The 144,179-nt window shown below is 46.2% G+C and overlaps 1 protein-coding gene across 1 annotated transcript; it reads left to right on the plus strand.

Moving 5' to 3' along the window:
- Positions 1 to 16,566: 16,566 nt before the first annotated feature.
- Positions 16,567 to 81,212, plus strand: MEOX1 (mesenchyme homeobox 1). Its single transcript, XM_030221516.1, has 3 exons — positions 16,567 to 16,957; positions 74,286 to 74,458; positions 79,904 to 81,212. The coding sequence occupies exons 1-3, from the start codon at positions 16,567 to 16,569 to the stop codon at positions 80,024 to 80,026; spliced, it is 687 nt and encodes a 228-aa protein (XP_030077376.1). The 3' UTR covers positions 80,027 to 81,212.
- The last annotated feature ends 62,967 nt before the right edge of the window (positions 81,213 to 144,179 follow it).

Here is a 144,179-nt window from a genome sequence, read left to right on the forward strand (position 1 = left end):
CCTCCTCGCCCCCAAACTATGTCCATGGATATTAGAGATGCATATTTCCCTAAACTGACAAATTACAGTTAATTAAGAAAAAAACAACTTTTTTTTTCTAACTTTGTTGTCTGAGCATTGCTTTGATTCCAGAGTCTCTTCTGTTTTTCTTAACTCTTTCCAGGGTCTCCTGCCTTTTCATATTTCTTCTCTATGTCCCTCTGTCCTGTCCAGCATCTCTCCTCTATATCCCTGGCCCTGTCCTCCTCTCATGTTTAGTATCTGCCTTCTTAATGTCTCTATTCTACTACTACTACTTAGCATTTCTATAGCGCTGCCAGGGTTACGCAGCGCTGTACAAGTTTAAACATGGGGAAGGACAGTCCCTGCTCAAGAGAGCTTACAATCTAAAGGTTACAAACTATGTAGTCAGTGTAGGTATCATGAATGGGGAAGGTGGTTAGGCGCCAAAAGCAAGGGAGAAGAGATGGGCTTTGAGTAAGGACTTGAAGATAGGCAGGGAGGGCGCATGGCGTATGGGCTCGGGAAGTCTGTTCCAGGCATAAGGTGATGCGAGGCAGAAGGGGCGGAGTCTGGAGTTAGCGGTGGTGGAGAATTGCTGAAGTCTTATGGTGAACCCATTCAACTGTCAATTTGCTTTTTATGGACTCTCTCTGTAAAACCTGAACCTGTCCAAGAACCTTGAGACCAGCGGCTCCAAGGGCTGCAGCTCACTACAAACCTTGAGGTCTTCCCTCAGGATTATGAGAACGGGGTATTACAGCCATAAACTATCTGGAAGTATAGAAATAAAGATAGCATCAGTCAACCAAATGGATTTTGCCCCACATCAACTGGTTAGGATTAATTAAATGGAAAGTATTAAGATGTTAAAATCTTAATACTAGGAGTGGCCTAGTGGTTAGGGTGGTGGACTTTGGTCCTGAGGAACTGAGTTCAATTCCCGGCACAGGCAGCGCCTTGTGACTCTGGGCAAGTCACTTAACCCTCCATTGCCTGCCGCATTGAGCCTGCCATGAGTGGGAAAGCGCGAGGTACAAATGTAACAAAAAAAAACAAAAAACAAACAAACAAAAAAAAAAAAAAATATATATATATATTTACCTTGTCCTATGCTGGGCAGACTTATACGGTCTGTGCCAGAACCGGTGGTGGGAGGCGGGGCTGGTGGTTGGGAAGCGGGGATAGTGCTGTGCCCTGAAGAGGACAGGTACAAATCAAAGTAGGGTATGCACAAAAAGTAGCACATATGAGTTTGTCTTGTTGGGCAGACTGGATGGACCATGCAGGTCTTTTTCTGCCGTCATCTACTATGTTACTATGTTACATTGTTACCAGAGCATCCTTCGCTCAACAAATGTTAATTGAGGATGACCACTATTGATCTAGAAATGCCATGAGACCAACCTACTAGAGGAAAGGAAAAGGTCCCACACTGTCACGTGATCCAGGGCTATTTTTGATTTCACAAAACTCACCAGCAGGAATGCAATGCCAAAGATGGCATGTGGCACATTTTACGGTTCACCTTTGAGATGGGGTTGGTTCTCTTAGCACACGCTAATGCCAGACACACCCATGGGTGTCTCTAGCATTAGCGTGCGCTAAAAACGCTAGCACCTACAGCATGGCTTAGCAAACAGGGACCAAAGTGACTGTTGTCAGAACGAAGGAATTACAGTGCTGACAATATAGATTCTCATCCTAGCTAGATTTCTTCCCTAAATTTATCCCTCGTGACTCATTCATAAAGTACAAAGACTAGGAGACACTTGAGGAAGATGCTACTACTACTACTTAACATTTCTAGAGCGCTACTAGGGTTACGCAGCACTGTACAAATTAACAAATAAGGACAGTCCCTGCTCAGAAGAGCTTACATGGAAATACTTTTAAAACAAATAGGAGGAAATATTTTTTCACTCAACGATAAGCTCTGGAACTCTTTGCCAGAGGGTGTGGTAACAGCAGTTAGCTTATCTGGGTTTAAAAAAAGGTTTGGACAAGCTCCTGGAGGAAAAGTCCATAGTGTGCTATTGAGATAGACAAGGGGGAAGCCCTGGGATTTGTAGCATGGAACTTTCTACTCTTCTTGTGACCTGGCTTGGCCACTGCTGGAAACAGGATAGTGGGCTAGATGGACTATTGCGTGAAAAAATACTTCCTGACATTTTTCTTGAGTCTGCCCCCCTTCAATCTCATTTCATGTCCGCACATAACTATGGAACGCATTACTTGTGACCTGAATTGACTACTGTTGGAAATAAGATACTGGGTTACATGGACTATTGGTCCAACCACAATGCAGAATAATATCAAATAGATGCGATAGCCATTACTTCTAGAAAATTAGTATCCAGTCTCTTGCTCAAAAAAAATCAGTTACTATGGAAAATTATTCTTATTAATATGAAAAAATATTTTAAAAACCCTCTAAATGCATATTACATAATGCTAGAGACAGATTACCTAGCCATCTGCGGAAGGGTTAAAAAAAACCTCTTTGTTAGTCTACCCTGCTTAATTTTTGTGTATTTTTATGTTTCGCATATAGTACAATCCTCACTGGACAAATGTTTTTGGGATTTGCAGACTATAGTTTGTGATAAGTGTTAGCACTAAACCAAAAGAAAACACTACTTCACAAAAAGCACATTATTACAAAAAGCTCCGAGACTGGATTTCAGTGAGCCTACGACCCTCACGTACAGTCCTGAAGCTTCTATACGTCTCATTTTTCTTCCGATTTTAACTCAGCTCCCTCAGTTCAAAGTGCAAACCTAATGTAGAAGCAGTTGCCTTCCTCGGACTCTCATGCCCTGAAAACTGAAGCAAAAATACTGATGAAAAGGAAAAACCCGTCCCCAACGGCCACTCTCCGGGTTACCAAGTCACACATGGCTGCCCTCACACACCGAGCACCATTCTTATAATCCACCCCACCCCCGCGCCGCCCGGCATCTAACCCTCTCTTCCACTCTCCTGATCCTGTATCTTTCCTCCAGTCCACGATATGGCATCTTTCCCCTCCTCTCCCCTTCTTCGCATTCACGCCGTGCCGTGTGGGGGGGGGGGGGGGGGGGGGGGGGGGGGGGGGGGAAGCCGGCACCGGTGAGAGCAGCTGCAGAGTGCAGACAAAACACTATCACAGCAGCAGCATTAGCAACCACGCGGCGATGCAGTCAGCGACGAGCTACCCTGTCAAAGTAGGTCCTCCCAGCTGCTGATTAACTCCACTACCGACTTAGGCTGAATGATCCGGACGGACCTGAGCACTGCAAAAACCGGTAACAATCCAGGCTTGTGCAGCTTAACCGGCGCCTAGAAGATCGGCACCAGTTGGTGAATCAGACAAACTGGGCGGGCCTAAGCCGAGATTGGGTGGGCCTGGGCCCACCCAGGCCCACCCGTAGCTACGCCCCTGGCTAACCCAGTATACTATTCTTATGTTCCTCTCCCATGCAGGTAATGTCTTTTTTCTTTATTTTATTTTGTATTTCCCTAGCTATGGGGCCCTTTCACAAAGCTGTGGTAACAAGTGGCCTGCAGTAGCGTGGGTGCATCTTTTAGGCTGGGAAAAAGACTATTTTTTAATGAGCCGGGAAATGGGCATGCATGCCTATTTAAGGCCTGAGCCCTTACCATCACCCACTGACCTTGCACGTGGTACCCACGTGGTAACCATGCAGTGCCGGTTAGCACAGGGATTTCCCCCCCCCCCCCCCCCCCCCCCGGTAGAAAATAGAAAATTATTTTCTACTGTGGGGTTCAGTGGTAGTGCAGATTGGGCACACGCTACCCGCACGTTAGCCCTCCCGCACCTTTGTAAAAGGGCCCCTTATTTGCCTTAGGGCTGCTTTGACTAAGCTGTGCAAAATGTGGCCTTAGAGTGACCTTTCTCCAGTCTCTCTCACCTCTAAGGCCATTTTTAGCACAGCCGGAAAATGGCCAATTTTCCATTTTCCAAATTAATGGCTATGCACTAACGTTGTCGTTAGCGTGCGGCCACTAACAAAAATGAGTGTGTGAGAACTTACCGACACCTATTTTGTAAGCGATAAGGGTTTCACACTCTACTCCTGAGCTAAGCAGTTTGCTCATGGCAATGAAGCTGCATTAACTGATTAGCATAGAAACACCCACTCTCCGTCCCCCCAGGCATACCCCCCTCTGCGGGAAAACAACATATTTTTTAGTGTGTGGTTTGTGCGTTCACATTGCAAAACTTTTTACTTAATTCATTTGATTTTATGTCACTCACTGGCCTCCCACTTAGCCATCTATCCCCCCTTCAATCCGTTCAGAACTCTGCTGCGCGTCTTATCTTCCATCTGGACCGTTATACTCATATCACCCCTCTCCTCAAATCACTTCACTGGCTTCCGGTCAGGTACCGCATACAGTTCAAGCTTCTCCTACTAACCTACAAATGCACTCGATCTGCAGCCCCTCACTACCTCTCTACCCTCATCTCCCCTTACGTTCCTACCCGAAACCTCCACTCACATGACAAATCCCTCCTCTTGGTACCCTTCCCCACCACCGCCAACTCCAGGCTCCGCCCTTTCTGCCTCGCCTCACCCCATGCTTGGAATAAACTCCCTGAGCCCATACGCCAGGCCCCCTCCCTACCCATCTTCAAATCCCAACTCAAAACCCACCTCTTCAATGTCGCATTCGGCACCTAATCACTACACCTCTATTCAGGAAATCTAGACTGCCCCAACTTGACGTTTCGTCCTTTACATTGTAAGCTCCTTTGAGCAGGGACTATCCTTATTTGTAAAACTGTACAGCGCTGCGTAACCCTAGTAGCGCTTTAGAAATGTTAAGTAGTAGTAAGCATGTGTTAGCGCTTCCCACAACTTACTAAAAGGAGCCATTAGTGATTCAAAGAATCCACGCTTGCCAGAGGGATGGAAAAGCCCCTCCTTCAAGATCCAAGCTCTGCATTGCTCGTAGGCTGACGGGACAGATGCACGCAATTACTTTACATGGTTTTGTCTTTCGGGTGGGTGAACTTGCAGTATGCTCAAATCATTTAAATTCCTTTAGTTATGAAATGAGGAAGCTATGGTATCAAGAAAAAGGAAAACAGATTTTTTTTAACCTTATATTAAGCAGCAATACCAGAAGAATCCTTTAACTGGTCATTTTTTTTTTTTTTTAGTCTAGATTGAAAACATGCCTTGGAGTTTGAGTGAATTACCTTGATGAGGTCCTGCGTTGCTATTTCTGGCACAGTGGAAGGAACTCCGCCTGTCCCCTGCTTCCCACAGTCAGGTCAACCCAATAGATTGAGCCCATTCTGGTTTTGCCCAATTTTATGCATGGTTTGATAATTCAGATTTTCCTGCTCGTTTCCCCCCAAAAAATCATCTCTCCTTGTCTCTTACCCACCCAGCACTCTCTGTTTCTCACCTAACCCTCTTTTATCATTCTCACTCTCTTCCTGTGAGACTGTCGTTGGAAAGCTTTTGTGTTTCACTTACGTATTCTGACATTTGTCAACATTTGCTTATTTCTGATCTGAAGAAGGGTTACCTTCAAAAGGTAATCAAAAATATTAAGTTAGTCCAATAAAAAAGGTTTCATCTCATTTTCTTCCTCTGTTTTGCTTTATTTGTATTTATTACCTACAAACAAAATCAGAACACATGTTCCACACAATGGAGTAAAACCCAGATTAGGTCACCCCTGGACCATATGCCTGCAATAGACTTCCTGAGCCAGTACGTCAAGCTCCATCTTGCCCATCTTCAAATCTAGGCTAAAAGCCCACCTTGTTGAGGCTGCTTTTAACTCCTAACTCCTATTCACTTGTTCAGTACCCATGTTTTATCAATCCCACCTTAGTACCCTGTTTCCCCGAAAATAAGACATCCCCTGAAAATAAGACCTAGTAGAGGTTTTGCTGAATTGCTAAATATAAGGCCTCCCCCGAAAGTAAGACCTAGCAAAGTTTTTTTGTTTGGCCCCGATGGGCAGGGCTGTGCCAACACGGGCGCTGCCCACCATGCTTACCCTCGCCGCTTACCTGGACAAAAATGTCGCCTATTTTTGCTGCGGACCCACTCCCTTCTCTGGCCTGTCTTCCTCCTTCATCTTTTACAGCTTTCAAGTTCGGCGGAAGAGCAGGCCCGCCCACCCAACATCCGTTCCGGCGTCCCTCCAACTACTGTGCGATCACTGCGATGTATCGCTCTCCCTCCTCGCTGTCCGCCCGCTCTGCAGGCCCTTTAAACTTCCAGACCTCCAGCAGCGTGCATCAGCGACATGAGCGCTGCCTTTGGCCAGCCCTGGAAGCCTCCTCTGTACAACATCCCGCCTACATGGGAAGCTGTACAGAGAAAGCTTCCAGGGCAGGCTAAAGGCAGCGCTTACATACCATAGCTGATGCTGCGTGCCAGTGGAGCTGGAAAGCTTGGAAGCCTGCAGAGCGGGGTAGGGGTGGAGAGAGCTGAACACCCCCCCCCCCCCCCCCCCGCATTATCCAGAGCCAAGTCAGTGCACAGAGACCCTCCCTCCCAAAAGAAAAGATGAAAAACGAGCACAACCCTTCCTCACCGCTTCCCACCAAAGGGGTATGATTGTCATTGAATAAATCTTGCTTTGTGTTCATAAATATCGGGATCGGTAAATGTACCATAGATTGTTGTACATGGAAATAACGGTAGTAACAAGAAATTTTTGATAGGATTCACAGTTTGTCTGGTTATGCTGCTTTGTGATGACAATAAAATGTTCATTTTTTTTGTTCAACAATAAATGTGAATTCTTCTTCATGAAAAAATAAGACCTAGCGCATCTTTGGGAGCAAAAATTAATATAAGACACTGCCTTATTTTCGGGGAAACAGGGTAATTCCCTTGTCTTGTTTGTCTGTCTTGATTAGATTGTAAGCTCTGTTGAGCAGGGACTGTCTCTTCCTGCTCAAGTGTACAGTACTGTGTAAGCCTAGTAGCACTACAGAAATAATTATTATTAGTAGTAGTAGTGTTTGGCTGGGCTGAGGTGAAGCATCAACAGGGTGGGAGGCTGGAAGGTACAGGGATGACGGCCCCGGGCCCTGTGCTTTGGAAGGTCCTGCATTGATCTGGTAGCTTCACCCCTGGAGCATAGTTTTGTGCATCAGCATTTCAGGTCTCCTCTTCCACTGATTTGTTTCAGGCTCTGCACGTAAGGCAGCCTAGCATCAGGAGTCATAGGGTAAGACAGAGGCCAAGTGACGTGTGCACTTTGTACATTAGGAATTCAAAATTTTGCTCGCCCTCAAGGATCTTCAAAGCTATCTTTTTGTGGGGGGAGGGGGAGACATCAATTGGCAAAGCAAGCAAGGGAGGTGTCTATTTCTGGCCTAGTTCCTAAAAATAAGCCTGTCTATGTTGGTTATTTTAGAAGCGCTATTCGTGTTTTGGGTGTCTGAAAACTTGCATTTAGATATCCATATCGCATGGACGTCCAAATCCCAATTTTTACAAAGGCAGGGTATGGACATCTAACACTGCAGTATGGCAAGGGGGCACAGTCTGGACATGTTTTGGGTAAGACTAAGGAAGGCCCAAAGTATGGACGTCCAATTCCAATCACAGAAAGAGAAGTGATGTCCAACTCTAAACAGATGGATGTTGCTATTTAGAATGTCCTGGTTACAGAAAGGTGCTCTGCTATGCAGCTGTCCACAGGAGGAATTAAGGCAGGGCACCGCCTTAATCCCCCTGTGGTTGCTAAACCCCTCCCTCTCCCCTAAACTGAAACTGGCAAGGGATACCAGGATCTATGATGGTTTCGGGTATTACGGACATTCTTAACAGCATAGCATGCAGGTCTGAGAAGTAGCCTAATGGTTAGTACAATAGACTAGGAACTGAGAGATGTAGGTTCAAATCCCACTTCAGTTTTTCTTTCATTGTGAGCCCTCTGGGGACAGAAAAATATCTACTGTACATGAATATACAAGATACTTGCAAGCTAGAAGACTATAAAAAGTCATGTACATTCAGGTACAGTCGGTATTTTTCTGTTCCTGGAGGGCTCACAATTAAAAAAAAAAACAACAAACAGCTGATGTGGGATTTGAACCTGGGTCACAGTCTACTGCTCTAACCATTACACTACCTCTCTACTCTGCCTGGACACCTGTGTGGCCACTTGATAAGATGCTGCCACACAGACCTGCTATTCGTAATTTTGATGCGCCACTTTGTAAAACGGATGTTAACACCAGATGTTTCCAGCACATGCATGACCATCTCACATGTATTTGAGAACAGGCTGTAACCTGTTTTAAAATACATGTGACAAGGACGTCCATATTCTGAGTTGAAAGCCCTTTTTAAAATGCCGCTCCACATGTCTTTATAAAATATAGTAACATAACATAGTCAATGACGGCAGATAAAGACCTGAACGGTCCATCCAGTCTGCCCAACAAGATAAACTCATTTTATATGGTATAGAAGCCAACTTTTCAAAATTATTGGGGGTGCTAAGCCCAATGGAAATAACCCCTCCCTGGACACATACAAAGAATTTTCTCAATATTGGGGGTGCTCAAGCACCCACAGAGTCGGCTCCAAAGGTATGTGATACTTTATATGTATACCAGAGTTTGATTTGTTCTTGCCATTCTCAGGGCACAGACCTTACAAGTCTGCCCAACACTGTTCCTGGACCAAAAATTCTGAAGCTAACGAAGCCCTTTAAAATTTACTCTCCAGCCCATCCATATCTTTTCAGCCACAATCAGGGTGTAGACCGTAGAAGTCTACCCAGCACCAGTTTTACTCTCCAATTACCAGCGTCGCCATCCAATCTCTGCTAAGAGTCCGTAGATCCATTCCTTGTAACCAGGATTCCTTTGTGTTTATCCCCGTAAATACCCGTAAAATGTCCTGCAGAATTCATTCTTAGGTTGAAGCCAGGTGTGGCCATGTCACATGCAATGTGTGATTTCACATATTTTATAAAATAAATACCTTGAGGGGTACTTTTGGGCATGACCTAATTTTATAAAAGCTCATTTACAAACGTACAGTAAATGAGGTTTATCTTGTTAGGCAGACTGGATGGACCGTACAGGTCTTTATCTGCCGTCATTTACTATGTTACAGTAAATGATTGATAACGTTATCCTGCATAAGAGCAGATCTCTGGATCTCTGGATATCCTTACAATCCAGATCCATCTGAGCTTCTGTCAGAACGGTGTTAACAAGATAACCAGGCCCCCTGTATTTAAACATTTCCTTCCGTGCATCTTCTCTTCAGCTGTCTTCACACTTTGCTTGGTATTAAAGATTCTGATAAAGATGCACTCTTCTGCCACCCGTGTTTTCATGTCTACTACTACTACTATTTAGCATTTCTATAGCGCTACAAGGTGAACGCAGCACTGCACAAACATAGAAGAAAGACAGTCCCTGCTCAAAGAGCTTACAATCTAATAGACAAAAATAAAGTAAGCAAATCAAATCAATTAATGTGTACAGGAAGGAGGAGAGGAGGGTAGGTGGAGGCGAGTGGTTACGAGTCAAAAGCAATGTTAAAGAGGTGGGCTTTCAGTCTAGATTTAAAGGTGGCCAAGGATGGGGCAAGACGTAGGGGCTCAGGAAGTTTATTCCAGGTGTAGGGTGCAGCGAGACAGAAGGCGCGAAGTCTGGAGTTGGCAGTAGTGGAGAAGGGAACAGATAAGAAGGATTTATCCATGGAGCGGAGTGCACGGGAAGGGGTGTAGGGAAAGACGAGTGTGGAGAGATACTGGGGAGCAGCAGAGTGAGTACATTTATAGGTTAGTAGAAGAAGTTTGAACAGGATGCGAAAACGGATAGGGAGCCAGTGAAGGGTCTTGAGGAGAGGGGTAGTATGAGTAAAGCGACCCTGGCGGAAGATGAGACGGGCAGCAGAGTTTTGAACCGACTGGAGAGGGGAGAGGTGACTAAGTGGGAGGCCAGCAAGAAGCTGATTGCAGTAGTCTAAACGAGAGGTGACAAGGGTGTGGATGAGGGTTTTGGTAGAGTGATCGGAAAGAAAGGGGTGGATTTTACGGATGTTGTAAAGAAAGAAACGACAGGTCTTGGCGATCTGCTGGATATGAGCAGAGAAGGAGAGAGAAGAGTCAAAGATGACCCCAAGGTTTCGAGCTGAGGAGACAGGGAGAATGAGAGAGCCATCAACAGAAATAGAAAACGGGAGGAGTGGGGAGGTACAGATAGCTGTGACTGCACTGCTTAGTCCCAGGGATCCTCAAGCCCAGTCCTCGAGGTCCACAACCCAGCCTGGTTTTCAGGATTTCCACAATGAGTATGTACGAACTCTATTTGCATTCACTGCACCCATTGGGTGCAATTAGATCTCATTGTCACACTCCACCATGGCTTGGCTGTGCTCTGCCTCCGTCCAGTCCCTGAGTACAACTCCACCCCAGGTTTTCTAGGGAACTTTTCAATTACTCAATAACTCAAATTATAGCAAAACATAAATGCAAAATTTCTCTTGCTTTTATTGGGAACAATCTCCTACCAGACTATAGCTTCCATGGAAGCAGCCAAATTTTCTTATCAACGGGAGCTTAAAAAAAAAACCCCTTCTTCAACTGGCAGCAGTAAAGCCCTCAGCTCCCCGTGCCTCCCCAAATTCAAGGCAGTCCCAAAAGTTCATTCAGCAATTTTGATTTCCCCTAAACTCAACTCTTCTGTACCCTCTCCTTGGAGAATGTCCTGAGGAAAGGGGACCCCCACCCTTTCACACTAGCAATTAAACTCCTAGTATCCTACCCATGGGTGAAACTTGGGTTTGGCTACATTTCTAGGAAACCTGCTCAGGTGCTTCTATTGAGCTTTCTCTCCATGTACTGAATCAAATTAACCACCAAAATTGCTAACAAACCCTTAGATTTCCTGCTCCTTACCTGGGCTAGGGCACAGGTATCCATGGACTCCATTTCAGTCCCCACATCCACCTCTTGAATATCTCAAATCCCCTCAGCTAGCAACCACTTTATGGGCTCCATCCTTCCTCCCTTCTCCCTCAGCTGCTCATAATCCTTAGCATTAGCTTTCCTGAGAAGGTCATAGGACTCTCCCCCAGGAACCTGGGATTTGTAGTCTGGTTTAACCTCTCTTAAAGAGTCTTGTGCCGCCACCTCCCTCCAAGGATCCTGGGAATTGTAGTGTGGGCTTAACCTTCTACCGGAGTCAGGTGTTCTACGCCGGGGAAGCTGGGAGTTGTAGTCTCTTAATAGTTCCCATAGATATCTGCCTTTCCAGCTTCTGGTTCCGAAGTCCTAGGGTTACCATATGGCTCCAGAAAAAGGAGGACGGATTGAGCCAGCCGGGTTTTACTTCCATTGCTTTCCATTGCAAGCAATAGAAGTAAAACCCGGCTGGCGCAATTGCTTTCCATTGAAAGCAATGGAAGTAAAACCCGGCTGGCTCAATCCGTCCTCCTTTTTCTGGAGCCATATGGTAACCCTACGAAGTCCTGGTTTCTAGATCTGCCTGGTCTATCACATCCAGTGTGTTTTTTTTCTAGCAAAAAAGGTGCCGGTACTCAAATGCTAGGCCACCCTTCAGGGGTGGGGTGATCACTGACAGACCCACCCCACAATGGCCAGACCCCCTGTCACAGAATCTATGACAAGGCAGAATTGGTGTGTAGAGCCTGAGCTCTTTCATTAAAACTTGTGGTCCATAGGTCAATTTTAGCAGACAATGGAAAGGGTGCCGGTACTCAGTACCCCAAAGTACCCACTCAAAAAAAGCCCTGATCACATCATACATAGTCATCGTGGAAATCCTGAAAACAAGATTGGATTGTGGATTTAAGGGCCTGTGGCTTAGTGCTTATCAATATTTTTAAGGCTGTGACTCCATGATTACAGCCAAATAAAATTGTCCCCACCCCCACCCCCACCCTGGAAGTAGAAAATAATGATGCACCAATGGAGATCTGACCTAGGTCATAACTCCAAAAGTGGGTTTTGTGACCCTATTTAAGAAGCTGCAATGATAAGCAACTCTTGGTGCGTGTGCTTGGCTGAGGAGCCAATGGGGTGAAGCTACCATCTGTGGGATTATGACTGAACGCCTCTAAGTCAGAATCCCCCCTAAACGGACAAAGAGAGAGAGAGAGAAAGTCCAGTGAGGTGACATCTGCACAACCTCTGACACCATTGGATGAAGTCATCCTGTTAATGACGGAGCAATGTGTCATGCCTGGATGGGGCTCTGATGAAGATCTAATCTTCAGCTTTATTCACATAAGTATATAAGTATTGCCACACTGGGACAGACCAAAGGTCCATCAAATCCAGCATCCTGTTTCTAACAGTGGCCAATCCAGGTCACAAATACCTGGCAAGATCCGAAAAAAAGTTCAATGCATTTTATGCTGTTTATCCCAGAAATAAGCAGTGGATTTTCCCCAAGTCATTTTAATAATGGTCTATGGACTTTTCCTTTAGGAAGTCATCCAGAACTTTTTTAAACCCCGCTAAGCTAACTGTCTTTACCACATTCTCTGGCAACGAATTCCAGAGTTTAACTACATGTTGAGTGAAGAAAATTTTTCTCCAATTTGTATTAAATTTAATACTTTGCAGCTTCATCGCATGCCCCCTAGTCCCGTTCTACTTCACTCATTATTTTATAGACCTCTATCATATCTCCCCTCAGCCATCTCTTCTCCAACCTGAAGGGCTTTACATGTATCATTTAGTCAGGCATCTGAAGCTCCTGGTTCTGCCTAATACAGTGGTTCTTTACCTTTTTCTGTTGTGATACACTTGATGGACAATATTTATGTGTGTAACGCACTGAACATTACAATTCACAGCTGAAGAAAAAAAAAACTCCTAAATGTTTCATTGCTGACAGTAAATTTACTGTGTATTTTCTTACCTTTCAATCCCATATTTAAAAAGTTGTACGTAACACATCGGTCCCAGATTTATCGCTTGTCATACAAAACAAATATAGGGTCTGTTTTACTAAGACACGTAGGCGCCTATGCGCGCGTACATGTATCAAACTAGAACTACTGCCCAGCTACCACGTGCCCTGGGCGGTAATTCTAATTTTGACGCACGTCCAAAAGAAGCAGCAGAAAATAATTTCTATTTTCTAGCACATGGCGCTAACCGGGCGGTAATCGGCAGTGTATGCGTGCTAACGATTACCGCCCGGTTAACGTGTGAGACCCCATCCCTTTTATCATTTTTGTCGCCCTTCTCTGCACCTTCTCCAATTCCTTTATATCTTTTTTTTGAGATGAGGTGACCAGAACTGAACACAATACTCCAGGTGTGGTCACATCATGGAGCGATATAACGGCCTGGACTACTGCAACTTACTCCTCACCGGCCTCCCACTTAGCCATCTATCCCCCCTTCAGTCTGTTCAGAACTCTGCTGCACGTCTCATATTTCGCCAGAACCGATATACTCATATCACCCCTCTCCTCAGGTCACTTCACTGACTTCCGATCAGATACCGCATTCAATTCAAGCATCTCCTTCTTACCTACAAATGCACTCAGTCTGCTGCCCCTCACTATCTTTCTACCCTCATCTCCCCTTACGTTCCCGTCCGTAACCTCCGTTCACAGGATAAATCCCTCTGTACCCTTCTCCACCACCGCCAACTCCAGGCTCCGCTCATTCTGCCTCGCCTCACCCTATGCTTGGAACAACCTTCCTGAACCCTTACGCCAAGCCCCCTCCCTGCCCGTCTTCAAGTCTTTGCTTAAAGCCCACCTCTTCAATGCTGCGTTCGGCATCTAACCCTTACCGTTCAGTGAATCCAGACTGCCCCAATTTGACTACCCCTATCGGACGACCGTTCACTTGTCTATTAGATTGTAAGCTCTTTGAGCAGGGACTGTCTCTCTTTGTTAAATTGTACAGCGCTGCGTAACCCTAGTAGCGCTCTAGAAATGTTAAGTAGTAGTAGTATTATAACATCCTCATGCTTGGTTTCCATCCCTTTTTTTTTTGTTACATTTGTACCCCGCGCTTTCCCACTCATGGCAGGCTCAATACGGCAGGCAATGGAGGGTTAAGTGACTTGCCCAGAGTCACAAGGAGCTGCCTGTGCCGGGAATCGAACTCAGTTCCTCAGTTCCCCAGGACCAAAGTCCACCACCCTAACCACTAGGCCACTCCTCCACTCTAATAATTTACACCCCATTTACACCCCATAATACTCAACATTCTGTTCGCCTTCTTAGCCGCCGCAGCCCATTGAGCAGAAGATTTCAACGTCCTATCCACAATGACTCCCAGATCCCTTTCTCGGTCCGTAACTCCTAAAGCGGAACCTTGCATGACATAGCCGTAATTCGAGTTCCTCCTTCCCACGTGCATCACTTTGCACTTGTCAACGTTGAACTTCATCTGCCATTTGGACGCCCAATCCCCCAGTCTCACGAGGTCCTCTTGTAATCTTTCACACCTCTCCCGCGACGAGACGACCCTGGATAACTTTGTGTCATCTGCGAATTTAATTATCTCACTAGTTACTCCCATCTCAAGGTCATTTATAAATATGTTAAAAAGCAGCAGTCCCAGCACAGACCCCTGAGGGACCCCACTAACTACCCTTCTCCATCGAGTGTGTGGTAAGCCTGCGTTGGGCTTATTTGTGGCTTTGTAAAGCAATAACAGTGACACCCAAGAGAGGGGGCTCTGGAAGGAACCTTCCATCCTCAGGACAATACAGGAGGGTCTTTTAAAAGAAGGTAAAAATGCAGGGTATTTGTCATAGAAGGCACATGGGAGCAGAACTGCAATATGGGTTCGGAGCAACTTGAAAGAAAAGGACAGAATCACTGAGGTCTCCCCTCTATCCCTAAAAATCCGAATTATTTTGTTCTACTCAAAACTTTCCAAGCACAGGTTCAACTAATCGGACTTGGCACTCCATCTTTTAACAGTATCCTGCACACCATTACAGGAAACCTTCTTAGAACTTAGATCCAGTCATTTTTTGCAGTACCACAGAGGTCGCAAGAGCTGGATTACATCAGTCTCAGTGCCACCTTCTTGGGGGGGGGGGGGGTTACTGCAGTTTCCCGGCCTGGGGAAGCCCTGTCCCTGTTATATACCAGAGCCGGCTCCAGAGCGGAGGGGGGAGGGAGTGGCACCTGGTCTACGATACGGCTGGCAGGAGAGTGGAGGGGCTCCTGGGGACCATGTGCCGTAGTCTTAAACATTCCCGAGTACAGTCTGTAGGCGAGTGTCAGGAGCTTTACAGAAATGACCCTAGGAGTAGAGACGTTCATAGAGATGAAAGATGCTGAGCTTGCTGCCCACCCCGAGATTTCCACCTTAATGCAGGGCTTTTTTTCTGCATGGATGTATACTTGTGCTTGCAGGGCTTATGGACCTGTCACATGGCTGTAATCTCTGGCTCCGCATCCGTGTTAAAACCTTACAAGACTAAGGAGGCTAGGGCTTTTCAGCTTGGAGAAGAGACGGCTGAGGGGAGACATGATAGAGGTATATAAAATAATGAGTGGATGTGAAGCGTCTGTTCACGCTTTCCAAAAATACTAGGACTAGGGGGCATGCGATGAAACTACAGTGTAGTAAATTTAAAACAAATCTGAGAAAAATTTTCTTCACCCAACGCATAATTAAACTCGAATTTGTTGCCGGAGAACCTGGTGAAGGCGGTTAGCTTAGCAGAGTTTAAAAAGGGGTTAGATGGTTTCCTAAAGAACAAGTCCATAAACCACTACTAAATGGACTTGGGAAAAATCCACAATTCCAAGAATAACATATATAGAATGTTTGTACGTTTGGGAAGCTTGCCAGGTGCCCTTGGCCTGGATTGGCCGCTGTTGTGGACAGGATGCTGGGCTCGATGGACCCTTGGTCTTTTCCCAGTGTGGCATTACTTATGTTATGTAATATGTTTGCTATGCAACCTTAGAAATCACTTCCACATCAGAAAAAGGTATTTGTTTCTTAATAAATGTACGCAATATGTTTTATTCTGATTTCCCCTCCCGTTGTTTTTGCCTGTCTTGATCTGATTCGGTCGAGGGAGGCAGGAATGAGGTTTGAAGACTTTTGTAACACAAAAAAAAGTGAAAGATCGCCTCTGTTTTTATTGTACCCGGTTCCAAGGCCAGTTGTGCATTATCTGCTCTCTTCAATACAATGTTTCTTTAAAAGGCTGCATCTGCAAATCCCATTAGATGCACGTATAAGGTTTCTGGTGATTAATGGCACCCTGGTTTTTGCTTGGGTTGGATCGGTGCCCTGAGCTCGTGTTAACCCCTCCTTCCCCTGGCTCAGGTTTCACTCTGTAGACGACCCACTCTTGCGGGCCCTGCAGGAGATTTAAAAAGTGGTTCCCCGGCCCGGCAGGGCTTCAAAGCACATTTTTACAAGCCAGGAGCAGCACCCCCCACCTTCACCCCCCAAAAGAAAAAATCAAACTGCCCACACCAATTTACATTGCTCCAGTAATTTGTCTGTGTTGGTCTGATGATAGACAGAGTTTCCTAAGGGAACCTAGTCAACTTTCCAAGGGGAAGGGGTCCCCTTTGTAGCAAGACAAGGATGGATCCGTCGGCCAGCAGCTGTATGCGGGGTACCCAGGCTTCTGCCCCACTCTGGGGGTGCATGCGGACCCCCCACGCCGAACCTGCAGCCCCCCAATACCAGCAGCCCCCCTTCCCCTTCCATCAGAAGCCAGACTTCGCCCCCTACCCCGACTTCTCAGCCTCTTGCCTGGCGGCGGCCCCCCACACTTTCCCCCGACAGGAGCGCCCCTTTGCCGAGCAGCACCCACCCTTCCACCTCCCGGACTGGCACTTCCTGAACCCCACCGGATTGACCCTGGGCACCGGCGAGAGGGAAAGGCTGGCTGAGGCGGAAGATTACGGGGTGCCAGGGAGCATTACAAACGAAACGGAGAAGAAAGGAGCCAAGAGGAAAAAGGAAACCGCAGGTAGGTGAATTCAACTTTTCTAATGCATGGGGAGTGCTATGGTCAAGATTGTTCAGAGTTGGCTTCGGTGACAGCAGGGTTGCAAAAATCCAGAGAGAATCAAGTGAGAGTTTGCACGCTGCAGGCGTTATCCGTACATGAAAACTTTCTTACACGGAAGACCAAGGTAGCAAATTACAGACAAGAACGTGCCAGGGACTTCATCCCTCCAAAGCAGCAGCCTAGGCTAAGCTTGGCTTTAGAAATCAGGTTCTAAACGGACAAGCTGCTGGCAAAGCTATTTATTCCCACTGACTTCTTACATCTCGGGTTTGAGCTTCTGCATCCTTCATCAGGTCTAGGTCACATCTGTGTCAAGTGAGCTCTCACTCCAGCTTGTCTGCTGCACCTTATTCAGAGACCTAGGGCTTGTGAGCTAACAAGGCAATTGGGCTGTTTCAATACAGCTGTCACTATCTGCACCTTTCATCCTGGATATTTTGTTGGTTGAGGGGGGGTCTCTCTGTCGCATTAACTATAAACTTCGCGACCTCACGATCTGACCCTATGTCTACCTACTACTACTATTTAACATTTCTAAAGCGCTACTAGGGTTACGCAGCGCTGTACAATTTAACATAGAAGGACAGACCCTGCTCAAAGGAACTTACAATCTAAAGGACAAATGTACAGTCAGTCAAATTGGGGCTGTCCCATTTTCTGGTAGCTGATGCTTTGTGGCTTTTTTTATTTTTAAATGGTGTACAAAACCCGCATTATAACATCAGTAACTATTTGTAATAAAAGCTCACAAAGGAGAGGTGGGGGGGGGGGGGGTTGTTTTCATTTCCAAATTATCAACATTTGCTTATTTCTGATCTGAAGAAGAAGAAGGCTACATTCAAGAGCTAATAAAAAATAAGTACATAAGTAATGCCACACTGGGAAAAAACCAAGGCTCCATCGAGCCCAGCATCCTGTCCACGACAGCGGCCAATCCAGGCCAAGGGCACCTGGCAAGCTTCCCAAACGTACAAACATTCTATACATGTTATTCCTGGGATTTTGGAGTTTTCCAAGTCCGTTTAGTAGCGGTTTATGGACTTGTCCTTTAGGAAACCGTCCAACCCCTTTTTAAACTCTGCTAAGCTAACCGCCTTCACCACTTTCTCCGGCAACGAATTCCAGAGTTTAATTATACGTTGGGTGAAGAAAAGTTTTCTCTGATTTGTTTTAAATTTACTACACTGTAGTTTCATCGCATGCCCCCTAGTCCTAGTATTTTTGGAAAGCGTGAACAGACGCTTCACATCCACCTGTTCCACTCCACTCATTATTTTATATACCTCTATCATGTCTCCCCTCAGCCGTCTCTTCTCCAAGCTGAATAGCCCTAGCCTCCTTAATCTTTCTTCATAGGGAAGTCGTCTCATCCCCGCTATCATTTTAGTCGCCCTTCGCTGCACCTTTTCCAATTCTACTATATCTTTCTTGAGATGCGGCGACCAGAATTGAAAACAATACTCAAGGTGCGGTCGCACCATGAAGCGATATAATGGCATTATAACATCCTCACACCTGTTTTCCATACCTTTCCTAATAAAAAAGGTATCATCTTATTTTATTTTCTATGTTTTGTTTTCTTTCTATTTATTACCAAATTAAACCAAAAGCTTTTCTCTGCAGCAGTGTATGGGGTGGCGGATGTAATGTGTTCTAAATCAGCATGACCCCTAGGAGAATGAACTGTTGAAGACAGGATCTGACATGGTCAAATCCAGACCAATAGATTAGAAAAAGTAAAAATACAAACCCTTGTACGACTCTAAATATATATCTGGGAGTGCTCTACAAAAGCAAAACAGTTTCCTGAAATGCAGATGCGAATCTCCATCCCATCAAAAGTTGGGGGTCTAAAGTGGAGGAGTGGCTTAGTGGTTAGGGTGGTGGACTTTGGTCCTGAGGAACTGAGTTTGATTCCCACTTCAGGCACAGGCAGCTCCTTGTGACTCTGGGCAAGTCACTTAACCCTCCATTGCCCCATGTAAGCCGCATTGAGCCTGCCATGAGTGGGAAAGCGCAGGGTACAAATGTAACAAAAATAAAATAGATACTATTGGAGATTCTACATGGAATGATCCTACTACTGAAGATTCTACATGGAATGTTGCTACTATTGGAGATTCTACTTGGAATGTTGCTACTCTTTGAAATTCTACATGGAATGTTGCTACTGTTGGAGATTCTACATGGAATGTTGCTATTCCACTAGCAACATTCCATGTAGAAGGCTGCGCAGGCTTCTGTTTCTGTGAGTCTGACGTCCTGCAGGATGTGCAGGACGTCAGACTCACAGAAGCAGAAGCCTGCGCGGCCACATTGGTGATCTGCAAGGGCCGACCTCTACATGGAATGTTGCTAGTGGAATAGCAACATTCCATGTAGAATCTCAAATAGTAGCAACAGTGGAGGAGGAGTGGCCTAGTGGTTAGGGTGGTGGACTTTGGTCCTGAGGAACTGAGTTTGATTCCCACTTCAGGCACAGGCAGCTCCTTGTGACTCTGGGCAAGTCACTTAACCCTCCATTGCCCCATGTAAGCCGCACTGAGCCTGCCATGAGTGGGAAAGCGCAGGGTACAAATGTAACAAAAATAAAATAGATCCTATTGGAGATTCTACATGGAATGTTGCCACTATGTAGAAGGCTGCGCAGGCTTCTGTTTCTGTGAGTCTGGCGTCCTGCACGTATGTGCAGGACGTCAGACTCACAGAAGCAGAAGCCTGCGCGGCCACATTGGTGATCTGCAAGGGCCGACTTCTACTTGGAATGTAGAATCTCAAATAGTAGCAACAGTGGAGGAGTGGCCTAGTGGTTAGGGTGGTGGACTTTGGTCCTGGGGAACTGAGTTGGATTCCCACTTCAGGCACAGGCAGCTCCTTGTGACTCTGGGCAAATCACTTAACCCTCCATTGCCCCATGTAAGCCGCATTGAGCCTGCCATGAGTGGGAAAGCACAGGGTACAAATGTAACAAAAAAGGGGGAGGGGGTTAAGAGCTGCAAAGTGCATAAGGTCTATGATATTGCAGCAGGTGGAGAGGGGGGTAGATCCTGAGCTCTTTATCAAACCCACCATCCTGTTTCCAACAGTGGCCAGTCCAGGTCACAAGTACCTGGAAAGATCCCTGTACAATACATTTTATGCTGCTTATCCTAGAAATAAGCAATGAATTTTCCTTAAGTCCATTGGTCTATGGACTTTGCCTTTAGGAAGGCACCCAAACCTTTTTTAAACCCCGCTAAGCTAACTGCTTTTACTACATTTTCTGGCAATGCATTCCAGAGTTTAATTTCATGTTGAGTAAAGAAAACTTTTCTCTGATTCATTTTAAATTTACTACTTTGGAGCTTCATCACGTAGTCCTAGTATTTTTGGAAAGAGTAAACAAATGATTCACATCTACCTGTTCGTAGACCTCTATCATATCTCTCCTCAGCCATCTTTTCTCCAAGCTGAAGAGCCCTAGCCGCTTCAGCCTTTCTTCATAGGGAAATCTTCCCATCCCCTTTAGCATTGTCGTCGCCCTTCTCTGTACCTTTTCTAATTACACTATATTTTTTTTGAGATGCGGCACCCAGAATTGAACACAATATTTGAGGTGTAGTCGCACATTCTCAATTTCTAATCAGCCAAACACAAGTAATAGAGGTTTATAAACTAAAAATAGGGCTCCTTTTGTCAAAAGCTTGAAAAGAAAAGCTTCAAAAAACCTCTTACTGACAGTAAACAATGGAATGGGATCCTGAGTGGCTTGAAAAAGATTCAGCTAACCAAGAGAGGTCTGTGATTTCTCAGATCTCCAAATAATGCACACTTTATCATCTGTACATTCAGAGGCAAAAACTGCAGGACCACAGTCAGGTGAGGAGTTCAAAAGACAACCTAAGGATGCAGTTGGACAGAGGCGCTAACTTTGCAGCTAAGAAGGACAGAGAGATGCTAGTCTGGGACTGCCAAAGAGACTTTCACAGGCAAGGCAACATGATGCCCAGTCAGTCTGCCAATTCTTTTAAAACCTTAGCAATCCAGAGAGATTCCATCCTAGAAAACAATAAGCAGCTTTGATCGTTGGAGAGAGGAAGCTTAGGGGCCCTTTTACTAAGCCGCATAAGCGTAAACGCACGCCCAATGCATGCCAACATGGAGTTACCACCCAACTACCGCATGGATCTTGCGGTAATTTCATTTTTGGCGCGCGTCTGATATGCGCACCTGAAAAATATTTTTTATTTTCGGGTGCGTGTAATGGACTTGCGCCAAGTGGCATTTGATGCACGAAGGTCATTACTGCCCGGATTCTTTACCACTAGGTCAATGGCTGGCGGTAAGGTCTCAGACCAAAATGGACGCTCAGCAATTTTCACTTTGCTGCATATTCATTTTCGGCAAAAAAAGGCCTTTTTTTTACAGGCGTGCTAAAAAAATGGATCGGCGCGTGCCCAAAACCTGCGCCATTTTTCAGCGCACCTTTGTAAAAGGACCCCTTAGCCTTTAAATTAATTCTGGCATTTATAATCCGTTTAACCACTGAGTTCAAAGCAGAAAACAGTCTCACATTATAAGCAGGTACCATCTCTGGCCCTAGAGGGCTCACAATCCCTGTTTTTGTACCTGAGACAGCGGAGGGTAAGGTGACTTGCCCAGGGGCACAGGGAGCTGCAGTGGGAATTGAACCCAGGCTGGTGGGCTTGCTACTCTTTCTCCAATATAGAAGGTCTATAGCAAAGCTCCCCCACTCTGTGCATGCCTGTTCAAGCCATCTAGTAGGGGTTACGTGTGTTAAATACCATGGTCCTGAAGGCACTGCGGGGGGGGGGGGGGGGGGGGGGGGGGGGGGGAGGGGGAATCTGCTTTCTAGGGTAGGGGAAGAGCTTCTGGCACTATTGGGTGGGGGAGGGGGGAATTCTGTATAGGCTGACCAAGGTTAGGCGCTGGGATGAGCGGTGCTAAGCCAGTATTCTAGAAATGTCTTTTAGCGCATACCTGCCAAAGGCTGTTGTAAATGCTTGAACCCAGTTAATGGTTGTTAGACGCAGAAATGACAGTATCCTATAACTCTGCCCCTAAATCCTGAGAACTCCAATGACCTGCCCATGCCTTTCCCATGGGCATGCCACATCTGGAGTTACACATATGAAAATGAGGCATGCATGTTATAGAATGAGGCATAGGGCAAATCCACATGTAACTTCTAATGAGTGCCAATTACGTGCTTGTCAATGCCAATTATTCATTGTTATCACCAATTAAGACAAACTTCAATGCCTAATTTTGGGTGGCCTCTACAGAATCCCCCGTTATATGCTCTTAGGAGACAGGTGAGATACAGGCTCATTTTCGAAAGAGAAGGACGCCCATCTTTCGACACAAATCGGAAGATGGGCGTCCTTCTCACAGGGTCATCCAACTCAGTATAATCGAAAGCCAATTTTGGATGTCCCCAACTGCTTTCCGTCGCAGGGATGACCAAAGTTCACGAGGGCGTGTCGGAGAAGTAGCAAAGGCGGGGCTTGGGCATGCCTAACACATGGATGTCCTCGACCCATAATGGAAAAAAAAGGGCGTCCCTGATGAGCACTTGGACGACTTTACCTGGTCCTGTTTTTTTACGACCAAGGCACAAAAAGGTGCCTGAAATGACGAGATGACCACCGGAATCGGGGATGACCTCCCCTTACTCCCCCCAGTGGTCACTAACCCCCTCCCACCCTCAAAAAATCTTTAAAAATATTTTGTGCCAGCCTCAGATGTCATACTCAGGTCCATGACAGCAGTATGCAGGTCCGTGGAGCAGTTTTAGTGGGTGCAGTACACTTCAGACAGGCGGAACCAGGCCCATCCCCCCCTACCTGTTACACTTGTGGTGGTAAACGTGAGCCCTCCAAAACCCACCAGAAACCCACTGTACCCACAGCTAGGTGCCCCCCCTTCACCTGGTAGTAGTGTACAGTAGTGGGTTTTGGGGGGAGTTGGGGGGCTTAGCACACAAGGTAAGGCAGCTATGTACCTGGGAGCAATTTATGAAGTCCACTGCAGTGCCCCCTAGGGTGCCCGGTTGGTGTCCTGGCATGTGAGGGGGACCAGTGCACTACAAATGCTGGCTCCTCCCATGACCAAAGGCCTTGCATTTGGTCGTTTCTGAGATGGGCGTCCTTGGTTTCCATTATCGCCGAAAATCAGAAACGACCAAGTCTAGGGACGACCATCTCTAAGGACGACCTAAATTTCAGGATTTGGCCGTCGCCGACCGTATTGTCAAAACGAAAGATGGATGTCCATCTCGTTTTGATAATGCGGGTTTCCCTGTCCCTCCATCGGGACATTTTGCAAGGACGTCCTCAGCAAACCTTGGGCGTCCCTTTTGATTATCCCCCTCTATGTTACTGCCAGATGGCAATGCACAGCCTTATAGCTTATCTTTCCAGACACTTTGCACACCAGGTGGCTGCCACCCAAGGGTGTCAGACGGTTTGGGCTCTGATGACTTAGCAGTATTTAGGGATGTTAAAATTCAAAGTATATTTATTAAAGAGGAGTTCTCACACCTGTTCTGGATGCTAACAGACTTTAATATCTTATTTCCAAATTGAAATTGCAGCAGAGTTTCTCCTGGAAAATCCAACAGCATGCAGGGCCACTAAGAGACGGAGCCAGGCCCCCCACTCAGGCCGCTGCAACCCCCACTCCCTTACCTTCCTGTGTGCTCCAACCCTCGGTCTGTCACTGTCCTGCTCCTGTGTGCCAGGACCCGGTTTATTGCGTTAACGCAATCACCCGGGTCCCAACAGACAGGAGCAGGAGAGAGACAGACCCCGGTGCCGGGCCCCCCTTGGAGGCTGGGCCGGGGAATCTCTCCCCCCCCCCCCCCCCCAGCAGCCCTGTCAGCATGTACAGTGCAGGTACAAAAAACACCTGTGGACTCTTTACCTGCTTGTACCAGATGTACAGTAATCCCTGGATTTTATAATGGGCACCCAAATGTGGGCGTAGTCCTGAGATGCATCACAACGTAATTGATTAACAAGCCAATTAACAACTGATTTTAATTGGGACCATTTAGGGGTTGAATATGCTTCTGGCTGCTCACTATTCTATAAGCCTGGGTACCCAAATCCCAAACCCAAAAGCAGTGGCGTAGCGAGGGCGGCTGCCACTCGGGGCGGTTTGCCACTGCGCACCCCCCCCGGGTGCAGCATGACACCCCCCCTCGGCGCATCACCCAAGCCCCCCCGGCGCATCAACCCCCCTCGATGCATCACCCAAGCCCCCCCCCCCCCCCCCCGAGTGCATTCTTGCCTGCCCTGTGCACGCCGCTGGGGGGGGGGGGTGTCAGTTCCACTGGTTCCCTGCTCCCTCTGCCCCGGAACAGGAAGTAACCTGTTCTGGGGCACAGGGAGCAGGGAACCAGCGGAGCCGACACCCCCCTAGCGGTGTGCACCCGGGGCACACTGCCCCCACTGCCCCGCCCTTGCTACGCCACTGCCCAAAAGGGGTCATGGCATTGGGAGGGGCATTCTCATAAGACGTGTGCAGTGTTATATAATTCAGGGGATCTGTGCCCAGATTGTGTGTCAGGATTTACTCCAGGTTTCTGCTGGCATAATTTCCCTCACCCAAAGTTGGGCACAGGAATCCCAGAGCACCCTTTATAGAAAACCGCTGATTTTGCCCAGTGCCTGTTTTTCATCACCATTTACTCAGACCGGTCCTAAGAGCCAGAAGCCTGTGCTGAGATTTCAACGCATTTTCCCTCCCTTCATTTAACCCACCCTCTTTCTTCAGGGTATGAGTGTGTGAGGTGTGGAAAGTGCATTACAGCAGTTGAACGTATAAGTCACCGGGATCAGGCTGCAACCAACATTTTGCCTCGTACACCACCAACAAATAGTGAGCTTTTTTGGGAGGAAGTAAGAGTAAAGATTGGTGTGGTGTGCTGGAGCAGGCTCTCACAGGCTCACAAGAGCCGGTTGTTAAGTTTTTAAGAATTTTGGGAGCCGGTTGTTAAAGTAGGGCCCTCCATGGCTACTTTAACAACTGGCTCCCAAAATGTGGGCTTGGGCCCCCTGCTGAATTCTCTTTTACTTTGCTGGTGGGGATGCTGAGCCCTGCCAGCCAAGTAAATAGGATACTGCTGCTCCCCGCTCCTTGTTTCCAGCTCTGGGCAGCAGGCTGGGACTTCTCGAGCAAGTGAGAGAAGTTCCAGCATGCTGCTCAGAGCTAGATGTAGGGAGTGGTGGCAGTCCATTTATTGGCTGCCAGCAAAGGTATGCCTAGCGTGCCCGCACGAAGGGAGGGAGAAGAGAGAGGCAAGTGTTGCTCCCCCCCCCCCCCCCCCCCCCCCCCCTGGCCCTTCCAACTGCAGAGCTGGCTACGTCCAGAGAAAGAGCCTGTTAAAAATTTACCAGCACACCCCTGGTTTAGTACTCCCTCTTTCCAGGTACTCCAGTGGGGAGAGGGCAATTTCCAAAGACCAAGTTTAGCCATTTAAAAAATTTGAATCCCAGGAAAATTTTTTAAAAGGCTGAAGTTTAAATTATGATCTCAAATACAAGATTTCTTTGTGCCTCTTTCCTACTCTCTATATAATCACTAGTCCTCAGTGGGGGGCCCTTTTACAAAGCCACGTAAGTATCTACGTGTGCCCAATGTGCGCCAAAATGGAGTCACCACCCGGCTACCATGTGGCTCTTGCGGTAATTTCATTTTTGACGCGTGCCTGATACGCGTGGCCGAAAAATCATTTTTATTGGCGCGCGCCAAGTAGCGTTTGACGCACATAGGTCATTACTGCCCGGTTTCCTTGTGAGACTTTACCGCTAGGTCAATGGGTGGCGGTAAGGTCTCAGGCCCAAAATGGATGCGCGGTAATTTTCATTTTGCTGCACATCCATTTTCAGCAAAAATGTTTAAAAGGCATTTTTTACAGGTGCGCTGAAAAACGATTCTGCGTGTGCCCAAAACCCGCACCTACACCACCACAAGCCATTTTTTCAGCACGCCTTTATTTTTTGTCTATTAGATTGTAAGCTCTTTGAGCAGGGACTGTCTTTCTTCTATGTTTGTGTAGCGCTGCGTACGCCTTGTAGCGCTATAGAAATGCTAAGTAGTAGTAGTAGTATAGTTGTGGCTGCAGTGTATAACACTTAAATCTCTGATTTCCTCTCTCCAGCTATACTTCTCTATCTTATTATTATATTATTATTATATACGAAGGCGGTAGAACGAGAGGACATGAAATGAGATTGAAGGGGGGCAGACTCAAGAAAAATGTCAGGAAGTATTTTTTCACGGAGAGAGTGGTGGATACTTGGAATGCCCTCCCGCGGGAGGTGGTGGAGATGAAAACGGTAACGGAATTCAAACATGCGTGGGATAAACATAAAGGAATCCTGTTCAGAAGGAATGGATCCTCAGGAGCTTAGCCAAGATTGGATAACAGAGCCGGTAGTGGGAGGCGGGGATAGTGCTGGGCAGACTTATACGGTCTGTGCCAGAGCTGGTAGTGGGAGGCGGGGCTGGTGGTTGGGGGGCGGGGATCGTGCTGGGCAGACTTATACGGTCTGTGCCAGAGTCGGTGGTTGGGAGGCGGGGCTGGTGGTTGGGGGGCGGGGATAGTGCCGGGCAGACTTATACGGTCTGTGCCAGAGCCAATGGTATGAGGCAGGGATAGTGCTGGGCAGACTTATACGGTCTGTGCCAGAGTCGGTGGTTGGGAGGCGGGGCTGGTGGTTGGGGGGCGGGGATAGTGCTGGGCAGACTTATAGGGTCTGTGCCAGAGCCGGTGGTTGGGAGGCGGGGATAGTGCTGGGCAGACTTATACGGTCTGTGCCAGAGTCGGTGGTTGGGAGGCGGGGCTGGTGGTTGGGGGGCGGGGATAGTGCTGGGCAGACTTATACGGTCTGTGCCAGAGTCAGTGGCGGGAGGAGGGGATAGTGCTGGGCAGACTTGTACGGTCTGTGCCCTGAAAAAGACAGGTACAAATCAAGGTAAGGTATACACAAAAAAGTGGCACATTTCTTGGGCAGACTGGATGGACCGTACAGGTCTTTTTCTGCCGTCATCTACTATGTTACTATCCTGCTTATAATCGAAATAGAAAAACGCCTATATTGTGATCCAAATCGGGAGATAGACGTTTATCTCACAAAAACGAATAAAGCGGTATAATCGAAAGCTGAATTTGGACGTTTTCAACTGCACTCCGTCGCAGATGCGGACAAAGTTGATGGGGGCGTGTCGAAGGCGTGGTGAAGGCAGAACTGGGGCGTGGTTATCGGCCGATCAGAGATGGGCGCCTTTCGCCGATAATGGGAAAAAAATATGTGTTTGTAGCGAGAAGTTAGGGCACTTTTCCTGGACCCTGTTTTTTCACGAATAAGGCCCCAAAAAGTGCCCTAAATGACCAGATTACCCCCAGAGGGAATCGGGGATGACCTCCCCTGACTCCCCCAGTGGTCACTAACCCCCTCCCACCACAAAAAATGATGTTTCACAACTTTTTATTTTCACCCTCAAATGTCATACCCACCTCCCTGGCAGCAGTATGCAGGTCCCTGGAGCAGTTGTTAGGGGGTGCAGTGGACTTCAGGCAGGTGGACCCAGGCCCATCCCTCCCCTACCTGTTACAATTGTGCTGCTTAATGCTTAGTCGTCCAACCCCCCCAAACCCACTGTACCCACATGTAGGTGCCCCCCTTCACCCCTATAGTAATGGTGTAGATTTGTGGGCAGTGGGTTTTGAGGGGGATTTGGGGGGCTCAACACCCAAGGGAAGGGTGCTATGCACCTGGGAGCTCTTTTACCTTTTTTTTTGTTTTTGTAAAAGTGCCCCCTAGGGTGCCCGGTTGGTGTCCTGGCATGTGAAGGGGACCAGTGCACTACGACTCCTGGCCCCTCCCACGAACAAATGCCTTGGATTTATTCGTTTTTGAGCTGGGCGCTTTCATTTTCCATTATCGCTGAAAAACAAAAACGCCCAGCTCACAAATTGTCGAATAAAACATGGACGTCTATTTTTTTCGAAAATACGGTTCGTCCGCCCCTTCACGGACCCGTTCTCGGAGATAAACGCCCATGGAGATAGACGTTTTCGTTCAATTATGCCCCTCCATGTATGTTACACTCTGGTCTGCCTCTGTACTATATCTTTACATTAATATAATAAGTAGTTCTCACTTTTTCTACAACGTTTAGTAGTTATCATTTGAAACTGACAGGATTTGGTGGGTGGAGAGGGTTTGGCACCCCCTCCCCCGCCCACTGCACGTGGCTGAGAGGGACTGACAATGGTGCAGAACCCAAAGTTAGGGAAACGCAAACAGACAGATTCCTTTTGTCATCCTGCCACTTAGCCACTGCTCCATTTCCTGAGCTCCAGCTGTGGTTGCTTGAAGCACAGCTGGACAGGCATAATCCAAAGTGACAAACAAAGGATAGGCTTCCTCTGAAGGAGTTTTCCAAAAATAATTCCACACACTGGAAAGATTTCTGTATAATATTGCATGAACTGCAAAAATGATGTTTCTGAAACACTACTGTAATGGCCAGATGGTCTACATTTTAACTGTGTTGGAAAAACACCTGCTGCGGTTCGTAATTTGACTAGCACAAGGTACTCAAACCTTTTACTCACCAGTTAGGTTTCTGCGATCACTGAATGACTTCCACTTGGTTCTTCCTGGCAAAGGGCTGCTCAATTTGAATCTACTAGACGTCTGCTTTCTTTTCTCCTTGCACCTTTAGCTACATGGCGTACGCAGCGCTGCACAAACATAGAAGAAAGACAGTCCCTGCTCAAAGAGCTTACAATCTATAGAAATGCTAAATAGTAGTAGTAGTAGTCTTGACTGGGCTCCCTTTATCACATGATACATAGTAGATGACAACAGATAAAGACCTGTACGGTCCATCCAGTCTGCGCAACAAGATAAACTCATTGTACGTGATAACTTTATATGTATACCTGACCTTGATTTGTCCTTGCCATTTTCGGGGCACAGACCATAGAAGTCTGCCCAGCACTAGCTTTGCTTCCCAATTGCCACCCAATCTCTACTAAGCTTCTGTGGATCCATTCCTTCTGAACATGATTCCTTTGTGCTTATCCCATGCATGTTTGAATTCTGTTATCGTTTTCATCTCCACCACCCTCTCCTTGAAAAAATACTTCCTGACATTTTTCCTGAATCTGCCCCTCTTCAACTCAAAGCTTTAAAAGAGTATTCAAGGCATGGCTCTTTACTCTGAGGACGGTACTGCAGGGCAGTGGCGTACCAAGGGGGGGGGGGCGTGGGGGCGATCCGCCCTGGGTGCATGCCGCTGGGGGGTGCCACGGCGCGCGCCTGCTGCGAGAGTTCGCTAACTTCTCTCGTTCGCTGCAGCTCCCTCTGCCCCGGAACAGGTTACTTCCTGTTCCGGGGCAGAGGGAGCTGCAGCGAACGAGCAAAGTTAGTAAACTCGCAGCAGGCGCCTGCGGCACCCCCCCCCCCCCCCCAGCGGCATGCACCCGGGGGGAGGTCTTTTGCCGGGGGGGGGTCCACGCTGCATCGGGGGGGGGGGGGGGCGCTGCACCCGGGGGCGGGGCACCGCCCCGGGTGTCCACCCCCCTAGGAACGCCACTGCTGCAGGGTCTTAATAGTCCAGGTCTTTTCCTTTTTATGCTGTCTGATCCCCGCTTCCTTCTTTTCTGTGTCCTATTGATATTGTTCCTTTTCTTTTCTCTCATTGTTTTTATGCTTAGCCTGTACACCGTTCAGCTCTGCTTATCTGTTAGGATGCTAATTATGGATCCAATTTCTCCTTCCTGGGCAGCCGTCTATGGAACGCTCTCCCTAGACCTATCCGAGCAATCCATGACCACCTGCCATTCAGAAAAGCACTAAAAACCCATCTATTCAAACAAGCCTACCCAAAAGACTCAGATTAATCTCATGAACCCATCTACCTTACAAATACTGAAGAGAAAACAACGTTGACCCGGAATCTATCTCCCACCTTACCCTCCTCTCTCTATCACCTGTCTCTACCTACCCATCCATCCTTCTATTATGTTAAACTTAATTTCCTAATTTACATAACAAAATTCTGTGTTACCTACTACTACTACTATTTAACATTTCTAGAGCGCTACTAGGGTTACGCAGCGCTGTACAGTTTAACAAAGAAGGACAGTCCCTGCTCGAAGGAGCTTACAATCTAAAGGACGAAATGTCAAGTTGGGGCAGTCAAGATTTCCTGAATAGAGGTGCAGTGGTTAGGTGCCGAAGGCGACATTGAAGAGGTGGGCTTTGAGCTACGTAAGCCGCATTGAGCCTGCTTTTAGTGGGAAAGTGCGGGATACAAATATAATAAATAAATAAATAATAGTACGTTTAATTAAACTATAAACTAATGGGGGTTTCCAATAGATCCTAATGGCAGGACGGGGCTCTCTAATTATCCAGGGGTCCTTTTACAAAGGTGTGTAAGGGCCTAGGCGCCTGCAGCATGCATCAAATCAGCATTACCACCAGGTTAGCGTGTGCACCTGGTGGTAATTCCGAGTTTAACGTGCGCCGAAAACCCGCAGTAGAAAATAATTTTCTATTTTTTACCACAGGAGCGTTCCTGACGGTAATTGGCAACGTGTGAGCCCTTACTTCTTAGTCAGTGGCTGGCGTTAAGGGCTCAGGCCGTAAATAGACACACACTGGTTTTAATTTTGGCGCACGTCCGTTTCCTGGCCCCTTTTTTCCACACACAGTGGAGAAACGGTCCAGTGCGCATCCAGTACACTACCGCAGCCCCCCCCCCCCCCCCCCCCCCCCCCCCCCCAGTTTAATCTTCCAATCAGTTTCACAGTTTTGGGACTAAGTAACAGTTTCACTTCCTTAATGTCGCCCTTCTGATACAAGCGCTGCCAAGCACTCCATCTGAAGAGAGAGCAATTCACACCACACTGTGGCACAATCCATTTCTTATAATGAAAGAAACAGTATGGGCTGTTAATCCAAATCAAGTAATCTAAAACAGCCCCGTTGACAATCAGCAGTTGAAATGTGGGGTTGTCAAGCTAGCATTTATTAAGCTAAGTTTATGCATGCGATGCTGTAGCTTGAAAAGTTTTGTTACTCAGTTACTCTTAAAATTTGTGCTCCAATATGGGCAGTTTTGAATGAAAAAAGGAGGGAAAGTTTACCCCATGAAAGAAACTAGATCACGGACACAAAATCTTTTATAGATAACAGTGTCCCGTTGGTCAGACCTTGGCGGGAACCTCGGTTTCTGAGGGTACTAGCCTTTGAGCCCGTGAAAATGGGCTATTATAGGAAGGGGGGGTTGGAAGGGCCGCCGCCCCCCCCCCCGAGCCCCCCGAGCCTCAACGACGTTACGTCACACGAGGGCGGGACAGAGGCAGAGAAGAAGAAGGAAAGGCGATGTTGGCAGCTCAGCAGAGCTCAGTGCTGCGTTCCCGGACCCTCGCTGTTTCAATAGTAGAGCGAGGGCCCGACCGGGTAGAAGGTGGGTGGCGGCGGCGACTCGGGTGGGGGGAGCGTTAGACGGCGGTGTCCCTCCCTCCCTCAGAAATAAGCAGTACAGGCCCTCTCTGTTCCGCTCCCCCGTCATCACGTATTGACGCGGGGGCGGGGCAGAGGTCTCTACTGCGCATTTGCGAGTGAGTACGACACTCGCCTTTTATATATATTGATTTCCCATTTTTTTTCTTTTTTTCACGTTCATTCTACACAACCCTTTGGATTGTGTTTGGCTGTTTTTCAGTTCTTTGCAGCACAATTCATTTCCCCATGCTACAGTCCGTTCTGCACACATATCAAGGCGTCAGACCTTTGTATTTTGCTCGTTCAGGGACCCTTTTACAAAGGTGCGCTGGAAAATGGCCTGTGGTAGTGTAGACGCGCATTTTGGGCGTGCGCAGAATCATTTTTCAGCACAACTGCAAAAAATTACTTTTTTGAAATGTTTGCCAAAAATGGACGTGCAGCAAAATGAAAATTGCCGCTCGTCCATTTTGGGCCTGAGATTTTACCACCAGCCATTGACCTAGCATTAAGGTCTCACGTGGTAACCAGGTGGTAATGACCTAAGTGTGTGAAATGCCACTTGGTGTGTGTCCGATACGCATGTCTGAAAATAGTTTTTCGGACACGCACCAAAAATGAAATTACCGCAAGAGCCACGCGGTAACTCCATTGTGGTGTGTATTGTGCGTTGCGTAGACGCTTATACAGCTTAGTAAAAGGGCCCCTCAGAGATTTTCAAGCCTCTAGCTCCACTGAGTAATAATATTAATAATAATAATCTTTGTACATCACGCATCCTAATGCTAGGATCACTTATTCTAAAAGCAATTCTTCCCAACTGCACTGAACTGAGAAACTTTTATGACTTCACATTTAAAAGGAAACATTTTTCCAGGGCTGTCAGTCCCCTTATTCCAGGCTGCAAAATTTGAGTTAGGATTTTATTATTGCTGACCTCAGCAGAATGGTTGCACAAATTTAAACCCCCCCCCCCCCAAATAAAAGGGCTAATGTTTAAAACAATGTGTTTGATACTTTAAAAAAAAAAAAAATTCTAGTTACAGAGTTTAAATTATTCACATATATCTGAATAGCGAGTGGTACTGAATGTGTGGAGTGGTTCAGTGCTGCTCCTATATTCAGTTGGCTATCTGGATAAATTTGGGACAGCCTTTTTGATGGCCTAAATTACATAAGTACATAAGTAATGCCATACTGGGAAAAGACCAAGGGTCCATCGAGCCCAGCATCCTGTCCACGACAGCGGCCAATCCAGGCCAAGGGCACCTGGCAAGCTTCCCAAACGTACAAACATTCTATACATGTTATTCCTGGAATTTTGGAGTTTTCCAAGTCCGTTTAGTAGCGGTTTATGGACTTGTCCTTTAGGAAACTGTCCAACCCCTTTTTAAACTCTGCTAAGCTAACCGCCTTCACCACTTTCTCCGGCAACGAATTCCAGAGTTTAATTACACGTTGGGTGAAGAAAAATTTTCTCCGATTTGTTTTAAATTTACTACACTGTAGTTTCATCGCATGCCCCCTAGTCCTAGTATTTTTGGAAAGCGTGAACAGAAGCTTCACATCCACCTGTTCCACTCCACTCATTATTTATATACCTCTATCATGTCTCCCCTCAGCCGTCTCTTCTCCAAGCTGTATAGCCCTAGCCTCCTTAGTCTTTCTTCATAGGGAAGTCGTCCCATCCCCGCTATCATTTTAGTCGCCCTTCGCTGCACCTTTTCCAATTCTACTATATCTTTCTTGAGATGCGGCGACCAGAATTGAACACAATACTCAAGGTACGGTCGCACCATGGAGTGATACAACGGCATTATAACATCCTCACACCTGTTTTCCATACCTTTCCTAATAATACCCAATTCACCGATGGCTGTCCATATACCTGAGTGAAATGTCCTGGCTCTGCCCCAGTGCTGTCTGGATCGAGATGAGCCACTCTGAGACCCTAATTTCACTGTACAAATACCACTGAAACAGTGCAGAAAAACATTACCTCTCGCCTTGACTACTGCAACCTACTCCTCACTGGCCTCCCACTTTGCCATCTATCCCCCCTTCAGTCTTATCTTCTGCCTGAATCAGTACACTCATATCACCCCTCTCCTCAAGTCACTTCACTGGCTTCCGATCAGGTACCACATACAATACAAGCTTCTCTTATTAACCTACAAATCCATAAAATAAACCAATGAGAAAGTACTGACAAGTAACACTATTTCCAGTGGTGTCTTTGAGTTTGTAATATGGACATTTGAGCAAAGTTTAAAAAATGTTTTGGAAGAAAGGGAGGGAGTTTTTTTTATTTTTTTGACTTGTGTTCACATTTAAATCACATATGGTCAACTCTGAAAACGCAATTAAACATTGTTAACTGGGTCTTTTTTCTCCATCTTTTTGTGATATATTGAGGGGCATAATCGAACGCGAACGCCTATTTCCATGGGCGTCTATGTCCGAAAACGGGTACGTGAAGAGGCGGGACAGACTGTATTTTCGAAAAAATGGACGTTTTTCAGCTGGGCATTTGTTTTTGTTTTTTTTTTTGCGATAATGGAAACTAAAAAAGCCCAGCTCAAAAACGTCCTAATCTGAGCCATTTGGTCATGGGAGGGGCCACGATTCGTAGTACACTCGCCCCCCTGACATGCCAGGACACCAACTGGGCACCCTAGAGGTCAGTGCGGTAGACTTCAGACAACGCTCCCACATGCATAGCTCCCTTACCACGGGTGCTGAGCACCCAACCCCCTCCCCCAAAACCCACTACCCACAAATGTACAACACTACCATAGCTCTTAGGGGTGAAGGGGGCACCTACATGTGGGTACAGTGGGTTTTTGAGGCCTCCCACTTACCAGCACAAGTGTTACAGGTGGGGGGGGGGGGGTGGGCCTGGGTCCACCTGGCTGAAGTGCACTGCGGTACCCACTAAAAGTGCTCCAGGGACCTGCATACACGCAGGCCTCTAGGACTTGTTACTGCTGTATAACACTGGCACACTAGTTGACACCTGAAGACTAATCTCTCCGAAAACGTCCTTTATTGGAATAAGCACGCTTACTCACAGTTAACTGCAGATCAGAGGTTGTGCCCCACCACTGGCAACGAGTCTCCCTGGTACTGAGATTAGCAGTAGGTCAGAGCTGGCAGAATGGTGTACAATGCCCTCTTTCAGCCACATTCAAGGGAAGAACTAAGTTCTGTAACGTGGCTAACACGTGAAAGGGATCTAAACTGGCTTACAAAATGGCCACTACCTCATGGACTACCGGAAACAAAACAGGGCACAGTCTGACCAGTAAGCAGGGGGAAAAGCACCATGGGAGTAGAGCCTACCAACTACCAACATCGTGAGCATTTGTCACAAGCTAGTAGAATCATGGAGCCCAATACCCTACACTCACCACAATGCATTGCTGATGTGACTCTGCAGTGCGCATAACAGAAAAGGTGTCACAGTCACCCGAGAGCCACATCACAACCAGGGAAAGGCTGTCAGAGGATAGAACACATTCTGCTGTCATGGAGGTGGGTACGGCATTTGAGGCTGGCATAGAGGCTGGAAAAAAAGTTTGTAAAGTGGTTTTTTTTTTGGTGGGAGGGGGTTAGTGACCACTGGGGGAGTCAGGGGAGGTCATCCCCGATTCCCTCCGGTGGTCATCTGGCCAGTTGGGGCACTTTTTTGGGACTTGGACCTGAAAAAAAAGGGTCCAAATAAAGCGGACCAAATTCTCGTCAAAAACGCTCTTCTTGTTTCGATTATCAGCTAAAGACGCCCATCTCTCCTCGGCCGATAACCACGCCCCAGTCCCGCCTTCACCACGCCTCCGACACGCCCCGGTCAACTTTGTTCGTTCCTGCGACGGAGTGCAGTTGAAGACGACCAAAATCAGCTTTCGATTATACCGATTTGTTCGCCCACGGGAGAAAGACGCCCATCTCCTCATTTGGGTCAAAATATGGGCATCTTTCTCTTTCGAAAATAAGCTGGATTGTGTATTAGACACCACTGGTAACAGCATTAATTTTTAGCAGATTCTTGTTAGTTTGTTTTCTGAATACTTGATTTTCAGCATTTGCCTTTGTATCGCTCCATGGTGTGACTGCACCTCGAATATTGTGTTCAATTCTGGTCGCCATATCTCAAATAAGATATGGAGGGGCATAATCCAAAGGGGTGCCCAAGTTTTCCTGAGGACGTCCTCGCATGATGTCTCGGCGAAGGGGCGGGGAAACGTGTATTATCGAAACAAGATGGGCGTCCATCTTTTGCTTCGATAATATGGTCAGGGATGCCCAAATGTTAACATTTAGGTCGTCCCTAGAGATGGTCGTCCGTAGACTTGGTCATTTCTGATTTTCGGTGATTTGTGTCGAAAGATGGGCGTCCATCTCTTTCGAAAATAAACCTGATAGTGGAATTAGAAAAGGTACAGAGAAGGGCCACAAAAATGATAAAGGGGATGGGACGACTTCCCAATGAGGGAAGGCTAAACCGTCTAGGTCTCTACAGCTTGGAGAAATGATGACTGAAGGGAGATATGATGGTGATCTATAAAATAATAAGTGGAGTGGAACGGGTGGACATGAATCGCTTGTTTACTCTTTCCAAAAATACTAGGACTAGGGGGCACGCAATGAAGCTAGAAAGTAGTAAATTTAAAACAAAAAGGAGAAACTATTTCTTCACTCAACGTGTAATTAAACTCTGGACTTTGTTGCTAGAGAATGTAGTAAAAGTGGTTAGCTTAGCTGGGTTTAAAAAAAGGTTTGGATGGCTTCCTAAAGGAAAAGTCCATAGACCATTATTAAAATGGGCTTGGGGAAAATCCACGGCTTATTTCTACGATAAGCTGCATAAAATGTATTATACTTTTTTGGGATCTTGCCAGGTACTTGTGACCTGGATCGGCCACTGTTAAAAACAGGATGCTGGGCTTGATGGACCTTTGATCTTTCCCACTATGGCAATGCTTATGTACTTATGTAATTTCATGTAACTGAATTAAAATACCCTCATACTAATTGTCCAGTTTCACCAGCTGGTGAATTCCAGCAGCCATACTGGCCCTGAAAACAACAAACGCTAGAAGCTGCAGAGACCACCCAGCTCCCTTTTTATCTGAAGGGTTTTCAAAATGCAGGAACCTTATTGCCTTTGGCTAATTTTTTGTGATAAGTCCAATGAAAGTTATCACAGCCTGCAGAGGGAGCATGTAACTAACAGAAGGCCGGCTGGGGATTATATAACATTTTCTTCAACATCTGGACAGACCAGGCACAGATTAACCAAGTCTGGTCATATTATTAATATCCTCTCGTATAATTGTTTCCATATTTTCCCTGTAAGAGGAAATTATTCTTTTCGTTCAGTGAAAAAGCAGTCCATCTTATTCAGCTGTAAGTCAAAATAAATAGCAAGTGAACTTTACAATGAGTAGCAATTTATTGGAAGGCGTCATTGATGAGTCTTAGATTTTGGCACGGGTGACCATAAGTACATAAGTACATAAGTACATAAGTAGTGCCATACTGGGAAAGACCAAAGGTCCATCTAGCCCAGCATCCTGTCACCGACAGTGGCCAATCCAGGTCAAGGGCACCTGGCACGCTCCCCAAACGTAAAAACATTCCAGACAAGTTGTACCTAAAAATGAGGAATTTTTCCAGTCCATTTAATAGCGGTCTATGGACTTGTCCTTTAGGAATCTATCTAACCCCTTTTTAAACTCCGTCAAGCTAACCGCCCGTACCACGTTCTCCGGCAATGAATTCCAGAGTCTAATTACACGTTGGGTGAAGAAAAATTTTCTCCGATTCGTTTAAATTTACCACACTGTAGCTTCAACTCATGCCCTCTAGTCCTAGTATTTTTGGATAGCGTGAACAGTCGCTTCACATCCACCCGATCCATTCCACTCATTATTTTATACACTTCTATCATATCTCCCCTCAGCCGTCTCTTCTCCAAGCTGAAAAGCCCTAGCCTTCTCAGCCTCTCTTCATAGGAAAGTCGTCCCATCCCCACTATCATTTTCGTCGCCCTTCGCTGTACCTTTTCCAATTCTACTATATCTTTTTTGAGATACGGAGACCAGTACTGAACACAATACTCCAGGTGCGGTCGCACCATGGAGCGATACAACGGCATTATAACATCCGCACACCTGGACTCCATACCCTTCTTAATAACACCCAACATTCTATTCGCTTTCCTAGCCGCAGCAGCACACTGAGCAGAAGGTTTCAGCGCATCATCGACGACGACACCCAGATCCCTTTCTTGATCCGTAACTCCTAACGCGGAACCTTGCAAGACGTAGCTATAATTCGGGTTCCTCTTACCCACATGCATCACTTTGCACTTGTCAACATTGAACTTCATCTGCCACTTGCACGCCCATTCTCCCAGTCTCGCAAGGTCCTCCTGTAATCGTTCACATTCCTCCTGCGACTTGACGACCCTGAATAATTTTGTGTCATCGGCGAATTTAATTACCTCACTAGTTATTCCCATCTCTAGGTCATTTATAAATACATTAAAAGCAACGGACCCAGCACAGACCCCTGCGGGACCCCACTAACTACCCTCCTCCACTGAGAATACTGGCCACGCAATCCTACTCTCTGCTTCCTATCTTTCAACCAGTTCTTAATCCATAATAATACCCTACCTCCGATTCCATGACTCTGCAATTTCTTCAGGAGTCTTTCGTGCGGCACTTTGTCAAACGCCTTCTGAAAATCCAGATATACAATATCAACCGGCTCCCCATTGTCCACATGTTTGCTTACCCCCTCAAAAAAATGCATTAGATTGGTGAGGCAAGACTTCCCTTCACTAAATCCGTGCTGACTTTGTCTCATCAGTCCTGTTTTTGTATATGCTCTGCAATTTTATTCTTAATAATAGCCTCCACCATCTTGCCCGGCACCGACGTCAGACTCACCGGTCTATAATTTCCCGGATCTCCTCTGGAACCCTTCTTAAAAATCGGAAGTAACATTGGCTACCCTCCAGTCTTCCGGTATTACACTCGATTTTAGGGACAGATTGCATATTTCTAACAGTAGCTCCGCAAGTTCATTTTTTAGTTCTATTAATACTCTGGGATGAATACCATCAGGTCCCGGTGATTTACTACTCTTCAGCTTGCTGAACTGACCCATTACATCCTCCAAGGTTACAGAGAATTTGTTTAGTTTCTCCGATTCCCCCGCTTCAAATATTCTTTCCGGCACCGGTGTCCCCCCCAAATCCTCCTCGGTGAAGACCGAAGCAAAGAATTCGTTTAATTTCTCCGCTACGGCTTTGTCCTCCTTGATCGCCCCTTTAACACCATTTTCGTCCAGCGGCCCAACCGACTCTTTGGCCGGTTTCCTGCTTTTAATGTATCTAAAAAAGTTTTTACTATGTATTTTTGCTTCCAACGCTAATTTCTTCTCAAAGTCCTTTTTTGCCCTCCTTATCTCCGCTTTGCATTTGGCTTGGCATTCCTTATGATCTATCCTGTTACTTTCAGTTGGTTCTCTTCTCCACTTTCTGAAGGATTGTTTTTGGCTCTAATGATTTCCTTTATCTTACTGTTTAGCCACGCCGGCTGACGTTTAGTCTTTTTTCCCTTTTTTCTAATACGTGGAATATATTTGTCCTGAACCTCCAGGATGGCGTTTTTAAACAGCATCCACGCCTGATGCAAGTTTTTTACTCTGCGAGCTGCTCCTTTCAGTCTTTTTTTCACCATTTTTCTCATTTTGTCGTAATCACCTTTTCTATAGTTAAACGCTAGCGTACTTGATTTCCTAGTTTCACTTCCTTCAATGCCAATATCAAAACCGATCATATTATGATCACTGTTATCAAGCGGCCCTCGACCATGTGTCGAGTTCAGTAAAAAACCATGTACAAAATGGTTATGTGCGTTGTTACTTAAAGTAAAGAGGTATGAATAGAGCCTCTGGTCTGTGGGGCTGAAACAAAAACATTTCACTTAGGGGTCCTTTTAGTAAGGTGTGCTGAAAAATGGCTTGCGGTAGTGTAGGCGTGGGTCTTGGGCGCGCGCCAATCCATTTTTCAGAACGCCTGTAAAAAAGCCCTTTTTTATTTTTGCTGAAAATGGACGTTCAGCAAAATCAAAATTCCCACGCGTCCATTTTGGGTCTGAGACCTTACCGCCAGCCATTGACCTAGTGGTAAAGCCTCACATGGTAACCAGGCGGTAATGACCTATTTAGGAAGTGCCACCCGGCTAACGCAGCAGCCCAGCGGTACTTCCCCTGCACCTTGCCATCATTTCTGGCGCTACACAATTTTGTAGCACCAGATACTACCTGGCGGTAATCGAGCAGTGCCGCGCACTGCTCGGTTACCGTGGGGTTAGCACGGGAGCCCTTACCGCCACCTCAATGGGTGGCAGTAAGGCCTCCCCCCTCGAAATGGCTGTGCAGCCAGTGCTTTACTTGCCGCCCAGCCATTTCCTGAAGGAAAGTGAGACTGGCCCTTTTACCAGCTGCAGTTAAAGGGGGACTCGGCGCGCGTGTAAAACATATGCCGACGCCAATGCAGGCCCCCTTTTGCTGCAGCTTGGTAAAAGGGGGGCTATATGGGTTGAAGGCAGTAGGGGGAGCTTGCTGGCAGTAGGCAGAGTCACTGGTTCACCCAAAGCATTAGCAAACACTATTGAAATCGATAGTAAAAGATTATTAGAAACTAGTAAAAAAAGCCCCGTTTCTGATGCAAATGAAACGGGGGCTAGCAATGTTTTCTTCTGTGTGCATGTGGGAGTGTGTGTGTCCCTGCCCTCTGGCCTCTCTCCCCTCCCCCCTCTGAGTCCTTCACTGTTACAGAGCCAGCGATTTGATTTCGTGCTCTGCTGTTTTCCTTCACTGACTGTGTTACAGAGAGGGCGGGGCAGACACTCATAGGGAAACCGGATATCTCGCCCCCTTCACACTTCCGGCTGGAGGCTTCATAGAACGTTGGTGTTGCCTTTTATATAGAGAGATAATGGACTACCTATGCGTGGTCCATCTGTAAAAAGTCAAAAGCTGTTCCAGCTAGATAGACAGTGCCTTCAAAGGTGGAGGACAAAAGATTTTTTAAAAACTTGACAGCTTTTTAATTTATTTCAAAGGTTCCCGTGTGTAGGTATAAATATCATGAAATAAAAAAACTGAATATCACTAAAACAGCTTCAAAACTTATTGTAGCTGGTGGAAACAGCACTAATAAAGGCTGTATTTTGTGCTCATTTTTCTACACTGTTCTATGCAATGCTGTAATACATGGCCAAATTTCAGTGAGGATGTCCTGTTTACTGATGGGTTATAATCTGCCTTGGGAAGCCAGGTGTTATAAAGATCAGAAGTAAAATTAAATTCTCTTTTCATTGGGGCACATGGAATCACATCTTCACCTCATCTCTTTTGTACAAACAGAATATTCTGTTTCGAGCATGTTTCAGGGACAAGAGGTTTTCTTAAGTCAAAATAATAAAAATAAATATTTTTATCATGTAGATCTCTCATTTGTTTAAACATAGCTAAATGGGCTATAAACCCCCTTGTGCAGTCCATTGGTTTTCTTGTTATGACTTTTACTGTGCCAAAACTGGAAATACATTGAGACAGAATAATAGAATTCAGTAACATCCAAAGCTTTTTTTTTGTTTGTTTGTTTTAATCATCTTTATTCAAAGCACAACATGTTGGTTGATAAGTTTCATGCAGAACAAGAAAAAAAAACAGTGACCCATCCAACGTGGCACAATAAAAACATTTACGGAACTCATGCTGACTCATTTCCCCTCCACCAGATTTGTTCCTGTCATTCAGCTCCAACTCTTTTACTACTGCTTTTCCTTAGCCATCATTATTCCCAGGACGCATCTATATACATTACTCAATATCTCTCTTATAAATAGTAGTAACAAACAATATTAAGTGCATTTTTATAACATACCGCTGCATTCCACAAAACAAAAGGAGCAAGTTCCTACAAACCATCTTTCTCTTTTGATCTAGGCACAGGAAAAAAAGATTTTAAATGCTCCCAGGTTTCAACCTAATTCATGTTTGATGTGGGATATAAATGTCATAAATAAGTAAATAAATATATAGATAGAAACTCTAATGTTGAGCACCTGATTTTCATAACATGATGTCTGTTTTAGTGGTCCTTTACCAGGAGAAAAAAAATCTCTGCACAAATACAACACATGCTAGGGAGTCCCTAGAACCATCCCCTCCAAATAACACACTGATTACGATTTATTACAAATTACTACTCTACCTATGAAAAGTTATTCTGTTATTATACTTCCTCTCCGTACATCCGTATGCTGCACATACTGGCATGTTTCAAAATATAAGTGAGATTAAATAAAAATGCTACCAACAATAAAGAATGATAACGTTGATGCAGCAGCTCATAGATTTGTTCGCTTTGTTTTGAGTGTACGCAGAATGATGGCTGGAAAACAGAGACTAACCTAAGTGGCTTCAACTTTTTGACATCATGCCGTCTCCTGTTCTCAATCGAACCTCCTTCTGTGGCAGGGGTAGGCAACTCCGGTCCTCGAGAGCCGCAGGCAGGTCAGGTTTTCAGGATATCCACAATGAATATGCATGAAATAGATTTGCATACCATGGAGGCAGTGCTTGCAAATCTATCTCCTACATATCCATTGTGGATATCCTGAAAACCTGACCTGCCTGCGGCTCTCGAGGACCGGAGTTGCCTACCCCTGGCCTAGTGGTAGTGCAGTGGAACATGGAATGTTAGCTACTGTTGGAGATTCTATTGCTACTATTTGAGATTCTACATGGAATGTTGCTATTCCACTAGCAACATTCCATGTAGAAGTCGGCCCTTGCAGATCAGCAACGCGGCCGCGCAGGCTTCTGTTTCTGTGAGTCTGACGTCAGACTCACAGAAACAGAAGCCTGCGCGGCCGCATTGCCTCCACATGGAATGTTGCCAGTGGAGGAGTAGCCTAGTGCAGAGGTAGGCAATTCCAGTCCTCGAGAGCCGCAGGCAGGTCAGGTTTTCAGGATATCCACAATGAATATGCATGAGATAGATTTGCATACCATGGAGGCAGTGCTTGCAAATCTATCTCCTACATATCCATTGTGGATATCCTGAAAACCTGACCTGCCTGCGGCTCTCGAGGACCGGAGTTGCCTACTCCTGGCCTAGTGGTTAGTGCAGTGGAACATGGAATGTTAGCTACTGTTGGAGATTCTATTGCTACTATTTGAGATTCTACATGGAATGTTGCTATTCCACTAGCAACATTCCATGTAGAAGTCGGCCCTTGCAGATCAGCAACGCGGCCGCACAGGCTTCTGTTTCTGTGAGTCTGACGTCAGACTCACAGAAACAGAAGCCTGCGCGGCCGCATTGCCTCCACATGGAATGTTGCCAGTGGAGGAGTAGCCTAGTGCAGAGGTAGGCAATTCCAGTCCTCGAGAGCCGCAGGCAGGTCAGGTTTTCAGGATATCCACAATGAATATGCATGAGATAGATTTGCATACCATGGAGGCAGTGCTTGCAAATCTATCTCCTACATATCCATTGTGGATATCCTGAAAACCTGTCCTGCCTGCGGCTCTCGAGGACCGGAGTTGCCTACCCCTGGCCTAGTGGTTAGTGCAGTGGAACATGGAATGTTAGCTACTGTTGGAGATTCTATTGCTACTATTTGAGATTCTACATGGAATGTTGCTATTCCACTAGCAACATTCCATGTAGAAGTCGGCCCTTGCAGATCAGCAACGCGGCCGCGCAGGCTTCTGTTTCTGTGAGTCTGACGTCAGACTCACAGAAACAGAAGCCTGCGCGGCCCGCATTGCCTCCACATGGAATGTTGCCAGTGGAGGAGTAGCCTAGTGCAGAGGTAGGCAATTCCAGTCCTCGAGAGCCGCAGGCAGGTCAGGTTTTCAGGATATCCACAATGAATATGCATGAGATAGATTTGCATACCATGGAGGCAGTGCTTGCAAATCTATCTCCTACATATCCATTGTGGATATCCTGAAAACCTGACCTGCCTGCGGCTCTCGAGGACCGGAGTTGCCTACCCCTGTCCTGTGGGATTGTCACTGGTCCTGTGGTAGCAGGAGATGATGTTTTATTAAGGCGACTGCTGGTGCACAGGCCGTGACATTGGGGTGTGCTAGGGGTGGGGCTGGATGGAGTGGGGCAGGGCTGGAGCGGCCCTAAATTTCCCTCTGAAAAATCTCACCCTGATGATACAATTGATCGATAGCATCTTAAGGGATATTATAATCCTTGTATTGAGTGACTTTGGAGAAATATCTCATGTTAAGTTTACAATTTGGCCCCAATCAGAAAAGTAGCGAAATCAATTATTTGCAAGCTGAAGCTCCTGCCACACCTAAAATTGCTCCTTTCTGCTGAACATCTTAAGTTAGTCCAGTTTCATAAGGATGCTTATGGTTAAGGTTACCATATGGCTCCAGAAAAAGGAGGACGGATTGAGCCAGCCGGGTTTACTTCCATTGCTTTCCATAAATTTAAATTTAAAAGAAAAATTATCCTTCCTTGGTTGGGGGGGAGAAGAGGATGGCAGGAGAGGGCAGGGGGGACAGGAGGGTCGCTGGACATGGGTGGATGGCAGGGGAGGGGGGTTTCTGGACAGGATGGCAGGGGCGGGCAGGGAGGACAGGAGGGTCGCTGGACATGGGTGGATGGCAGGGGAGGGGGGTTTCTGGACATATGTGGATGGCAGGGGAGGGGGATTTCTGGACATAGGTGGATGGCAGGAGAGGGCAGAGGGGATAGGGGGGTTTCTGCACATAGGTGGATGGCAGGGGACGGCAGGGGGGACAGGAGGGTCGCTGGACATGGGTGGATGGAGGAGAGAGAAGAAATGCTGGACATGGATGGAGGCAAGGGAAGAGTGAGGATGAGATGAGGGAAAAGGAAGAGAGGAGAAAAAGTGCACATGGCTATAGAAAATAGGCAGAAGCTGGATCCACTGAACAGTCAAGTCTGCAGAGGATCCAGCTTTTACTTACGGATGTAGGGCAAGAAATGAAGAAGAAAGGCGGAAAGTAAAGAAATAAATGGAAAGGAAGCCCTGGAAATGGAGTTAAGAGGACAGATAGCAGCAGAATCGGATGCTGGGCCAGCATGATCAGAAAAACAAAGTCACCAGACAAAGGTAGAAAAAACTATTTTATTCAGGATTTATTAATTGGAATATGTCAGTTTTTGGAAATGTGCATCTGTGATATTTTTCATGTAAGTTTCAATTTTTGTAGTATTGCTGCATGCTGAGTCTGACTTCTTGAGGTAACTTTCCAGTTCAGTATTTTGCCTTCATGTGTTTTTCAGGGGTGATCAAGGAAGGTGCAGTATTCTGCTAGCGTATAGTTTGCAGCCCTTTTTGTTTTGTTTTTTTTCACTAGGTTGTGAACTGGTGTTTTAGAGCCCCGGTGTAATTACAGTTGGCTTTCCACGCCACGCATAAGGTTGTAGCTCGTCCTGTCCTTGGAATTAGTGCTGTTTATGGTTTCATGATAGCATTTTGCTTATTATTTCAATCAGTTTTTTTGTAGAAGTTTAGCGTCATTTGTCTTTATTTGAAATTTCATAAATAAAATTTTTTTCTAAAAATGGAATAATCTTATCAATGGAGTAGGGCTAGGGTGGGGGCGGGGCTAGGATGGGGCCCCACGAAATTGGTCTGCATAGGGCCCCGCACTTGCTAAGACCGGCCCTGCGCCTGGTTGCCCGGACATGTCCTCAAAAGAGGACATGTCCGGGTAAATCCGGACATATGGTAACCCTAGTTCTGGTAAGAACATTGTTTGTTTTTTTCCTTTGCACGCTTTAGACCTTTGACTGCAGTGTAAGCCCTGCTTCTTTCTGATGTGTATGTAAAGGCAGCTTTCCCTGTTTGCTTGATTTTCCCTTTGTTTCTAGTGTCTGTTATTTGATTCTGTGGCACAGCCTTGTGTATTCCTTCCCTTTTTCCCTGAGTGCTGTAAAGTATAGCCTAGAGTGTTCCTATGAGTGGCTTCCCCCTTTCCCTGACTGCTGTATGGTTGTCATGTCCCCTACCTCAACGTAAGCGGCGTCCTCTGGCTGCGTGGGGTCCCGTCAACACACACACTTGACTGGTACAGCCCTGAGCCATGTGTGTGTAGTTCTTCTCTGGCTGCAGGCTCCTTGATTGCTTTGCTTCCATGCACCTGAGTCTCTCTCTGCCTGGCTTCCCTTGCTTCTCTCCTATTGGTCTTCTGGTTCCTCCTTCCCCTGCTCTTGTCCTATGGCTGTGCTCCTTTTCCCTGCTGGTCCCTGCTGATGTCAGACGCCAGCACTTTATCAGCTGAGCTCTTCCTGGACTCCATGTTTCGGCTTCTACTTTGGTAGGTGTTACTTGCTCAGTAGTGTGCTTCTTCTCTACTTTGTCCCTCGTTGCTGACTTTGCCTGTACCTGGATTACTCTCTTGACCTGCTGCCTGCCTACTGACTTTGCCTGTACCTGGATTATTCTTTTGACCTGCTGCCTGTCTACTGACTTTGCCCGTACCTGGATTACTCTCTTGACCTGCTGCCTGCCTACTGACTTTGCCCGTACCTGGATTACTCTCTTGACCTGCTGCCTGCCTGTTGACATTGCCTGTGCCTGGATTACTCCCCTGCCTGAAGCCTGCCTGTTGACATTGCCTGTGCCTGGATTACTCCCCTGCCTGCTGCCTGCCTGTTGACATTGCCTGTTCCTGGATTACTCCCTTGTCTGCTGCCTACCTATTGACTTTGCCTGTACCTGGATCACTCTCTTGCCTACCTGTCTGGCCGTTACGTTCTCCACCCCGCTTCCTGCTCCGTCTCATAAGTCCTGCAGGCCACCCGCACCTAGGGGCTCAACCTCTGGGGAACGGTGGTCAGCACAGGTGAAACCCGGGGTTGTCTGGCCGCCAAGCAGAACCTGGTCTGAGTACCGGGCTCAGCAGCACTCTACTTGGTACAAGAACTCACAAGTCTGAAAATGGTGCAACCTAGAGTGTATTCCTATAGTTGGCTCCCCTTTTCCCTTGAGTGCTGTGTGGCACAGCCTAGTGTATTCCTATGAGTGCTTTCCCTTTTTCCTTGAGTATTCCTCTGAGTGGCTTCCCTTTTCCCCGAGTGCTGTATGGTACAGCTTAGTGTTCCCTCATGAGTGGCTTCCCTCATCCTTGAGTTCTGTATGGCATTGCCAAGTTCTGTTCCTGTTGTGTGTATGAGCCAGGTTCTGCCCCTGCTCTCTGTTTGAGCTAGTTCTGACCCTATTTCAGCCAAGTCAAGCCCATTTCAGAATCTTGTTCAAGCCAAGCCCATTCCAGAATCCTGTTCCAGCCAAGCCAAGCCCGTTCCAGAATCCTGTTCCAGTCAAGATACACCAAGTCCGTTTCAGTATCCTGTTTGAGAATCCTGAATCCTGTTCCTGTTGAGAATCCTGTTCCTGCCTTGTGTATTGTCTTTCTTGTTGCTTGTCTTGAGTGTGCTCTGTATATTTGCCATGTCTGGTATCCTGTTTGTATTCAGGGCCTGGTTCACCTCTGCTCTGCGCCTCCCCAGAGAACTTGTCTGCTGCAGCCCAAGGGCTCACCAACCAGGGTTCCGCGACAGCCGTACATTTCTATGCAAACCTTACGATCTTTTGTTGGTATGTTTTACTACTTGTTTTGTTTTTTTAATGTAATGATTATGGGCTCCTTTTACTAAATTTTATATTAAACTTGAAGAAGGCGCTTAAAATACTTGTGACCTTAATTTATACGAAGGCGCATTAAACTTTTGTCTTCAACCAATCATACTTGTGATCTTAAACTTTAAGAAGGCGCTTATAACTTTTCTCTTTAACCAGTTATACTTGTGATTAGGGGGTCCTTTTACTAAGGTGTGCTAAAAAATGGCTTGTAGTAGTGTATGTTCTGTCCTCTGACAGCCTTGCGTTAGTTTATAATGTGACCCTAAAATGTGTTTAATGCCTTTACTGTCATTCTCACTTCTAAGGATCTTCATCGCTGCAGTTCCCAGTGCAAAGATACGTGAGCAATGCATTGTGTGTAATGTAGTTCACAGGCAATGCAGCCACACATGCCTGTCTGTATAAGAACTGTTACTATTGGTTTGTGCTGCTTCCTATACCTCCTCTCTTTCTCAGCCAAGCTTGGCTCCTTTGTCTACCTGCTATCATTTCCTGGTCATTCTTACTATCTCTGTCCTGAGAGGTCAGCCAGGTATGACTTTTCCGTCCAATCAAGGGCTGTCCTCTAGGACCACCCCTTGCTACCCGATGGCAGGCTCTGTCCCCATTGGTCTATATACCCCCTCCTCCCTGGGCCTGTGTGAGCCCTTCTTAGCCTCTCCCTCTCCATGAGGCATTCTCCATCTTGCTTCAGACAGCAGTTGTCCTGCTAAACTCCCTGGAACGAACTTGGTTTTTTACCTTGAATATATCTTCCTAATGAGATATTGCACTCTCCAGTCACCCAGCTCTGAGCTTCTACCTGTTCAACTATTTTCTCACCTCTGCAATAAAGCTGCCTCTCTTCAGATTTCTACTTCCAACCACTGATACAGCTCTCAGAATTAAGGAGTCTCTGTGCCCTGGGGCAACACTTCTGAACATCTGACTGTGCGTAAGCATCGCCATGCTGGGACAGACCAAGGGTCCATCGAGCCCAGCACCCTGTCTCCGACAGCGGCCAAAAGAACAAACAGGCCTCTTTTTAAAAAAACGTTTGCCGAAAATGGATGTGCGGCAAAATCAAAATTGCCGCTTATCCATTTTGGGTATGCGACCTTACCATCAGCCATTAAACTAGCAGTAAAGTCTCATGCGGTAACCGACTGGTAATGACCTACGCGCACCAAATGCCACTTGGAGCACATCCAAAAATACAAATTATTTTTCGGCCACATGTATCGGATGTGTATCAAAAATGAAATTACTGCAAGAGCCATATGGTAGCCATGCGGTAACTCCATTTTGGCATGCGTTGGGCACAAGTAGACACTTACGTGGCTTAGTAAAAGGGCCCCTAGGCCCCATATAAACACTTCCCTTTTGTCTCTACCTTCCCCTCTTTTTCCTTACATTTATTAATATTAAGGCATTGTAAATTAGGCTGTTCTTTGTTTTATGTTCATTTGTATTGGCCTGTCATCCCCAATAAATCTGTATTATTTGTGTAAATTTGTTTTAGTTTATTTGATTTAAAGCACTGTTATTTTATTTTTAATCTTTAAACCGCCTAGATGTTATATTTATAATTCACGGTATATCAAGAAATAAACTGTATATTGTATAGGAAGGAGAAAGAAGTGAAGAGATATTTCAGGCGCTGCAGGGCCACAGTGACAGTTTAGCTGCCGATTGCCCGATCGCTGAACACCTTTGTAAAAAGCACGTTTATAAGTGCTGACTTAAATTTAGGCCAGGCATGTTCTGGGCATAAAGAAAGTGGGAGGAGATTCCACAGGGCAGGAACTGTATGAGGAAAGGCACTTTGGACTGTACATAAGTGTTGCCATACTGGGACAGTCTAAAGGTCCGTGAGGCCCAGCATCCTGTTTCCAACAGTGGCCAATCAAGGTTACAAGTACCTGGCACGATCCCAAAACAGTACAAAACATTTTATGCTGCTTATCCTAGAAATAAGCAGTGGATTTTCCCCAAGTCCATTTTAATAATGGACTTATCTTTTAGGAAGTTATCCAAACTTTTTTTTAAAATCCTGCTAAGCTAACTGCTTTTACTACATTCTTTCACAATGAATTCCGGAGTTTAATTACACGCTGAGTGAAGAAACTTTTCTCCAATTCCTTTTAAATTTACTAGTCCTGGTCTTTTTGGAAAGAGTAAACAAGCAATTCATGTCCACCCGTTCCACTCTACTCATTATTTTACAGACCTCTATCATATCTCCTCTCAGCCGTCTTTTCTCCAAGCTGATCAGCCCAAGCCATTTCAGCCTTTCCTCACAGAGAAGTCGTCCCATCCCTTTTATCATTTTCGTCACCCTTCTCTGTACCTTTTCTAATTCGATTATATCTTTTTTGAGATGCGGTGACTGATACAAAGGCATTATAACATCCTCAATTTTGTTTTCCTTTCCTAATAATACCTAACATTCTATTTGCTTTCTTAGCCACCACAGCACACTGAGAAGAGGGTTTCAACGTATCATCAACGGTGGTAGTTTATTCATTTACCCACATAAACTAGCTACAAACACGTGCATATGGGCAATTTTCCCCAGGAACAATTTTAAAAGTATGCATACAAATTGCCAGCATATACATTGCCTTTGGGTGTGAATATAGTTGGAGTTTAGGCAGGAGTGTGCAATTATTCATAGATTATAAAATGTCATAATTTATTTGTTTTCTTTAGTACAGAGGTGTGGTAGCCGTGTTAGTCCACTCTTAAAGGTAATCAATAGAAATCAAACAAAATAAAACATGAAAAAGAAAATAAGATGATACCTTTTTTATTGGACATAACTTAATACATTTCTTGATTAGCTTTCGAAGGTTGCCCTTCTTCGTCAGGTAGGAAATAAGCAAATGTGGTGGCAGATAGTATATATAAGTGAAACATCCAAGCATTACTTTGACAGTCTGACAGGGTGGGAGGGTGGGGGTGGGTAGGAGGTATGCATGGGGACATCAAAGCATATCATTGATAGTCTAACAGGATGGTGTGGGTAGGTGAGAGGAGGGTGATAAACAGAGAAATACAACTTTATGGTTTATAATGAGCTAGAAAACCCAAGTCCTTGTTAAGTCCTGTCTGTTGGGCGTCAAAATATTCAATCTCAAAGGTCTTACGTTCCTGTATTGTTTTAAAGTTACCTTTCAAGATTCTCACTGTGAACCTGGAACTCGGCGGGAGGGAGGGGATGACCCTGGAACACGGAGGGAGGGGGGCCCCTGGCACACACTCTCAGTCTCACACACACACACTCTCTTTCTCTCACAGACACATTTGCACCCAGTCTCACTCTCTGTCACACACACTTGCACATTCACTCTCTCTCTCTCAAACAGTCACTCTCACCCACACTTTCTCAAACATACACACTCCGAGGAAAACCTTGCTAGCGCCCGTTTCATTTCTTTGAGAAACGGGCCTTTTTTACTAGACTAATCATTCCAAGTCTGCAGTGGTTACCAGTTTAGCAGCTCGTCAGGTTCGAATTCATGACCTTGCTAATTAAGGTCTTGCATGGCTTAACACCAGAGTACATACAACTAACATTATGTAGCATATGCCAGTGCTCTCTGTGCTCAGATGGCCAGGGTCTGTTGGCCATTTTCTACTCTTATGCCTTACCCATAACTGGCTCTCCATCTCAATTCACTGCTATATCTTTCCTCTGTCGCAATTCCATACACCTCAAATCATGCTGTGATGGCTGATAAAGACCTGAACTGCATCCATCCAGTCTGCCCAACAGTCACATTCATTCTCAATTCATGATTAAATCAACAGTGAACGTGATATTATATACTTGATCATGGTCTTTCTTTGATGTTTCTGGGACATAGACCATAGAAGTCCGCCCGGCTCTGTCCTTATGTTCTAACTGCTGGAGTTGCCATCAAGGCCTATCCAAATCTGTCTTGTCATTTGTGGGACACAGACCATAAAAGTCTGCCCAGTACTGTCCTCGTGTTACAAATTACTGGAATTTCCATCAAACCTCTCTACAGCCCGATCTATACAGGATCGCTATACGTGGAACTCAAACCGTACAACCTAGTCCAGCATTGGCCTTAGCTGATGCACTCAGAGATGCCATCTAAGCACCACTTGACATGCAAACACATATGCAACCCTTTAAGTTTTGTTTTTTATACCATTCATTTTCTAATTAGAGATCCTCTGTGTTCATCCCATGTCATCGACTAGTACTACCACTGGTTACGAAAGCCTATTATGAATCTACACGAAATTCTGCCTCTCTCTTTCTGGCCCCTAAACATTGGAACAACTTCCACGATAAGGACAGAAACATTATTCCCCAGATTCTAAACTTTATTGAAAACTCACTTCTTCAATTTAAGATTTCGTGCAATACCTCAAGAATATTGGGCCACCATGTCATGGACAAAGAGACTGCATTACACTGTGCCTACTGACTCTTACCTTCCTTCAACGTTGTTTGTTGTGAACGTTCACTTTTCTGTTGATTTTATGGAGTTCTTTTCTTGTTTTTCTTGCAAAGCCAGATAAGGGCAGTATATGAAATCTGAATAAATATAAACATACAGTAAACCATTCAATTGGGTCTGAACCGTGCAGGTGTATTTTTCTGTAGCAGGTCCATTACACTAGAGTCAGCTACTGGTAGATCTCCTTTGAAAGTTGGATTTGATGGATTTCAGGGAAAACTCAAAATGTATTGATTTTAACAGCCATCATTCTCATGAGTCTGCAGATCCCAAGTTCAAATTATAACGATAAAAAAATCATTTATTGAATGCAAAACCTGATGTGGTCCTCGTTTCACCTACTTATGGGCTGCCTCGGAAGAACAAATCCTAAAACAATAATAAAACATAAAATTATTAAAAATATCTGTAAGCACAAATATTTAAAAAACACCTAAAGTGTGTGGGATCCAAAAAATTGTGTACACTGACAGAACCGTATAGACCAGACCGCCCTAACAAATATATTTCTAATTTGGACAAACATAATCAAAGAATATAAAAACAAAAGTGCCAGACAGGTCTATGTCAATGAAATGTGCAGGGAAAATACAAAGGTATCAATTCGTAATGTAGCAATAGTGGTTTAAAAAGGGGCGATTAAAGGTGTCCTTTTACCAAGCGGAAGTAAAAAGTGACCTGTGGTACCGTTGGCGTGTGGAATTGTGGCGCGCTGAGGCCACTTTTTACCGGGGCAGGGAAAAGGCATTTTTTGTTTACGAGTCGATAATGGCCATGTGTTAGTATCAAAATTAGTGTGCGGGCCATTTTCCGCCTGAGCACTTAATGCCAACTATTTAGCAGACGGTAACGTCTCACGCGCTAACCCAGACGTAATCGGGCAGCACACAGCAATGTGTCCAAACTGCCCAATTACCGCCAAGAACACCTACTTCCCGCCCCCCACGCTAGAAAATAAAAAAATTATTTTCTAGCGCGGCAAACTCAGAACGACAGCTGGGCACGCCCTACTGTCACTTGGTAAAAGGGCCCCAAAGTTTTTTATGATTTGGACCATTCAGCCGTTTTTGATTTTACCCCTTGTTTTGTGCATTTTAACAATGAGCTTCTTTTATGATTTTATCTTTTTATCTTTTCCTTGTCTCTTGTTTTTGACATAGATTTTAAACAACTTTGAGTATTTCCACGTCTATATCATTTTTGTTTTTTTGAACATGCAGGTGGACCACGTCTATCAGAACCCATATGCGTTGCAATGACGACCTTTTTATTTTTCTATGTATTTTGTTTATTTATTTTTTAGCATCTGATATGTGCATCCGAAAATAACGGGGTTTTTTCAGATGCACGTATCGGACGCAAGCCAAAAATGAAATTACCAAAAAAGCCACGCGGTAGCTGGGTGATAACTCCATTTTGGTGCATGTTGGGTGCGCATAGACGCCTATGCGGCTTAGTAAAAAGGCCCCTAAGATTAGCTGGTTGTCATAAACTTCCTTGTGTGTTTTTAGAGTACATTTAAGCCTTTATTACCAGACTAGTAAAAAAGGCCCGTTTCTGACACAAATGAAACGGGTGCTAGCAAGGTTTTCCTCGGAGTGTGTATGTTTGAGAGAGTGTATGTGAGAGTGACTGTGTGTGAGAGAGAGAGTGAATGTGCGAGTGTGTGTGTGTGAGAGAGAGAGTGAGTTTGGGTGCGAGTGTGTCTGTGAGAGAGAGAGAGAGTGTGTGTGTGTGAGAATGAGAGTGTGTGCAAGTGCGTATGTGAGAGACAGTGTGAGAGAGAGAGAGTGTGTGCGAGACCCAGACTCTCTGTGAGACTGAGTGTATGAGACCAAGAGAGTGTGTGAGTGACTGTGTGACACATAGAGAGTGAATGTGATACAGTGTGAGACATAGAGTGTGTGAGAGACAATGTGTGAGAGTGAGAGAGAGAGTGTGTGTGACAGAGATGCCCCCCCCCCCTCTCTCTCTGGTGTCTGAGCATTACTGTGCAGGACGCTGAGCTCTGGCTGTGCTTCAAGGAACTGACCAATCCTATTTAATAGAATGCACCTCCAACATTCTGAAGCCGAGAAACCTCGTGTGATTGGTCACTTCTGCTTGTGACGAACCCGGAAGTACGTGATGTCAATTCAGGAGATGGATACAGAGAGCAGGAATGCCTCAGCCATGCAGTCAGCTTCAGAATGTTGGAGGTGCATTTTATTATATAGGATGATGAGTCACAGGGATTTGCCCCCTTTTTAAGCTGATTTGTTTTTGGTCTGGTTTCCTTTTGCTTGTTTGTTGTAGCGGTGCGGAGTGCAGCAAAGAGCTCATTTGAGATTTGAGAGTTTTCTGCCAGCCCATCTTAGGTACGTTATAGTCACTTTTATTTTAAAATGTCCTTATTCTTTTAAGCACTTTCACCACATTATTATATCATGTTTTAATGGAAAACAAATTGGTATTATATTTGATAGTTTGGTCTGCTCACAATTTTTTTGGGTTCCACACACTTTAGGTGTTTTTACGTTTGAATCATTTTCATTAAACAAACCACTAAAAAAAAAAAAAAAAAAAAATACAGAACAATGTGATCAGATAAAACATCCAAAATCAACAGCAATGGAACTGTGAAAGAAATGACTAAATTTTCTTTTATTAAGTCCCTACCCCCACCCCCCAGGCACACTGGCACCATAATAAGAAAAATGAGAAATCTCATCATGGTGCCGCGGTCTTGCTTGAGCTTCAGTAAGGTCTTCCCCACCAAAGGTATGGGAGGATAAGCATACAGGAGGCCGGTCCCCCAATGGAGGAGAAAGGCATCCGACGCTAGCCTGCCGTGTGCCTGAAGTCTGGAACAGAACAGAGGCAGCTTGTGGTTGGTCTGAGAGGCGAAAAGGTCCACCGAGGGGGTGCCCCACGCTCGGAAGATCTTGCGTACCACTCTGGCATGGAGCGACCACTTGTGCGGTTGCATGACTCTGCTCAGTCTGTCGGCCAGACTGTTGTTTACGCCTGCCAGGTACGTGGCTTGGAGGAGCATGCCGAACCGACACGCCCAACGCCACATCCCGACGGCCTCCTGACACAGGGGGCGAGATCCGGTGCCCCCCTGCTTGTTGACGTAATACATTGCAACCTGATTGTCTGTCCGAATTTGGATAATTTGGCAGGACAGCCGATCTCTGAAAGCCTTCAGTGCGTTCCAGATCGCTCGGAGCTCCAGGAGGTTGATCTGCAGATCCTTTTCCTGGAGGGACCACAGACCCTGGGTGTGAAGCCCATCGACATGGGCTCCCCACCCCAGGCGAGATGCATCCGTCGTCAGCACTTTCGTGGGCTGCGGAATTTGGAATGGACGTCACAACCACATATTTAGAAGTTGACTACGGGCCTGTACGGTCAGTGTTTGCCAAAATCTCTTCAACACATCTCTTCAACAAAGCCTACAAAAAGAACCCTTAACGACACAAATCACCAACCAACCCACTCAAGCATCAAAATACACCTCCCTATCTAACACCTCCTGCTCTAATTCCTCATACATCTTCTGCTTAATACCAATTGTATTCAAGATCCTGTCATGACTATGTCATAACAACACTCTGTAAGCCACATTGAGCCTGCAAATAGGTGGGATAATGTGGGGTACAAATGCAATAAATAATAATCTCTCTATATAAAACGCACCGCCAACGTTCTCTGAGGCAAACTTACCCAGCATTCCAAGTTAAGTTGTCATGGTCCAGATCAGTTTTCCACCATGAGTGCTTGCCCCGCCCTCGCGTCACAACGTGATGACGTTCGGGGCGGGGCAATGACACTCAACGAATCCCCAGTTCCACCGCCCTCCGACGCTCCACCCCCCTCCCCACGCACACAGAAAAACAGCAACCTCCGCAGATCCTCCCTCCTCCCCCCACGGAGTGCCGTCTGAACAGCTGATCCGCCGCGATCAACACGGAGGGTAAGTCCATCAACAAGGGGAGGGGGATGGAAAGGAAAGCGCCTTGCTAGCGCCCGTTTCACTGGCCTCAGAAACGGGCCTTTCTTACTAGTAATAATAATAAAAGGGCTCCCAAATTGAACAGATCCTGGTTCCACGGGCGTTGGTAAAGTCCTGAATTCTTAGACACTCCAGGCAAATCAGGATCTCCAGCATTGCAGAAGGTCTAGGAGAACGCGTCCATAAAACAACAGGTCTTAAGTTCCGTTGTGAAACTTTGAAGGGAAATATGGGGGCAAAGTGGCTGTGATAGCCTGTTCTGACATTCTGGGCCTTGTACAGAGAAAATAGTCTTCATTTTATGTTATTTTCGTGCCGGGGAAGTGTGCACTGAGCTACCACAGGGCATCTGATTGCACCCTCCGATAGTGCGCTGTGATGCGTGGGAAGCACACGTTAGTGCTTTCGTACACTTATTAAAAGGACCCCTTAGTGTGTTTTAGTAAAAGGACCTCTTTGTGTGTTTATGCGGTGCTTTAAGTGTTTGTATTATCTTTAATGTATGTGTTAGTTGTAAACTGTCTAGATTACAGAATTCCTATATTGTCCGTCTGCCAAACAAACAAATCAACCTCTCTCGGCTCATACGTCTGTTATAAGCTCTTTTGTTTGAGAATGCATTTTATTTCTTTCCAGTACTGTATACCCTGAACTGGTATAATTAAGGGTTATATATTTTTAATGCAATGACTTGTCAGACATAGCTTTCACCAGATTCACAAGCCTTCTTGCAAACTGCTCCCCGCCTTGCCATTTCTCTGGTTTTAATCTCTTCCACATGACATTTTGCAACTTAAAAGGAGGTTCTGAAAAGCAGTAAAAACAGGACACCTGCAGATGGAGGGGGATGACAGCAACCAAACCCCAGCAGATACATTGCACTTGCATCCCACTCCCTCATCTGCTTCCCTCCCTCTCTCTCTTTCTTCCTCCGTCGGTCCCACAGATACTGCTCTCACATCCAGACAGGGGAAGGAAGCAGTGGGGAGAGAAAATGGAGTCACGACCCTTTTCCACACATAGATGTTCATGCATGAACCACAAGTGAGTCGGATATTTTTATGCTGCAGGGGGAGGAGGGTGCAGGGTGTATCCCTGCTGCACCTGCACTGAAATACTGTCAGGGCCACCGAGAGGGGGAACGGGAGGGCAAACTTCCCCAGGCCCGGGCCTCGCTCTCTCTCCTGCTCCTGCCGGGACCCAAGTGATCACGTCCCGACAGGAGTAAGAGAGAGAAAACTCCGGCACCGCAGCCGGGCCCCCCTTGGCGACCGGGGAGGACCTGGAGGAGCAGCTCCAGCGCTGCTCTTCTGCCCAGCTGAGCGGCAGCTTTTCCTTTCAGGCACGCATGCTTGATTTTGAAACCGAGCATGCCCTGAGAGAAAAGCAGCCGCAGGGGCAGGCAATCGGCAGAAGAGCAGCGCTGGAGGAAGTCGTCTCCTGCTGGCGGGGCCTCGGGATCACCACCAGCCATCAAGGTCTGCGATCTGGGGGAGCAGCAGCAATGATTGTGGGGGGGGGGGGGGGGGCAGTGGCCCTACCCCAGACCCGGTTCAGTCTCTCAGCAGCCCTGAATACTGTATAACTACATTATTGACAAATGGCTAAAAAAGTCCATTACAAAATAGGTACAAATAAATAATACACCAGGGACTAGATTCAGTAAATAGCGCCCAAATTTGGTCGCCAAAAAAAAATGAGCGTTGAGCGCTATTCTATAAACAGAGCTCCGACTTGGGCACTGTTTACAGAATAGAACTGGCATCTGCATCCAGCTTTTGGGCACGAGGAATTACAGCAACTGAAACCAGGAATAAACCCTCCCTCATAAGTTAGGAGTGGAACCCCCAAATTCTAAAATACCGTGCGCATCTTTACTGAATGCCCCTGCCCCGCCTATAGCCACACCCCCTCTTCAGTTCCACGCTATAATCTGATTTACAAACGCATCTTCATAGAATAGCGTTTATCGGCACTAATTGGCTCATTAACCAATTTTCAGCGCCTTATATGGAATTTGGGGGCAGATGTAGAAATATTTAGGGCCCGCAGAGAATCCGTACATGGCTCTTGCAAATAGGAATAAATATCATTCTAGAACAACAATACACAACACACCTTTTCATTTAAGAAATGAACTAAGACCTATCTTCTCCAAAAACCCAGGGCCCCTTTTACAAAGTGGTGGTAAGCCCAATGCGTGCCTATCGCTCGCTGAAAAGGAAGTACCACTGGGCTACCGCAGCAGCCCAGTGGTCGTTCCCACTCCCAGCACGCCATCATATCTGGCACTACAAAAATATTTTTATTTTTGTAGCTCCGGTGTCTACCCAGTTACTGCCAGGTTAGCGCAGGAGCCCTTACCGCCAACTCAATGGGTGGCGGTAAGGGCTCCCCCCAAAATGGCCACGCGGCAATGGCCTTTTTCTGAAAAAACGAAAGAAATACCTTTTACCTGCTGCGGTAAAAGGGGGCTTCGCATGCATCAAAAATGCCAGCGCAGGCCTCCTTTTGCCACAGCTTGGTAAAAGGGGTCCCCGATGACTGTTCCATACGCACTAATAGTTCTCTTGCCAGCCACTGTAAAACACAGCATCTTTCAACCTTGTAAATGTAACTGAATCTATAATTTCTAACAACTGTTACATGTAAGCCACATTGAACCGAAACTTGTTTTTGGATAATTGTAGGATACAAGTATGAAAAAATAAATAAAAAGGTCCTGCCAGGTCACAGGGTTACACCTGAGACGTGGAGGGGCATAATCGAACGGGACGCCCAAGTTTTGTTGAGGAATTCCTCGCAAAACGTCCCAATGGAGGGGCGGGGAAACCCGTATTATCGAAACAGGATGGACGTCCATCTTTTCTTTCGATAATACGGTCGGGGACGCCCAAATCTTGAAATTTAGGTCGTCCTTAGAGATGGTCGTCCCTAGAGATGGTCGTTTCTGATTTTCGGCGATAATGTAAACCAAGTACGCCCATCTCAGAAATGACCAAATGCAGGCCCTTTGGTCGTGGGAGGAGCCAGCATTTCTAGTGCACTGGTTCCCCTGACATGCCAGGACACCAACCGGGCACCCTAGGGGGCACTGCAGTGGACTTCATTAAATGCTCCCAGGAATATAGCTCCCTTACCTTCTGTACTGAGCCCCCCACACCCCTCCTAAAATCCACTACCCACAACTGTACACCACTACCATAGCCCTTACAGGTAAAGGGGGGCACCTAGATGTGGGTACAGTGGGTTTGTGGTGGGTTTTGGAGGGTTCGCTGTTTCCTCCACAAACGTAACAGGTAGGGAGGGGGATGGGCCTGGGTCCGCCTGCCTGAAGTGCACTGCACCCACTAAAACTGCTCCAGGTACCTGCATACTGCTGTGATGGACCTGAGTATGTCATCTGAGGCTGGCATAGAGACTGGCACAAAAGATTTTGAAAGAATTTTTTTGAGGATGGGAGGGGGTTAGTGACCACTGGAAGAGCAAGGGGAGGTCATCCCCGATTCTCTCCAGTGGTCATCTGGTCATTTCGAGCACCTTTTTGTGCCTTGGTCGTAAGAAAAACAGAACAAGGTAAAGTCGTCCAAGTGCTCGTCAAGGACGCCCTTTTTTTCCATTATAGGTCAAGGATGCCCATGTGTTAGGCACGCCCAAGTCCCGCCTTCGCTACGCCTCCGATATGCCCCCTTGAACTTTGGCCGTCCCTGCGACGGAAAGCAGTTGGGGACTTCCAAAATCGGCTTTCTATTATACCGATTTGGACGACCCTGGGAGAAGGACGCCCATCTTCCGATTTGTGTCAAAAGATGGGCGTCCTTCTCTTTTGAAAATGAGCCGGATAATCATCCCTACTAAACAGAATGCTCCTTCCAGATTGTGGGTTCAAGTGTTTCTCTCAAGAATCACATGAATGGTTGGTAATATGAGTGCACAACTGGGGTTCTAGCTCCATCCACAATGCACGTAATGACATGGTGTGCATGTTATCATTTCCAGCTCATCGCTGTGGATTGTTTGTACTAGCTATCAGATCACCCCAGTTATTTTTTTTTATATATAACTAGCAGAAAAGGCCCGTTTCAGGGAGAAATTAAACGGGCGCTAGAAAGGTCCCCCCCTCTCCCAGTTCCAGATTCCCCCAGTTCCAGACTCCCCCATCGGAGTTGCAGAGCCGTCTCTTTCGCTCCGAGTTGCAGACCCCACCTCCGTGCCTTCGTCTCTCCGCTTTGCGCCCCCCCTCGGAGGTGCTGCCCCCCTGTGTGGCCGTCGCATACCTGTGGTGGCGGGGGACTCCAACCCCCGCCAGGGCGTCTTCTGAAATGCGTGTAAACAGGAAGCGGGGCACCGCTGGCAGCCATCGCAGCAATGTGGTGTGAGCTGTGCCTTCCGCTCCTCGTGTCGGAGCCGTGGGGCGTTTCGTTTTGAAGACAGCTGACGTCGGAGGGAGGGAGGGTGGAGGGGCGGCGATGTGCACACTGTGAATCTGCTGCTGCTGCGCTCGTAGCGGTGGGCGGCTTCGTTTTTAACATAGGTGATGACGGAGGGAGGGGGGTTGCGGCGGCAATGTGTGAGGTGTTCCTCGCTGCTGCTGTTGGTGCGGTGGGCCGGTTCGGTGTGAAGACAGCTGACGTCGGACCCAGAGAGGGGGGAGCGATTCGCTGAGTGTCATAGCCCCGCCCACAAAGTCATCACGTTGTGACGTGAGGGCGGGGCAGACACTCATGGTGAAAAAGAGACATTCCGATCTACACCACCATGCAAGAGGAAGTTGCAGCTTCATTTAGAACGTTGGGGTTGCGAATTATGTGCGGAAGGGGCGTGTCTGAGGGCGGGGCTATGAGTGAGAGTGAGTGGTTGTGACAGCCTAGCCTACCAACTGCAGGGCTTCAGTGTTTCCCTGCCACAGACTGAGCTTCAGAATGCTTGAGGTGAGAATTATTTATATAGATGAGTTGACAGGGGCCCTTTTACTAGGCCACGTAAGCATCTTCACGCTCCCAATGTGAGCCAAAATGGAGTTACCGCACAGCTACCACGTGGCCCTTGCGGTAATTTCATTTTAGCATGCATCCGCTACAAGCGCCCGAAAAATATTTTTTATTTTTTGTCACGCGTAGATCATTACCGCCCAGTTACCGTGTGAGACTTTACCGCTAGGTCAATGGCTGGTGGTAAGGTCTCGGACCCAAAATGAACGCGCAGCAATTTTCATTTTGCCGCACTTCCATTTTGGCAAAAATTTTAAAAAGGCATTTTTGCAGGTGTGCTGAAAAATGATTCTGCGTGCGCCCAAAACACACATCTACACTACCGCAGGCCATTTTTTAGCGCACCTTAGTAAAAGGACCCCTTAACGTGTAATGTGCATCAAGATATTCTTTTCTATTGTGTTTTCTCTCAAATTCTAAAGAAGAATATACTATGAAGGGAATCCTTCATAAACATATGAAACTAATTTAATATTATCACTAATCAAACATATAAATGGCAAGTGACCGACTCACCTGCAAATGTGCAGTAGAGACTTCCCTCTCTGTTCCGCCCTCGCGTCAAGACGTGATGATGTCAGAGGGCGGAACAGAGAGGGAAACGGAGTCAGAGTGTCGGACGCTGCCGCTGCAGCCTGGAAACGAACATCGCGCGCACCAACCTCCACCCTCCCCGCCGCCGCTCCCGCCCCCCTCCGTATCAGGCCCCCTGCACTGACCTGACAGCACCTCTCACCTCCGTGTGGAAGCGCTGCACGGAGGGGGGAGGGAGCAGCGGCAAGGAGGGTAGCTGGAAATCTAGCCCATTTTAACAGGCTTAACGGCTAGTAAAATTAAATTCAATTAAATGTGAAGGTGCTCAGAATCATGTAGTGGTCTCAGCCGACTCACCTTCAAAAGCTCGAATAGCTGCTGAGACCACTTCTTAAAACTACAGTTTTACAAAGTGTCCAAAAGTGTTCAAGGCGGATCAGAAGATCGGGGACATCATTTATTGAGTGAACTGTGTTCTCTGCCGTTTTGCAGACATTGGAGGATTTGAGATATCATCAGTGGAGTGAATTGTGTTTCCTTCTGTGGATTATATTAAGAGACTAAGATGACTCGATAGTATGAAATTTTACGAAAATAAATTTTGGTATTACAATTTTGTAAGATTTTTTGGATAATAATTTTTTTGGTCTACTTTGATGAACGCCTTGAATGTGTTTAGACAACTTCTGCTCAGGACAGTGGCGTTCCTAGGGGGGCTGACACCCGGGGCGGATCGCCGATGCGCCCCGCCCCCAGGGTGCAGCGTGACCCCCCCCCCCCCGGCAAAAGGACATCCCCCCCGGGTGCACGCCACTGGGAGGGTGCCGCGCGTGCCTGTCCTTCATTCGTTCTGTGCTCCCTCTGCCCCGGAACAGGAAGTAACCTGTTCCGGAGCAGAGGGAGCATGGAACGAACGGACAGGCGCGCATGGCACCCCCCCCCCCCCCAGCGGCGTGCACCCAGGGTGGACCGCACCCACCGCCCCCCCCCCCCCTAGGAATGCCACTGGCTCAGGATTCTAGGAATTATTAGGAATGGGATGGTAAATAAGATCAAAATACTATAATGCCTCTGTATCGCTACATGGTGCGACCTCACCATGGTTTGCATTCAGTTCTGGTCACCATATCTCAAAAAAGATATAGTGGAATTAGAAAAGGTTCAAAGAAGAGCGACCAAAATGATAAAGGGGATGGAATGCCTCTCATTTGAGGAAAGGTTAAAGAGGTTAGGGCTCTTCGGCTTGGAAAAGAGACGGATGAGGGGAGATATGATTGAGGTCTACAAATTCCTGAGTGGTGTAGAATGAATAGAAGTAAATTGATTTTTTTACTCGTTCCAAAAGCACAAAGACTAGAGGACACTCGAGGAAGTCACATGAAAATACTTTTAAAACAAATAGGAGGAAATATTTTTTTCACTCAATGAATAGTTGGAACTCTTTGCCAAAGGATGTAGTATCAGTGGTTAGCGTTTCTGGGTTTAAAAATGGTTTGGACAAGTTCCTGGAGGAAACTTCATAGTCTGTTATTGAGATGAACATGGGGGAAGCTACTTCTTGCCATGGGATTGATAGCCTTGAATTTTGCTACTAATTAGGTTTCTAGATTGTCCACTGTTGGAAACAGGATACTGGGCTAGATGCACCATTGGTCTGACCCAGTATGGCTATTCTTATGTTTTTACATAGTTTTAAGAAGTGGTCTCAGCATTGATTGAGGAGTACTCATTGCCATAATCATTCAGGATCCAATCCGATAAATGATTTTTTCAACATTTTAATGTTTCAATGTCTTTGTACATTATTATTGGTCTGGTTGGTTATCTGATTAATAAGGTGCAATTATTGAGCTTGGTGTTCTCAGATATTCAAGCTTTTGAAGCTAAGTCAGCTGAGACCATTATATGATTCTGAGCACCTTCACATTTAATTTAATTGTTTTTAGTAATCTTAATTAAATTAGTTACTTATAATTAGTAAAGAGTCTTTTCATAGTATATTTTTCTTTTGATTTTTCATCTGGTCAAGCTGACGTGCCTCCTTCAAGGGCAGGAGTTCGTACGGAGACTGGGAACATCTTAAATTCTGATTCTCAACATAAAGATGTCTCTAGTGTGCCATCAGAAAGGACTAGCATGAGATTAGCAATTACAAAACAACAACAAAGAAAAACATACAGGAAATATTATGATTTTTTTGTGCTGGCACTCAATATCTGCATGGTCTGATTTCCAACTTCCTTTCCTGGAGAATATAGCAAAGACGGCAACAAAGGGCCTTCATCACCCACACCCAAACCCAACAGCAATATCCCCCCTGTGTTTACCAAGTACTTCAAAAGACAGAACAAGTGTTTGTGTTTAGATATTAAATAGCTTGCGTTTCAGCTCCATCCTGATCCCAGCAGTCCGGAGGATAGGGGGAGGAGAACAGGAGAGGTTTGAGAACGCTAAACAGCGTTCTCCATTCAGTGCTGGAGTCAGAAAGATTAGTGGCTAAGAATAAAAACAAGTTCTGAAATTTTTCTCACCCCTTTTTCAGTAGTAGCTCAAGGTGAGTTATATAAGTACAGTGGCCAATCCACGTCACAAGTACCTGGCAAGATCCCAGAACAGTACAACATATTTTATGCTGCTCATTCTAGAAATAAGCAGTGGATTTTCCCCAAGTCCATTTTAATAATGGTCTATGGACCTTTCCTTTAGGAAGCCATCCAACCCTTTTTTAAATCCCGCAAAACTAACCGCTTTTATTACATTCTCTGGCAACGAATTCCAGAGTTTAATTACACGTTGAGTGAAGAAATATTTTCTCCGATTCATTTTAAATTTACTACTTTCTAGCTTCATTGCGTGCCCACTAGTCCTAGTAATATAGGAAAGAGTAAACAAGCAATTCACGTCTACCCGTTCCACTCCACTCATTATTTTATAGACTTCCATCATATCTCCCCTCAGTCATCTTTTCTCCAAGCTGAAGAGCACTAGCTGCTTTGGCCTTTCCTCATGGGGAGTCCCCCCCCCCCCCCTCGGGGATTACTCTGTCCCTGGCTCACTTGTACCTGAGGTAATGGAGGGTTAAGTGATTTGCCCAAGATCACAACAAGCAGTAGTGGAATTTGAACTGGGTACTTCTAGAAGTCAAGCCCTGTGTACTAACCACTAGGCTATTCCTCCACACTGAAAGTGTCTTTATTCTTAACTTGAACTTTTGTGTCATATCAATGGCTACCACAGAAGACTTCAGGTCTTGTCGAATCTACAGCATCAGTCACACTCACGTAGTGGCTCAGCTGTTCTAGTCTTAGCTGAAATAATTGCAGTGAAATAGAGTAATGCTTTTTTATCCAGCAGACCGCCAAGACCTGTCGTTTCTTTCTTTACAACATCCGTAAAATCCGCCCCTTTCTTTCTGAGCACTCTACCAAAACCCTCATCCACACCCTTGTCACCTCTCGTTTAGACTACTGCAATCTGCTTCTTGCTGGCCTCCCACTTAGTCACCTCTCCCCTCTCCAGTCGGTTCAAAACTCTGCTACTCGTCTCGTCTTCTGCCAGGGTCGCTTTACTCATACTACCCCTCTCCTCAAGTCGCTTCACTGGCTCCCTATCCGTTTTCGCATCCTGTTCAAACTTCTTCTACTAACCTATAAATGTATTCACTCTGCTGCTCCCCAGTATCTCTCCACACTCGTCCTTCCCTACACCCCTTCCCGTGCACTCCACGCCATGGGTAAATCCTTCTTATCTGTTCCCTTCTCCTCTACTGCCAAGTCCAGACTTCGCGCCTTCTGTCTCGCTGCACCCTACACCTGGAATAGACTTCCTGAGCCCCTACGTCTTGCCCCATCCTTGACCATCTTTAAATCTAGATTGAAAGCCCACCTCTTTAACATTGCTTTTGACTCGTAACCACTTGTATCCACTCGCCTCCACCTACCCTCGTCTCCTCTTTCCTCTACACATTAATTGATTTGTTTGCTTTATTTTTTGTCTACTAGATTGTAAGCTCTTTAAGCAGGGACTGTCTTTCTTCTATGTTTGTGCAGCGCTACGTATGCCTTGTAGCGCTATAGAAATGCTAAATAGTAGTAGTATCCCAAGCAGCATATTTATACATTGTCATTTATTAACTGCCGTTACGAAAAGATTCACCCAAGGCAGTATAGAAAAAGTACAGCTTGACATAAAACTTCACGGGGGGGGGGGGGGGGGCACGCGCGCGCCAACTGTTCTTCTGCGGGGGGGGGGGGCGCCAACAGTTCATCTGTGGGGGGGCGGCATAGACCCTTGGCACGGGCTTGAGCCCATCCCTAATGATCCTGAGCGGCAGAAATAGGATCTATCTTGCAGGTGTGGGCTCTTACACCTGCTTTTGAACAGGAGTAAGTGTCCACACCTAGATAATCCATGTGCAGAGACTGCCATTATAATACAATCTACACACGTATTTATGAACTCTGTCCATAATGTCATGGCATCCACTTTTACACCAGGCAGTATTTTATAAGAGGCCACACACTGGCGAGAATGATTATAAAAATACCCCCATTATGTCTCTAGCAAAAAGTCATGTTATGTTTATGCATAACCTCTGAAACAATCACATTCAAGAAGGGATCAGAAATTTATGAGAGATAGATTGCAGGCTACTGAATTTGTCATAAGTACAAGTGTTCCCATACTGGGTCAGACCAAAGGTCCATCAAGCCCAGCATCCTGTTTCCAACAGTGGCCAACCCAGGTTACAAGTACCTGGCAAGATCCCAAAACAGTACAATACATTTTATGCTGCTTATCCTTGAAATAAGCAGTGGATTTTCCCCAAGACCATTTTAATAATGGTCAATGGACTTTTCCTTTAGGAAGCCATCCAAACCTTTTTTTAAACCCCGCTAAGCTAACTGCTTTTACTACATTCCCTGGCAACAAATTCCAGAGTGAAGAAAGATTTTCTCCAATTCATTTTAAATGTATTACTTTGTGACTTCATTGCATACCCCCTAGTCCTAGTATTTTTGGAAAGAGTAAAGAAGCGGTTCGTGTCTACCGATTCCACTCCAATCATTATTTCATAGACCTCTATCTACTACTACTTAACATTTCTAAAGTGCTATTAGGGTTACGCAGCGCTGTAAAATTTAACATAAAAGGACAGTCCCTGCGCAAAGACCTTACAATCTAAAGGACAAGTGAATAGTCAGTTCGATAGGGGCAGTCAAATTGGGGCAGTCTATCATATCTCTCCTCAACATGTAAACTCATAGGAAGTACATAGTAAACAATACATATTCAAATTTTAATACGAATATTTACTATGTACTTCTTCCTATGAGTGTACATGTTTGTAATCTCTCGAGAGTTTGGTTTTATTTCCGTAGAGGTTTCTTTCCTATTTTGCTATATCTTAAACCAGTGGTTTCCAAACCTGGTCCTGGAGGCATCCCAACCAGTCAGGTTTTCAGGACACCCACAATGAATATCCATGAGAGAGATCTGCAGGCACTGCCTCCACTGCAATCAAATCTCTCTCCTGAATATTCATTGTAGATATCCTGAAAACCTGACTGGCTGGGATGCCTCCAGGACCAGGTTTGGGAATCACTGTCTTAAACCCTTCCTTATTTTATGGATTTATTTTCTGCTTCCATCATTTCTAGTAGACTCTCACCATGGAGGTGTCACCATGGCTCCAAAGAGACAGGTGTTTAAATTGGGCCACTTTTGTATGCAACTTGTATGTATGTGGCATGAGATTTGTGTTGCCTGTTATAAATGTCTCTGTGGCTTGAAGAGATCAATGTGGGCCTGAGTAGACAGGATTTAATAAATAGGTTTGTCCAGGTTCCTGTACGGCAGATCATTTGCAATTATTAGTCAGGTAGATGTGGAGATTGAAGCGGTGCAAAGAAAAGCTACGAGGATGGTATGGGAGTTGCGTTCCAAGACGTATGAAGAGAGACTTGCTGACCTGAACATGTATACCCTGGAGGAAAGGAGGAACAGGGGTGATATGATACAGACGTTCAAATATTTGAAAGGTATTAATCCGCAAACGAACCTTTTCCGGAGATGGGAAGGCGGTAGAACGAGAGGACATGAAATGAGGTTGAAGGGGGGCAGACTCAAGAAAAATGTCAGGAAGTATTTCTTCACGGAGAGAGTGGTGGATGCTTGGAATGCCCTCCCGAGGGAGGTGTTGGAGATGAAAACGGTAACAGAATTCAAGCATGCGTGGGATAAACATAAAGGAATCCTGTGCAGAAGGAATGGATCCACAGAAGCTTAGCTGAAATTGGGTGGCGGGGGGAAGAGGGGTTGGTGGTTGAGAGGCTAGGATGGGGGAGGGCAGACTTATACGGTCTGTGCCAGAGCCATTGATGGGAGGCGGGACTGGTGGTTGGGAGGCGGGAAATACTGCTGGGCAGACTTATACGGTCTGTGCCCTGAAAAAGACAGGTACAAATCAAGGTAAGGTATACACATATGAGTTTATCTTGTTGGGCAGAGTGGATAGACCATGCAGGTCTTTTTCTGCCATCATCTACTATGTTACTCATGCTCCTGGGACTGCATTCTGACATACAGAACCTCTGTCATTGCAGCCAACTTTTCGAAATGATTGGGAGTTGGTAAACCCAATGGAAATTAGCCCTCCCTGGTCACACTCAAGGAATTTGCTCAAAATGGGGATGGGGTGGGGGGGGGCTCAAGCCTCCACAGCACCCAGAGAGCTGAATCCTATGACCTTTGTACAGAGACCCCCTCAAGCAGAATGGGTTTTAGTAGGTCTGTTATTTCTAAACTCTCATCCTTGAAAATGATTTTTGGAAGTGAAAAATGACCTCAAATTAGGGTTATCAGAAATCTTGACCGGTCAAGTCTAGAACGTTAGTAAAGCAAGATTCTCACCCTTGGCGACAAAATCTCTTTTCTTTTTTTGAGTTAAAGGGAAAAAAAAACCACAAAACCCATAAGGAACTTGGTAGAATCTGTTGCACGTTTTCACTCTGATTCTATAAATGGTGCCCAAATGTAGATGCGCAATTGGCTCCTGGTGCAGACAGCAAGGGAGTGCATAGATCAGTCGCACGGCTGTCATCTCTGACGTTACTTCCTGTTCCAGGTAGAGGAATGGCGAACCCGACAGCTGCGCGAGTGCTCCACGCACTCCCTTGCTAGGAGGAAAGGTGGTGCAGGTGATGCGCTTTGGGGAGGTGATGCACCTCAGGGGGTGGGGGTGCTGTGAAGTTCCTCAAGGGGGGAGCGCAGTGGTGACCCGCCCTGAGTGGCAAGTTGGGTATGTCACTGCTAATTGGCACTAATTAGGAGTAATGTGTGTAACTGATCTACATTCCTATTCTACAAACAGCATATCTAATTTCTATAGCGCGCATCTCAAAAGGAGGTGTGGCCACGGGACGGACATGGGCAGGTCAGGGGCGTGCCCAACATTTAGGCGTGGTTTTATAGAATACTTGCAGTCCTGTGCCTGGCGTGAGCATTTCCATCAGCCTTTGGCTGGCGTAAGTTCTTGCACCTCGAGTTGGGAGAGAGAACGCAAACTTAAGCTAGTGTTCTGTACAGAATTGCCGTTATAGACTTCTCGCTTAGAGCCCTGTATCCCAACGCCATCATTTTCTGAATCTACCTCTTTTTGTTTTAAATTCCCCCTTTCCTCAACTTCTGTCTAGATTTCTTGCAAGGCTCTGAAGCTCGGAATCAGACTTTGTTCTAGTGATTATGGGGGAATTGTAAGCCAGCAGGAGGGTCAAATGTTTCCATAACATAAAAATGAAATTAAAAACCTGCTGTACAAGCAGTCTATCTCCAGCTTCACAGCTCTGGATTCTAACTATGTCCCACTGATAACGCCACCGTCGACATAGTAACATAGTAGATGACGGCAGAAAAAGACCTGCACGGTCCAGTCTGCCCAACAAGATAAACTCATATGTGCTACTTTTTGTGTATACCTTACCTTGATTTGTACTTGTCCTTTTCAGGGCACAGACCGTATAAGTCTGCCCAGCACTATCCCCGCCTCCCAACCACCAGTCCCGCCTCCCACCACTGGTTCTGGCACAGACCGTATAAGTCTGCCCAGCACTATCCCCGCCTCCCAACCACCAGCCCCGCCTCCCACCACCAGCTCTGGCACAGACCGTATAAGTCTGCCCAGCACCATCTCCACCTCCCGCCACCGGCTCTGCCACCCAATCTCGGCTAAGCTCCTTAGGATCCATTCCTTCTGAACAGGATTCCTTGATGTTTATGGTGCACTCAATCCAGCAAATGAAAATTCTGCCCTGCTGAGATGCTTTTCCCAAGATTATACTGTACTAAAATATGATATTTCAAGATTAATGCATACAAGGAACTCCCTCGGTGCACTTCCTGTGCATTCTACACCTGAAGTGATGTGGGGATGACCAGGATTTTCACCTCACCCACATCAGTCCAGTCTCAGTTTTGCCTTTTTCTCATGTGGAAATGCAATTGTTGCCTTATCTAGAGAAATCAGAATTCCACATCCATGTATGCAATTAAAAAAAAAACAGGATAGGTTGACCTGGGGGTGGGGGTGGAGGTGGAAGGGAAAAAAGAAGCTAGGTAATTAGAAGACAGCTAGATCAGAAGTGGGTAACCACGGTCCTTGAGGGCCACAATGCATATACATGAGATCTCTTTGTATACAATGGAAGCAATACATGGAAATCAATCTCATGCATATTCATTGTGAAAATCTTGAAAACGCAACTGGTTTGTGGCCCTCGAGGGCCAAGGTTGCCCACCCCTGAGCTAGGTGCACACGACCTGGAATTTATCCCCCAAACTACTATTTTGTTAACCATGATCCCTTGAACCACCCCGTCAAGTGGAGGAGTGGCCTAGTGGTTAGGGTGGTGGACTTTGGTCCTGAGGAACTGAGTTGGATTCCCACTTCAGGCACAGGCAGCTCCTTGTGACTCTGAGCAAGTCACTTAACCTTCCATTGCCCCACAGCCTGCCATGAGTGGGAAAGCACAGGGTACAAATGTAAGAAAAATAAAATAGATACTATTGGAGATTCTACATGGAATGTTGCTACTATTGGAGATTCTACATGGAATGTTGAGATTCTGTTGCTACTATTGGATATTCTACATGGAATATTGCTACTATTAGAGATTCCACTAGCAACATTCCATGTAGAAGGCTGCGCAGGCTTCTGTTTCTGTGAGTCTGGCGTCCTGCACATACGTGCAGGACGTCAGACTCACAGAAGCAGAAGCCTGCGCGGCCACATTGGTGATCTGCAAGGGCCGACTTCTACATGGAATGTTGCTAGTGGAATAGCAACATTATAAGTACATAAGTACATAAGTACATAAGTAGTGCCATACTGGGAAAGACCATAGGTCCATCTAGCCCAGCATCCTGTCACCGACAGTGGCCAATCCAGGTCAAGGGCACCTGGCACGCTCCCCAAACGTAAAAACATTCCAGACAAGTTATACCTAAAAATGCGGAATTTTTCCAAGTCCATTTAATAGTGGTCTATGGACTTGTCCTTTAGGAATCTATCTAACCCCTTTTTAAACTCCGTCAAGCTAACCGCCCGTACCACGTTCTCCGGCAATGAATTCCAGAGTCTAATTACACGTTGGGTGAAGAAAAATTTTCTCCGATTCGTTTTAAATTTACCACACTGTAGCTTCAACTCATGCCCTCTAGTCCTAGTATTTTTGGATAGCGTGAACAGTCGCTTCACATCCACCCGATCCATTCCACTCATTATTTTATACACTTCTATCATATCTCCCCTCAGCCGTCTCTTCTCCAAGCTGAAAAGCCCTAGCCTTCTCAGCCTCTCTTCATAGGAAAGTCGTCCCATCCCCACTATCATTTTCGTCGCCCTTCGCTGTACCTTTTCCAATTCTACTATATCTTTTTTGAGATACGGAGACCAGTACTGAACACAATACTCCAGGTGCGGTCGCACCATGGAGCGATACAACGGCATTATAACATCCGCACACCTGGACTCCATACCCTTCCTAATAACACCCAACATTCTATTCGCTTTCCTAGCCGCAGCAGCACACTGAGCAGAAGGTTCCATTCCATGTAGAACCTCAAATAGTAGCAACAGTGGAGGAGTGGCCTTTAGGGTGGTGGACTTTGGTCCTGAGGAACTGAGTTCAATTCCCACTTCAGGCACAGGCAGCTCCTTGTGACTCTGGGCAAGTCACTTAACCCTCCATTGCCCCATGTAAGCCGCATTGAGCCTGCCATGAGTGGGAAAGCGCAGGGTACAAATGTAACAAAGCAAAAAAAACATTGCTTTACAAGAGACATTATTCACCTTTTTTCAGCTTTTGCAAAGCACTTAAACTAACTTGATATGCTACTGCTACCGGCTTTTCCACGCCTCTGTCTCCGTTTGACAAAATGACCTCAGTTTCCAGTGTTGATAGGTATACAACTTGAGGCCTAAATGGTCTCAGCGGCATCATCGCTGTCAAAACCGCCCACCCTCAGAAGGATGTTGCTGGAGAAATGGTCCAGAAAGTTGCCGAAATGTCTTTCCTCGCAAACTCCCCACCCCCACCCCAAAACGAAGCCTCAGAGTTCATACTCTTCGGGGGCTGGCTGGCTGGCTTCCAAGCCTAGACAACATATGGTCTCTGTCAAAATTATGGCCTTTTTCCACTGTGGTTTTCTATTCCTCCCCTTCCAGTGAATGCTCATTCTCTATTCACAGATCCCCATCTTCCCTCTCCCCCCACCCCTCCTTTAAAAAAAATATATATAAGGCTTTCGTTCAGGAAAGGCCTGAGGAGGCAGCAGCCGGTTGCAACAAGACACCAACTTTGTTAGCAATCCAACTGGCAAGAATCGTCTCTTTTTGTCCGAGGACAAAAAAAAATTTAAAAAATCACACAGTGGATATGCTGCTACCTATTCGTTTTTTTCTCTGTACTACAACTGCACCGAAAAGAATTAATAAATACATGAGGTCAGACAAAACAGTGCTGGCACAGGGCTCTAGCGGTCATTGAAAGCCGTCCCGTGGTAGAGATTTAGGAATTACATCATACTTTCAAGTCTGGTTCTCAACTTTTCAGGAAACTGTTACAAACTTATAAAGGCAATGAGAGGTTGTAAAATAGGATATTTTTTCTTCTGCTCAGTTGTGTTCTCATCATGCCAGTGCCTTCATTTTCATTGCAATACCCGTCCAAAAAAACAGACTGTAACTAAGCCCTTGTTGGAGGTGTTGCTATGATTTATCTGAGCTGTACATAAGAACGTAAGTTGTTGGGGAGGTGGGGAGAAGAGAAGAAAATACAAAATACTACACAAATCCTGCAGAAATCATGCCTAGATTCAGTGCCGTAGCGGGGGCGGGTCGCCGCCGCGCACCCCCCCCCCCCCCCGGGTGCAGCGTGGCGCCCCCCCTCGGCGCGCACCCTCCCCCCCGGAGCGCATTGTACCTTACTTTGGCAGCGAGGGGCGGGCGGGAGGGCCGATCCGCCCCCGAGCCCGCGTCGGCTCCATTGGTTCCTTGCTCTCTCTGCCCCGGAACAGGAAGTAACCTGTTCCGGGGCAGAGGGAGCAAGGAACCAATGGAGACGACACCCCCCCCCCTTCCTACGCCACTGCCTAGATTGAACATACAGATATTAGGAACAAAAATGTCTTTCTTCAAATCTATGATGTACGTCTGCTTTACATGTATCAAATCAGGGGCGTAGCCAGACCTCGAGGTGGGAGGGGGCCAGAGTCCAAAGTGGGGGAGCACATTTTGGTCTGCTGCCCCCCTCACCACTGCCCTGCCGCCCTGCTGACCCCAACCCCCACACTGCCACTCTCCACCCACTGCCGCCGTTGCACATACCTTATCTGAGAAGGCTAGGGCTTTTCAGCTTGGAGAAGAGACGGCTGAGGGGAGATATGATAGAAGTGTATAAAATAATGAGTGGAATGGATCGGGTGGATGTGAAGCGACTGTTCACGCTATCCAAAAATACTAGGACTAGAGGGCATGAGTTGAAGCTACAGTGTGGTAAATTTAAAACGAATCGGAGAAAATTTTTCTTCACCCAACGTGTAATTAGACTCTGGAATTCGTTGCCGGAGAACGTGGTACGGGCGGTTAGCTTGACGGAGTTTAAAAAGGGGTTAGATAGATTCCTAAAGGACAAGTCCATAGACCGCTATTAAATGGACTTGGAAAAATTCCGCATTTTTAGGTATAACTTGTCTGGAATGTTTTTACGTTTGGGGAGCGTGCCAGGTGCCCTTGACCTGGATTGGCCACTGTCGGTGACAGGATGCTGGGCTAGATGGACCTTTGGTCTTTCCCAGTATGGCACTACTTATGTACTTATGTACTTATGGTGGGGGTCCCCAAACCTTGCCACTTGAAGCACAACAGCCGCACATACCTTGGCTGGCGGGGGTCCCCAAACCTTGCCACCTGAAGTCTTTCTCCAGTGCTGGTCTCAGGCGCCGCCGCATTGCCTACCCTACTCTCTCTTCCCCTCACATCCAGCATGCTCATTTAATGAAACTGAGCATGCGCGCTTGCTCGGTTTCACTAAAACGAGCGTTCCGGATGTGAGGGGAAGAGAGAACAGGGCAGGCATTGTGGCAGGGTCGGAGACCAGCGCTGGACAAAGGCTTCAGCTGGCGGGGGTTGGGACCCCTGCCAGCCCAACCAAGTGCTCAGAGCAAATTTGGAGGGGCCCAGGCCCCCGTGGCTCCCCCGTAGCTACACCACTATCAAATGTGATGCTCTGCACTTGTCTGTGCTGTATTCATGCTTTACACACAGCTCTGTGATGGGGCTCTGATAGCAGCCAACACAGAAACTAACTTTTTAAAATTCATCCTGAACGTGTTACTGTAATAAAAATCAGAATGAAAGTAAAAGAGCCAGCTTATGAATTTAAAATAAAAACTGCAAAATTAGATGAGAGATAGGAATTGTACGTTTCTATTACCCTTCCTTGAAGACCTTGTTATGTTTCTCTAGACCATCAGGATGCCAGCACCAAGCCTGAACCGCACAGCAAGGCGAGGAAGGAGCGAACAGCTTTCACCAAGGAGCAGCTGCGAGAGCTGGAAGCCGAGTTTGCGCACCATAATTATTTGACAAGACTTCGGAGGTACGAAATAGCTGTGAACCTGGACCTTACTGAGCGACAGGTAAATCAGGCGTAGGATCTTTCCCTCGTCAATTGGTGTGTTCCCGATTAAGGAAATCATTTGTACAATGTCATTCAGTCTCTGTGGGGTATTCTATAAATGACGCTGAAAAAAATTGCGACGCAGAGCTCCGGATTGAGCGCTGTTTATAGAATAGTGGCTTAGAGTCAATTCCTGCGCTCAGGGGTGGCCAAGACAATCTGCCACCTGAGGCAAGGAATGAGCTGCAGTCCCCAGCTCCTCCTCTGCAGCCCTCCCCTTGCCACTCCATGATCTGACATTTCTCCCCTTCCCTGAATTTACCTTTTCTTGTTTTATAAGGTGGCGACGGCATCAACAGCAGCGATTCCCATAAGCTGCCCTGCTGCCGGTCCCAGCCTCTTCTCTCTACTTCGGCCCACCTCCAAGGACACAGGAAGTTACATCAGAGAGGCAGGCCGTGGTAGAGAGAAGGGGACAAGAGCCCAATCTTATAGAATAACAAGAAGACGGATGCGTGTGCAAATCCCAATTTAAGAATTGATGGTTACCATCAGTTAATTGCTACTAATTGCTCGTCAGCTAATTAAGATGCGTGCACAATTTTCGGTGCCAAAATCTCAGTGTCGTATATAGAATCCGGGGGTGGGTGTGTTACTTTTGTATTTATGGATGTGACCGCTTCCTCCTGCCCTTTGGGCTTCCAGTTTAATCGGATCTGGCCTCTATTGGGGTAGGGTGAGGGTGCCATGAGTCTTCATGCATAATGGCCTGGCGATTTTGGCTCATTTTATAACCTGCACCAGTAGTTCTAGGTCAGGGGTCATCCCCACATTCCCCCCCCCCAGAACCCAATCACTAGGTGTCGCTTTTGGGTGATAGCTGAAACTCTCTAACACTGGCTGTGAACATTGCCTCCACAACATCACTAGCCCTAGGGTTACCATATGTCCGGATTTACCTGGACGTGTCCTCTTTTTGAGGACATGTCCGGGCAACCGGGCAGGTTTTGCCAATCTGCCCGTTTGTCCAGATTTCTGGACAAACGGGCAGATTGCCAGCCTCCCCTCCCCTTAGTTACTACTGCCCTGGTGGTCTAGTGACCTCTTCCGCCTTTGGGGCAGGAAAAAGCCCCCCTCTTTCAAGCCCGGAGTGCTGCCCTGCATGCATCCTTCCTGTTGGTGATCTCGGCGCCGATTCAAAATGGCCACTGAGAGCACCACTAGACCACCAGGGCAGTAGTAAGGTAAGGGGAGGGGGGGCGGAGCGAGGGCGTGAAAGGGGGCGGGGTGGTGTGAAAGGGGGCAGGGTGGAGTGTGTGGTGGGGCGGGGCATGTGTCCTCCTTTTTGGGGGACAAAATATGGTAACCCTAACTAGCCCCCACAGATGCAAGGAGTGGAGAATCACTGGACCAGCCCTTTTTATTTTGTTTGCTTAATGCTCTGGAACCTCCTTCTATTGCGTCCCCAACCAGCCTCATATCACCGTCATCTACCTAGATCTCCAGCAGGAGAATGGGGGCTCGCAAATTCTGTACTGGGGAGCCCCTTCTCACTGTGGCTGGATTTCAAGAAAGTCACATGGCATATCTGTAAGTTATTTGCATCTGTTTGCAACAGGATAATTTGCATATTTGATCACCCTTAAAACTGGAAGGAAGGAAGAAATGGTGGATGTGGGAAATTCTCAGTTTTGGAACCACTGCTACAAGATACGTCTTCATGATACACCCTGCTCGTAGGCATGGGGGAAAATGAGCATAATTAGATGCCTGGGGCAGTCATATTTCAGTCTGGATTGGAATGTTGTCCCTGTGCTACGTCTACTTCCTGTGCCCCATTCTATGCATAGTGATGCGCTTCAGATTTCCCTTAACAAAAAATGGAACAACCACAGAGACAAAACCAGAAATGGCTCAGTTTGTCTTAGGCAGAGGTTCTCAACTCAGTGCTCGGGAGACACCCATCCAGTCAGATTTTCAAGATATCCACAATGAATATGCATGAGGTAGATTTTTATCCACTAGTTCCAGGGGTGTGCTGGTAAATGTTTAACAACGGGCTCTCTCTGCTGACATAGCTTGCCCTGAAATTTGGGGGTGGGGGTGGGAATACATGCCTCTCTCCCCTCCCTTGTGCGGGCACGCCAGGCATACCTTTGCTGAGCCCCGCCAGCCAATAAATGGACTGCCACCATTCTCTGCTGCTTGTTTCTGGCTCTGAGCAGCATGATGGAACCTTCTTGCGCTTGCATGAAAAGTCCCAGCCTGATGCTCAGAGTCAGAAACAAGGAGCAGGGAGCAGCAGCAGTCTATTTACTTGGCTGGTGGGGCCAGCATCACTGCCAGCAAAGTAAAAGAGAATTCAGGAGGGGGCCCAAGCCCACATTTTGGGAGTCAGTTTTTAAAGTAGCCATGGGGAGGCCTACTTTAACAACCGGCTCCCAAAATTCTTAAAAACAAACGGCTCGCGAGCCTGTGAGAGCCCGCTCCAGCACACCACTGACTACTTCTATTCTAATCAATCTATCTAATGCATATTCATGCTGAGCATCCTGAAACCTGACTGGCTAAGTGAGTCCCTAGTACTGGATTGAGAAACCCTGCCTTAGGGTTATCAAATCAGTCCACATTCCCTAAGACAGCTAAGTATTCCAAGGCAGCAGACACTCTAGGCCAACCCAGGGGCTAATATGAATGACTCCTTATTTCTAAGGCACTACTATGACATCTGACAGGTTGGGAGGATGGGGGTGGGTAGGAGGTATGCATGGGGACATCAAAGCATATCATTGATATTCTAACAGGATGGGTGTGGATAGGTGAGGGGTGGGGTGATCAACAGAGAAATACAGCTTTATGGTTTATAATGGGCTAGGAACCCCAGATCCTTGTTAAGTCCTTTCTGTTGGGTGTTAAAATGCTTGAATGTTTTCACTTATATACACTGTCAGCTAGCACATTTGCTTATTTCCGATCTGAGGAAGAAGGGCAACCTTCGAAAGCTAATCAAGAAATGTATTAAGTTATGTCCAATAAAAAAGGTATCATCTTATTTTCTTTTCCATGTTTTATTTTGTTTGATTTCTATAGATTCTACATGGAATGTTGCTATTCCACTAGCAACATTCCATGTAGAAGTCGGCCCTTGCAGATCACCAATGTGGCCGTGCAGGCTTCTGCTTCTGTGAGTCTGACGTCCTGCACGTACATGCAGGACGTCAGACTCACAGAAACAGAAGCCTGCGCAGCCTTCTACATGGAATGTTGCTAGTGGAATAGCAACATTCCATGTAGAATCTCCAATAATAGCAACGTTCCATGTAGAATCTCCAATGGTATCTATTTTACTGTCATAGTAATGCTTGAATGTTTTCACTTATATACACTGTCAGCTAGCACATTTGCTTATTTCCGATCTGACGAAGAAGGGCAACCTTCGAAAGCTAATCAAGAAATGTATTATGTCCAATAAAAAAGGTATCATCTTATTTTCTTTTCCATGTTTTATTTTGTTTGATTTCTATTGATAACCTTAAGAGTAGACTAACACGGCTACCACACTCCTCTACTTAAGGCACTACTAAATGTACAAATACATCTAAGAAACGGTTCCTGTTCAATGGAGCTTAAAAGCTAACCAAGTCACTCATACATCAAATAAAAAGCTTCAGGGAATGGTTATGATCAAGAAAGAACCAGGGTTTAGCATTTAAAACCAGTCTCAAAGAGGTGGACTTTGAAAAAAAGAATCAATGATATCTTGGGTATATCAATGTTTCTGTTCTGCTCATGTTTTCGGTCTCAAACTGTTAGTCTGAGGAAAATATGAGCCGAACAAAACAATGGTTGACAACTGAAGTTGAGATTCCAAGTTGTGACTCCTAGAGAAAAGCTCAATGACCGAAGGATTTGCTGATTACAGGGATTCCTACGGACATGCATGCCAGTAAACGTGTTATATTCAATTGACGTGGTTTTGCATTGAATAGGATCAATCAAGGAGAGGGGATCTCCCATATGAACAAGTTAGTTTGATGGATAAGAACTGTAATCATTGTAGGAACATTGTATTTGTGGGTCAGAGCGAGTGGGAAGTCATTTTAACATTGGTAATGTTTATGTATAATATTAGCGTGTTAATGTGATTGCCCCATGTAAGCCGCATTGAGGCCTGCCATGAGTGGGAAAGTGCAGGGTACAAATGTAACAAAAATAAAATAGATACTATTGGAGATTCTACATGGAATGTTGCTACTCTTTGAGATTCTACATGGAATGTTGCTACTATTGGAGATTCTACATGGAATGTTGCTATTCCACTAGCAACATTCCATGTACAAGGCTGCGCAGGCTTCTGTTTCTGTGAGTCTGACGTCCTGCACGTACGTGCAGGACGTCAGACTCGCAGAAGCAGAAGCCTGCGCGGCCACATTGGTGATCTGCAAGGGACGATTTCTACATGGAATGTTGCTAGTGGAATACCAACATTCCATGTAGAATCTCAAATAGTAGCAACAGTGGAGGAGTGGCCTAGTGGTTAGGGTGGTGGACCTTGGTCCTGGGGAACTGAGGAACTGAGTTGGATTCCCACTTCAGGCACAGGCAGCTCCTTGTGACTCTGGGCAAGTCACTTAACCCTCCATTGCCCCATGTAAGCCGCATTGAGCCTGCCATGAGTGGGAAAGCGCAGGGTACAAATGTAACAAAAATAAAAAAAATAAATTGTGTACGAGTTTGAATGATGATAGTGTGAGTGAGCAAATACAGTATTATTATTATTAGCATTTGTATAGCGCTACCAGATGCAGGCAGCGCTGAACACCTGACACAGAGAGACAGTCCCTGCTCAATAGAGCTTACAATCTAAAGTAATACAGACAGACAAGACAATAAGGGCAAGTACTGGGTGAGAAGGAATAAGGGGAGGCAAATGAGTAGTGAAAAGGTGGGTTTTCAGCATAGATTTGAAAATAGGTAGAGATGGAGCAAGGGGGGGATTTTGTATGCTATTGTTTACTAAATATTTAATGTGATGATTTTGCATTTAAATAAAGATTAATAAGGGAATATTATAATAGTTACTTTGGGACAATAAATATGCACGAGATCAACCTACATATTTCAACCTGATCTTAAACCCAATACCCAATATTTAATATGTATTCTTTAGGGATATCTTGAGAATCACACTGTCTGGGACTTTCAAGAGACCAGTTTAAGCAGCACTGGGGATCAGACCAAGTACCACTGGTCTAGTGAATTGATGCTAGAAATGAGAAGAAATGCCCTTTAGGATGAAAGAACTTTTCCTGTTCTCGCACATCATAGTGTGCCACCTCTGGTGCATTTTTCCAACAGAAAATAAGTAGATAGAAAAGCATGAAAGACAGGAGGCAATAGGGAGTGCATTATGAAGTGCTCCTAGAAGTCCATCAAGTAATGTCCCCTTTATTCTTCTCTCCAGGTAAAAGTATGGTTCCAAAACCGAAGAATGAAGTGGAAGCGTGTTAAGGGAGGTCAACCGGTCTCCCCCCAGGAGCAGGAGGCAGAGGATATGGACTCCACAACATCCCCCAGCTCTGAATAAAGGCCATCAAACACCCATTGAGAAGAGAGTTGAGGCACGTCAGCCAGACAGTGAATGGTTGCCAGATAAGAGGAAACGCAGCTGTATCATATCGGATTTGTGCCCAACGAGCTCCAGGACCTTTCATGCTCATCCCCAATATCAGTGCGTTCATTAGAGAAAAGACAATGGCTTAAAGTTTAAAGAAGTGAAACGATGGAAAAATTGTCGCAGAAAGCAGCAGGGGTCTGTAACGGGAAACTCCTATAAAGTGGATCTACTGATATACAGTGAACTTTTTCTAAAGTCCTGTGTCATTCTGGAGCAGAAACCTCCAGTTAAAATGTGGTGAAGGGGAAGGGCCAAAGCTCACAAGTTATTTTTGTAATTATTCTTTTTAATAATATTTTTGTAATAAAAGACATGCGACTATTGGCAGGGTTATATGGCTGGAGTCTCTGCCTTAACTATGCATTGTTTTCTACGTTACAGCCTACATAAATGTATATATGCGTAAGAGGGAACATAGAAAGGCAGTATATCAAAGTCTAACATAACATAATAAAACAGGTTACACAATTCAAAAACATAACATCAAACCACAAAAATTTTTTAAAAAAACAGGAAAGGGAACAAATGGTATCACATGGCAACTAAGTTTCAAGGTGAGATGAAAACCTGTCAGAGTTTATATTGTATATGAAAAGAAACATGTGTTCAGCTAGGTTCCTTATCCAGTAGGTAGGGTGAAGTCCTGTCACTCCACTGAGGCTTATTGTCCTCTGCTTCAGCCTGCTCCTTTTCTATCTAAAGTTGTCATCTTACCGCAGATCAACCCAGAGAAGCTGATCCAGGCTTGATTTTGCCCCCAGCATATACGGAGAGTTGTAGGCTATGATTTTCTCAGGACAAAGAAATAGGAAGTTTGAACTTCAAATTCCTGCATGTGGTGAGATAGCACAAAAACCTGATCTGCCTCTCTGTGTTGACCTGGGTGAGGTGGCTAACTCTATAATCCAGCCAGTGTTACTGTCTGTAGGGTGGTTTGTTTTTAAGTTTTATTTTTAAGCCTTTAAAAAAATGGATGAACTACTATGTTTGTCAAACATTTCCAGCTAATTTTGTTTCTGTAAGACTTCACTGCTAATCTTGTTACTGCACTGGCAGTTCTAACAATTTCACTTTGTAAAAAAAAAATCCCAAAAGAAGGAAAATGGAAATAAAAGGAAAATAAATCATGGAATGTTTAATTCTTTTCTCTCTTGTACCCATGTGTTTCCTATTTCCACTTCTGTGTCATAAGAACCACCTTAGCAGGCAGCCCAATATTATACCAAAATAAAACTGCGGATTACCTAGTTCACTTCATTATATTAACACAAGGAGCCTCCACCCCACCCAAAACACGCATATTGCTTGTGAGAACTGGGTTTCCAGACTTTCCAGCTCTGGGATTAGGGTTCAGGATACAGTGCAACAGAGGTAAGGAGAGTGGGATAGTGAAGCTTTAAATCGTACATCCCTGACAGAGATCTTTCCCTCCTTGTCCCTCTCCCAGGGCAGGAGTAACAGGAGATTAATGACATTCAGGTCACGTATGAGATGGGATCTCTTTAAATTTCAGAAGAAAGCTGTTTCCCACATGAAACCCATCTGCTCTCTGTGAAAGGTTAGTGGCTGCTGAAGAAGCAGGGTCAGCCCTGACATCAAAGTGCATGACCTTTGAACCCACAAAGCAAAGACAAAGATAAGATGTGTGTGCCAAAGTCCCTCCTGTTTAGGTATCAACATTTGATCTTCTCAACAGTTTTCCCTGCATACGGTATTTCAGGGACAGTGTCTTGTGTTCCCTACGCTATACATGCCAGCTCTGTGGGTGCTTGCGTGGAGTGTTGGGTGTGGTCTGTCCCAGGTTTTGGCAGTAAGAGGGTGCATCGAGCAGTCCTGGGCCCCGCAGTCTCCATGTACATGCTGGTTTTCTTCTGCTGGTCACTTGCCCTGGAACAGCAAGTTGACCTCAGAGGAGGCAGGGGATCAACAGTGGACTAGAGGAAGGGAGTGATACACCTGGAGTGATGAGGCTGGAGTAGGGGGTTGATCCACTCCAGGAGGCAACTAAACTATTATTATTAGCATTTGTATAGCGCTACCAGACGCACGCAGCGCTGAACACCTGATACAAAGAGACAGTCCCTGAAGGGTCCAGGAGAAAGGGCAGAGAGACCTGGGAGGGAGGAGGAAAGGGGGCAGAGGTTTGCCCTGAAACCTCGCCTGAGTACAGAAACAGAAGACCCAGGCACAAAAGGCTCGCATCTCTCAGAGAAAGCAGTTTTTCTCCTTCCCCTGAGAGGCCAAAAGACTACAATTCCCAGCAGCCCTTGGGGCGGTCACCTGATAGGGCCATGAGGCATTTCCTACACTACAATTCTTAGGATCCTAAGAGAAAAGAGGGGGATGGGCTGGGGAAGCCTGATGAGTGGGATATGAAACAGCTGGAGGAGGGCCCTGGGGTGGAGCCAGGGCTGGTTCTAGGGTCTCTGTGGTTTCCCCCTGCAGACTATCAGTTGATGCCCCCCCCCCCCATCTAGCATCTTCTTTCTCCCTCTCTTCTGAGTTCCAGGCCCCTCTCCCTCCCTCCCCCTCCCCCTTCCGTTCCAGACCCCCCTCGCTCCCTCCAAGTTCCAAGCCCGGTGGCCCTCCCTCCCTTCGACTCGAGTTCTAGCCCGATCTCTTCTCCCACTCCCACAACAGTGCTTCGCCTGCCCCTCGCCTTCCTGCATGCCGCCCAGAATTTACAAGTCATCTTACCGGGGTCCTGGCGGCAGCAGTGAAAGGCGAGCAGGCTCGGCGACTCGGTGCTTCAGCGGGCTGCCTTCCCTTCTCTTCGCTCTCAGCTCTGCCTCTGGTCCCACCCTCATTTCTTGTTTCCGCAAGGGCGGGACCAGAGGCAGAGCTGAGAGCGAAGAAGGGAAGGCAGCCCGCTGAAGCACCGACTCGCCAAGCCTACTCGCCTTTCACTGCTGCTGCCAGGACCCCGGTAGGATGACTTATAAATTCTGGGCAGCATGCAGGAAGGCGAGGGGCAGGTGGACTCTGTTGAGGGAGATGGGAGAAGAGGTCAGGCAGTGGGCTGGGAGCTTCTGGCATCCGGCTCCGCCGGGGAAAATTGCATGATGCGGCGCCCTTGAAGGCAGGCGCCGCGCTGCACTGCTTACCCCGCTTACCGGGTTGGGCCTGGGTGGACTGGCAAACAGAGGAAGAAAGAAGGGAGTTGGAGAGAGAGGAGGACGAACCTATGGACGACTACTACTATTTAGCATTTCTATAGCGCTACAAGGCGTACGCAGCGCTGCACAAACATAGGAGAGATACTGGGGAGCAGCAGAGTGAGTACATTTATAGGTTAGTAGAAGAAGTTTGAACAGGATGCGAAAACGGATAGGGAGCCAGTGAAGGGTCTTGAGGAGAGGGGTAGTATGAGTAAAGCGACCCTGGCGGAAGACGAGACGGGCAGCAGAGTTTACCCTAGCGATGGAAATCTCTGCCCTCGCTAGGGTAAAAGGTGAACAGTTGAAAAGGGTCCTGGCTACCTGGTTCTCGAGCTTGGTGAAAAGGGGGAGGAGGTTAGATAATGGGCTCAACCCTGACCCGTGTGGGATGTTGCCAGGTGTTAGTGCTGGTAAGGAATGGGTGGGGGTCCCTTCAGCCTTAGTGAAGATTTTGGGAGGAGGGTGAAGGAAAGGGGTTTGTAACTGAAAGCATTATAACTGCTCTGTGTATATATGAACTGTGTTTGATAAGGAAATCAGGAGAACTATGCAGCTCATATTTATGGCATGAGTGAACTTTGATATCAGCAAGGAGTAAAAGGGCCTGGCCGGATGCATACAGGCGCCTTTCCCCCACTGGGGGCGAGAAGGGGGAAAAGGGAAGGCCAGGGCCCAGTTCTGATTTGGGATTGTTACAATTCTGGGATTTATTGTGGACCTTGAGAGGGCCTTGAGAGACTGTAAAGCCATTACTCCCCTTTCGTGTGCATGGACTGGTAGATGATGGCCAGGGAAAGGATACTGCACTGGGAGTGAGAAGGGGGTAAGGCATGGGTTGCTCTGGGTGAACGCCTGGGTGGAAGCGAGGACTGGGGTCCGGACTTAAACCTTGAGATTTACCCTGGGCGTAGGGGCTGTCTTTGCCAGAGAGAGAGAGAGAGAGAGAGAGAGAAAAGAGCCAGATCCACCTTATCGCTCTCCTTCCTGCACGAGGACAGCCACCAGGATTACACTAGGTATGCCACTGAATGACTGGGGGGAGATTTCATTTGTACCCAGTTTAGCACCTCCAATCATTTTGGAAAGTTGGCTCCAATGCTTTACACATACCAAACAAGGCATTTCCCACCACACATAGGTTCAACGGTGACATGCAGAACACATCTCCGTAGGAAGTTTGGGAAATACGTCTCACCCTACAAAGCTACACAGCTCTTTTAGAGCCAGGTAATTGTATCAGTACAGTGCAATCATAGGGCAATAGGGGCTGGAAAAGTCCTGGTAATTTGGCAAGAAGATGTCTATGTTCTAAAGAAACATGGAGGGGCATTTTCGATATGATGTCTAAACCCGACTTTGGACGTTTTGTTGAAAATGTCCAAAAATCAAGTAGTGAAAATGACCATTTTCAAACCAGAAAAATGTCTGTCTTTTTTTCTTTGAAAATGACCATTTCCTAGACATTATTGTACTTAGTACATCTATCATTTTGGACTATTAAAAAAAAAAAATGTCCAAGTGTAAAACGCACAAATTCAAGCCACTGAAATGTAGGCGGAGCCAGCTTTCCTAGTAGACTGGCCACACAGGCATCCCAATAGCAGTGGGGCACCCTAGAAGGCACTGCCGTGGACTTCACATCAAAGGTCCCAGGTTCAAATCTTTCCATTATCCCCTTATACAGTATGAGCCCTTCAAAACGCACCAAAAATCTACTGTACCCAACTGTACACCACTACAATAACCCTTATGGCTGCAGGGGTCACCTATATTTATTTATTAAGATTTATTTACCGCATTTTTGAAGGAATTTTGAAGGCGGTGTACAGCAAGAATATGTCAAACATAAGCAATAGACAATTACAGCAGTAAAATTATTCAAATAATACAAAGTATGGCATAGTATACTATTTACAATTTCAACACAAGACATAATAGAACATTTTAATTGACAGCATAGAATATAAGCAAAGATGAAACATATGGATAGATAAGATAGAGTAGCAGGAGTAAGAAAATAAGGGATTAGTTAAAGAGAGTTGCAAATGAGGTCAGAAAGGTGTTTGAACATTATCTTGGCCAGGGTAGGAGTGGATAAACATGTCCCGCTGCAGTATGTGCAGCCCGAGTCATTCCTTTTGTGTGTGAGTGAGACTAACGAGTTAGTTACTTCTTCCATTAAAGGCCTGGTTGAAGAGCCAAGCTTTCACCTGCTTCCTGAAGTCAAGCGAAGCCATTCAGGGAGTGTATTCCAGAGTGTGGGGGCCACTCCTTGGCTCGTTTGCGGGTATCACATCGTGCGATGTACTTTGGAGAGGAAGCCCACTGAACCATGCCCTGAAGATCCGCCAAGTTGGGATCATCCGTGGTTGTGATCGTACAAGTATCAATGGGGTAGTGGGGGTATCAATGGTAGCATGCCCGTCTGCAATAGAATTATACAGACATTCTAATGAATCATAAAGCACATAAGCACTGCCACGCTGGGAAAAGACCAAAGGTCCATCAAGCAAAGCACTCCGTCTCCGACAGCGGCCAATCCAGGCCCCAAGAACCTGGCAAAAAAACCAAAATTTAATAACGATCAATGGTTTCCTTCAGAAATCTGTCCAGACCCCCTTTAAACTCAGCAAGGCCAGCAGCCGTCACTACCTTCTCCGGCAATGAGTTCCAGAGTCTAACTACGCGCTGAGTAAAGAAAAACTTTCTCCGATTTGTTTTAAACCTACCATATTCTAATTTCATCTTGTGTCCCCTGGTTCTATTATTGTTAGAAAGCGTAAACAAACGCTTCACATCTGTCCGCTCTACTCCGCTCATTATTTTGTAAACCTCTATCATATCACCTCTCAGCCACCTTCTCTCCAGGCTAAAGAGTCCTAGCCGTCTTAACCTCTCCTCATCGGGAGTATGGGCGTCCACATGGTATACAGTAACAAAATTACTAGATACTAAGGAAAATACATCCTGCCACACTTCTTTGCCCCAAACATCTCGAGAGTGAATTTGCCAATTGTTTCTGTGCCAACTGGGCATCAATACCACTTAGTCCATTGGTTACTGACCAAGAATCAGTATACAAATGACATTGACCAGGCATTTCATGTCGTAACGCTAAATCACTAAAGACTATCTTGTTCAAAAAGGCATACCCTAACGATCCAACTTAAATACCTGAATCCTGCAACACAACGATACTAATACTGGACATAACTTAATGCTTCCTCCTTTCTATTCCCTTATGTGTCTGTCACACATGCACTTTATTATGCCATAATATCACTCTATGTAAGCCACATTGAGCCTGCAAAAATAGGTGGGAAAATGTGGGATGCAAATGGCATATAATTCTGCATAATGGCTGCTTTTGCCTTTACCTTCTGCTTGCAAAATTTGTTTAGTTACAGGGTTATATGCTATAGCTTTCCAATATCATGTATTTCCTACATATTTTGCAGTGCCATCAGTAAACCATGTTGTCTTTCGCATGTCAGGCATCAATTCATGATAAGGTTTCCCCCAAGACACACTGCCTCATCCTCTCATCCCAATACAACGTGAACAAACCCTCAAATATAATCACCCCAGACCACACCCTCCCAATCTCAGATAGCCTGAAAATCCTCAGCGTGACAATCGACCGAAACCTCACCCTAGAGACCCAAGTGAAAACCACAACAAAGAAAATGTTCCATTCAATGCGGAAATTCAAATGTCTGAAACCATTCTTCCCGCGAGAAACAGTCCGCAACCTGATACAATCAATGGTACTAAGCCACGTAGATTACTGCAACGGCATTTATGTTGGATGCAAAGAACAACTTATAAAGAAACTACAGACTGCCCAAAACATGGCAGCCAGGCTAATATTTGGAAAAACGCATTTCAAAAGTGCCAAACCCCTCCGAGAAAAACTGCACTGGCTCCCAATCAAAGAACGCATCGCCTTCAAAATCTGCAGCATGGTCCACAAAATCATTTACTGCGAAGCCCCGAGATACATGACCTGCCAATCAGTAACACAATCAGATCAACAAGAACATACCTAAATTTTCACTTCCCAAGCTACAAAGGACTCAAATACAAATCAACTTATGCAAGCAGCTTCTCCTACATAAGCTCAAAACTGTGGAATGCATTACCAAAAGCCGTGAAAACAACATACGACCATCTAAACTTCAGGAAATCACTAAAAACCTACCTATTCAAAAAAGCATACCTTACCGACAAAACCTAAAAGCCTGAACCCTGCTACACAACTAACTAAAGCTAATAATGGACTCAACGCAACTCCTCCTTTCTACGATTCCCAAATGTGTCTGTAACACATGTATCTTATAGTAACATAGTAACATAGTAGATGACGGCAGAAAAAGACCTGCACGGTCCATCCAGTCTGCCCAACAAGATAAACTCACATGTGCTACTTTTTGTGTATACTTTGATTTGTACCTGTCCTTTTCAGGGCACAGACCGTATAAGTCTGCCCAGCACTATCCCCGCCTCCCAACCACCAGCCCCGCCTCCCACCACCGGCTCTGGCACAGACCGTATAAGTCTGCCCAGCACCATCTCCGTCTCCCGCCACCGGCTTTGCCACATGTATCTTATCCTACCATCATACCACTTTGTATTTGTTCTTTACCGGCTTGGCGCACGCCTACGGTATTATGTAAGCCACATTGCGCCTGCAAATAGGTGGGAAAATGTGGGATACAAATGTAACAATTACTGCATGCAATTTAATCTAAATGCTCAGCTATAATTTTATGACAAATGGTAGGGCTATGAATATATCCCCGTGGCAACCTAGTGAACGTCCACTGACGCCCCATCCAGCTAAAAGCCATTCAGAAATTGGAATGGTGAAAAATGCATTTGCTACATTTTTTTCCTTTTGCTTTTTCTGCACTAGTTTGTGTGCGTTCTAATTTATCATGCATCAATTTCAGCTGTGTCTGTGCTGATGTAAACCCACTTTGTAACTCAGTTATTCGTTGAGCCTGTTTAGCCAATTTTTCATGCAGCTCTGCATTACGTTCATGCATTTTTCTGTAGGCATGCAGCAAGATCCAGCCTTGCCTTCCTACGGCACTAACCTCCTTTCCTCTCTACTGGCACTTTCTGCAAACAGTCTAGTAGCTCTGTTTGCTCAGCATCTTTTAATACAACCCCCCAGGGTTCACATAAACCGGCACAACAGGACCACTCTATTGCTATCATCCAGTATGGGACTAAGGTTATTAAATAAACTTTATTCAAGTAAGTAAATCATAAACCATACATTACCTGCTTGAGTTGACAACCTCTCCTGTCAGAGGCTGGGAAGTTCCGATGCAGCCAAACAGAGAGAGTCTCAGCGGGCACAAGGGGCCTAGGCAACACGTCTGTTCCTAGTTGAGACCTCTATTTGATCACCTTTAACTCCCAGCTTTTATACTGACCAATAAACATGATCTCATTTAATTGACTAAGGCTGACGTGTAGTTAAGGAGTGACAGTTTCTTAATGCATCCCCAGGAACTGGCCAGGTTTCCAGAGATTCATGTGAAACATCATCCTTAGCCCTAAGCATGTTGTCATTCCATTTAATACAAATTACTTCATTTAATATGATAATGCTATCAGTTCCTGTCCTGAGAGTCCATTATTTTCAAGAGAGCATTAAATATCCATATGGGAATTCATTATGTACTTTCAAACTATGATATCATTACTTCATTATGTACTTTCAAGAAACATTAAATATGATATCAGTACTTAAGCAGAACTCAATGTCAAGCACACATTTTTTCCATTACAGACGTCCATCTTCCGATTTATGTCGAAAGATGGACGTCCTTCTCATTCGAAAATGAGCCCAAACGTGACTGACTGGGTTAAAAACTGGTTAAGTGGAAGGAGACGAAGGGTAGTGGCCAATGGAGTTTGCTCTGAGGAAAGGGGTGTTATCAGTGGTGTACCGCAGGGGCTGGTCCTCTGGCCGGACATTTTTAACATCTTTGTGAGTGATATTGCGGAAGGGATATCTGGTTAAGTTTGTCTCTTTGTGGAGATCCGGGAAATTATAGACCAGTGAGTCTGATGTTGGTGCCAGGCAAAATGGTAGAGACTATTATAAAGAACAAAATTACAGAGCATATTCAAAAGCATGAATTAATGAGACACAGACAACATGAATTTAGTGAAGGGAAATCTTAGCTCACCAATCTACTACATTTCTTTAAAGGGGTGAACAAACATGTGGATAAAGGTGAACCGGTTGATATTGTGTATCTGGATTTTCAGAAGGCATTTGACAAAGTGCCTCATGAAAGACTCCAGAGGAAATTGGAGAGTCATGGGATAGGAGGTAGTGTTCTATTCTGGATTAAAAACTGGTTAAAAGATAAAAAACAGAAGTAGAGTTAAATGGTCAGTACTCTCAATGGAGATGTCTTGTCTCTTCGGTTGGTGAGCCCTTAGGTTCCCTAAGGCCCCGAAAGACCTCAGAGGTACAGCCGTGCACCCCGAATCTTCACCCGTGGCGGCCGCCGTTCACCAAGGGTTGAGCCCCCAGCTGCAGGCGGCCAGCAGGACTGCTGGAACCGCCGGGTGACGGCTGGCCTGGCTGGTAGTCAGCAAACACAGTCTATGGATTGACGGCTAGCAAGGCCGGCTAGCAATCCGTGGGAATCTCAGCTCAGTCTCTGGATGGCGGCTAGCAATCCGTGAGAATATTAGCACAGTCTCTGAATGGCGGCTAGCGAGGACGGCTAGCAATCCGTGAGGAGATTAGCACAGTCTCTGAATGGCGGCTAGCGAGGACGGCTAGCAATCCGTGAGGAGATTAGCACAGTCTCTGAATGGCGGCTAGCGAGGACGGCTAGCAAGAGCAACACGAACCCACTGTGCCTGCTTCGGATACAAAACCGGAAGCGCCGATGTCCGCCAGCCCCAGAGTTAAATATCGCGCCTCCCCGCCTCCAACGGCGAGACTCTCCAATCCGACCTTGGGAGTCGGCAGGGCCTCTTCGGATAGGCTCTGCCTGAACTCCCAGGCGGAGACTTCTCCTGGTCCTCTAATCGGGTGTAGGGAGGCGGAGCTCCAGAGCCCACCGACTCTGGGGCGGAGAGGACATCGGCCCCTTGCTCTAGCGCCGCCATTTTGGGCGGCGCGGGTCTCGTCCCGGCTCTCCTTCCTGCGAGACCGGCGGTCGCCGTTGCCAGCCGCCGATCCCGACCTGGGCCGCCTGTCCTGCGGCGGCGCTGGTCCCCCTGCAGAGGCCGGTCGGCCGTCCTCCCGCACCGTGGCCACTGACTCCCGCCCCCCGCAGCGGAAGGAGAGCAGGTAGGCGCGTGAGACGCGACAGGAGAAGGGTAGCTAGTGGGGTTCCCCAGGGGTCTGTGCTGGGACCGCTGCTTTTAAACATATTTATAAATGACCTAGAGATGGGAGTAACTAGTGAGGTCATTAAATTTGCTGATGACACAAAGTTATTCAAAGTCATTAAATCGCTGGAGGATTGTGAAAAATTATAAGACGACCTTACAAGACTGGGAGACTGGGCATCTAAATGGCAGATGACATTTAATGTGAGCAAGTTCAAAGTGATGCATGTGGGGAAGAGGAACCCGAATTATAGCCACGTCATGCAAGGTTCCACATTAGGAGTCACAGACCAAGAAAGGGATCTAGGTGTCGTCGTTGACGATACGATGAAACCTTCTGCTCAGTGTGCTGCTGCGGCTAAGAAAGCAAATAGAATGTTAGGTATTATTAGGAAAGGAATGGAAAACAAAAATGAGGATGCTGTAATGCCTTTGTATCGCATCATGATGCGACCGCACCTTGACTATTGTGTTCAATTCTGGTCACTGCATCTCAAAAAAGATATAGTGGAATTAGAAAAGGTGTAGAGAAGGGCGATGAAAATGATAAAAAGGATGGGACGACTTACCTATGAGGAAAGGCTAAAGTGGCTAGGGCTCTTCAGCTTGGAGAAGAGGCGGCTGAGGGGAGATATGATAGAGGTCTACAAAATAATGAGTGGAGTGGAACAGGTAGATGTGAAGTGTCTGTTTACGCTTTCCAAAAATACTAGGACTAGGGGGCATGCGATGAAGCTACAATGTAGTAAATTTAAAATGAATCGGAGGAAATATTTCTTCACTCAACATGTAATTAAACTCTGGAATTCATTGCCAGAGAATGTGGTAAAGGCGGTTAGCTTAGTGGAGTTTAAAAAAGGTTTGGACGGCTTCCTAAAGAAAAAGTCCATAGACCATTATTTAATGGACTTGGGGAAAATCCACTATTTCTGGGATTAGCAGTATAGAATGTTTTGTACTTTTTTGGGATCTTGCCAGGTATTTGTGACCTGGATTGGCCACTGTTGGAAACAGGATGCTGGGCTTGATGGACCTTTGGTCTTTCCCAGTATGGCAATACTTATGTACTTATGATGATACCAAACACTGTAATAGGGCGGACATCCTGGAGGGTGTGGATAGCATGAGGAAGGATCTAGCGAAACTTGAAGAATGATCTGAAAATTGGCAGCTAAGATTTAATACTAGGTAATGTAGGGTCATGCACTTGGGTTACAGTAACCTAAGGGAATGGTACAGTACAGGGGTGAAGTGTTTCTGTGAGCAAAAGAAGAACGGGTCTTGAGGGTGATTGTGTCCAAAGAACTTAAGGTAGCCAAGCAGGTAGAAGAATGCTTGGGTGCATAAGGAGAAGGATGACCAACAGGAAAAGAGAGGTGATAGTGTCTCTGGCGTGTCCCCCTTTGGGGTACCGTGTGCAATTCTGGAGACCGCACCTATGGAAAAATATAAACAGGATAGAGACAGTCCAGAGGGCGGCTACCAAATTGGTAAATGGTCTTGATAGAGATGTTTAAATACCTCAGTGATGTTAATGTACAGGATGTGAGCCTTTTTGAAATGAAAGAAAACTCTGGAATGAGAGGGCATAGGAAGAAATTAAGAGGAAACAGGCTTAGGAGGAATCTAAGAAAATACTGTTTCACGGACAGGGTGGTGGAAGCGTGGAATGGCCTCCCAGTGGACATCCTGGAGAAGAGGACCATGTCAGAATTTAAGAAAGCATGGGACAGGCACGTGGGATGACTTAGGAAAAGGAGGAATTAATGGTTGCTGAGGAAGGGCAGACTGGATGGGCCATTTGGCCCTTATCTGCCATCATGATTCTATGTTTCTACATGACCTACTCCACTACTTATACAACTCTGTTGGTTACCTATAAAATTGTGTACTTGGCTAAAATATTATGCATCACTCATAAAGCCAATGCTTGCTTTCATCCCTGATTGTACTACATATACCATCTCATAGCCTACTTTCCCTTGACGCTGACCAACTGGTTCTACCTTTGCCAAAAAAATGCCCAATTTGGACAAGATTCAGAAAATGGTGCTCAAACTTCACTGCCCCAAAACATCGGTGCTAAGTATGATTCTATAAAGGGTGTGCGAACTTTATAGAATTGCGCTTAGTGCCGATTCTGCGCCAAACTTTTAGGCGCCGGACTTACACCTCGTAAAATCAGGTGTAAATGCTGCCACCTAATTTCAACATGCTGAGGCCATATTCTGTAAATCCACATGTAACTTTTTGGAATGCCCCAACACACCCACTTTTCAGATATACGCTATAAAAGTTAGGCACCAAGCCTTACAGAATAGCGTACAGTCAGATGTGTGCACAAATCCTAACTGAAGCCAATTAACTGAAATAATTGGTGGTTAGCACCCAAATATTACTAATTAAGGGCTTGTTACTCAATTAAGTTGTATGCGCAGCTTGGCCACAGGACCAAATTTGGGTGCCATACAAATCCGCCCCTTTCTTTCCGAGCACTCTACCAAAACCCTCATCCACACCCTTGTCACCTCTCGTTTAGACTACTGCAATCTGCTTCTTCCTGGCCTCCCACTTAGTCACCTCTCCCCTCTCCAATCGGTTCAAAACTCTGCTGCTAATCTCGTCTTCCGCCAGGGTCGCTTTATTCATACTACCCCTCTCCTCAAGTCGCTTCACTGGCTCCTTATCCGTTTTCGCATCCTGTTCAAACTTCTTCTACTAACCTATAAATGTACTCACTCTGCTGCTCCCCAGTATCTCTCCACACTCGTCATTCCCTACACCCCTTCCCGTGCACTCCGCTCCATGGATAAATCCTTATCTGTTCCCTTCTCCACTACTGCCAACTCCAGACTTCGCGCCTTCTGGCTCACTGCACCCTACGCCTGGAATAAACTTCTTGAGCCCCTACGTCTTGCCCCATCCTTGGCCACCTTTAAATCTAGACTGAAAGCCCACCTCTTAAACATTGCTTTTGACTCGTAACCGCTTGTAACCACTCGCCTCCACCTACCCTCCTCTCCTCTCCTCCTTCCTGTACACATTAATTGATTTGATTTGCTTACTTTATTTTTGTCTATTAGATTGTAAGCTCTTTGAGCAGGGACTGTCTTTCTTCTATGTTTGTGCAGCGCTGCGTATGCCTTGTAGCGCTATAGAAGTGATAAATAGTAGTAGTAGTAGTAGTAATGTTTATAACCATTAGTTTTAAATCTGGTTTTAATATAAGAACATAAGAATAGCCTTACTGGGTCAGACCAATGGTCCATCTAACCCAGTTTCCTGTTTCCAACAGTGGCCAATCCAGGTCACAAGTACCTGGCAGAAACCCAATTACTAGCAACATTCCATGTAGCATCTCAAATAACAGCAACATTCCAGAATCCCAAATGAAAACAAGATTCCGGAATCCCAAATAGTAGCAACATTCAATGTTACCAATCCCAGGGCCAGCAATGGCTTCCCCATGTCTATCTCAATAGCACACTATGGACTTTTCCTCCAGGAGCTTGTCCAAACCTTTTTTAAACCCAGATAAGCTAACTACTGTTACCACACCCTCCGGCAAAGAGTTCCAGAGTTTAGTTATTCGTTGAGTGAAAAAATATTTCCTCCTATTTGTTTTAAAAGTATTTCTATGCAACTTCCTCGAATGTCCCCTAGTCTTTGTGCTTTTGGAACGAGTAAAGAATCGATTTACTTCTATTCATTCTACACCACTCAGGATTTTGTAGACCTCAATCATATCTCCCCTCATCCGTCTCTTTTCCAAGCTGAAGAGCCCTAACCTCTTTAGCCTTTCCTCACACGAGAGGAGTTCCCTCCCCTTTATCGTTTTAGTCACTCTTCTTTCAACCTTTTCTAATTCTGCTATATCTTTTTAGAGATACGGCAACCAGAACTGAATGCAATACTCAAGGCGCGGTCGCACCATGGAGCGATACAGAGGCATTATAATATCCTTGGTCTTATTCTGCATCCCTTTCCTAAAAATTCCTAGCATCCTGTTTGCTTTTTTGGCCACCTCCACACACTGAGCAGAAGAGTTCAGTGTATTGTCAACGACATCTAGATCGTTTTCTTGGTTGCTGACCCCCCAAGGCGAATCCTAGAATCATGTTTTAGAATTGATGTACGTATACTTTTTCTTTTGAGTGTGTGTGTTGCTTCTGAATGTGATCTTTCCTGTTTTAATGGAGTTCTATTTCCTTATTATGTGCTCCTTTTACTAAGCTGTGGTAAGCGCTAACACTTGCTTACCGCAGGTTAAAATGCTCTATTGCATGGTGCTTTCAGGCATCCCAAGGTATTTTTTACATGTGTGCACGCTACCCACATGCTAAAAAAATAGCAGGAGTGGGTCTGGGGGCAGAGAGTAGGCATGTTCTGCGCTAACTGGTTATCGCAGCTACATTGCCGCATGCTAACCGATTAGCATGTGGCTAGAGCGTGAGCCCGAGGGGGAGGGATAGGGACAGAGTCACGGGGGAAATGCAGGATAGGGCAAGACACACACAGAGGGGAAATGCTGAATATAAGGGTTGGATCAGGACACTAAGAGGGCAGATGCTGAAAATGGAGGAAGGTAAAGGACAGGAACACAGACGGGAGATGCTACACTGGACAGATAAGGATGCAGGAGGAGGATGGTGGACATGGAACAAGAAGAAATGTCAGATGGACAGACCACAGCAAAGACAATAAAACAAACAGACACAGAAAAGAGACACTGGGACCAATGGGAACAGAAAAATGAAAAAGTATTTTATTCTGAATTTATGAATTCGAATATGTCACCTTTGGGGAAATGCACATTTCTGGTATTTTGCATTTTAGTTTCCTTTTCTCTAGTATTGCTATATGTCGAGTCTGACTTTTTGAAGTTTCCAGTTCAGTTTTCTTTGCCTTCATATTTCTTTATTTGTTGCATTTGTATCCCACATGTTCCCACCTATTTGCAGGCTCAATGTGGCTTACATAGTACCATGATGGCGAACACCAGTTCCGGTATGATAGATACAGAATGATAATTGCGTTAAGTCAAGGTGAATTAGGTGGTTAAGGAGGAAGAATTAAGTGTCCTTTTCTGGTACAAGTTCTGTTGTGTTGCAGGGTTCGGGTGTTTAGGTTGGATCGTTATGGTATGCCTTCTTGAACAAATTGGTTTTTAATGATTTCCGAAAGATTGTTAGGTCTTGCATTGATTTCAAGACGTTTGGTAGTGCATTCCATAGTTGTGTGCTTATGTAGGAGAAGCTGGATGCATATATTGATATATATTTTAGTCCTTTACAGCTTGGGTAGTGGAGATTTAGGTATGTGCGTGCTGAACTTTTTGTTTCTGGTTGGTAAATCTCTTAGGTCTGCCATGTAGATCGTGAATAATTTTGTGAACCAGAGTGCAGATTTTGAATGCAATTCGTTCTTTGATTGGGAGCCAATGCAGTTTTTCACGTAGGGGTTTGGCGCTTTCGTATCTCGTTTTTCCAAATATGAGTTTGGCTGCGGTGTTTTGGGCTGTTTGAAGGTTCTTCATGATTTGTACTTTGCATCCGGCATAGATTGCGTTGCAGTAGTCTTGGGGACTTGGAAGATATTGATATCTGGTGCCTTGTGATACATTTGTTGTGTCATGTGTTTTTCATGCGTGATCATGGTGCGGTATTCTGCTAGAGATCTTGTTTGGTTTGTTTTGTTTTCACTAGGTAGTGTATTGATGTTTTAGGTTGTAGCTCTTCGTGTCCTGGGAGTTAGTGCTATTATGGAATGGAAGTGTTTGTGTTCAAGTTTGTGTATGGTGAAAAGTTGTTTTTAAAAAGGTGTGGATTGGATTTTAAAACGTGCAGTGGACAGTGGAAGTGGAGGAGTGGCATAGTGGTTAGGGTGGTGGACTTTGATCCTGAGGAACTGAGTTCAATTCCCACTTCAGGCACAGGCAGCTCCTTGTGACTCTGGGCAAGTCACTTAACCCTCCATTGCCCCATGTAAGCCGCATTGAGCCTGCCATGAGTGGGAAAGCGCAGGGTACAAATGTAACAAAAATAAAATAGATACTATTGGACATTCTACATGGAATGTTGCTACTATTTTGGAGATTCTACATGGAATGTTGCTACTATTGGAGATTCTACATGGAATGTTGCTATTCCACTAGCAACATTCCATGTAGAAGGCTGCGCAGGCTTCTGTTTCTGTGAGTCTGACGTCAGACTCACAGCAGAAGCCTGCGCGGCCACATTGATGATCTGCAAGGACCGACGTCTACATGGAATGTTGGAATAGCAACATTCCATGTAGAGTCTCAAATAGTAGCAACAGTGGAAGAGTGGCCTAGTGGTTAGGGTGGTGGACTTTGGTCCTGGGGAACTGAGGAACTGAGTTGGATTCCCACTTCAGGCACAGGCAGCTCCTTGTGACTCTGGGCAAGCCACTTAACCCTCCATTGCCCCATGTAAGCCGCATTGAGCCTGCCATGAGTGGGAAAGCGCAGGGTACAAATGTAACAAAAATAACAGTGCTTTGGTGGTTTAGTAATGTCTTAAGAATGGTGTGCAAGCTAAGCCTCGGGTTATCTCTGAATGCAGTCTAAGGCTGTTTCTTTTTTGGTGGTGGCCTGGCAGGCGGAGGGAGAATATTGAGTTGTGTTCAGCACCCCCAATCATTTTGAAAAGTTGGCTCCTATGATCTCGCCTGCCCTCCTCACATTTGAAATGTGCTTGTTCAAGGCAGCCTGGCTGAGACAGACAGATCAGCAGGGAGTGAAGGAGGAAGCTTCCACTGCTGTAGGTCAGAGATTGTCAACCTTTTCCATCACACGGCATTCCGACAAGGCGCTAAAATTGTCAAAGCACACCACAAGTTTTTTTAAGGATATATGTCCTCTCCACCCTCTTCTTACCTCGCCCTACCCCCTTGAGTTGCTCCCCAACCCCATACACACTTAATTTAAAAAAATGAATTGTCTATAATATTGTTTGATAAAGGCAAGATAACATTTAAGAACTCCTAATTTGTGTGGTGGAGCCAGTGGGGGCAAGAGGGGTTGGTGGTTGGGAGGCGAGGCTAGTGGTGGGCAGACTTATACGGTCTGTGCCAGAGCCGGTGGCGGGAGGCGGGGCTAGTGCTGGGCAGACTTATACGGTCTGTGCCAGAGCCAGTGGTGGGAGGCGGGGCTGGTGGTTGGGAGGCGGGGATAGTGCTGGTCAGACTTATACGGTCTGTGCCAGAGCCAGTGGTGGGAGGCGGGGCTGGTGGTTGGGAGGCGGGGAATAGTGCTGGGCAGACTTATACGGTCTGTGCCCTGAAAAAGACAGGTACAAATCAAGGTAAGGTATACACATATGAGTTTATCTTGTTGGGCAGACTGGATGGACCGTGCAGGTCTTTTTCTGCCGTCATCTACTATGTTACTATGTTATTCTGTATTTGGTGATGGACCTCTGTCCTGCATTTGTGACCAAGTATGTGGTTTCTTTGCAGGGATTTGTAGCTGTTTGGCTTGCTCTGTTTCCCAGTAGGGGATATTGCCTTTTTTTTTAATTGAGTAGCAAATTGCATACATAAGTCTCAGACATCACTGGTGGGAGTTGTTTTGTTATCTGAGGTTTCAGAGTTTGGGGGAAGGGTATTAGTACTGACAGTGCTTATTGGTGGTACAGATCTAAACTTTTCTTTTGGGGAGGGTCCAGGGAAGAAATATTGCTGAAGAGGATGCAGGCAATGGTATGAATGAAGTGGACTGGCAACCTGGGTTCAAGTCCCACTGCAGCTCTTTGTGACCTTGGGCAAGTCACTTAACCCTCCATTGCCCCAGGTACAAAAAAACACAGATTGTGAGCCCACTGCACACATCTAGTAATGCTATGGAAATGATTAGTAGCAGAAAGAGTTTCACCACAGGGGGAGGAGAAGACAATTTCTTTTTTTTTGCATGTAGGCTAAAGCCAGCTTTGGTATTAATTCAGAGGGAAGAGTCCCCCTCACACCATGCCAGCTTAGAGGGTACTGTAAATCAGTTCAGACCTTGTAACAGCATAGTTTTAGATAACGGATATGAATAGCTCTGCACATGCTGAACTATTACTACTACTACTACTATTTAGCATTTCTATAGCACTACAAGGCGTACACAGCGCTGCACAAACATATAAGAAAGACAGTCCCTGCTCAAAGAGCTATGTAATAAAAGTGAGCCAAGTATAGGACAATCAAGCCATTGTGACATCACTGATGAGGTTGGCTCTTATTGGTGGACTGAGGCATTATGACATCACAATATCACCTCTGATTACAAGAGACTACTACTACTACTATTTAGCATTTCTATAGCGCTACAAGGCGTACGCAGCGCTGCACAAACATAGAAGAAAGACAGTCCCTGCTCAAAGAGCTATGTAATAAAAGTGAGCCAAGTATAGGACAATCAAGCCATTGTGACATCACTGATGAGGTTGGCTCTTATTGGTGGCCTGAGGCATTATGACATCACAATATCACCTCCGATTACAAGAGAGAACTACTACTACTACTATTTAGCATTTCTATAGCGCTACAAGGCATACGCAGCGCTGCACAAACATAGAAGAAAGACAGTCCCTGCTCAAAGAGCTTACAATCTAATAGACAAAAAATAAATAAAGTAAGCAAATCAAATCAATTAATGTGAACGGGAAGGAAGAGAGGAGGGTAGGTGGAGGCGAGTGGTTACAAGTGGTTACGAGTCAAAAGCAATGTTAAAGAGGTGGGCTTTCAGTCTAGATTTAAAGGTGGCCAAGGATGGGGCAAGACGTAGGGGCTCAAGAAGTTTATTCCAGGCGTAGGGTGCAGCGAGACAGAAGGCGCGAAGTCTGGAGTTGGCAGTAGTGGAGAAGGGAACAGATAAGAAGGATTTATCCATGGAGCGGAGTGCACGGGAAGGGGTGTAGGGAAGGACGAGTGTGGAGAGATACTGGGGAGCAGCAGAGTGAGTACATTTATAGGTTAGTAGAAGAAGTTTGAACAGGATGCGAAAATGGATAGGGAGCCAGTGAAGCGACTTGAGGAGAGGGGTAGTATGAGTAAAGCGACTCTAGTAAATGTAACTGCAGAGTGATTCCCCCAGCGTTCCCCCCACCCCAACTGGAGGACTCCCAAGGCAGCCCTCGATGCAGGAGCCCAAAGTGAGAAATCGCACAGTGGTCGCTCTTCATCTTCCCTCTGTTATCATTTGTCTTGACTGAGCACTGCTCACTGTGTGTGATTTAAAAATCAAAACATATTTGCTTTTCAGTTTCCTGTCTTTGTCATTTCATCATTAAAAATAAGTGTTATTAATGTAAGTGGGATATGAGTTGCTAGTCTTTCACATTCTCATTAGCTTTCAGAAGTAAAGAAAATATAGCTCCAGGCAGTGGCAGAGACCCAGGACCTTACACACAATTTGATGTAGGTAACTTAAGCTTACATTGTCATTAACATGCACACACCAGGGCACAACCATTGCCCAACCAGAAGTCGCTTTATCCTCCCGTACAGTTTGCCGCTCCCAGTGGCGTAGCCAGACCCAGTATTTTGGATGGGCCCAGAGTTAACTTAGATGGGACCTTCCTTGCCATGCCCCCTCCTCCTCTTCAGCGTCCAGGTATCTGGCCGCCCATCACTAAACCCCGTCCTCTCCCCAGTGTACCTTACAGGTTTCCCCAGCGCCTATAGTGATTCATTATTGCTGCCTACGCCGGCCCCGCAGGCTTCCATCGTTTGAGTCCCGCCCTCACTGATGTCATTTCCTGTTTCCTGTCTGGGGGATCCGGCCAATGTTGCCAGGGCTGCGGGTTTCCCGCCCAATTGGGCTCCTTCCCGCGACCTGCTGCGGCTTTTTCATGCCGCGTGCGGGTTGCAGAATTTTGGGCGGCTTCTTGCCCCGCCGGCGGTTTTTTTCCGCTGGTTTTCCGTGGCCGCGATGATGTCATTTGTATGCAAATGACCTCATTAATATTTTTAATGATGTCATTCGTATGCAAATGACCTCATTAATGTTATTTATTTATGGTTCATTTATATCCCACATTTTCCCACACATGCAGGCACAATGTGGCTTACAGAAAAATTAGGAAAAATATTTATTAATGATGTAATTCGCATGCAAATTAACTTTGTGCGGTTTGGGGGCTGGTTTTGGCTGTGAACATTTTTTCCCATGTGGCAACACTGGATCCGGCCCATGGAAGCCTGCGGGGCCGGCATAGGCAGCAATAATGAATCACTGCAGGCGCTGGGGATGCCTATAAGGTACACTGGGGAGGGATAGGGTTCAGCAACGGGCAGGCAGGACGCTGCAAAGGAGAAAAGACGTTGATGTGGGGTGCCGCTGCCACTGTGTGGGTCTGTGCCCACCCAGGCCTACCTGTAGCTACGCCACTGCGACTTGCCACACACGATGGTAAACGTTCACATTCCCCCCTTTCTGGGGTTTTCACTAGTGTCCAAATTGCTGAAAGGGGCCAAAGAAGGGGATTCTAGCTCACCAGAGGTCATTTCTTTTCACCAAGCTGAGCCATAAAGTTATCCAATAAAAATACACTGCACTGCCTACAGCAGGTAATATTTAAGTGTATTTCATCAGGGAGACAGCTGGGTGAAAAATGGGAAGGCTAGAACACTATTTCCCTTTGCAGTGCTTGAAAGGCCCTGGAAACATCCTCGTTGCTGTTTTCATAAGCCACCTGCTGCACGGCTCTTCCCTTGTCCCTGAAATGCTGAAGGAGATCAGCTTGGGAAGAAGCACTGGGGCTGTCAATGGAAAAATTGCTTCCTTCTGCCTCTTGCTGCCATGTCTTCTGCACATCCTCCCAGGAGGGCTGCTGCAGAGGAGGGGGGTAGAAAAATAAAGTGTCAGGCAAGCAGAGCAAGACAAGCATGCTGGGGGTTGTGTATCCAGAGGATGTATGCAGACAGAAGCCTCCTTTTTTCCTTTCTTTAAGGCTTTTTTTTCCATGGTAAATTTGTGGCCCCTCTGGGGCAGATAACTGTTCCTGTTTTCCACCATTGGCGATCGGGTTGGCTAAGCTACAGTTGAATCAACTCAACAATAAATTGCCGGCCCCTTCCTGAAGTCCTTCTTTCCTCTTGGTGGTTCAGGTTGCAGGAATGAGTGCCAGAATTTCACACAACCCCTTCCTCCCCTTTCCAAAATAAAACAGAAAGACAAGGCATTTGATGAAGGGCGAGGAGATCCTCAGAGATCAGTGCATGCTTTTTTTTTTTTGCAAGGCCGCCCTCTGTTCTTACCCTGGTCCCCTGCCACCCCCTCCCCATGAAAAATGTGCGGGTGGGGGAATTGCTGAATGCCAGCTGAACTGGAGGCAATATCCGGAAACAAGAGCGAAGGCTGCCAGGTTATTGCAAGAGCTCATGGCAGCTTTATGTTATGAGAGAAGACGTCCCCTCGTTCAGAGAAAATTATGATTTAAACCTTGCTTCCTTCCTAATGGTTCTGTACTTAGACTGTTTATGGGTTTAGGTGGAAACCGGATAGCTGTATTTTATAGCCAGAGAGCTGCAGTATGTGTGTTTCCTACCTTTGAAGCAGGCATACGTTGGGTTCAAAGCTCTGCTTTGCTTCACTTTGGCAATCTTTTCTTCCTTTTTCTTTCTGCAAAGTCTGTGCTTTATCCAACCTCCATCAAGACCATACTCTGCATTTCTCAAGGGCTCTCCCTACTACTACTACTACTACTACTACTATTTAGCATTTCTATAGCGCTACAAAGCTTACGCAGCGCTGCACAAACATAGAAAAAAGACAGTCCCTGCTCAAAGAGCTATGTAATAAAAGTGAGCCAAGTATAGGACAATCAAGCCATTGTGACATCACTGATGAGGTTGGCTCTTATTGGTGGCCTGAGGCATTATGACATCACAATATTAGCTCTGGTTACAAGAGACTACTACTACTACTATTTAGCATTTCTATAGCGCTACAAGGCATACGCAGCGCTGCACAAACATAGAAAAAAGACAGTCCCTGCTCAAAGAGCTATGTAATAAAAGTGAGCCAAGTATAGGACAATCAAGCCATTGTGACATCACTGATGAGGTTGGCTCTTATTGGTGGCCTGAGGCATTATGACATCACAATATTAGCTCTGGTTACAAGAGACTACTACTACTACTATTTAGCATTTCTATAGCGCTACAAGGCATACGCAGCGCTGCACAAACATAGAAAAAAGACAGTCCCTGCTCAAAGAGCTTACAATCTAGTAGACAAAAAATAAAGCAAACAAATCAATTAATGTGTAGAGGAAAGAGGAGAGGAGGGTAGGTGGAGGCGAGTGGATACAAGTGGTTACGAGTCAAAAGGAATGTTAAAGAGGTGGGCTTTCAATCTAGATTTAAAGATGGTCAAGGATGGGGCAAGACGTAGGGGTTCAGGAAGTCTATTCCAGGCATGGGGTGCAGCAAGACAGAAGGAGCGAAGTCTGGAGTTGGCAGTAGCGGAGAAGGGAACAGATAAGCAGAAAAAACGCAGAAAAAACTCAATGTCTAGTTCTCACCTCCCAATACAACACAACTACCCTACAATAACTACACCCTACTGCACACTTCCGATTGCAGAAAATCTGAAAATTCTTGGAGTCACCATTGATCGAAACCTCACTCTCGACACCCACGCGAAGAATACAACGAAAAAAATGTTCTAATCAATGTGGAAACTCAAAAGAATAAAACCTTTTTTCCCAAGAAACATCTTCTGCACCCTAGTACAGTCATTGGTAATAAGCCACTTGGACTACTGTAACGCTCTGTACGCAGGCTGCAAAGAACAGACCATCAAAAAACTCCAAACAGCCCAGAACACCGCAGCCAGACTCATTTTTGGAACATCTAAATATGAAAGTGTGAAACCCCTAAGAGAGAAACTTCACTGGCTCCCGCTCAAGGAACGAATTGAGTTCAAGATCTGCACGACTGTACACAAAATCATTCATGCAGATGCCCCACTCTATATGTTAAACCTAATGGACTTACCGCCCAGAAATGCCAAAAGATCTGCCCGCAAATTCCTCAACCTGAACTTCCCCAGCTGTAAAGGAATGAAATACAAACAGGCTTATGCTACAACCTTTGCGTACAAAAGCACACAGTCTTGGAACGCACTACCCATGGACCTGAAAACCATGACCAATCTAACCAGCTTTCGCAAAGCTTTGAAAACACATCTCTTCAACAAAGCTTACAAAAGTCACCCTCAATGAAACAATTCATTCCTTCCCAAGTACACCAAAAAACACTTCTCACACGACCTTGCCTAACACCTTTCCATCTAAATCCTCTTTCACCGCTGCTTATGATCGACTCTTTCTTAAATCATGTAACGACGTTACCATATCTATACTCTGTAAGCCACATTGAGCCTGCAAAAAGGTGGGAAAATGTGGGGTACAAATACAATAAATAAATAAGAAGAATTTATCCAGGGAACGGAGTGCACGGGAAGGGGTGTAGGGAAGGACGAGTGTGGAGAGATACTGGGGAACAGCAGAGTGAGTACATTTATAGGTTAGTAGAAGTTTGAACAGGATGCGAAAACGGATAGGGAGCCAGTGAAGCTACTTGAGGAGAGGGGTAGTATGAGTAAAGCGACCCTGGCGGAAGACAAGACGGGCAGCAGAGTTTTGAACCGACTGGAGAGGGGAGAGGTGACTAAGTGGGAGGCCAGCAAGAAGCAGATTGCAGTAGTCTAAACGAGAGGTGACAAGGGTGTGGATGAGGGTTTTGGTAGAGTGCTCAGAAAGAAAGGGGCGGATTTTACAGATGTTGTAAAGAAAGAAACTACAGGTCTTGGCGATCTGCTGGATATGAGTAGAGAAGGAGCGAGAAGAGTCAAAGATAACCCCAAGGTTTCGAGCTGAGGAGACAGAGAGAATGAGACAGCCATCAACAGAAATAGAAAATGGGGGGGAATTGAGAAGCTCGGTTTTGGGTAAGTTCTGGGTATTTTTGTGAAGCTGCTGAAGATTCCCTTATTTTCTGGGGGCTCCGGTACATTGAATAAAGACCTCCAGGCTCATAGTAACATACAGGCCGATCTTCAAAGTGATTTAGCAGGCCACTGATTGGTTAAATCGCTTGGTCGGTGCTAGCCGTGAATTTTCAGCAGCGTTTAACTGGCAAAGTGCCACTGAATATTGTAGCTAGCAGTGAACTCAAAGCCGGCTATGTTGGGGAGTGTTCTGTGGGGGGGGGGGGGGGGGGGGGGGGGAGCGGATTCACTTGACCGCTTAAGTGCTGATATTTAGGTTAGCGCATGAATGGACTGCATAAAAGTCTGAACTATCTTTATGGGCTAACCAGTGGCCCCTTAAGTGTGGAATGTTGACTTAAGTGGCTATTGGGCTCCTTTTCGAAAGAGAAAAATGTCCAAAAAGTGTCATAAAACAAGGTGGTGTCCCTTCGGAGGGAGTGAAGCAGTGGTGTGCTGGTAAATTTTTAACAACAGGCTCTCTCCCCGGTCCACCTCGGCGCCCTCCCCCCCCCCCCCCCCCCATCCACCACTGCGCCCCCCCCCCCCCCCGTCCACCTCTGTGCCCCCCCCCCATTCACCTCTGCGCCCCCCAAAATTGCAGAGCTGGCTATAGCCAGTGGGTGGGGGGGGGCAATGCATTACTCTCTCCAGGAAAACAAAATTAAATGATCCCTGGTTCCAATCTAATTCATGTTTAATGTGCGATAAAATGCCATAAACAAGTAAATAAATATAAACTTTTAATGTTGAGCACCTGATTCTCAAAGTGGACATATTCCAAACACTATAATGAAAATAAAATGATTTTTTTCTACCTTTGTTGTCTGGTGACTGTTTTTCTGATCATGCTGGCCCAGTATCCGATTCTGCTGCTATCTGTCCTCTTAACTCCGTTTCCAGGGCTTCCTTTCCATTTATTTCTTTACTTTCCTCCTTTCTTCTTCATTTCTTGCTCTATATCCATAAGTAAAAGCTGGGTCCTCTGCAGACTTGACTGTCTAGTGGATCCAGCTTCTGCCTATTTTCTTCATCCATGTGTAGTTTTTCTCCTCTCTTCCTTTTCCCTTATCTTATCTCCTTCCTCACTCTTCCCTCCCCTCCATCCATAAGTACATAAGTACATAAGTACATAAGTAATGCCATACTGGGAAAAGACCAAGGGTCCATCGAGCCCAGCATCCTGTCCACGACAGCGGCCAATCCAGGCCAAGGGCACCTGGCAAGCTTCCCAAACGTACAAACATTCTATACATGTTATTCCTGGAATTTTGGATTTTTCCAAGTCCGTTTAGTAGCGGTTTATGGACTTGTCCTTTAGGAAACCGTCCAACCCCTTTTTAAACTCTGCTAAGCTAACCGCCTTCACCACTTTCTCCGGCAACGAATTCCAGAGTTTAATTACACGTTGGGTGAAGAAACATTTTCCCCGATTTGTTTTAAATTTACTACACTGTAGTTTCATCGCATGCCCCCTAGTCCTAGTATTTTTGGAAAGCGTGAACAGAAGCTTCACATCCACCTGTTCCACTCCACTCATTATTTTATATACCTCTATCATGTCTCCCCTCAGCCGTCTCTTCTCCAAGCTGTATAGCCCTAGCCTCCTTAGTCTTTCTTCATAGGGAAGTCGTCCCATCCCCGCTATCATTTTAGTCGCCCTTCGCTGCACCTTTTCCAATTCTACTATATCTTTCTTGAGATGCGGCGACCAGAATTGAACACAATACTCAAGGTGCGGTCGCACCATGGAGCGATACAACGGCATTATAACATCCTCACACCTGTTTTCCATACCTTTCCAGCATTTATTCTCTCTCCCCCTGCGTTCCATCCACCCATGACCAGCAGTGACCCTCCTCTCCCCTGCCCAGCATGCACCCATACCCAGTGACCCTTCTCTCCCTTGCCCTCCATCCACCCATGGCCAGCGACCCTTCTCTCCCTCCTGCCCTCCATCCACCCATGTCCAGCAGTGACCCTCCTCTCCCCTGCCCTGCATGCACCCATGGCCAGAGACCTTTCTCTCCCCTGCCCTCCATCCACCCATGGCCAGCGACCCTTCTCTCCCCTGCCCTCCATCCACCCATGTCCAGCAGTGACCCTCCTCTCCCCTGCCCTGCATGCACCCATGGCCAGCGACCCTTCTCTCCCCTGCCCTCCATCCACCCATGTCCAGCAGCTCCCTTCTCTCCCCTGCCCTCCATCCACCCATGTCCAGCAGTGACCCTCCTCTCCCCTGCCCTGCATGCACCCATGGCCAGCGACCCTTCTCTCCCCTGCCCTCCATCCACCCATGGCCAGCGACCCTTCTCTCCCCTGCCCTCCATCCACCCATGTCCAGCAGCTCCCTTCTCTCCCCTGCCACCCCATCCCGACTTGTTCCGCAAATTCTCCTGCTTCCTCCCTCCCTCCCTCCCTCCCGATCCCTCACTGACCCTACCTTGGCCATCAAATTCTTCGGGGCAGGCAGTGTTGCCTGTCCGCTGCCATCACTGACTTTCCTCCACCGCCCAATCGCGCTTCAAAATGGCCACCGAGACTTACAGAAGTCTCGCGAGGCCGCCTCTGGAAGTCTCGGCAGCCATTTTTAAAGCGCAAACAGGCAGCGGGGGAGAGTCAGCGATAGCAGCGGGCAGGCAACACTGCCTGCCCCGAAGAATTCGATAGTCAAGGTAGGATCGGTGAGGGACCGGATCCGGAGGGCGGAGGGAGGGAGAGCCGGCTCACCCTTTCCAACAACTGGCTCGCAAGTCCGGCCAAAATTTAACAACCGGATCTTGCGAGCCGGAGCAAGCCGGCTCCAGCACACCACTGGAGTGAAGCCTGTGAAAACTGGGATTACTTTAATCAGTGGGATTTGAATTAGAGACTTAAGTATATGTATTGTTAAATAACTTCTGGTTTTTAAAAGAGAGAGAATGTAATCAGATGTATTATTTCTAGCTAATATTGGACAATAAGTATGTTTTCAATGAAATGATTTGACTACACACCGTATTGGCCTTGAAGAAGCCAACCAGATGATCAATGTGGAATAATGAATTAGACGAGTAATATCTGGGGATAATGAGGTTAATACCACGGTTTTTTTTTCTGTTTACTGTTTAATTGATCTCCTTATCTTGTTTTACTCTCCCCATTTAGTGGTCTAAGGAGGAGAATAAAATTACCTGACAGAAATAATTCCTATATATTACTTTCTCTGTATTTCCGGCAAGTTGTTTTATCGCTTGTAAAACTTTAAATGGTTATAAATAAAAAATTTTTTTTTAAAAGGAACATGTGCCATTTCCAGGTTACCGCAGAAGCCCTTCCCACCACCTCAATGGGTGGGGGTAGGTGCTTCCTGCCACATGGCCACTTTTTCCTGCAGTTTAGTACAAGGATCCCTTAACCGGTTCTATCTATCTATTTATTTATTGCATTTTTATCCCACATTATCCCACCTATTTGCAGGCTCAATGTGGCTTACATAGTTTTGTTATGACATTGTCATTCCAGAATATCAGATACAGTTAGTAGGGTGTAGAGATTAAGTAGGGAAGAAAGAGGAAGTGATGAGGCGGGTGATAGTAGAAGTGGTTTTTGGGTTGGGATGGAAAGTGAATTAATGAAACTGTTGGTTCTCGTTGTAGGCCTTGTTGAAAAAGTATGCCTTCAGAGATTTGCGAAAGTTATTTGTTTCGACAGTTGATTTCACGTCTGTAGGTAGAGCATTTATGCAGTCAATGGTTAGGTACTGAATATCGGCATTTAACCAGCTAAGGTTGACTCCACCCCTGCAACACCTCCAAAATACTTGATTTTGAGATGGGCGCTAACTGGACTTTTTCAGCAGCTCTAACTGGTTAAGTGCTGCTGAAAATGACCGGTTTGCCCCAAACAAGTGATTTAACTGGCCAGGAGCCATTTCTGGCCGGTTAGATTGCTTTGAATATTGACCCGGTGGTCTTTTTCCCAATGTACATAGTTTCAAAAACTGCCCCCCTGAAAGACCTAATCTGATCCTCACAGGACAATTGTTTCTCTCGTCACGTTTCTGGATTTTGGTGGCATCAAAACAAAATCATAAACGTACTTGCTAGAAACTCACTCCATCGCTATATACACATTTTAAAATGTCTCCATTAGGATAGATTTCCCCATATCGGGCACATCTGAAGAAAAGGCATTGCAGCAAACACAACAGGACAATCTTAGGCAGACCAATAATGCATTATAGAAGCTCCTAGGAATTATAGGTTATTCAAGAAAAAATGCATTGCATATATTACAGAAAATATACATACGATTTCTATTCCTCTGCAGTGCAACTATGTAGTTCACATCTTTGATTTCTGAAAAAAATGTCATTCTCAAAATTCGATCAGTCAATCTCTGTTGACCAGATCTCTTACGGGATGTGTTGGAAGGGGTTCTTGAGGTCACTTGGGGAGTTCAGGTCTCCAGGGTTTCTCATTCACATAACTGACCTTTGGCAGAGAGAATGCAGCCCTACTGAGCATGATCGTAACTCACAGCAGTAATTTATAAGTATGATTCAAAATGGGACAGAGGGTGGGGGGCAGATGCATCTTAGTTTTGACAGGGTCAATAGAAGGCGAAGGAACCTTTAATGCAGATAAAATGTCAGCACTGTACATTACTCACCAAAATAAAAAACAGACCTGAAATGAAAGCAAACACGTCTGTGCAGGAAGACTTTGACCAGGACCTTGGATGGTGGATTCCTTGCTAAATATTGTGTGTTTAACAATGTGGGGAAGCAATTAACAAGAGTCAAACATACAAGGGGATATATAATCAGCAGTGTGGAATAATCCTGACAAAAAAAATGACATCAGTCTTAGCTCGATGCCAAGAGCCACTTTCCACATCAGTGTCAGGTCTGAGTTGCTTCATGACCATACAAGAGAATACTTCAGGCATAAATAAAACTTAAATGCATTTCTATAAGCAGGCATCTAAACTTAGGTAACCAAATCAATAAGGGGCCTTTTTACTAAGTCGCATAAGGCTCTACGCGCACCCAATGCACGCCAAAATGGAGTTACTGCACGGCTAACACGTAGCTCTTGCGTTAATTTCATTTTTGGTGTGTGTCCGATACGCGCGGCTGAAAAATATTTCGGCCATGCATATCCAGTGGCGTGCTGGTAAATGTTTAACAACAGGCTCTCTCCCTGGTCCCCCTCTGCGCCCCCCCCCCCCCCCACCTCTGCGCCCCCCAAAATTGCAGAGCTGGCTATAGCGGGGGAGAGGGGCAATGCATTACTCTCTCCAGGAAAAATAATTAAATGATCCCAGGTTCCAATCTAATTCATGTTTAATGTGCGATAAAATGCCGTAAATAAATATAAACTTTTAATGTTGAGCACCTGATTCTCAAAGTGGACATATTCCAAACACTATAATGAAAATAAAATGATCTGTTCTACCTTTGTTGTCTGGTGACTGTTTTTCTGATCATGTATCCGATTCTGCTGCTATCTGTCCTCTTAACTCCGTTTCCAGGGCTTCCTTTCCATTTATTTCTTTCCTTTCCTCCTTTCTTCTTCATTTCTGGTCCTCAGCTTCTGTCTATTTTCTTCATCCATGTGCAGTTTTTCTCCTCTCTTCCTTTTCCCTCATCTCATCTCCTTCCTCACTCTTCTCTCCCCTCCATCCATGTCCAGCATTTCTTCTCTCTCCCCTCCTCTCCCCTGCCCTGCATGCACCCATGTCCAGCAGTGACCCTCCTCTCCCCTGCCCTGCATGCACCCATGTCCAGCAGTGACCCTCCTTTCCCCTGTCCTCCATCCACCCATGTCCAGCAGTGACCCTCCTCTCCCCTGCCCTGCATGCACCCATGTCCAGCAGTGACCCTCCTTTCCCCTGTCCTCCAGGCTCCATCCACCCATCTCCAGCAAGTGACCCCTCCTCTCCCCTTCCCTGCATGCACCCATGTCCAGCAGTGACCCTCCTCTCCCCTGCCCTGCATGCACCCATACCCAGCGACCCCCTCCATCCACCCATGCCCAGCAGCAACTCCCTTTTCCCCCTGCCACCCCCTCCCGAGTTGTTTGGCGAATTCTCCTCCCGCCCTCCCGATCCGGTCCCTCACCGACCGCTTGGTCTTTGAATTCTTCGGGGCAGGCAGTTTTGCCTGCCCGCTTCCAGCGCTGACTCTCCCCCGCTGCCGATTCAGGCTTCAAAATGGCTGTCGAGTCTTCAGCAGAAGTCTCGCAAGGCCGCCTCTGGAAGTCTCGGCAGCCATTTTTAAAGCGCGAACCAGCAGCGGGGGACAGTCAGCACTGGAAGCGGGCAGGCAAGACTGCCTGCCCCGAAGAATTTAAAGAACAAGCGGTCGGTGAGGCAGATCCGGAGGGAGGGAGGAGGGAGGGAGGAGAGCCAGAGCCAGCTCGCTATTTTCAACAACCGGCTCGCAAGCCGGAAGAAAATTTAACAACCGGCTCTTGCGAGCCGGTGCGAGCCAGCTCCAGCACACCAGATGCATGTCAAGTGGCATTGGGCACGCATAGGTCATTACCGCCTGGTTACCATGTGAGACTTTACCACTAGGTCAATGGCTGGCGGTAAGGTCACAGACCCAAAATGGACACACGGCAATTTTGATTTTGCCACATGTCCATTTTTGGCAAAAATTGAAAAGGGGGCTTTTTTACAGGCACGCTGAAAAATGGATTGGCGCTTGCCCAAAACCCGTGCCCATACTATCGCAAGCCATTTTTCAGCGCACCTTAGTAAAAGGACCCCTAAGTCACTAATACCCACTCAAAATATAGTAACCAAAAGATGTAAAAAAAAAAAAAAAAAGGAAGGGGAAAAAGCGTCAAATATGTATCAGTGCTCTCCTTATTCCAACCACTGCCTTTAAACAAAAAAAACCTGCCATAAAAGTTTGCAAAACATGTTCAGTGTATAGCACTGTGTACAGTAGCGCTATAGAAATGATAAGTACTACTTGTAATACTCTTTGAGATTCCGGAATCTTGCTACTCTTTGGGATTCTGCACGGAATCTTGGTACTCTTTGGGATTCCGGAATCTTGCTACCCTTTGTAATTATCCCTTATTTGTCCTGTTTGTCTGTCCTATTTAGATTGTAAGCTCTGTCAAACAGGGACTGTCTCTTCACGTGTTTATTGTACATTGCTGAGGACATCTAGCAGCACTGTAGAAATGATAAGTAATAGTAGTTGTAGTAACAGGACTAAGTTTCTTTGTATGTGGAGAGGATGAAACTACACTAAGTAGCATGGAGGCACCTTCCCCCTAATTCCATAAGTCACAAAAATATAAGCACCATTTGTACACTTAAATGTTTAGAGCACCGCCATCCATGCAGACAAGTGGCAGTAGCTATGCTATCATTTACGCACTCATATGGCTTTGCAAGGGGGCGTTCACGGGGAGTGGCATGGGCAGGCCAGAGGCAGGGCTGTCATTTATACACTTAGAATACTGCACTTTACGAGCAGACATATCGTATTTAGGCACTCCCATTTATGCCGGGCATCGACCTGGTGTAAGCATGCATGCCTAAACGTAGGCGCACTGATTATACCACTCAACCTGAGCAGTTTACAAAACTAAGGGTACATAAATGGCAGAAAGGAACTACAATATAGATAGGAAAGGAATAAATCATATACACGTAAGAAGGAGGCACAAGCTATAGAGCAGTGAGTAGGAAGGACCATAGAAGGCAAAAGGGGAAAGGAGAGGGAAGAAGAGGAGTGGAAGAAAAGCCGTGAGTCTGAATTCGATTCCTCCTATAGTAAATTAGGGAACATTAACAGCTCGATTAAAGAGCAAGGTTTTTATAGCAGTCTTGAAATCTTTGAAGGACGTTTCAGCCCGAATGTTTAGCGGAAAAGAATTCCAATAAAAAGAAGAGGCAAAAAAAGGCATGATGTCTAGTCAGTTCTAACTGGGCAACTTTTGGGCTTGGAAGAGCAAGTCAATGATCATTCATCAACCACAGAAGAGAAGCCGCAGAATATGGAATGGTCAGTGATGCTAGATAATCTGGATGACCTAGTCTGCCAGTGTGAGTAATTTAAAGATGATCCATTTCTCAATAGGGAACCAACAAAATTTTTGGAATAAGGGAGATACATGGTCGAACTTATGTGCATGAGTTACGAACCTTATAGAAGTGTTTAATATGGATTTAAGTCTTTTTAGGTTTGTATGCAAGCAACCAAGGTAGACTATGTTGCAATAGTGTGGAGTGGAGGAGTGGCCTAGTGGTTAGGGTGGTGGACTTTGGTCCTGAGGAACTGAGTTCGATTCCCACTTCAGGCACAGGCAGCGCCTTGTGACTCTGTGCAAGTCACTTAACCCTCCATTGCCTGCCGCATTGAGCCTGCCATGAGTGGGAAAAAGCACAGGGTACAAATGTAACAAAAATAAATAGTCAAGTCTGGTTACTAACAGTGAAAGCACAAGCGGGAGTGAAATGGGGTTTACGCTCATATTCTATAATGAAATCTGGGCACCCAGATGCCATTATACAATAGACACCGCGCTGTTCCGGTACACCAAAGAGGGGCCACTCAGACATGGAATTACAAAGTGGTCCTTTTACTAAGGTGCGCCAAAAAATGGCCTGCGCTGTTGTAGGTGCATATATTGGACACGCGCAGGTCCATTTTTCAGCATGCCTGCAAAAAAGGCCTTTTTTTTTTAGCCGAAAATGGACGTGCGGCAAAATTAAAATTGGTGCATGTCCATTTTGGGCCTGAGACCTTACCGCCACCCATTGACTTAGTGGTAAGGTCTCACATGTTAACTGGGCGGTAATCGCCAGTGCACGTATACTGCCAATTATCGCCCGGTTAGCGCCACGTCGTAGAAAATAAAAAATATTTTCTGCTGCACGTATCAGACGTACGTAAAAAATGGAATTACCGCCCAGGGCTTACGGTAGCCGGGTGGTAGTTCCATATTGATACGCTTTAGTAAAAGGGCCCCCTAGTAACAATTTAGCTGACCGGAAACAGGTCCTGGCCAGTAAAATCACCTGTTTGGGGCTAAACACAAATTTTGGCTGCACTTAACCCAGTTAGCACCAAACTGAAAACCAGCTATTTTGGGGCATTCTGGGAGCTGAGCCAGCATTTGGCCGGTTAAGTGCTGATATTCAGCACTGAATCGGCCAAGGTAACCACATAAATAGGACCACATAAAAGTCAGTCCTGCCTTTATACGGTCACCCATAGCTGGTTAAATTGCTGAATATCACACCAAGAGAACAGCAAAGGCGACTCAAAGAGGCAATGATGCTATATGTGGGCTAGAAGATTTATTGATCAACAATAACGACTCTATGGTCAATGGTCAACACAATGACTCAACACAACTGTGTTTCGGTCCATCGACCTGCCTCAGGAGTCTTCCTGTGTTGTATTGACAAGTGGATAGATGGCGTTAAACTGTATATCTTTCTCAAGTATCAGAATCTAGTACTAGTTTGTATGAGATTTGAGAAGCTTCATAGACTCCTAAGGCAGGCCGATGGTCGAAACACAGCTGTGTCGAGTCGTTGTGTTGACCATAGAGTCATTATTGTTGGTCAACAAACCTTCTAGACCTCATACAGCGTCATCGTCTCTGTGAGTCGCCTTCGCTGTTCTCTTGGTGGTTATTTTCCTGCAAGTTTTTTTGTTCTTCTGAATATCGCACTTAACCAGCTATGCGTTAGCCAGCTCCAGAAACCTAGAAATTCAATGCCAGTGGCCAAACATCACCTGAAAAATTTCCAAGTTTAATGGCAGCAGCGTTCAGCAAAATGCTGACTGCCGTCAGCTGAATATCGGAGCCCATTGTAACATAGTAGATGACAGCAGATAAAGACCTGAACAGTCCATTCAGTCTGCACAACAGTCACACTCACTATCAATTAATGATTAAACTAGCAATGAATGTGGTGTAAAATACGTATACTTGATGCTGATCTTTCTTTGCCATTTTCAGGACACAGACTGCAGACCACCCGAACCCTCGTCCACTCGCTCGTTACCTCTCGTCTTGAGTATTGCAACCTTCTCCTCGCTGGCCTCCCGCTTAGCCACCTATCCCCCCTTCAATCTGTCCAAAATTCCGCCGCACGTCTTATCTACCGCGTGAACCAATACTCTCATATCACCCCTCTCCTCAAGTCGCTTCACTGGCTCCCGATCCGCTACCGTATACAGTTCAAGCTTCTCCTAATGACCTTCAAATGCACTCAATCTGCAGCCCCCCATTACCTCTCTACCCTCCTCTCCCCCTATGTCCCCACCCGTAACCTCCGCTTTCAGGACAAATCACTCCTATCTGTACCCTTCTCCACCACCGCTAACTCCAGACTCCGCCCCTTCTGCCTCGCATCACCTTATGCCTGGAACAGACTCCCCGAGCCCATACGCCATGCGCCCTCCCTGCCCATCTTCAAGTCCTTACTCAAACCCATCTCTTCTCCCTTACTTTTGGCGCCTAACCACCTTCCCCATTCATGATACCTACACTGACTACATAGCTTGTTACCTTTAGATTGTAAGCTCTCTTGAGCAGGGACTGTCCTTCCCCATGTTTTAACTTGTACAGCGCTGCGTAACCCTTGTAGCGCTATAGAAATGCTAAGTAGTAGTAGTAGACGTCCGCCTGGCACTGTCCTTATATCCTAACTACTGGAGGTGCCGTCAAAGTGAAATGGCTCCCTAGTGCTCTCTTCCTCCCTCCCTCTCCCCCCCCCCCCCCAAACACACACATATGGTCAATATGCGTGCAGTTCCTACTATGATCTTGGATTTCTCTGGAGCCCAGTCACCCTTTTGCTGTGAGCCACCCCCAAATGAAGCAGCTTAGTGTTAAAATGAATTGTTTGCATTATTCAGCTGCATCCCTTATTGTTCCCTTTATTTTCCACTCCTGTCGCCAAGACTCTTTCCTGTCCAGGAACCCTTCCCCTTCCCCTCCCCAGCCCCCCAAGGCCTTGTCTCATCCACTAGCCATTTCCTCATCCCACCTTGGTTTTTCCACTCCCATTTTCCCTGTTTTTCTTCAGTTTCAGCTCTCTCTCATTATGCTTTGGGAAGTTATAGATGTGCCTCAGGTCTCCTGTGGGCTCTTCACCGCTGTTCCTAGGTCAATCTCTGTGCCCCTCCCTGCAGTATAATTACACTGATGTGCCCTGAGGTTATAGACAATAGAGAACAGCAGGGCTGTGGTACAGATATAAAGAAATGCTCTATGCATATCAGGGTAATAATCAGCCCATGGGAGTAAAGCAGCTTGTAACTTACCCCAGATATTGAATGCTGAGCCTTGCTCGGCTCCCGGCACTAAATATCCAGGTATGTGTGCTGATCCAGAAGTTAATCAGGCAGTAGCCAATGTTATTTTTCATTTTTTTTTTTGTTACATTTGTACCCCGCGCTTTCCCACTCATGGCAGGCTTAATGCGGCTTACATGGGGCAATGGAGGGTTAAGTGACTTGCCCAGAGTCACAAGGAGCTGCCTGTGCCTGAAGTGGGAGTCGAACTCAGTTCCTCCCCAGGACCAAAGTCCACCACCCTAACCACTAGGCCACTCCTCCACTGTTGCTACTATTTGAGATTCTACATGGAATGTTGCTATTCCACTAGAAGTCGGCCCTTGCAGATCACCAATGTGGCCGCGCAGGCTTCTGCTTCTGTGAGTCTGACGTCCTGCACGTACGTGCAGGACGTCAGACTCACAGAAACTGAAGCCTGCGCAGCCTTCTACATGGAATGTTGCTAGTGGAATAGCAACATTCCAAGTAGAATCTCCAATAGTAGCAACATTCCATGTAGAATCTCCAACAGTAGCAACATTCCATGTAGAAGTCGGCCCTTGCAGATCACCAATGTGGCCGCGCAGGCTTCTGCTTCTGTGAGTCTGATGTCCTGCACGTACGTGCAGGACGTCAGACTCACAGAAACAGAAGCCTGTGCAGCCTTCTACATGGAATGTTGCTAGTGGAATAGCAACATTCCAAGTAGAATCTCCAATAGTAGCAACATTCCATGTAGAATCTCCAATAGTAGGATCATTCCATGTAGAATCTCCAATAGTATCTATTTTATTTTTGTTACATTTGTACCCTGCGCTTTCCCACTCATGGCAGGCTCAATGAGGCTTACATGGGGCAATGGAGGGTTAAGTGACTTGCCCAGAGTCACAAGGAGCTGCCTGTGCCTGAAGTGGGAATCAAACTCAGTTCCTCAGTTCCCCAGGACCAAAGTCCACCACCCTAACCACTAGGCCACTCCTCCACTGCAGAGCTGCACTTACTTACCGCAGGGGCAGACTGACCATATGGGCAACCGGGCAGTGCCCAAGAGCCCAGGGCTGTTGGGGGACGCAGTGCTTCCCTCCCACATGACCAATGTGTGATGTCCTTCTCTCTCCTCCAGAACCAGGATGCCCCCCTCCTCCCCCTCCTGTGTTCCCGTCCCCGAACACCTCCCCCCCCCCCCTTTGCAGGCAGGATTACTGGCAGCTAAATCGGCCATCTGCTGCTAATGATGGAACTTCCCTCTGCCATTACCCGCCCCCTTCTGATGTCACTTCCTCCTTCTACAAGTGTAGGCTGCGGTAGAGGAAAGTTCCAGTGTCAGCAACAATGGCCAATTTAGCTGCAGGACTAAAGGAAAATGTCAGTGGCAGGGGGAGAGGGAGGCAGCAGGACCAAAGGGACAGTAGGACCGGGGGGGGGGGGACAATGGTCTCAGTCCACCCCTGACTATGAAGTTAGGCCAGTCTTTTTGTTGTCTTTACCTAGCTGGTTAGCAGACCAAATATCACTGCTAACTAGCTAAATTATGCCTCTGCCCAGACTCCCCCCCGGACTGCCCCTAATCTAGATGGTTAGGAAATGAACGGTTAAGCAGAGATGCTCAACGGGTTGCTTGAGAATAACTCTAATAAAGGCATCCATAGTTTATCTATTTAGATTTAGCTCACACTTTTTTCAGTGATATCTCAAGGTGAGTTACATTCAGGTGCACTGGGTATTTCCCTGTCCCTGGAGGGCTCACAGTCTATAAGCAAACCAACAGCAGGGAATGCAGAGCAGACGAGAGTTCACCAAAAATGATTTTATTGGAAAGGGACCCAACGGCCAAGTTTCAGCTTTGCCTTCGTCAGGAGTCACCAAAGTCTTCCAAGTGAAATCAAAGATGTGCAAAAAAAAGCTCTTTGTACTTCATGGTGTCGTGCTGCTACTCAATCCAAAATTCATCTTCTGCTGTTGGTGTGTTTGTGCATTTTTGCAGTGGTTTGTCTCCTGTTTTTTTCCCTGTTTGGGCTCACAGTCTATGGCACCTCATTTTAGGCATCACAAAGGAGTGCTTGTAATAACCAATTCTCTGATGAGTCTAAAAGCCATTATAGAATATTAGCTGAAGCTCCATTGGTGTACCAAATGTTAGGAGCACTTACTTATAACCAGTAGCAGACCAAGGGCGGTGGGGGTGGTCCACCCCAGCTACAGGCAGCAAGGGGGTGCACGGAGCAGTCGCACAGCTGTTGGCTCTGCCGACCCCCTGCCCCCTCTGATGGAGTGGTGTTCCTTGGTCAGCTGCCACTCAGGGCAGATCGCTGTTGTGCACCCCCCCAGGTGCAGCATTATTCTCCCCCAGTGCAGCATCGTCCCCTCCCCCGGTGCATCATCTCCAACCCCCCCTCCTGGGGTGCTGGGAGCGGCCAGTTCCTTCTTCCTCTGCCCCGGAACTGCACCCCCCCCCCCCCCCCCCCGCCACTGGTGCAAACCGCCTCCACCACCCCACCGTCGGTACGCTACTGCTCTGATGTTACTTCCTGTTCCAGAGCAGGGGACTGGCAAAGCAGACAGCTGCGTAACTGCTTTGTGCACCCCCTTGCTAGGAGGAAAGGGGTGGGGGTGATGCACTTCAGGGGTGGGGCTTAATGGCCTCAGGGTGGCACAGCCGTGACCCGCCCCAGGTGGCAGGCAAGCTAGGTACGCCACTGCTTATAACAAGTCAATGTCTGACTTAAGTGGCAGCATCTAAGTACATCACGCAATGCGTGCAACTGATAATATCATATAAACTTTGCGTGTCACATGATGATACGCCCATGACATATGCCCTTCCCCATGGCAACACCCTCTTTTAGGTGCAGTTCTTTATAGAATCACACATAGGCAGTTCTGTGCACAGCTCCAAATTTGTGTCAATGCCAATAATGATTGTTAGCAGCAAATCATTGAGCGTTAATGGCTCATTTACTTGTGCACGCAACTCAGGATGGCACCCAAATTTGGGCAACGTTTATAGAATCGATGGGTAGAGATTTAGGTGCATTGTTTATAGATTAACACCTTGTGCTTTTGTACTTAATTGCCATTTATTGGCACTTATCAGGAACCAGGTTGCAGAATTACCTTTTAAGTTTATACCTGAGACAGTGGAGACATAGGAGCTGACTCTGTGGGTGCTTGAGCACCCCCAATAATTTTAAAAAGTTGGCTCCTATGAATGGAGAGCTATGTACTTGCCTAAGAGCATAAGGAGCAGTAGTGAGATTTGAACCTGGCTTACCTGATTGTCAGTCCAGTGCTCTAATCTTTCCAAATTCCACAGTGCTTATGAGAAGGGCCTGCCTGCTGGATATCTGCAATTTGGGGACCTGGTTCCATTCTTACCTCAGAGGTCTTTTGGTCAGAGGTGGAAAAGCACCGACTCTATTCAACCTAATGATGCTACCCTTAGCCAAACTATTATCAAACCAAAACCTCAACCCATACATATACGCAGATGACGTAATGATCTACATCCCATTTAAACAAGATCTAAAGGAAATTTCCAATGACATCAACCAAAGTCTCCAGATCATGCATTCATGGGCGGATGCATTCCGGCTGAAACTTAATGCAGAAAAAACCCAATGCCTAATACTCTGCTCTCAACATAACAAGAACAAATTCACTGCCATCAACACACCAAATCTGAACTTTCCAATTTCGGACACCCTAAAAATTCTTGGAGTTACCATCGATCGACACCTAACACTCGAGAGCCACATGAAAAACACAACCAAGAAGATGTTCCACTCAATGTGGAAATTAAAAAGAGCAAGACCTTTCTTCCCAAGGACTGTTTTCCGTAATCTGGAACAATCAATGGTGCTCAGTCACCTACACTACTGCAACGCGCTCTACGCCGGCTGTAAAGAGCAAATAATCAAGAAACTTCAAACAGCCCAGAACACTGCAGCTACACTCATATTCGGTAAAACCAGTGGCATCGCGAGGGCAGCTGACACCCGGGGCGGGTCGCCGATGCGCACCCCCCCCCCCCCGGGTGCAGCGCGACGCACCCTCCCCCCTCCATAGCGCAACACCCCCCCCCCCCGCCCGTGAGAACATACCTGGAAGGCGGTGAGGGGCGGGCGGGAGGGCCAATCCGCCGAGTGCACGCCGCTGGGGGGTGTCAGCGCCTCGCACTTCCTTGCTCTCTCTGCCCCGGAACAGGAAGTAACCTGTTCCGGGGCAGAGAGAGCAAGGAACCAGTGAGGCGCCAACACCCCCCAGCGGCGTGCACCCGGGGCGGACCGCCCCACCGCACCCCCCCTTCCTACGCCACTGGGTAAAACAAAATATGAAAGTGCTAAACCTCTACGAGAAAAACTACATTGGCTCCCACTTAAAGAACGCATCACGTTCAAAATATGCTCCCTAGTCCACAAAATCATTCACGGAGACGCACCAGCCTACATGTCAGACCTGATAGACCTACCACCCAGGAATGTCAAAAGATCATCCCGCACATTCCTTGATCTGCACTTCCCTAACTGCAAAGGTCTAAAATACAAACTAATGCACGCGTCAAACTTTACCTACTTGAGCACACAGTTATGGAACGCATTACCGCGCAACTTAAAAACGATTGCCGAACTAATGAACTTCCGCAAACTGCTGAAGACTCATCTCTTTAACAAGGCATACCACAAAGATCAACCGATGTGATTATACACAACTCCTCCACATATATTCAGAAATGTCTTACAATATCTGCTGTTATACTACTATCATGTTGCCCAAGATCCTTCTGTAAAACTAAATGTCTATTTTTTTAGTATATTTCCAGTATTCATGATGTATTGTAAGCCACATTGAGCCTGCAAAGAGGTGGGAAAATGTGGGATACAAATGCAATAAATAAAATAAATAGAGTCAGCATTCATAGCCCTCAGGGAGGAAGTCTCAAGTGTTGCTCAATGGTAACAGCTAATGATCAGGTTAGGGTCCGCTTTAGCCCTGTTCCAGAGTGAGCCAGAATGTCACTGAAATAGTTAGGCTAAGTTGAGAGGGGATTAAAAAATCTAGAAAGCTGCAAATAAAGCTAATAATACTGTATCATACTCACTTGGGATAAACCTGTGATGGGCTGTAGTGGAGGCTGGAGACATGCAGCTGGGGCCAAGAAAGCCACACAGCTAAGACAGAAGTCAGTGAAGCATTATCCTCTGGGTAGCAGAAGAATAAACATACACCCACAGGACCCCTTTGGACCAACATAGAGTGTGTCTTTGATTCGAAACCAAATATAAGCGAGGCCATGAGGAGACACCCTTATTTCTGGTGGCTTGTCTTGTGGACACACTCACTGTGAAATATTGCAGGAAGACCTTAGGAAATTGGAAGACTGGGCATCCAAATGTCTGATGAAATTTAACCTGGACAAATGCAACAATAACACGAATCACAGTTACCTAATGCTAGGGTCCACCTTGGGGGTCAGCGCTCAAGAAAAAGATCTGGGTGTCGTTGTAGATAATACGCTGAAATCTTCTGCTCAGTGTGCGGGGGCAGCCAAAAAAGCAAACAAGGATGCTAGGAATTATAAGGAAAGGGATGGTGAATAAGACGAAAAATACTATACTGCCTCTGTATCGCTCCATGGTGCGACCTCACCTTGAGTTTTGTGTTCAGTTCTGGTTGCCATATCTCAAAAAAGATACAGTGGAATTAGAAAAGGTTCAAAGAAGAGCGACCAAAAAGATAAAGGGGATGGAACTCCTCTCGTATGAGGAAAGGCTAAAGAGGTTAGGGCTCTTCAGCTTGGAAAAGAGATGGATGAGGGGGGATATGATTGAGGTCTACAAAATCCTGAGTGGTGTACAACGAGAAGAAGTAAATCAATTTTGTACTCGTTCCAAAAGTACAAAGACTAAGGAACACTCATGCAGTGGCGTACCTAGGGTAGTTGAGACCCGGGCTGGTCATTTTTTAACACACCTCTCCAAAATCCAGTACTAGGCATACCGAGAATACAAAACACTCAGGACCTATAGAGCAATTCTACCATACCATAAGCAGTCATTTCTACGAGTCACACAAGGAAAAGGAAAGCATCTTAAACACTACAGTGAGCACTAGAACATCAATTCACCTATTGTAAAATGAAACCAGACAGAATAGTACAGATCATCAATCCTGCACAGTGAATGCCAACTGAAAGCCTTGTCTTTTTCACAAACAGATACACCCTAATCCACTATAGAATAAGTAATCACAAACTTTCTAAGACAAAAATTAAACTGAACCCCCAAGATGCCAGACTCTGCATACAATGCAACACCACAGACACAGAAAATGTCCCCTAGTACTGTGCAAACAAACAAAGCAAACACTGGGCCTTCAGGATTGAGAAAAATGTAGCCCTTTATTTATGATGAAGACCCGACATGGGCCATGTTTCGGCGTACAAACGCCTGCATCAGGGGTCAAGGGACTCTTATAGGTCAGCTAATTGATTAGTTGACAAGGATGTAGAATAAACAATCAGGATATATTTCCCGCTGTTTGAACAGCTCGTTTGTAGGACGCCTTCAGTCACGTCAACCCTTGACCCCTGATGCAGGCGTTTGTACGCCGAAACACGGCCCGTGTTGGGTCTTCACCATAAATAAAGGACTACATTTTTCTCAGTCCTGAAGGCCCAGTGTTTGCTTTGTTTGTTTGTTTGGTTGCCTTTGTATGCTATTTTCCCTCTTTTTTGTGACTGGCCCCTAGTACTGTGCAAAATATGAAGATAGCAGATGTAAATTTGAAAAAAACTAACAAATACCAATCACCACTTTACAAATTAACAAACAGAAATAAAACAAATATAGAAAATAAAATAATACCATTTTATTGGACTAATACATTTAGCTTTCAGAGGCCAAAACCTCCTTCCTCAGGTCAATACAGTAAAGTGCTGTTAAAGTATCCTATCCTGACCTGAGGAAGGGGATTTTGTTCTCCAAATGTTAGCCAAAAAGTATTAAAATTAGTCCAATAAAAATATTACCTTATTTACATGTTCCATTAAAAACATTTATTAACACAGCTGCAATACTACCTTATCCTCAAGCAAAAAAATAAAAAAATATATTTTATTTACAGTTTGTTGTCTCTGGTTTCTGCTTTCCTCATCTTCTTTTCACTGTCTTCCTTCCATCCAGCATCTGTCTTTGTTCTCTCTCTGCCATCCAGTGTCTGCCCTCTCTGCTGTCCATTCAATGTCTGCCCTCTCTCCCTGGCCCTTCCATCTACATCTGCCCTCTATCTTTGCCCCTTCCATCCACCATCTGCCCGTCTGCCCTCTCTCTCTCCCCCTTCCATTCACTGTCTGCCCTTTCTATCCCTTCCATCCACTATCTGCCCTCTCTCTGCCCCTTTTTTCAGCCCCCAGTTCCAGCCCCACTATCCCACCAGTCCCCAGTTTCAGCCCCAGCCCTTTTCTCCCACCAGTCCCGAGCTTCAGCCCCTAGCCACTTCTCCCTGTCCCCTTTTCAGCCCCCAGTCCCTACAGTTTCAGCCCCTGCCCCTTTTCAGCCCCCAGTTCCAGTACTAGCCCCCGTATCCCACCTACCCTCCTTTTCAGCCCCCAGTTCTAGTCCCCTTCATCCACATGCCTTGCATTAGGGCCCCTCTTTTCAGCCCCAGACCCATTCTCCCACCTGACCCAGGCATGGCCCCATTCTCCCTCCTGCCCCGTTCTCAGACCCCAGTTCCAGCTCCAGGTCCCTTCTCCCATCTAAGCCCCCCCCCCCAGACCCAGTCCCCTTTTCCCATCTGAGCCCACCCAGACTCAGTCCCTTTCTCCAATCTGAGCCCCTCCAGACCCAGTCCCAGTCTCCCATCTAAGCCCCCCCAGTCCCTATGAGCCCCCCCCACTCAGTCCCCGTCCCCATCTCCCGTCTGAGTGACCACCAGACCCACTCCCCTTCTCCCATCTGAGCCCCTCCAGACCCAGTCTCAGTACCCTTCTACCATCTGAGCCCCCCAGACCCAGTCCCCTTCTTCCATCTGAGACCCCACAGACCCCTTCTCCCATCTGAGCCCCCCTCCCCGACCCAGTCCCCACCTGCCTACCAGCTCCGTCGACGGACAGACAACCCTCTTCTCCTGCCAAAATCTGAGCCCCCCACCCAGTCCCAGTCCCCTTCTCCTATCTGATCCCCCCTCCCCAACCCAGTCCCCACCTGCCTACCAGCTCCGTCGACGGACAGACGACCCTCTTCTCCTGCCACCCAGTCTTAAAAAAAAAATCTGTGAAGCCCCTTGCGTCTGCTCTGCTGTAAAGGAAGCAAATCGCCTCGTCGCGTCGGCCCTACCCTCACTGTGTCCCGCCCTCTGATGTAACTTCCTATTTCCACGAGGGCGGGACACAGTGAGGGAAGGGCTGACGCGACGAGGCGATTTGCTTCTTTTACAGCAGACCAGAGCAGACGCGAGGCGCTTCAAAGGTTGTTGTTTTTTTTAAGGCTGGGTGCCGGGTGGCAGGAGAAGAGGGTCATCTGTCCTTTGACGTTGCTAGTACGCAGGTGGGGACTGCGGCGCCAGCAGAGTACCCCCCACCTGCTGACACCCGGGGCGGGCCGCCCCCACCGCCCCACCCTTGGTACGCCACTGCACTCGTGGAAGTTACATGGAAATACTTTTAAAACAAATAGGAGGAAATCTTTTTTCACTCAACAAATAGCTAAGCTCTGGAACTCTTTGCCTGAGGAGGTGGTAACAGTGGTTAGTGTATCTGGGTTTAAAAAAGGTTTGGACAAATTCCTGGAGGAAAAGTTCATAGTTTGCTATTGAGACAGACATGGGAAGCAACTGCTTGCCCTGGGATTTGTAGTATGGAGTGTTGCCATGATTTGGGTTTCTGCCAGATACTTATGACTTGGCTTGGCCATTGTTTGGAAAACAGGATACTGGGCTAGATGGACCACTGGTCTGACCCAGTATGGCTACTCTTATACTTTTATGCTCTTATCCTCTGGTCTTTACTCCTGTTTTCAGTTCCTGATTGCTAGAATGATTCCTACTCTGGTTCCTGCTCCTCATTCCAGTGACTTCTGCTTTCTGACTTGCACCTAGTTTGCTCCAGTGATCTGACTCCTGATCCTTGTCTAGCTCCACTCCATGATTTCTGGGGCCTAGACCTTTCAGTTGTGCTAGCAGCATAGGGTAAAAGTAGCAGAGTCAGCCCTGACACATTGTAGTCTACCAAGAGGCTGGTTCAAACTGAGCTGGAAGTCAAAGGAGTAAAAGGAAACTAGATCCAAAACAGGGCCCGGTCCGATTGATCAAGGTCTTTTCCCACAGGCACAGAACAGCAGAAAAGCCTTCATGAATTAGCTCTGAGGAAAGTTAGATTCTTTGCAAGTTCTAATGCCTGACTTTTAATTTACCTATTGTAGCTCTAGTGTCCTGTCTCTTTGTCTATGATCTGCATTGAACTTGTGAAGCTATATACTTTTTCTACCTTTGTTGTCTGGATATTTTGTTTTTCCATCTTGATCCCAGTTTCTCTTTTTCTGCTTTCTTTCTTTTTCTTTCTTCTGCTAATTCTCTTTCCAGTGTCTGCTGTCCATTTTTATTTTCTCCTGTCTTGTTCCATTCCCTCACTACACTTTTCTCTCTAACATATTGAGATGCAACATGTCTAGTGGATTGAACAAACTGTGCCAGAGCCGGTGGAGGGAGGCGGGGATAGTGCTGGGCAGACTTATACGGTCTGTGCCAGAGCCGGTGGTAGGAGGCGGGGCTGGTGGTTGGGAGGCGGGGATAGTGCTGGGCAGACTTGTACGGTCTGTGCCCTGAAGAGCACAGGTACAAATCAAAGTAGGGTATACACAAAAGTAGCACACATGAGTTGTCTTGTTGGGCAGACTGGATGGACTGTGCAGGTCTTTTTCTGCCGTCATCTACTATGTTACTATATACAGAATATTAGAATGTATGCTATGCTAGATGTGAAGGATGTACCAATGTGAAGGTTGAATGGTTTCACAGAGAGTAAATCAGTCGCAACAAGGGAGACAAAAGAAAGTTCGGACATCGTCTGCTGCCCTATCACCTTTATTAGGCATCCAAAATTCGACACAAGTCGTGTTTCAGCCCACAAGGGCCTTCCTCAGGAATCTTTAGTTGCATGTATGTTGATGTCAAGCTAAATGCAATGTGATACAGGTAAGTTTGTACTCCAGAGAGTTTAAGCATTCTACAAAGTTGTTTTAGGAGAGAAACAGCAAGATATTGAACATTACCTGTATCACGTTGCGTTTAGCTTAACATCAACATACAGCCAACTAAAGACTCCTGAGGAAGGTCCTTGTGGGCCGAAACACGACTCGTGTTGAGTCTCGGATGCTTAGTAAAGGTGATAGTTCGGACATCATCTGCTGCCCTTTCTTTTGTCATCCTTGTTGTGACTGATTCGTCTGCGTGTCTACAAGGGTTACTGTTCATAGAGGGAGGGCAAACCAATAGCTCAGTGGTAGTGCAGTGTTCCGCGATGAAAGATTGAGTTTTGATCCCGTCTGCTGGAGATGGCGACACTGTAGAAAGTGAGGGGGTCTCAGCCCTTGTACAATGGTGGCATCTACTGGCAGGACTTAGGGTGCACGTTTCAGGTTACACAGCCATGGTCTGTGGTCCCCAGCCATGGACCATCACTACAACAGTTAGGCTAAAGAAGGTTACGAAACTGGAGAAAAGAACTCCAGGCGGTCGTGCATGAAGGCTGATGACACCATTGGCTAACAGTTACTGATTCCCATGCAGCCTGAAGTTCAGAGATGTAGGAGGAAATGGTTGGAGCCAAAAACACACAAAAAAATTTCTGTGGGTGGAGGTAAGAGAACCAGACAGTCAGTGGCCTTGCAGTGTAACAGAAACTGCTTAGTCTTGCATAACGAATTCTCCAAACCAATTTTACCTGATACTGTCTAATAAGTGAGTCATTCCGGCTGTCTGTGATTGTTTTACAGAAACAGAATGAGATCATGCTTATACCAATGATTCCCCAGCTGGGGACCCTGCTGAACTACCTCAGCAACAGCCTATCGCTGGTGCAGTTTCAAAAGCACAACCGTCGGGCTCAATCATAACCCCTTATTGCATATACCTGATCGTGTGACAGGCTAACCTGAATGTTTTGGTAAGGAGTGCAAAGGTTAATACAAAACATATGGGCACAATTAACATTCTCCGTGTGGACAAGTCATTTTCCAAAGGCTGGGAGCAAAACAGGGAGCAGACCAGGTTTTTTTTTTCCCCATGCCATGCGGTACACTGTTCAGTGGCTGAAAACAGTTCTTCCCGCTTTGCCAATGGGGTTGGCAAGTACATGAGAAGTAAGCAACATCCAGTGGAGGAGTGGCCTAGTGGTTAGGGTGGTTGACTTTGGCCCTGGGCAACTGAGGAACTGAGTTCAATTCCCACTTCAGGCACAGGCAGCTCCTTGTGACTCTGGGCAAGTCACTTAACCCTCCATTGCCCCATGTAAGCCAGCCGCATTGAGCCTGCCATGAGTGGGAAAGCGCAGGGTACAAATGTAACAAAAATAAAATAGATACTATTGAAGATTCTACATGGAATGTTGCTACTATTGGAGATTCTACATGGAATGTTGCTATTCCACTAGCAACATTCCATGTAGAAGGCTGCGCAGGCTTCTGTTTCTGTGAGTCTGACGTCCTGCACGTACGTGCAGGACGTCAGACTCACAGAAGCAGAAGCCTGCGCGGCCACATTGGTGATCTGCAAGGGCCGACTTCTACATGGAATGTTGCTAGTGGAATAGCAACATTCCATGTAGAATCTCAAATAGTAGCAACAGTGGAGGAGTGGCCTAGTGGTTAGGGTGGTGGACTTTGGTCCTGGGGAACTGAGGAACTGAGTTCGATTCCCACTTCAGGCACAGGCAGCTCCTTGTCACTCTGGGCAAGTCACTTAACCCTCCCCATGTAAGCCGCATTCAGCCTGCCATGAGTGGGAAAGAGCGGGGTACAAATGTAACTAAAATTAAAAAAAATAATGATTTAAACACAGGAGGAGTAAGCAACATCTAGCTTAATGATTTTAAGTAAGGGAGGAGTAAGAAACTTCCAACTTAATGAGTTAAGTATAGGAAGAATAAGCAACTTACAGTAAAAACTTTTTCAGGTACATCAGAAGCACAAAGCCTGTGAGGGAATCTGTGAGACAGTTAGATCACGAAGGAGCAAAATGGGCACTTAGGGAGGACAAGGTCGTAGTGGAGACACTGAATGAATTCTTTGCTTCAGTCTTTATGGAAGAAGATGTAAGAGATCTGCCTATACCAGAAATGGTTTTCAAGGAGGAACTGACAGAAATCTTGGTGAACCTGGAAGATGTACTGAGCCAAATTGACAAATTAAAGAGTAGTAAATCACCTGGACCGAATGGCATACATCCAAGGATACTCAAAGAACTCAAGCATGAAATTGCCGATCTGCTGTTAGTAATATGTAACCACCTGTTGTTAAAATCGTCCGTAGTACCTGAACATTAGAGGGTGGCCAATATGACGCCGGTTTTTAAAAAGGGTTCCGGGGGTGATCTGGGAAATTACAGACCAGTAAGCCTGACATCAGTGCTGGGAAAAAAAATGGAAGCTATTATAAAGAATAAAATTACACAACACATAGACAAACATGGTTTAATGGGACAGAGTCAAAGTGGGAGCAGCCAAGGGAAGTCTTGCCTCACCAATTTGCTTCATTTCTTTGAAAGTGTGAATAAACATGTGGATAAAGATGAGCTGGTTGATGTAGTGTATCTAGATTTTCAATAGAAATCAAACAAAATAAAACATGGAAAAGAAAATAAGATGATACCTTTTTATTGGATTTGATAACCTTTAAGAGTGGACTAAAACGGCTACCACACCTCTCTACTCTAGATTTTCAGAAAGCTTTTGATAAAGTTCCTCATTAGAGACTCCTGTGAAAATTAGAGTCATGGGATAAGAGGCAATGTTCTGGTGTGGATTAGGAATTGGTTATTGGACAGAAAACAGAGGGTAGGGTTAAATGGTTGTTTCTCTCATTGGAGGAGGGTGAACAGTGGAGTGCCGCAGGGATCAGTACTGGGACCGGTACTATTTAACATATTTATAAATGATATGGAAATCAGAAAGACAAGTGAGGTGATTCAATTTCCAGATGACACAAAACTATTCAAGATTGTTAAAACACGTGCACACTATGAAATACTAGCCTTTAAGCCTGTTAAAACGGGCAAGATTTCCAGCTACCCTCCTCGCCGCCGCTCCCTCCCCCCTCCGTGCCGGACCCTGTGCACTGACCTGACAGCGCCTGTCACCTCCATGTGAAAGCGCTGCAGGCAGCAGCAGATCGCTCTGCTGTTGCCTGCAGTGCTTCCACACGGAGGTGAGAGGCGCTGTCAGGTCAGTGCAGGGGGCCCGATACGGAGGGGGGTGGGAGCGGCGGCGGGGATGGGGGGGAGGGTGGAGGTTGGTGCGCGCGATGTTCGTTTCCAGGCTCCAGCAGCAGTGTCTGACAGTGACTCCGACTCCGTTTCCCACTCTGTTCCGCCCTCTGACGTCATCATGTCTTGGCGCGAGGGCGGGACAGAGAGGGAAGTCTCTACAGCGCATTTGCAGGTGAGTCGGTCACTTGCCATTTATATGTTTGATTGCAGGAAGACCTTAGGAAACTGGAAGACTGGGCATCCAAACGGCAGGTGAAAGTTAATAAGGACAAATGCAAGGTAATTCACATTTGAAAGAATAATCCGAATCATAGCTATCTGATACTATGGTCCACCTTGGGGGTCAGCAACCAAGAAAAAGATCTAGGTGTCATTGAGGGGCATAATCGAATGGAAACGCCTATCTCCATGGGCGTTTATCTCCGAGAACGGGTCCGTGAAGGGGCGGGCCGAACCAAATTTTCAAAAAAATGGACGTTTTTGAGCTGGGCGTTTGTTTTTTTTAGCGATAATGGAAACTAAAAACGCCCAGCTCAAAAATGTTCTAATCCGAGCCATTTGGTCGTGGGAGGGGCCAGGATTAGTAGTACACTGGCCCCCCTGATATGCCAGGACACCAATTGGGCACCCTAGGTCAGTGCGGTGGACTTCAGAAAAAGCTCCCACATGCATAGCTCCCTTACCACGGGTGCTGAGCTCCCAACCCCCTCCCCCAAAACCCACTACCCACAAATGTACAACACTACCATAGCTCTTAGGGGTGAAGGGGGCACCTACATGTGGGTACAGTGGGTTTTGGAGGCCTCCCATTTACCAGCACAAGTGTTACAGGTGGGGGAGGGGGGGGAATGGGTCTAGGGCCACCTGGCTGAAGTGCACTGCGGTACCCACTAAAAGTGCTCCAGGGACCTGCTTCACGCAGCCCTCTAGGACTGGTTGCTGCTATATAACATTGGCATACCAGTTGACACCTGAAGACTAATCTCTCGAAAACGTCCTTTATTGGAATAACCGCGTTTACTCACAGTTAACTGGCAACGAGTCTCCCTGGTACTGAGATGAGCAGTAGGTCAGAGCTGGCAGAATGGTGTACAATGCCCTCTTTCAGCCACATTCAAGGTAATAACTAAGTTCTGTAACGTGGCTAACACAGGAAAGGGAACTAAAACTGGCTTACAAAAATGGCCACTACCGCATGGACTACAACAGGAAACACAACAGGGCACACTCTGACCCAGTAGGCAGGGGGAAAAGCACCATGGGAAAAGAGCCTACCAACTACCAACATCGTGAGACTGTAACACAAGCTAATGAAATCACGGAGCCCAATACCCTACACCCACCACAATGCAATGCTGATTTGACCCTGTAGTGCACCCGAGAGCCACATCTGACCCAGGGAAAGGCTATGACAGGATCGAACACATTCTGCTGTCATGGAGGTGGGTACGGCATTTGAGGCTGGCATAGAGGCTGGAAAAAAAGTTTGTAAAGTGAGGTTTTTTTGGTGGGAGGGGGTTAGTGACCACTGGGGGAGTCCGGGGAGGTCATCCCCGATTCCCTCCAGTGGTCATCTGGGCAGTTGGAGCACTTTTTTGGGACTTGTTCGTGAAAAAAAAGGGTCCAAAAAAAAGTGACCCAAAATCGCGGTAAAAACGCCTTTTTTTTTTTTCGATTATCAGCTAAAGACGCCCATCTCTCCTCGGCTGATAACCACGCCCCAGTTCCGCCTACACCACGCCTCCGACACGCCCCCGTCAACTTTATTCGTTTCCGCAACGGAGTGCAGTTGGAAACGCCCAAAATCGGCTTTCGATTATATCGATTTGGGCGCCCTTGTGAGACAAACGTCTATCTCCCGATTTAGGTCGCACTATAGGCATTTTTCTCTTTCGAAAATAAGCTGGATTGTAGATAATACTCTGAAATCTTCTGCTCAATGTGCGGTGGTGGCCAAAAAAGCATAACCCCCAGCTCCTTCCTAACACCGCCCCTGACCAGTCCACTTTTCTGTTGGGCGGTCTATGGGGACATACAGCAGAATAGCCAAGTTAAGAACTGCTGTTCCCAACTCTGGAAATAAAAAGAAAATCTGCAAGTTATATTACAAGACCTAAAAGCATTTAATTGGTGGTGGAATTGATGCAATCTATGATACGCACGCCCATATCCAGGAGCTGGGCACCCTGGTCTACAAGTGACTAATTGCCATCATTTTGTAAAACTGGACAAATCTAATTACTCCCTCAGACAGAAAACGGCAGCCGTGGGGTAGCTCCGGGAATTCTGTAAAGGATTAAACCAGCAATACCTTGTCTGTCTCTTTGACCAAGGAAAGCCAATTCCAGGCTCCGAAGCCTTTCTGGAACCTGCCTGAAAGATCATTTCCTCATTAGGCTATCGCTTTTCAAGTGGCACTCGTGAGTTGTGAGAAGGCGCAGAGATACAGAGAAGGGTGTCTGTTGCAAGACTGGGTGCAGGTGTCGACCCCTCAGAGACTCCATAATAACATCCCTCCTTTCACCAGACATTATTCTCACATACAGCCATACTGTTTTAATTTAACTGGAAAGGGACCTTTTTTAAGCTTTAGAACCAGACGTGTACTTTTTTTTTTTTTTTACAAACTGTAACAGCTGGTTTGTCTAGAGTATCCACCTGGGACAGAGCCGCATACAGAGATAGCTGAGGGAGGGTCTGGGTAATAGAGAGCTGACATGCAACCCTGGGAAGCCAAATTTAATTATTCATGGTTTCCTCCCTACCCATCTCTGGGTTTATAGATGAAAGTTGCTTTCTCCAGAGTCCTCTGGCATTGAAGTTGGGTATAAGCAGCTGAAGTGATTTGCAGACCTGACCGTTCTCATCACACTGAGGCTCTCTAAGCCCTCCCTTTAGGTTCTATGTAATCACTTCCTGATAATTTAGGAAGGCCCAAGTAGGCTGTTTATCGCACCTGAACCAGGAAGCTGGACTATCCAGGAAATTTTGGGATACATTTAGGGGTCCTTTTACAAAGGCACGCTGAAAAATGGCTTGTGGTAGTGTAGGCACGGGTTTTGGGCACGCACCGATCCATTTTTTCGCATGCCTGTAAAAAAGTCCTTTTTAAAATTTTTGCCCAAAATCGACGTGTGGCAAAATCAAAATTGCCGCGTGTCCATTTTGGGTCTGAGACCTTACCAGCAGCCATTGACCTAGTGGTAAAGACTCACGCGGTAACCAGGTGGTAATGACCTACGTGTGCCAAATGCCACTTGGCGCATGTCCGTTACGCGCCAGAAAGTAATAAATATTTTTCAGACGCGTGTATGAGACGCGCACCAAAAATGAAATTATCACAAGAGCCACGCGGTAGTCGGGCAGTAACTCCATTTTGGCACGTGTTGGGTGCTCGTAGACGCTTACACGGCTTAGCAGAAGGGCCCCTTCAATTCCAAGGAACGTCCTAAGGGGTCGTTAAAGAGACAGAGTGCTCGTTCATTCTCTACTCCGCCTTATGGTTAATCACCAAGCACTTTAAGGAAACTCTGCAACTCTTTGCGGAGTATAAGCCACATGCGTAGTAAACAAAGAGGCCCTAATAATTGGAGGCAACCCTGGGCAGGTCACAAATTGGTCTTGAAACATTGACGATAGTCACAGCCAGACACAAATCTGGAAACCTGCTCAGTTTGGAACCTTTTCTGCCTCAACTATTCAGGGCTTCTTTTACAAAGCCGCGCTAGCGATTCCCGTACGGCAAATTGGAATTGAACGGGCTTCCTCTCATTTGCCACACCGAGAATCGGCAGCGCAGCTCTGTAAAAGAGGCCCTCAGTTTGGTAAGTTCCTTTTGTTTTGACTCACCTCAGAGTCATTAACATAATCAATTTATAGTGCCTATGACAAAATGTACATTTCTCCCCTTCTAACTATAACTCACAGAACACAGACTGTAAGTGGCTCCCCTCTAGTAAGTGACTACCTTTATGGATAGAATGTTAAAAAGCAAAAGACAATTGTCCATAAAACCCTTATTCACTTGTTCAGAACCCTTATTTTATCATCCTCACTTTAATATTCCCTTATCTCTTATTTGTCCTGTTTGTCTGTCATAATTAGGTTGTAAGCTCTGTCGAGCAGGGACTGTCTCTTTATGTTCAACTGTACAGCGCTGCGTACGTCTAGTAGCGCTATAGAAATGATAAGTAGTAGTAGTAGTACTCTTTGGGATTCCAGAATCTTGCTACTCTTTGGGATTCTGGAATATTGCTTCTCTTTGTCCTTATCCCTTATTTGTCCTGTTTGTCTGTCCTAATTAGATTGTAAGCTCTGTCGAGCAGGGACTGTCTCTTCATGTTCAAGTGTACAGCGCCGTGTACGTCTAGTAGCGCTATAGAAATGATAAGTAGTAGTAGTAGTCTTTGGGATTCCGGAATCCTTGCTACTCTTTGGGATTCCGGAATCTTGCTACTCTTTGGGATTCTGGAATCTTGCTACTCTTTGTCCTTATCCCTTATTTGTCCTGTTTGTCTGTCCTAATTAGATTGTAAGCTCTGTCGAGCAGGGACTGTCTCTTTATGTTCAAGTGTACAGCGCTGCGTACGTCTAGTAGCGCTATAGAAATGATAAGTAGTAGTAGTAGTCTTTGGGATTACGGAATCTTTGCTACTCTTTGGGATTCCGGAATCTTGCTACTCTTTGGGATTCCGGAATCTTGCTACTCTTTGTCCTTATCCCTTATTTGTCCTGTTTGTCTGTCCTAATTAGATTGTAAGCTCTGTCGAGCAGGGACTGTCTCTTTATGTTCAAGTGTACAGCGCCGTGTACGTCTAGTAGCGCTATAGAAATGATAAGTAGTAGTAGTAGTCTTTGGGATTCCGGAATCTTTGCTACTCTTTGGGATTCCGGAATCTTGCTACTCTTTGGGATTCCGGAATCTTGCTACTCTTTGTCCTTATCCCTTATTTGTCCTGTTTGTCTGTCCTAATTAGATTGTAAGCTCTGTCGAGCAGGGACTGTCTCTTTATGTTCAAGTGTACAGCGCTGTGTACGTCTAGTAGCGCTATAGAAATGATAAGTAGTAGTAGTAGTCTTTGAGATTCCGGAATCTTTGCTACTCTTTGGGATTCCGGAATCTTGCTACTCTTTGGGATTCCGGAATCTTGCTACTCTTTGTCCTTATCCCTTATTTGTCCTGTTTGTCTGTCCTAATTAGATTGTAAGCTCTGTCGAGCAGGGACTGTCTCTTTATGTTCAAGTGTACAGCGCTGCGTACGTCTAGTAGCGCTATAGAAATGATAAGTAGTAGTAGTAGTACTCTTTGGGATTCCAGAATCTTGCTATCTTTGGGATTCTGGAATGTTGCTACTCTTTGAGATTCCGGAATCTTGCTACTCTTTGGGATTCCGGAATCTTGCTACTCTTTGGGATTCCAGAATCTTGCTACTCTTTGAGATTCCGGAATCTTGCTACTCTTTGGGATTCCGGAATCTTGCTACTCTTTGTCCTTATCCCTTATTTATCCTGTTTGTCTGTCCTAATTAGATTGTAAGCTCTGTCGAGCAGGGACTGTCTCTTTATGTTCAAGTGTACAGCGCTGTGTACGTCTAGTAGCGCTATAGAAATGATAAGTAGTAGAAGTAGAAGAAAAGTGAGAGCAACATGTATGTTAGCACTTTTGCAAAGAAAAGGTTCTAGGCAGGGGTGTGCTGGTAAATTGTTAACAGGGGGCTCTCTCTCGCCAGCAAAGTAAAAGAGAATTCAGGAGGGGCCCAAGCCCACATTTTGGGATCCATTTGTTAAAGTAGCCGTGGAGAACCGGCTCCCAAAATTCTTAAAAACAAACGGCTCTCGAGAGCCTGCTCCAGCACACCACTGGTTCTAGGCCTCCTTTGGAGTGCAGGAGTGGTTAGAGCAGTGGTGTAGCCACAGGTGGGCCTGGATAGCCTTCCATGTAGAATCTCCAATAGTAGCAACATTCCATGTAGAATCTCCAATAGTATCTATTTTATTTTTGTTACATTTGTACCCTGCGCTTTCCCACTCATGGCAGGCTCAATGCGGCTTACGTGGAGCAATGGAGGGTTAAGTGACTTGCCCAGAGTCACAAGGAGCTGCCTGTGCCTGAAGTGGGAATCGAACTCAGTTCCTCAGTTGCCCAGGACCAAAGTCCACCACCCTAACCACTAGGCCACTCCTCCACTCCAGTAATTCCCAAATTGGGTTTCTGGGAACCTTAAGGCTTCTCAAACTCTCTTCAGGGCTCCTCAAGAAATTAGATTATAGAATCTGTACAAACATATATATGTTTACATAAATTGAGGGTTCCTCGGTATATGAAAAAATATTTTAGAGGTTCTACCTCAGAGGGGCAACTGTGGGTCAGGCTGATCTCCTTGACTTCCAACTTGTAAAATTCATTTAACCTGGTGAATAATCCTACTGGAACTGACCTGATCCTAAAAGGGTTCAGCTCATTTTCAAGAGAGTCAGCTTGAAACACTCCAAATCCAGTCATATATATAGTTTGTTCTTTTTGTTTTAAATTGAAGAAGCTCCACCTCCTGCTCCTTTACAATTTCCTTGAGCCCCTGGGAGCCATCATGTTAGCAACATAGATATCACATGGACCAATTGGGTGGTTTCTTAGGAAAAAGAAAAAACTCAGGATACCACTTTATTGGCTTGGAGAGCCACCTCTGGAGTCTGTATTGCACCGACTTCCAGAAGGCTCGAACTTTAACACACGTCCACCAGTGATGTCCCATGGTGCCCTCCTGCTCACAGCCTCTCCAACACAACGAAGACACCTGCGGGAACATATGATGAAGGCGTGCAAAACCTTTAGTGCATTTTCTTTAAATGGTATACAGATAGAAATCCTAGACAACGCACGTTCCATAAAGTTCCAATCATCACCACCCAAAGTCACCCCCAGCTCCCGATGCCAACGCACTCAATACTCAACAGGGGCCCAAACCCGTCGACGCTGAAAAGAATACAAACAAGTGATCAAGCCCCTCGTCCCTTTAGAATCCTCACACAAGTCTTCCAAGAAAGAATCTTTTCGCAAAACTTTTGCCTTAATCTCCCCAGCAGAAAGAAAGTTAGGTGAAATTGCCTAGTTTTTGGTCAGGCTTTGAAATGGAATAAATGCACCCTCATCAAAAAACTGGCCCCAGGACTCCAGGCCCACCGAGAATCAATTCGTAAAAGTCCCAAATTCAAGACCTGGAAGGAAAAGTGGATTGTTAATTACTGGTGTAAGCTTAGAAAGTATCAAGTCCTGCTTAACAAATAAGCTGTCCCAATAGTGAAAAGTTGTCAAAATTGTATTTTTATTTTATAGCATTTATACCCCGCTCTTTCCCGCTCTATAGCAAGTTCAGTGCGGCTTACAAGGTATGGTACAAAGTATCACAGAGATGACACAAAGTATGGTACAAATCTCCTTACCCATCATTCTATACCTCCGAGGAAGCCATATCAAAGAACGCAACTGACACACACTAACCGAATCCTGTTCCAAGCCAATCCACCTCTTATGGGAGCTTGCATGATACCACTCAATGGCAACCCGTGCCTGAGCAGCTTTGTAGTACCAGTACATATTCAGAACACCTAACCCTCCATCTTTTTGTTCCCTATATAACAACGTTCTAGAAAGATGCAGCTTTTTATTGGACCAGATGAAACGAAGAAGGTGATTCTGGATACCTGAAAGAAAGGAGCGAGACAAACGTAGAGGAAGGAGGAAGGACTTGGAAGAGATACATCAAGCGTGGCAACACGTTCATTTTCAGTGCAGCAATCCGTCCAAACCACGATAACTCAATGGGTCCCCAAGCCTCCAAATCTTTATATAAATCCTTCAAAAGGGGAGGAAAGTTAGCTGAGAATAAATCAGAAAATTTGTTAGTAAGAATAATCCCCAAATATTTAATGCCTCGGGTCACCCAGCGAAATGAAAAGGCTTCTTGTAAGGACGCTAAAATCGGGCCAGGAATACCCACTGCCATGGCCTCCGATTTAGACATATTAAGCTTAAAACCCGAGACAGAGGAATATTCCGCTAAAAGCTGAATCAGATTAGGAAATGAAATTAGAGGCTTAGTTAGAGAAAGCGAACATTGCCAGCTTATATTCCTGACCAGCAACCAGAAGCCCCGAGGTATTAGGGTTAGCACGAATAGCATTAGGAAGAGGCTCCATACCCAGTGCAAATAGCATAGGCGAAAGGGGACACGCCTGCCTAGTCCCCCTAGATAAAGGGAACATAGGAGAGTTACCCCCATTAATACGCACACATGATCTGGGAGAATTATAAAGAGCTTGAGTCCAGCCTCTAAAGCCCCGCCCAATCCTCAGCCTCTCCATAACACTGATCATAAAAGGCCAATGAACACGATCAAAAGCCTTCTCGGCATCCAGTCCCAAAAGACATAATGAGGTCTTTGACTTGGTAGCTACATGCAACACATTGACCATACGATGCACATTATCTTAGCTTGCCTTTGGGGAACAAACCCAACTTGGTCAGGATGAACTAAATCAGGAAGGACTTTAGCTAATCGATTCGCTAAAACCTTAGCTATAATTTTAACATTAGAGTTAAGAATGGAGATGGGACGATATAAAGCACAGTCCACCTTGTCCTTACCTGGCTTTGGAATCACTGCTATCCAAGCCTCCATCATAGGAGGAAGAGCCTCCCATTCCTGAACATCATTAAGAATCTCAGCTGGAAGAGGAGCCAATTGTCCCCTAAATGCCCTATAAAAATCATTCGGCAGACCATCCAGTCCAGGAGCCTTTCCTGTTGGCAAATCCTTAATAACGGAAACAATTTCATCTACCTTGATGACACCATCTAGTAAGGAGTGCTGTTCATCTGACAACGAGGGAAGGCTCTGTGAGGAAAGAAAGGCCTCAATAGCATCATGATGAATATTAGAATCTGCCGAGTATAGGGACTTATAAAAGGACTGAAAGCACTGATGGATCAAAGAAGACTGAGTCAACACCTTATTCTTACCATCTCCAATCCGCAGAATGGTACGGTCAAACCTCTGCTGCCTCAATCTAAGAGCTAAAGAGCGACCAGGCTTATTCTGAGTAAAGTACTGATGTAGCTGTTGCTGACCTCTTACAAACTGTAATTGTTCTGAATATATATTTTCCAATCTAAGGCGAAGAGCTTGGATTTGCCTCAAAATAGACACTGAGTGCGAGGACTTATGCTGGGCCTCCAAACAAGATAACTGTGACATACACATTGTCACCTCTTGTCGCCGGGCCCTGGCCTGGATACTAGCATGTTTTTTTTAAACCCTCATTACAGCCTTCAAAGCGACCCAAACAATCCCCATAGAAGGGCTGGAATCCAAATTCATATCCCTCAGGAGAGTCTAATATGCAGCTAACAACTTCTCGTCCCTTAGCAAGGAGACATTTAGAGTCCACCTAGAGGGGCATAATTGAATACGAACGCCCATCTCCATGGGCGTCTATGTCCGAAAACGGGTATGTGAAGAAGCGGGACAGACTGTATTTTCGAAAAAAAAATGGGCGTCCATCATTTGTTTCAAAAATACGGTTTGAACGGACCAAATGCCCATGGATTTGGTCCTTTCTGAGCTGGGCAGTTTGTTTTTTTTTGCGATAATGGAAACTAAAAACGCACAGCTCAAAAACATCCCAATCCAAGCCATTTGGTCGTGGGAGGGGCCAAGATTCGTAGTACACTCGCCCCCCTGACATGCCAGGACACCAACTGGACACCCTAGAGGTCAGTGCGGTGGACTTCAGACAACGCTCCCACATGCATAGGTCCTTTACCACGGGAGCTGAGCTCCCAATCCCCCTCCCCCAAAACCCACTACCCACAAATATACAACACTACCATAGCTCTTAGGAGTGAAGGGGGCACCTACATGTGGGTACAGTGGGTTTTGGAGGCCTCCCGTTTACCAGCACAAGTGTTACAGGTAGGGGGGATGGGCCTGGGTCCGCCTGCCTGAAGTGCACTGCGGTACCCACTAAAAGTGCTCCAGGGACCTGCATACACGCAGGCCTCTAGGACTTGTTGCTGCTGTATAACCTTGGCACACCAGTTGACACTTGAAGACTAATGTCTCTGAAAACGTCCTTTATTGGAATAAGCTCGTTTACTCACAGTTAACTGCAGATCAGAGGTTGTGCCCCACTGGCAAAGAGTCTCCCTGGTACTGAGATTAGCAGTAGGTCCCAGCTGGCAGAATGGTGTACAATGCCCTCTTTCAGCAACATTCAAGGTAAGAACTAAGTGCTGTAACGTGGCTAACATATGACTGGGATCTAAAACTGGCTTACAAAACTGGCCACTACCTCATGGACTACCGGAAACACAACAGGGCACACTCTGACCCAGTAAGCAGAGGGAAAAGCAACTACCAACTACCAACATTGTGAGCATGTAACACAAGCTAGTGGAATCACGGAGCCCAATACCCTACACCCACCACAATGCATTGCTGATGTGACTCTGCAGTGCCCTTAACAGAAAAGGTGTCACATTCACCCGAGAGCCACATCAGAACCAGGGAAAGGCTGTCACAGGATAGAACACATTCTGCTGTCATGGAGGTGGGTACGGAATTTGAGGCTGGCATACAGGCTGGCAAAAAAAGTTTGTAAAGTGGGTTTCTTTTGGTGGGAGGGGGTTAGTGACCACTGGGAGAGTCAGGGCAGGTGATCCCCGATTGTTTGAATATTTTTACTGCTGTAATTGTCTGTTGCTTATGTTTGTGAATTCCTTCAAAAAGGCAGTAAATAAATCCTAATAAATGTATTTTTTTCCTTAGGTATGTGCCTTAGCTAGCACACAGACGTTCCTTCTTCTGTTGAAATATGTGTGCCCATTGCTGAGATCCATCTACTCACCACTCCGCCCTGTACCTCCCTCTGTTCTGCCACATTCTCCTGCCTCATTTCCCTCTCTCAACTGACTCTTCCCCTCTTCCACTCCCCATCCTCTTCACTCCCTGTTCTCACCATTTCCTGTCTTCCTGTACTATCTCCCCCCTTCCCCCATGACTACGTTCCAACTCACCCGCCATACTCTTCCTAGCTGTTCACCTGGCTGCTCACCTGACTTTCACAAACTCTGGCACACATCATACCAGTGCCAATCACACCTGTTTAGGCAGCTCTTTCAGGAACCTAATCACAGAAGTGCACAATATAAAGATTGACCAGCACAAACCAACAATTTGGCACAACTGAGTGACTCAAGGGAAACAAAATATTTAAGGATAGGAAACACCACGGGAGGTGGTGGAGAAGAAAACGGTAACAGAATTCAAACATGCATGGGATATACATAAAAGAATCCTGTGCAGAAGGAATGGATCCTCAGAAGCTTAGCCGAAATTGGGTGGTGGAGCCGGTGGGGGGAAAAGGGGTTGGTGGTGGGGAGGCGAAGATAGTGGTGGGCAGACTTATATGGTCTGTGCCAGATCCAGTGGTGGGAGGCGGGACTGGTGGTTGGGAGGCGGGGGATAGTATTGGGCAGACTTATACGGTCTGTGCCAGAGCCGGTGGTGGGAGGCGGGGCTGGTGGTTGGGAGGCGGGGATAGTGCTGGGCAGACTTATACAGTCTGTGCCCTGAAAAAGACAGGTACAAATCAAGGTAAGGTATACACATGAGTTTATCTTGTTGGGCAGACTGGATGGACAGTGCGGGTCTTTTTCTGCCGTCATCTACTATGTTACTAAAGTTAAACAATCAAGACATACCCAGCATGCAACAATTGCAAAATCCACCATGGAACCAACTGCTCTCCTCCCAGATCCTTCAAGGCCTTTGGTCTAGAACTCAGGGCACACAAAATGGCTGCACAGGAGGAGGGGCTTTTAGTTTTCCCTCCTGGAGGTGTGTCTGAAAGGACATTAGTATTCCACCAGTCACAGCAGAGGTTTCTTCTGGTCATATTTCTCAGCCAGCAGTTTAACTAAAGGGAGAAAGAAACATTTACTGTTTTATTTTTACTTTTTGCTTGTTCTTACCACAGCTTTCTGCTTTATGCCTGCGTTCAGCATACCTTTTGCCTTAGCAAGCTTTTTCCAACATTCGTCAAGTTACATGCTTTTAGTTTACTGCATAGAGCATTAACTTTTTCAGGCTCTTAAATGGCACTGGATGGTGTTCAGGGTTACCATACTTGTGGAACTGAAAAGTCAGGGGATCCGTTAGGTCAGACCCTGGTGAGCACCGCTGAAGTTGGGGAAGATGATAATGAACCCACTTTGGATCCTTCCCCAGGCCTCGTCCTTTCTCCAGCACTATACTAGAAAGACAGGAGCATCTTGGTGACAGCACCAACTGATCAATGCAAGCTCAGCCAGAACAAAGGGTCCAGGATAACTGTGCTGGGCTCTGTGCCAAGATCTTTACAAAAGAACTTAAGAACAGCCATCCTGGGTCAGACCAATGGTCCACCTAGCCCTGTATCTTGTTTCCAACAGCGGCCAATCCAGGTCACAAGTACCTGGCAGAAACCCAAATAGTAGCAAGATTCCATGCTACCAATCCGATGGCAAGCAGTACCTTCCCCCATGTCCACCTCAATACAGACTATGGACTTTTCCTCCAGGAATTTGTCCAAACGTTTTTAAAGCCCAGATACTCTAACCGCTGTTACCACATCCTCCAGCATCAAGTTCCTCTTTTGTTTTAAAAGTATCTTCATTGAGTGTCCCCCTGGTCTTTGTACTTTCTGAAAGTGTGAAAAATCAATTCACCTCCACCTGCTCCACACCACTCGGGATTTTCTAGACCTCAATCATATCTCCCCTCATCCGTTTCTTTTCCAAGCTGAAGAGCCCTAACCTCTTTAGCCTTTCCTCATACTAGAGGAGATCCATCCCCTTTATCATTTTGGTTGCTCTTCGTTGAACCTTGTCTAATTTCACTATATCTTTTTTGACATATGGCGACCAAAACTGAATGCATTACTCAAGGTGAGATCACACCATGGTGGGATACAGAGGCATTATAGTATTCTTGGAGGCACATTTTCAAAGCACTTAGCCTTCCAAAGTTCCATAGAAACCTATGGAACTTTGGAAGGCTAAGTGCTTTGAAAATGAGCCCCTTAGTCTTCTTTATTTATTTTTTTTTTTGTTACATTTGTACCCCGCGCTTTCCCACTCATGGCAGGCTCAATGCGGCTTACATGGGGCAATGGAGGGTTAAGTGACTTGCCCAGAGTCACAAGGAGCTGCCTGTGCCTGAAGTGGGAATCGAACTCAGTTCCTCAGTTCCCCAGGGCCAAAGTCCACCACCCTAATCACTAGGCCACTCCTCCACTCTTTTGAGCAGGGACTGTCTCTTTATGTCAGGTGTTCAGCGCTGCCTGCGTCTGGTAGCGCTATACAAATGCTAATAATAATAATAAAAGTACAGCATAAAATGTTACATTGTAACGTCAACATAATACGTAATAACGACATTTTAATAGAAACCATAGGGTGTAAGCAAAGATGGAAAATATAGATAAGATAGAGCTACTGGAGGTAGAAAATACGGGCATCTTTTACTCAGGCACGCTCATGTTTTTAGCGCACACTAAACGTTAGAGACACCCATAGGAATGCATTGGCGTCTGTAGGCATTAGTGTGCCTACAGTTTTAGCGTGTGACAAAAACATGAAAAGACCCCCTAAGGTACTAATTTAAAGAAAGTTACACGTGAGGTCAGAAAGGGACTTGATAATATTACTCAGCTAGGGTAGGAGTGGGTAAAACCAGAGGCTGGAATAACATGTCAACAAGGTCAGCAGTGCCGTGGGATAGGGAGAAAGTGACCTTCAGATCTCTTCTGCTTACTGTGATCTTAAAAGACTACCTTCCTGCTCCCTTTGCAGCTTGAGGATAAACTGCCTCAGCAGGTGACAGACAAATGGCTTCCTACCCACTTTACAGATTTCCTCTGCTTGGCCTGGGCTGCCGCTGCTCTGTTGTCTCCAGCCGTCCACTGAGGTTTATGAACACTGCCTTTGTTAAACCAAAGTTTTATAGATCTGCTTGATCCATGTTCTCTCTGTTTTTCATATTTTTTGTTACAGAGACAGAAGATCATCTTCAGATTTTACCAGGACTGCAAACAACTTTGTAGGCCTTTCACTTTGACAAGCAGAGAATATATTTTTTAACCAAGGCTGAGCGCTCTATTTATTGCAGCCTGCCAAGAATTAGGTCATAAAAATACAGCTATCTATTCATGAGGAGCCAAGGATTATGCTAAAGTCCTCTTCGGTTGCTGAACCAAAAAAAAATATTCAATATACAGCTACTATCAATCTTCTCCTTTGATCTCATGTAGCAAAACAAATAGCGTAGGCCTCAGGAACACTGAGACGGAAACCACTGTCCTCTGTGATTCAACTGTGACTCAACCAATAGGCAATAAGTACATAAGTAATACCATACTGGGAAAAGACCAAGGGTCCATCGAGCCCAGCATCCTGTCCACGACAGTGGCCAATCCAGGACAAGGGCACTTGGCAAGCTTCCCAAACGTACAAACATTCTATACATGTTATTCCTGGGATTTTGGATTTTTCCAAGTCCGTTTAGTAGCGGTTTATGGACTTGTCCTTTAGGAAACCGGCCAACCCCTTTTTAAACTCTGCTAAGCTAACCGCCTTCACCACATTTTCCGGCAATGAATTCCAGAGTTTAATTACACGTTGGGTGAAGAAACATTTTCTCCGATTTGTTT

The sequence above is a fragment of the Microcaecilia unicolor genome, chromosome 12 (assembly GCF_901765095.1).
Source record: "Microcaecilia unicolor chromosome 12, aMicUni1.1, whole genome shotgun sequence".
Classification (NCBI taxonomy): domain Eukaryota; kingdom Metazoa; phylum Chordata; class Amphibia; order Gymnophiona; family Siphonopidae; genus Microcaecilia; species Microcaecilia unicolor.

Excerpts from the sequence above, each read along its gene's own strand:
- MEOX1 (XM_030221516.1), top strand. The coding sequence starts at position 16,567 with ATGGATCCGTCGGCCAGCAGCTGTATGCGGGGTACCCAGGCTTCTGCC. Across the intron at positions 16,958-74,285 it reads GAGGAAAAAGGAAACCGCAG|ACCATCAGGATGCCAGCACC; the intron begins GTAGGTGAATTC and ends ATGTTTCTCTAG. Across the intron at positions 74,459-79,903 it reads TGGACCTTACTGAGCGACAG|GTAAAAGTATGGTTCCAAAA; the intron begins GTAAATCAGGCG and ends TCTTCTCTCCAG.